Below are 124,146 nucleotides of genomic sequence, written 5' to 3'. Positions count from 1 at the left end.
GATGCAAAATGGAGAGAGAAAGGAGAAAAAGCTAGAGAAAAAGCTGCAGATAATGCTAGACACAACTTTTATACTTCAAATTTCCCAGGTTTCTCTCAAAGACCGTTAAAATGCTCTGTCATAGGACAAAAGGGAGGGGTAGGGAGACACGTCTGGTCCGTTGAGATAAGGTTCTGTCGGTTAAAGAGGGAGGGACTTCCAGTTGTTTAGGGTTAGGGTTGCTACGCAGATTAGGGTACGGGAAGGCGGGACTTCCGGTAAAAAAAAAAAAAAAAAAAAAAAACCACAGCCGTTGGGGGCGTGGGAAGGCGGGACTTCCGGTTAAAAACTGCCGTTGGGGGCGTGGTGGGCGGGACTTACGGTTGTGACGTGGCAGCTTCTGATTGGGACCTGTCAAAATTTGACGAAAGGTGGTTTATAGTACTCTCTCTGGCGGCCTTAACTTTTTAGACTTTTACACTTTAAATAATACTTTCAAAATAAATTGGCTTAAACAATTCTTTAAAAACCCATTTTCAAATTGGAACTTCATAGCAAATTTTATTTTTTCTAAATTAGGAGTCCTTAATTTCCTTTTATTTTGTAATTACAGTGTTGAAAAAAATCCCCTCAAAACTATCCAGCTTCCATAAACAGATGCTTCTCTCTTGGTCATTAATATACAAACATATTTTTTCCCCACATAGATACTACATATGGAACAATAAAGACATCATACACAGAAACAAATCCTTATTTTACCCTTTTTGGTTTACTCACAACATACTCTTGGCTCATCAGTTGTTTAACCCAGATGGGTCACTAATGACATATCAATAATTTATTTTAAAATATAGTATCATAATCCCTATTAATGAATTCAATATTGTTATAAATGCAATCCCTAAAGGAGTACTTATATTATTTAAAAGTACAGCAGGACAGAATCAAACATTATTACTCATTGATCCAACCAAACTTGAAACTGGTCAAATTTATTTATTTATATTTATTAAAATATTTGGCTGCAAGACTAAAATATGCGTCAGTCTCATATAATGTTGACACCCCTTTTGTGGAGTTAAACAATGAGAATAAATGCAGACAAAAAAAAAATAAACTGGTCAAATTTTTTTCTCCTCAACAAGCAATAGTAATCGACGTCTACGCTCATTATTTCAGAAAGATGTCATATCCATCCCATATGTGGTAGCTTTTTGGAACACCTTTGTTAATAACCTTAACTGGAGAAAGACGTGGAACCTGCCAGCTAGATATATGATAAATAATAAAGTAAAAGGAGCATCTTTTAAAAATAATTCACAGATTTTACCCATCAAAAGTCTTTTTGCAACGATTCAAAAGAGACATAGATATAAATTGCTCTTTCTGTGAAGGACATCTTGAAGATGTATTTCATTTATTTTGGTCTTGCCCCTTCTCCACCAAATTATGGGAAGATATTTGCAACTTGATTTCTACTTGTATTTAATCACATTTTTCCTTGTGCTTTGAAAATATATTGTTTGGCTTCACTGACTATCCATCTGACAACAAAAAACTATTTTACATTATTAATCTTAATATATATTTAGCCAAATGGCATATCCACAAATGTCGATACACTAATCAGAAACCACTTGTCTTTGATAATGAAGTCAAACAATATATTAAGACTATTAGACATTCCACTAATATGAAAGCCATTAAGACTCTTGATGTGTGTGCTCTTTTTAATATATTTGTGTAATGTACTGAGGTGCTGCCCCTGAATGTTTGCAGCCCCCTGGCGATTGTCTTTACAATGTATTGTGTTGCACTGTACTGCATTGTTTCTTTAAATAAAGATTTCTAAAAAAAAAAAAAAAAAAAGCAAATTGAGAAACGGCTTCGTATCTAGGTCAGTTCCGCTTTTTGTGGTTTAGTTCGTACATCGTACGTTTCCGGTGTAGTCCTTTGTATTTCATCCTGTGTTGTAAATAAAATCAGTTCATCTGTCTGCAGACTCATTTCCTGCATCTGAGCCTCTGTACCCACTATAGACTGTATATGGTACCCACCATAACACTATTGATATTCCCATATGGAATATATTGCAGTTTTCTGGAGTTGAAGAAGAAAAAAACAGTGAAGGTCCATGAGTTTTCTCTCTGGAATAGAAAATTAGAAAACAGCAGAAAAAGAGAGAAAACTTTGCCATGAGGTGATATTACTCCAAAGAAAATGATAATATTGCTGTATGTGTAAATAGGCAACCTATTTGCTCACTATATTAAAAATAAAGGCAAATAACCTCGTTGCCAAGAGATGAACCACTTCTGTTATAACACTGTTTACTTTGCCTCGTCAATTAGACCGTCACACAAAGAACAATGCTTTTTATTGTTTGACTTTCAAAGACATTTCTAAACCTCTATGGTCGCATAAGGAGCGACTACATGCTGTCCGAACTTGAACTGAAGGAACACGTGAAACCTGGTTAAGTTGTTTACATGCCAAGGCATCTTGCGCAAAAGAGTTAATCCATGTTACAAAATGCATCCCACATTAAAATGAAACTGCAGATGGGTGTGACAGATGTTTTTATACCGCCTGTTTGGCTCACCATTCAGTTTCCTGCAGAGTGCGTGAGGCTGCTCGTTTCTGTACTTAGACTGGAAAAAGAAAAACTTGGCAAGATGGCAGAAGAAAACAAACCCTCTAGTAAGTACTCCTGTTTTTACAAAGTTCATGATGGACCTTTATGTCATAATTTGTTCTGTGGGGATCTTTGTTTGACCGAGTTGAGACACTGTTTTCCTGCTTGCATGCCTTGTATGAATATGATTGGAAGCCTAATTGCAGTATTATTTATATTATTAAGTTTTGACAAACACAACCCATCCTTGTCACCTGTCTGGTTCAAAGCAATTCAAATTCGCTGCTCTGCTGGCGACCCGGACTCGTGCTGCTGCTGCTGCCGCCGCCGCCGCCGCCGCCGCCGCCTCTTCTTCTTCTTCTTCTTCTTCTTCTTCTTCGCCTTGTTTAAATGTTCTCTGGTTGTCCGATCGTGTTACTGGTCTGTGCCGTGTGACTGCAACAAGTTGGTGTTGCACTGACTGGCGCTGATTGTTCGGGAACTGCTGGCGTCCTGTCTGACATACACATGTGGAGATGAAGCTGCCACTGTGTTACTCCAAAAACCCTCTGTCCTATGGGAGCAGCCCCTGCGGCTCATCTGCCCGATGATGTGAAAATACCACCGTCTCGAGGCAGACAACGCACACGTCTTTTTGATAGCTATCTTACTCCATAGAAGAGGGGGAATACGGCAGCGAGAGAGTTTGGAAATGTTCTGATATGTGCTGTGTATGTTCCTCCCAGCCGAAACGCGGCTGGAGCTGCTGTCCAAATAGTAGACTGCGTTCATCAACAACTACAACGCACTCCCGGAGCCCCGATTGTGATTCTTGGGGATTTTAACCATTGCAAGCTGGAACTATCTCTCCCTGGATTCGAACAATATGTGACATGCGACACACGACATAACAGAGTTTTAGATAAATGTTATGGAAACATAAAAAAACGCATGCACTGCAAAACCGCTGCCCCCACTGTCAAACTCTGACCATAATACTGTCCAGTTAATTCCACTTTATAAAGCTGTCTTTAAAAGGAGTAAGCCACAGACTAAGATAGACTCAGAGGATCCTTCCTCTGCACAGACTGGGGCATATTTTCTAAATTGGAGATTGATGAGGCTACTGAAGTAATAACAGACCACATACATTTTTGTGTAGACAATGTGGTCATAAAAAAAAGGACATTACAGTGTACCTTACCAATAAGCCCTACATAACCTAGAGCTTAAAGGACTGTATTAACAGGAAAAAGCTGGCTTTTATAATTAATGACAGAGCAGGACTGAAAATGGTGCAAAGAGAACTCGACCAGAGGCTGAAGGAAGCCAGAAAGCATCACAAGGACACAATAGAGCACACTTTAATGTCAATGGATTCAAAAAAGCTGTGGGACTCTATGAAGGCCATTACAAACCTGAATACCACTAAGAAGCACTTCAGTACTGATGATGATCTGAGGAAAGCAAATGAACTGAATGACTTTTTCTTAGATTTGAAAACCATGACTGTGCTGTGGAATGTAACAATATAAAATAGAACTATTTTAACTGATGCTAGCTGCAGGTTTGTAATTGATCCGCACAAAATTCAGTCCATCTTTAAACATGTGTGTACTAAAAAATTCACTGGCCTTGATGGCATTTCTGCACTGCTTTTAAAGGCATGTGCAGAAGAGCTCACTCCAGCTTGGTGTCCCATCTTCCAGCGGTCTGTGGATTCACACACTGTTCATGCCCTTTGGAAAAAATCCACAATAGTTCCTGTAGCTAAGAAACTGTCCTGCTGAAAACAATGATTTTAGACCTGTGGCCCTTACTTCAATTGTAATGAAAAGCTTTGAGAAATACATGTTGTCTATACTTAAAGCAGAGGTTAATTTGGCACTTGACCCATACCAGTTTGCCTATAGGCAGCGGAGAGGTACTGATGATGCCATCAACAGCATCACCCACTTCACTGTTAAGCACCTGGAATGCACAAATTTTATTTATTGATTTTAGTTCAGCTTTTAACACACTCCAATCCCATCTCCTCATCCTAAAACTGAGGCAGATGAGTGTTAACCCTTTTTTAATTAAGTGGTATTTTTCTTTTTTAACCATTCGAAGTCAGCAGGTGAGAGTCAACAACACCCTCTCAGAGTGCATCTCAATCAGTACAGGTGCCCCACACGGTTGTGTCAGCTCCCCGGTCCTTTTTATGTGTTACACAAATGAATGTACAAACAGTCTCCCCGGAAACCTTGTTTTTAAATTTTCTGATGACACTGTCATCCTCAGCCTACTGCACAGAGATTCAAACCCTTTGTTCAGTGGTGTGATGCCTACCATTTCATCCTGAATGTTCAAAAAACTAAAGAGATGGTCTTAGACCCGAGATCAGTAGGGGGCTACAGTCCTGTTGTCATACATGACTCTATGAGCAGGTCAGCTCATATAAGTATCTCGGAGTTTACTTAGACAGCTCTTTTAGTTGGAATGTCCATGTGGAAAGCATGTGTTCCCGTTTCCAGCAGAGACTGTAGTTCCTGCGCAGGCTGAGACTGTATGGTGTGGACAAAAGCATCATGTTCTTATTTTATCAGGTGGTACTGGAGAGCTTGGTCCATTATGGGATGTCAGCCTGGTATGGCAACCTCACTGTAAAGCTGAAAACCAAACTGGCTCATTTGATGCACACGGCCATGAAGGTGATGGGAAAAAATGACTACCAATCCTTGCAATCCATTTACAAACAAACTGTTCTGAGGCAAGCCCAGAGGATAGTGACTGAACCATCACATATCCTTTACTCAGAATACGAGCTGCTACCCTCGGTCAGATGATATAGAGTCCCCAATTGCAAACTCAACCGTTTTAAGAATTAATTTGTTCCTACCTCCATCAAATTCCTGAGCAATGCTGCTTGAGGCTGAAGATTGTGCAATTATTTTTTATAGTGTTTGTACTGTGGTAATTTTTATTAAGGTGTATGTATGTGCTATGTCATGGGATATATATGTCGTTACTAATGACCTTCTCATAGCGTCAGATAATGGACTGGTCTCTATACTTATTTTGTTGGACCTTAGTGCAGCATTCGATACAATCGACCACAAACTTTTATTACAGCGACTAGAACATTCTATTGGCATTAAAGGGACAGCACTGGACTGGTTTAAATCCCACTTATCAGACAGGTTCCAGTTTGTGCATGTCAACAATGACTCTTCTGAGCATACTAGGGTTAATCATGGAGTTCCTCAGGGTTCTGTCTTAGGACCAATACTGTTCACATTATACATGCTTCCCTTAGGCAACATTATTAGGAAGCACTGTATTAATTTCCATTGTTATGCTGACGACACTCAATTGTATTTATCTATGAAGCCAAATGAAACTAATCAGCTAGCTAGACTGCAAGATTGTCTTAAGGACATAAAGACCTGGATGACCTATAATTTCTTACTACTAAATTCAGACAAGACTGAAGTCATTGTATTTGGCCCCAAACATCTTAGAGAATTGCTTTCAAAGAATATAGTTACTCTGGATGGCATTACATTGGCCTCCAGTACTACTGTGAGGAACCTCGGTGTTATCTTTGACCAGGACATGTCCTTTAACTCGCACATAAAACAAATCTGTAGGACTTCCTTTTTGCACCTGAGAAATATTGTGAAAATCAGGAACATCCTGTCTCAGAGTGATGCAGAAAAACTAGTCCATGCATTTGTTACTTCTAGGCTTGACTACTGTAATTCCTTATTATCAGGTTGTCCCAATAGCTCTCTGAAACATCTACAGCTGATCCAAAACGCTGCAGCCAGAGTACTGACGGGAGTTAGCAAGAGAGATCATATTTCTCCTATATTGGTTTCTCTTCATTGGCTCCCTGTTAAATCTAGAATAGAATTCAAAATCCTTCTTCTGACATATAAAGCTCTTAACAACCAATCTCCATCATATCTTAAAGACCTGATAGTACCATATTATCCTAGCAGAACTCTTCGCTCTCAGACTGCAGGCTTACTTGTTGTTCCTAGAATCTCTAAAAGTAGAATGGGAGGCAGAGCCTTCAGTTATCAGGCACCTCTCCTGTGGAACCAGCTCCCAGTTTGGGTTCGGGAGGCGGACACCCTCTCTATTTTTAAGACCAGGCTTAAAACCTTCCTTTTCGACAAAGCTTATAGTTAGGGCTGACTGGGTGACCCTGACGGGGTGAGCTGGTGTTTTCATTTGCACAACTGACTTCCCCTCTTGATGTCCCTTTAGTTTGCCCCTAGTTATGCTGCTATAGGCCTAGGCTGCTGGGGAACCTCTCTGGATGCACTGAGCCCTTCTCTAACTACCTATGTATTTACTATATATACCATTATTGCATTACATTCACTCTGTTTCTTTCTGTGTCCTTTCTCCGAGTGTCCCTGGTCCCAGAGCTGGATGCTGGATGCTTCAGATGTGTGGCTGTGTTTTATGGTCCTTGTGTCCCACCCCCCCACCTCTCTATCTCTACCCCTCTATCTGTATCCCTCTATCTCTACCTCTACCCCTCTATCTCTACCTCTCTACTTCTTCTGTCCCTCTCAACCCGCCCGGCCAGCAGGCAGATGGGTCCCCCCACATTAGAGCCGGGTTCTGCTCGAGGTTTTTTTCCCTGTTAAAAGGGTGTTTTCCTTGCCACTGTCGCCTTTTGGCTTGCTCTGGGGGTCAGGCATATGGGTTCTGTAAAGCGTCTCGAGACAATTTGACTGTAATTGGCGCTATATAAATAAAATTGAATTGAATTGAATATGTACAATACTGTTATGTAATTGTTGTTGAGATGACATTTATGGCACAGTTGGGTGCTGAGTCCAAGACAAATTACCCCAAGTGGGAGAATAAAGTATTTTGTATTGTATTGTATTGTATTGTAAATTCAAATTTCACAAATGTAGAGCAACACAGAATCTCATTACAGCTATGCAAGGGAGGCTCCTTTGAGGTGCAGGGCTTTTCCTCTCCAGAATTTCCAGAGCTGATATTGCTGGGATGGAGGGGTCATGGTGGTTCAAGCAGGTCCATCAGTTCAAGCTTTTGGTTCCAGCTTGAAGCCAAAGCTCTCAAGACAAAGTAATGTAGGTAGAAGAGAGGATGGAGGAGGCTCTGAGAGGTAATATAAAGCTAGAATGCAGGTAGATTGAGGGTCTGAAGGAAAGAACTGCAGTCCGGTTCTACCTGACCTTCTTTCCATTTTCTCTGTTTATTCATGGGTCAGGTCTTGGTGGAAACAGACTGAGCAGGGCATCCCAGATATCTGTCTTCCCAGCAACATTTTGCAGCTCATCCTGGGTGATGTAATGCCTCTAGTAAGTTCTGGGTCTACTCTAAGCACTCCTAGATTTGTCAAAAAAACCTCCAAACTAGACATCCAGGAGGCATCTCAAGCAGTTGCTTGAACCACCTCAGCTGTGTGCTTCTGGGTACTCTTGAGCTCCGCACCTTATCTTTACAAACAGTTGAAACCCATTTCAACTGTTCGTATCTGCAATCTCATTCTTTCTGTCACTATCCAGAGGTCATGACCACTTTCCCGAATTTTGTGAATAGAGTCTCAAGATACTTAAATCCCTTCGCTTGGTGCAGCAAGTCACACCCAACCTAGAGGAAGAAATCCACAGAGAGCCATGTACCAAAACTGAAATATGTTAAGTAGACTGTATGCAAAAAGTCATGTGAATTCCTGTGAATGATAAGTCTTGATCAGCATATATTTGGTTACAGCCTCCAACTCAGAGGTGGATACTGGGGCAGTTGTATTGGTCCGAATCAGTTTTATTGCAAAGTAGATTTCCACAAACCTGACATGAAGTAGTTGAGTCTATCATAGTCAACACAGTATCAGCACTGGACTTGCAAGGCTCAAGATGGTGAATGGGGTATTATTTTTTACCCATGAATTACTGTTTTTATAAATTCTGCAAGAAATGTTAATATTAACACCACAAGTCATATATCTAATCACAATATAGTAATAGTTAAATGTGTAAAAATTGTCATATTATGCTGAATTTCAGTCAAAAACAAAAAAAGGTTTGCTGTCAATCTAGATCATGCGTGAGAAAAAATGGCCACCATTTTATGAATATGCACAGTATACCATCCTATAAGTGCAGTGACAACACTAATAATACTATTTCTAAAGCACATTTCATGCAAAAAAAATATGCAATTAAACACGCTTCACTAGAGATGCCTAAGAAGACAGACGTTAAAAACAGGAACACCAAAAAGTAAAAGTAGAAAGAAAACAGAAGAGACAAAAGAAAAAACAAGCAAACTGTATCTATTCGGATCTTCACCACCTCCTGTCAGAAGCATTTGGCTTCTCTCTGTTCACCTGTGAGATAATAAGACACAAGTGAAAGTTTTGAGATAACTAAAACCTTCAAGTCAGGGCGAAAGTTGCCCCACAATTCCACAAAATGTTTTGTCTCTGCATCTGTAATGTGTCAAATTTCTGTGTTAAAACTCTCCAATTATGAAACAAAATACCTCATTTGTTTACTAAGAATAACAGTGTTTTCAACTCATTCAACTGAATCACAGAAGTCATTAATGGATGTCAAGTGGCTTGTTCCAACCTGCCCCACTACAAGGCTGAGTTGTAGCAGAGCGAAGTGGAGCTTAAACAATTGGTGGAACTCCATAACATATGCACCTAATAATCTTTAACATGTTCCTGTGCTTCATGCAAAACAAGAAGAACTCGAAACTGACTTGTAATCTGACTTTAACCCACTACAGTGAGTTGCTGATGAAATTTTTCAAATGTTCAATAAACTTTCCTGTAAAACGTTGTGACGGAGCGCCTCTAAATGCCCCGTCACTCTTAAGCCCTGTGCGCCTTTTCTCCTCTCTGTGGCTCCGGAGGGGGCTGGGTGCAAGAGCGCACCCCGCGCTCCATTGTTCTCACAGCGCGCGCTGAGAAACTGTTTGCCGGGATCGCCCGCACGTTCCCCGGCCCTGGACTCATAAACTGCCCTTCATAATCCTCCCCATATCTGGACTCACCTCTTCCCTGTTGTAACGCGTCGAGGGTGCACACTCGGCGCCTACACGTCTCCCCTCACCAAGCACACCCGGACAGTAACACTCACCTCTCAATGACTATGCAGCCTCTGTGTCGTGGGCCAAACAGAGGCGCTTCCGGGCCGTGGGATAAATGGGGCAAGTGGCGATGCCACCACGTGACCGGGACTTTCCCATTTTCCGGTTCTGTAGTTATTTTGTGGTTTATTATCTTTTCAGAGTTGTTTCAGTTACCATAAGTTGGGTAATTTGTTTTGTGTATTTTTGGTTTAATTGTATTATGGATTTTGTTCTTCCTTATGGTTATTTTTGCCTTTTCTTATTTACCCCCTACAAGTAACTTTTGGTTTGCCCGGGGGAGGGGCTGGGGGGTATATATATGGGCCCTGAGTTGAACAGCCAGTGAGTTGGTGCTGGAGGTTCTCTAGGTGATGTGGCTACCTGCTGAAAGTTTTCAAGCTCTTTGTAAATACTTCTGTTTTTTTTTTTCCTGCTGTGTCCACCAGTTTTTTTTGCACTGTAAATATTTATATACACTTTTAAAGGATTTGGTGCAAATAAAAGAATTCACTGTTTTTGGAACTCTTCGGCCTTGCCATCATTTTTATAACTTTTTTAAATGAACCCGTGACAAACGTCCAATATGCAGATGAACGATGGTGTGATTGTGTTTGTCTTTGCCCTTGGAATGGTGCTAATCCTTTAAACTTCTCAAGAGCTTTCTTTGGGATCACTGGCAGAGAACAAAAATGTGTGTTTATTTAGTCAGAGTTGCAGTGCTGACAGATGTTTATAGGCCTGCCAGGGTTGCAGTCTCTCTTGGTGCAATTTACCCATCTGATGCATTTTATTTGGAGTTTATAATTTACAAAAGGCTCTGTGCACACAATATTCTTCATCAGACAGTTTTGAATCCTCATCCTTGTTCTTCTTGAATCTCCATTTTGGTGGAGTTCTTCCCAGGAAATGGCCTTTCCGTCAATGTTTTTACTTTTATTCTCCTTCTTTTGTTACTACTTCAAGGTTTGCTTAACTGGTACATCTGTATAGACTCTGTTCTGACTTGCTGTTACCCTTTCCTTGTGGTAGTTTGTGGTTTTTTTATGGTGCTGCTTTGGGAAATGGTCTTACAGTCGATGACTCAACGCTTAAAGCTGCAGTAAACAAGGAACCTGGAAAAGAAAGAGAATTTGAAAAAACACAGCTCGAACATCTTCCCATCAGATGGGCACAGACTTCAAATCGACCAAAAAGTCAACATTAATTTGTTGCTTTGTTCAAATCCTGCTTTCCTGTTTAAACCATTGCACCATCATATTGTGCCCTCACTGCAAACATCATTGATATTTATACTGTGTAATTTGATCCAATAAAAAGCCTCACAATTTTCTGATACCTCCCATCACAGGCAAGATTCTCTAAAACCTGAAAATGGAACCAGGAGGAGGTGCAGAAGTCTAGTTTTTCCTTAAATTACAGTTTGCTGAAAGGGTGGTATGGATTTTTTTTTAGACTGTGATGAAAGAAAAATCAAAACCAAATTCTGCCGACCCCTGCTTTAGGGTGAGGACTCAGTAGATGTCTAATAGGGTGGAGACTTCTAGGTCTGCAGACCATGATTTAATTAGGATCTCTGAATCAGGAGGTGGTTGTGGTGGCTGTAGAAGAGTCTCACTGGAAACCTGCAGAAGCCACTGAAGCTGGGTGTGACCAGTTAGTCACTCAAAGATGCAAAGACATGCCTTAGACAACAACTTGGTTAAATGGTCAAATACCAGTGGATCTGGCTGTTTATGCTTATAAATGGTCTTTTTCTTTGTGGCATTCATCCCTAACCAGGCATTACAGTTCACCATCTCCTTCAATTGTCCGTATACTGGCAACTGAAGTTTGTTAAGAGGAATAAGTTTAAAGCTAAAAGCAGAGTAACACCGTAGATTTAAAATAAAATATACACTTAATTTTTTATTACTTTTGGCGTCCTATTTGGTTTCTTTTGATTTTGAAATCCTGTCTATACATGGCCTTGAAAAAAAAGCAGAGCTATAATAATAACTACAAAATAAACATGTTGTGGTGTATCACTGCAACAAGCAAATATGTGCCCCCCCCCCCCCCCCCCCCGCCCGTGATGCTGCAGGATTGCACTGGGATTGTCTGTGTGACAATGTCTTGTCAGTATTATATTTTGGCTTAATCTTTCTCTGAAAGTCATTATTTTTGGCTAAAACTACTCAAATGTTCATACGTTGCAACAATGGAGATACATGTGCAACTTAAGGGTTAAACCTGCAACTTTTCCTTGGAACAAAAATTTTTGCGAAAGTTTCTAACAGAGTGATGTCCTGTTGTCATGGTAATGTCGTCCCCCCCCCCCCCCCCCCCCCCCACACACACACACAGCATTTAGGCATCAGTTTATCGCATAAGTCTTTATATGCACAATGGTTGAACAAGTTGTCACAATATGTCAAGGATATTTCTATACATTTCCATTATTCCATTAGACTTTTTTCTAACTCTGTCCTGAATTGGTAAATTGCTCCCAGGTGAATCTTGACTTTCCCTAAGAAGGAAAATGTGTGAAGGGTTTGGGTTTTCTGAAATCACTCAAAGACACAAGAGAAGATATTGGTGATGTGGATGAGAATTTGTGGCCCAACAGATAGGAACATCAGGAGGTGTAGGAAGACTGCACTGTAATTCCTACAGCACTGCGTGTACAGTTTTCCCTAAGGAGATTGTCCTATGTTCACATTTATACTTTTGTTTTTGTTTTTTTTGTTTGTGCTATGCAGTGCTGTTTTCCTTTCTGTATCGCAATGACATGGTCTGTCAAAAAATTACAATACAAACAGTAAAACTGTATATGTGAATCTTGTCCAGTCTCTTGCAATCAATCTCCCACATACACTAAGGTGTAACTTACAATTTACAATAATTGTCATCAAAACTCTAGCCATAGTTTCCATCAGAACATCCCTCCAGATAACATTGTTATAATGACAACATGACTAAGCAATCTGACTGTTTTATCCACACAATGACACAAGGACTTGTCATTCTGATGACACTGACATGTTCATTGACACAGATATTTACTTTTGAGAGATGAACTAAGGATTTTGAGCAAGAGACTGGCTTTTGCAGGTAATCCATGGTGTTTTGCTATTTGTACGAATTGTTTTGAGAAATGCACTTACTGTTTTGCAAATGTCGAGGATGATTCAAGAAATGCACCAAAGCGACTGAGAAAAACTCTAACTTAGTGACCTGATGTACAAATATTCGGCTCCAGTTCATGTTTGTATGTTTTTTTTCTCTTTTTAAATCAGTTTTTGGTGGTGTGGATTTCCACAGCGTCGACAACAACAAGGAACACCACACCGATGAAGTCTCGCAGGAGCGGCTGGTTGTGAGGCGTGGCCAAAACTTCAAAATGACCCTGACTCTGATGCAATCTTTTAACCCGGAACTTCAGCAGCTCGTCCTCACTGCAAAGACCGGTCAGTCGCTTTCAATTTCAGTATTTTATCTTGAATAGTTTTCACATGAGATCTGTGCTGCCCTGACAATCCAAACAGTTGAATTTATGCAGTTACATGTCTTTCCAAAACCACAAAAATACCTCTTTTTGCATCTGTTTAACTACAAAACATCTTAGTAATGTCATAGAAGTGTAACATTTCTGTCAAAACAGTATGTAAAGTTGCCACCAGTACTCTAGCATTGTATTTGTAACTTATATTATTATTCCACACAGTAAATTAGATAGATACATAGATAGATAGATAGATAGATAGATAGATAGATAGATAGATAGATAGATAGATAGATAGATAGATAGATAGATAAAATGCTTAACTCCCTGTGTGTCTTCTCTCAGGAGACCAACATGCCTCAGAGGACAGGGGGACGTTGTCTCGCTTCGGCTATCCAGACAGCATCAGACGTTCATCATCAGCTAAGGCGATGTGGAAGGTAGAGCCTCTGACAGGCTTCAGTCTTCCAAGCAACACAGTCGCTCTGTCCGTAACTCCCCCAGCCGATGCCCCTGTGGGGGAGTACGAACTGTTTGGGAAACTTCAGGAGGAGGAAAAGTCACTGGGAAAGCTGGTGGTGCTCTTCAACCCCTGGTGCTCCGGTAGGTTTCTGTTCATCCATCGGCAGTTTTTTTTGTTTGTTTGTTTTGACACTTCGGGTGCATTTTGTTGATAAGGCAAGATTATCATCTGCACGTACACTACCGTTCAAAAGTTTGCGATAATTTCATGTTTTCCATGAAAACTCACACTTTCATTCATGTGCTAACATAATTGAACAAGGTTTTCTAATCATCAGTTAGCCTTTCAACACCATTAGCTAACAAAATGTAGCATTAGAACACAGGAGTGATGGTTGCTGGAAATGTTCCTCTGTACCCCTATGGAGATATTCCATTAAAAATCAGCTGTTTCCAGCTACACTGAAAAAACGGGAGATTGTGGGTTGTTCTCCTTGCAAATGGAAATTAGGCCATCATGTTACAATATTTTATTACTCTTTGTCAAAAGATGACTTGTTCTAATAACGCTGTCATAAAATGTTGCAATGTGAAGTGTACATGATTTGAATATAAGAGTGGTGTATGAAAAAATTATGTTTTGCCGTGACGCTCCACCCACCTACGTCACCAAATTTCGGCCGGGAAAGAAGCTTGTAGCGAGGAGCTGCTGTCGCCATCTTGACATCGGCCTGGGTCCCGGAGAGAAGCGTTTTCTTCTTGTTGGTAAGCCCAAAGCCAAGTTTAACACCAGTTAAATCCATAAGATGCTTCGAGACAAGCGTTGTTTTACCACATCGAGTCCATTTAGTAAGGTTGACGAAATAAAGCACATCACGTTAAGATGATTTTTCGCGTTTTACTTTCTCCAATGCGATGCAAGTCAGTCGCCTTTCTTTTTATATCGAAGAAGCTCATTTACGTGAGTGGTTTATGGGTCTATAGGTCTATGATACAATATTTGGATATATCTAGACTTCATGTGTGTTCGTGAACGTGTTCTTTTTATTGGGAGTTGGGGCCAGGGTGGTGCGTAGGCTGAAACTGCGCATCCAATGTTATTTACATACATAGCGAAATAACATATTAGCCACAGTTGTTAGCATCACTGCGCCCCATTTTACTCCACATTTGCACCTTTTTTAAGTGCACACTGTCGGAGAAAGCCGCTCGTGAGTCAGAAGATCACGAAGATATGCGTTTCCCAGCGGCAGGTATTTCCTCTCGTTCCGCGCGCGTATTGAATTTGCATCGTGTTGGTTTCATCCTAATTATTAAAGGTTGAGAAAAGATAAAGTAAACACTGTATTTCATTTGACCGGATAGATTTGCTTTATGGTAATGACACTAATTTGAAGTATTTTTGTACTTTTTCAGGGGAAGCACAAAAGACTGTTTGAAAAGGCAAACTGAGTTGAGACCTAAAGGTAACAGTATTTTTTTCCTTTTTTATTTTATAGGAGTTGATGCCAAGGATTACATCCATAAGTCCAAGACGGGTTAAAAAATATAGTAAATGTTAAAATTTAAGTGTTAAATTACAAATGGTCATACACTTGAGCTTGCATTTAGTGGCACTTTGACAAAATTTCACTCTTAACCTGATTTAATCAAACCAGCAATTTTCTCTTTGACTGAAATGACACAGGGATGTTCCAGAAGATGTTCAGTTAATGTCAAATGTTCATTTGAACAAAAAGTGACATACAATTATTGGCACCTTCTCAATAATTCATAAAACACCCATTGGCTCTCTATTTCAAACTTTTTCTATGAATGCAGACCAGCTTCTGTCACATCTCCATTACTGTTTTTGCCCATTCATCTGTATAGATGAGCTCCAACTCTCTTTAGTTGAGGGTCTCATGACCATTCACCTTTATCTTTATCACCTTTTAACAGTTTCTCTGTCAGATTCAAGCCAGACTTTGTTGAAAAAAAAAAAAAACTTTGGTCATTATTTAGTTGCCTTTGTTTGGTGTAAAAAGGCTCAGAATTGAATAATATCAGAATCTTTTTCACACACAATGATTAAAATGTAATGCTTTGGGGTTTTTTGTTTCCTAATGGACATGAGGGGTGTTACTCCGTAAGCTGGGCTTATTTGCCCAAGTCAGGCTTATTTTGTCGTCTTTTAGGTTTCATAAACCAGGCTCACCCTGAGCACGGTTCTGTTAGCATGGCAACTTACGCTGAGGATTTACAGTGCCTTCCAAAAGTATTCACACCCCTTGAACTTCTTGACCTTTTGCCACATTTCAAACTTTAAACATAAAGATATAAATTTGATTTTTTTTTGTGAGGAATCGACACCAAGTGGGACACAATCGTGAAGTGGAACAACATTAATTGGATGTTCCAAACTTTTTTAACAAATAAAAAACTGATTATAGGGGTTTGCATAATTATTCACACCCTTTACTGTCAGTGCAGCCAACTCACTCCAGAAGTGTCCTGATGATTTCTAAATGATCCAGTGTTGACCTGCGGGTCGTCTTATGATCGGAAGGTCAGAGGTTCGAATCTCGGCTCCCACATGTGCTTGTGGTCGTTGTGACACTTCACCCACCATGCCTACAGTGGCCATGCCTACTGTGAACGCATGGCCACTGTAGACAAAGTGGGCCCTGGATGGGAGACTTCCTTGTGAAAATCCAGAAGCGAAGCAAATGTTGTGAGAGTGAGTGATTGCTGGTGGTTGGACGGTCCGTTAGTGCAGGTGTTTGCAGCCACACTCCTGTCGGTCAGCCCCAGGGCAGCTGTGGCCACAGTAGCATCATCAGCCAGACTGGAGTGAATGATTCCCCTTCCCTTGTCTCTGTGAAGCGCTTTGAGTGACTTGTCACATGAAAAGCACTATACAAATACTGTTCCTTTTTTGGTTTGATTAAATCAAGTTTGAGTGAAATTTTGTCTGTAGTGCCAATAAATGAGAGCTCAACTGAGTGCTAAAAAATCCTCAAAGCACAGAAAAAGTTAACACGCATTCACATATTTGCTTTGTGAGCAAATATGAGTGTTAACTCTTCTTCCTTCTCATTCTCTTACATTTTTTAGGTGTACCACAATCACATCCAAAGTACATCAGTCTTGAATGTTGTGAAGGCTCTGTAGTACATGGTGAGTACAGTATATTCAAATCAAAGCTTATATTAAAGTTCAACTGGACCAAATAAGTTGTAAAAAAAAAAAAAAGTTGTAAAAAAAAAATATTTGGTCCAGTTGAACTTTAATATAAGCTTTGATATGTAGTATTCATGGATTAATGAGAGCATTCAAAAGTATATTCTAGTCTTTTAAGTAACACAATATTTAACAGTTAATACACAAAGGGCATCTGTGACTTTAATTTGTCCTCAATAATATCTCAATTTTGGTTTAGTGTAGTTTGAAATATATTTTTTTAGAATTATGAGACAAATGGCAACAATAAATAAATAATAATAATAGTCATATTTTGTTTCTCCACAGTGGCAGTGTAAGGGGTGTTGCATACAAGTACCAACCAGGTCTGCACTGCTCAAACATTATAGGATTAAACATCCTCACTTTGGCCGCACTGCCCGCTATCCATGCACTGATTTTTCTTGCCCATGCACATTTAAAAATTTGAATAGTTTACTTATTCACAATAGCAGAGTACACAAAAAGGTAGATCAAAAAGTACTCTGCACCTTTTCCTGTCATTTGTGTCGATCCAAAAAATTTGGTAGTGAAAGAGAATATTTCATTCATATCAACACTCATTTAAACAAATTTGAAAATGTGACTTGTATGTTCAATGGTTGCAGCTTTCAAACATGCATTTACGGCACATTTAAGTCCCACAAAAGTCGGAATCACACCCCACATACTCTAAAGGATTTTAATCCTGGTATTGTAACAATCACTGCTTTACAGTCTTCTTCTGACCAACTGCTTGATTGCCAGGGGGAGGAGGAACAAGGTGTTGATGCAGAATTTTCCAGTGAGGTGCTAAATCCTGAACACCCAAAAGACGCAACTGAGCAGCAGCTGGCCACAACCTTACTGCAATTGGAGTATTTGGTACACGTGCCAGGTATTGCTGTTGATGCGTTTCTTCAGGAACTAAACTATATACTTAGCTCTGCGTCAGCCACAGTTTCCAGTAGAGTTGTAAAAGAAATTCTTGAGCGAAATCAAGTTCAATTTGAGGATGATTTAGTTAAGGATATTACAACTGCATTATCTACTTCCAATCCAATTTGCAGAGCTATTGAAAAAGGGGGGTCTCTGAGTACTCATCATAGAAGGCTAAAATACTACAAAGAGAGATTCTCTGTTGTTGAGCCAGTCACCTACTTGCTAGGTGGTAAAAATGCCACTTTTCAGTATGTTCCAATCTTAAAATTGTTACAAGTTCTAAATTGTAAAACTATTTTGGATGCAGTTCTTTCCCATCATCGAGGCAAGAGAGAGTTTATTCCTAGTCCCTCTCATGAATTCAAATCTCCAGAAGATGGCAGTTTTTTTTATAGAAAATGACTTACTTAATGCAAATCAAATAACTATTTCTGTTCGTCTCTATGCCGATGAGTTTGAGGTGTGTAACCCTTTAGGCACATCCAGGAAAAAACACAAGCTCTGTGGTGTCTACTGGGTTCTTGGTAACCTACCACCAGGTTCTCAATCAGCATTATCATCTATTTATCTTGCAGCTCTTTTTAAGAGTGTAGATGGAAAAGAATATGGCTATGAACGTGTGTTGGAGCCCCTTCTACAAGATCTTGAAATCTTAGAGACTGATGGTGTATTTGTGCCCTTGTTGGGCTACTCCGTTAAAGGTACAGTGCAGTGTATTATAGCAGACAACCTTGGAGCTCATGGTATTGCTGGTTTTCTAGAAAATTTTTCATCAGATTTTTTTTGCCGATTTTGCACAGCGAAGCGATGTGACGTTGACGTAAACACTGTTGCCTCTGGCGTTTTTAATCTTCGAAGCAAAGAAGAACATAGTGTTCATGTAAAAACGGCTCTTGAGAAAGGCTCGCATTGTTTTGGAGTTAAACGAGAGTGTGTTTTTACAAAGCATCTCGCACATTTCCACGTTCTGACAGGTTTTCCACCTGATTTGGCTCACGATTTATTTGAAGGCATCTTGCCTGTTGAGTTAGCGTATTGTTTGTCTCTGTTGATTTCCAAAAAGTTTTTCACGATCAGTGATTTAAACCAAGCAATATTGTCTTTTCCTTTTAAATGGTCAGACAAATCAAATAAGCCTCACATTGTACCACAAAACTTCCATACTCGTAAAACGATAGGGGGCAACGCTCATGAGAATTGGAGTTTGCTAAGGTTTTTACCCTTTTTTGTGGGTCATTTGGTGCCTCAAAATGAACCTGCCTGGTTGGTGCTAATGGATTTGAAAGACCTTGTGGATCTTATTGTGGCTCCAACACATACAGACGAAACTATAGGTTACCTTGAGAGCAAGATCATTGAACACAGACAACGATACCAGGATGTTTTTCCAGCTGTCAGACTTTTGCCTAAGCACCACCTGATTGAGCATTATCCTCACATGATAAGGTGTTTTGGACCTTTGATTGTATTATGGACACTTAGGTTTGAGGCCAAACATAGCTATTTTAAGCAGATTGCAAAGCAGACCAGTTGTTTTAAAAATATTCCGGTCACTCTTGCTTCAAGACACCAATTTATGATTGCTTTTCACCTTCAGTCCTCCTCCTATGGTAAACAAAGTCTTGAAGTGCCTAATGCATCTTTGTTTCCAGTTGATCTTTTGAACCAAGACATTGCTTTAGCTGTAAAATCAAAATACCCACACACAACAGAAGTACATGTTGCAAAAGTAGCCTCCATATGTGGCATAACGTACAATGTGGGCATGATTGTTTTACATGGATCAGAAAGTGGCATGCCAGAGTTTGCAGAAATCCTTCAGTTGTGTATCATCAATAATCAGTTACACCTTATTGTACGATTGCTCTGTGGATGGTACTTGGAGCATTACCGAGCCTTTGACCTCACTACATCCCCAACAAGACAAATAAAGCTGTTACAGCTAAAAGAGCTGGCAGACCTTTATCCACTTGCAGACTATGCTGTTGGGTCGAGTCGAATGGTGACCTTGAAAAGACATGTCATTATTAAAGGTTGGTTGTTTGAATTTAAGTTGATCCCCATTTGTTTATAAATATGTTAGAGTTGGACAATTTATCAAGTTGTAATCCAAAATTGCAAAACTGTCAACCAATAATTCAGAGATGCATTGATAAAGGGCAGGCCATTAACAAAAATACACAATCATAAGCAATCACTCCTCAATCCATTAGTATGGGAATTGGGCAGCAGCTCTAATGTGTTGTATCAAGATAATTGCACCTTGTCTGTAGACTTAGGTTCCAGCAGATATAGGAGCATAAAGAAACATGAACATTTTTTAAGGATTTCAACTTATCCCCCCCTTCTTCAAAAAAAAAAGTAATTGCCAAGCCATTTTAATCTTAAGCTTTTCGATCCACCCAAGCAGTATTTTTGATCATCTTTGTGTAGTTAGACTCACTGCAGCATAGTTAACTAAGCTATCTGCATGCCCTTCTATCATAACTCTTGTTAAAATCAGCATGCAGTGCATGGGATGTCATTATTTTTTTAATATACTTTTTATAATCTATAGATAAAGAAGAATGAACCAGCCCTTTGTGCTAAAAGTCATCCTGCTGGACAATACCGCCCAAAGGCTGACTCTGCCTAATGGATTACCAGACACAGTTGAAGAACTTATGGAAGAAGTCATACGCCAATGTGGACTTGCATCGAATATCAGACTTCAATTCATGGACCCACTGTTTGGAAATGAGTACATGAATCTTACAAACATCAACGAACTCCAGGACAGAGGGACTATTAGAGTGATGAGTGATGTGTCAGAAGAATCAGACTCGGTGACCTTAGTACTTTCAGATGTATCATCCATATCTTCATTGCCTGTGACAGAATCATCGTCCTTAGCATCCCTTCCTCTGTCAGAGTCATCATCACAACTTTCATTTCCTCTGTCACAATCATCTCCATTAGTTTCAATACCTATTTCAGAAGCAGCAACCTCTGCCCGAGCAGATGAGACCTCTCTTTCCAGCTGTTTTACTGAGGATACAGACATTCTTTCATCGCCCCAGTCAGACCTTGGGGTTGGAAAATCATCCTGGCCACCCACATTTATTGTGCCAGTTTTTTCATATGACAGTGAGCTGAAACTTGAAAAAGGAAATGCCATGTACAAGGAAAATGGAACTTTACTCCTGCCCGATCTCAAACTGCGTTCAAATATCCTAGAGAATCTTATTCAGGAGATTGTGCGCTACAAAGTGTATGTTACAGATAAGCAGTTTAACAGTGTTGGTGCAGCCCTCATCTCAAAGCATCCCTGTTTGACAGAGAGAGGGTCAGACAGTGGGTATTCTGGATGGAAGAAAAGTTTAAAAGACAAACTGGCACATTACCGTACAGAGTTAAGGAAACTTGGTTGTCCAGAGGTGGTAGTTAATGCAATGACCAGCAAGCCACAAGGCAGGAGTCCAGCATTCAAAATAAAAAGACCGAAGCGGTCTGAAGTTAACTACTGTCCACAGTTTCCAGTCGGTGAAACTGAAGCAACATTAGAAAAACTTAGAGTAGAGCTTCTAACCGACATAAAGCTGAGAAATGGCAAAGAGATGGTGAAAGCAAAGATGGAAAAGACCTTTTCATACCGAAGATATGAGGTGATCCGAGATGCCCCCATGGTCCAGGACTTTAAAGGAAGATGGCCAGCCCTCTTTGACGTGTTTGAGGTATGTTTAAAACTCCTACCTGGATCTTTTAAAAGTATTGTTTTAACATTGTTTAAACAATATATTCCCTTCTTGCCTTTTGTTGCTTTTGCCATATTTTATTGCATTTTGTTAGTTTGTTGTCATGTTTTTATTTTCCGTGACTTTTATTTTTTTTCATTATTTGTTACATTTTTGTTTTGTTTTTATTATGTTTAGTTGCGTTTAAGTAGGGCTGTCGCAATCACTGCAATATTGCCTCACAACGGTTTTACCAAATTACAAAAGAGGGAGCACTTATCGTAGTGGCTATGTTGTTGAAATGTTTTATACACAAAAACTTTAAATATGACAAATATAATATTATATTGTATATATTATTATAATATTATACGTGTGTGAGAAGTTAAACTTGTTTTGATGAATGATATTCAATGTTAGTCTTTCGCATTTGATGTAGCATGTCCATGAATAATTATTAATTATTACATTTTATTACATTTTCTTTTTCAAACTTATAATTTCTTAGTTGAGCCTATTTTTCAATTCAAAGTGTACATACAACAAATAATATTTAAAAACAGTTTAAATTAGAGATGTCCCGATCCGATCACGTGATCGGAAATCGGCCCCGATCACGCGTTTTAAGACTCGATCGGAATCGGCCGTCACCTCCTGATCAGGACTCGGATGTTTACTTTACGTGAATCACAGATGGTTATTGCATGAGAGTCTGTTCTCTGTGCAGCGCGTCCTCAGAGCCCGGGGGCAGATAGATAAACCTGCCCCTTCTTAGCATCGCGAGTCAAATGCTTCTCCACATTAGAGACCTGCAACGGGCGGGTTTTCCCGCGGGTCCTGCAGGTCCCGTTCCAAATCCTTCGAGTTCGGGCGGTATTTATGTGGCTTCGGACGGGACCAGGCGGGAAGTCTAAAACACTGCAGGTCCCGCACTTGTCCCGGAAAGCAGTGCGCAGAGCTGCCGTGCGCCAAATGCCTTGGGCGAAATGCCTAGGTTTTACACGCTTTTACACGTTTACTTGACTCAACACATTGTTTAGCGTGCAAATAGAATGCGCAACAGTTGTCTTGATTCGGTCAGAGCACGAGCCTGACCTTTTACCGCTTTCCTGGTCTCAGCGGAGCTGATGGGTGCGCTTTTTGGTCCTGGAGTGAGCATGTGTTTGTGGTGCTGACATGAGCCTGAACTGACACAGGGGAGAGTCTGAGGAGGAGAGAGGGCAGGAGATTCCTCTGTACCTGGTAGGTTCATTTTCTTTCTGGACTAGTAATGTGGTAACCAAAGAGTTCTCCTGGTGGATAACGGGTTGTGGGCGTGAATGGCAATGCGAGATGATCTGCGCTCAGCGTATGTTAAAGTGCGTCTCCCCAATTCCCTTTGTGTCAAAAATATATACATGGCCATCTTAAGATGGTCTTGTATGATAAATGAGAACATTATTTCTAATGAGTTATGGCAAATTCATTCATAGATGTTTATTATTATATGTTTAATATAATATAATATAATATAATATAATATAATATAATATAATATAATATAATATAATATAATATAATATAATATAATAATATATAATAAAATAAAATAAAGTATCGGATCGGGACTCTGTATTGGCCGATCCTCAAAATTGAAGGACTCGGACTCGGACTCGGGTCCCAAAAAACCTGATCGGGACATCCCTAGTTTAAATAATCTGTTTATTTAAAAAACAAATTATAGAAGTTTTGTGACTCTAAGGGGATTTGTATATACATTTTGTAAAGGTGAAAAATCTACAGTGTTTTAGGGTTGTTTCGAGTAAAAATCAATTAAAATTGTTATCGTCCATAATGACTTAAAAAAAAAGAGAGATTTTACTTTTTTGGCAAAATCGCCTAGTACAAGAAGCACAAGGGAGCTACTTACCAAAACTAATCACTAGTCATGTGCATTGTTTTGAATTTTTTACAGTTTATCTTGGAATTTTTATGTCTGTCTGCAATTTGTTTATCTAATTTCAGATAAATTCAGAGTTCAAGCGATTGACAACCCTGCCACTCCAGTCCCGCTTTCTGTCTAAACTGGATCTTTTGTCTCGCAAACTTCAAGCCTTGTATGAGAAGAGGGGAGGACAAATTGGAAAGAAGCTAAAGCAACTGATGGAAGAAATGAAAACTGTAAGAATTCAAGTTTTTTTGTAATTGAACAAAATTACAAATGTTTGTTTATATGAGTATAAACAAACATTTGTAACATTTGTCAACTGTGCATCAGGGCAATAAATTCTGGTTGCACATCTGTTTTACTTTTTAATTTGTTAAAACCAATCTAGAGGAATTGTGAAAGATTCAGTAGTCAGATTATAGTACACTAATTAGTCAATGCAAAGAGAAATGTTACTAATTACAGTTTAACATGGACAAATCATCATTACTAAAAGATGACATACATCGGAATTGGCTTAATTAACATTTTATTTAAAGGTACATTGTGAAAGATTCATGGTTTTTCCACTTGTAGAGGTCACAGCCATCAGGTGTACTGTTGCCAAAAAAGCAGGTGTTTACTGTTTAAATCATGTGGAGCTTTCTTTGAACCTCAATGAGTGTAGCAGTAACCACAGAACATTGAAAGAAATGTACATCATGGTTGCCCATGAGGCTGCTCAAAAAATGCTAGAGCATTATTTAAGGGTTAAAGCCCCGTATAGGAGTTTTTCTTTTACATCAAATGCACTATGTTGACCTCAAACCTTGTAGAGACATCAAGTAATGGATTATCGTTTTTATCCATAGTCTCTGAGCAGTATTAGGCAAGTTCTCAGTGTTCTGTATTCTGCAATGAAAAGAATGTTAAGTATTACTCCAACACTCAACAATTCTGCAAAAGCATGCACAAAGCTATGGTTGGCAAAAATTTATTATTAAATGGTATATAACCGTTGGTGTCTATAACGTAAGGGAAATTGTGATTTACAAATTAGATTAACGTGTTTTTTTCCCCAGGAATCTGGGGAGGATGATCTCGATTCCGTGAGGGAAGGTGTTCTGAGGGCGCTGTGTGTCTACTTGAATGAAGACCCTGAAAACCTGATAAAGGATCATGTTGTGAGTACAACAATATTTTACCCAAGTCACACGCATGGAAATGGTCATACACAGGGCTGTAGACTGCGACTAAAATGGTCAAATTTTCAATGGTTTTAGCAGATTGCGCGAAGAAAAACAGCCAATACTTTGGTGGCTCTACCACAGACTTAACTTAGCATGATTGCTTATTTGGCCTTTGATTGAATTGAACAAAACCAAGGACAAATGCATCTGTCTTTTGGTCACTGACCTTATGCCTGTCTCGTAACATGCAAGCTGAGTGCTCCAAGTGCGTGCCATCCCCAAAGTTGGAGATTGCGCTTCACTGTTAACAGCACCAGACCCTGAGTCTCATGGATGGATGGATGGATGGATGGATGGATGGATGGATGGATAAAAACTTTATTATCCCTAGAGGGAAATTCAAGTATCCAGCAGCTCAATGCACGCACACATCGTCATATATAAAATCAGTATAAAAAAATCAAGTCGAAATAAAAGTCAAGTTAAAAAAGTCCATGCAAGTCAACCAAGAGGCACTAAAGTCAATGACACAACAAGATTAAATTCAGACACCTTTAAGAATGATTAAATAGTCTTACGGCAGTCAGCACAAAGGAGTTCGTAAACCACTCAGTCCTGGAGCTCAGTGAAATCAGATTTTGACCACTTCTGCTTTTCTGAGCCGCCAGAACACTGTGGAGGGGATGAGAGATGTTCTTCATAATGGCATCCAGTCTCCTTCAACTGCGCAACTCCACCAACGCACTCAGAGAGTATACGGCCCTCCCAATTAGAGAACAATTCATGACACATGGATAAAGACCCTGTGGCACAGTGGACTTTACCAATCGCTATTACTGCAACATCATGCGAAAGCTTTCTAGACACTCATGGCCATATCTTCCACCCAGTCTTAGCCTTAGTCTTGGTCTTTTTTTAGCACCTCTTTTTTGAGCTGCCTCACCACTACATGCACCAATGACTCTAAAACCATGAGGGAAGGATGGGGGCATAGGGTGGAGCACATATCTCACCAGATTTTAGCTCAGCACCTCAAAGTCTTTAAAATCCTGAATAAGACTAAAGTTTGCCCCAAGAACGCGAAGATAGAAACAGTCCAGCGTGTCTGAAACCTGTTTATTTTGTCACTGTCTTAAAACCGAGGGAAAAGACAAGGGCTAAGAGCGGCCTCTCTGTAGTGGGCTAGTGCATTATTTACTATTTTACAAGAGAACTAGTAGAGACAACATAGAATCAGACGAACAGAAATTTATTTTTGCCCATTATCACTTGTTTAAATTGTCCAAGAATCACAGAGAAAACTTTCCAAACTGTTATTAGGAAGAAACAAATGGCAGTTTGTTGACTGGCAGTATATACCTTACTGTGCAGTACTGTGATAACCTTATCACAGTAAGGTGATACGGTATCCAGTAAGTTAGGATACCTTACTGTGCAGTGCAGTGGCCTTCCCCCGCCACCGGACTGCCCCGATCGGCCGGCCCACTCCCTGAAGAGGCCGCGGTGTCGTCCTGGCTGCAGCTGCCGTGCTCCCCCAGGTGCCGAGCGCCGGCACATGCCTTCCTCTCGACTGCTGCCCCCACAGGAGCCCGCCTTCAATCTCCCCTTCCTCACGTGTGTGAGTCCTGGCCATAGTTGGCATTTTTGGTTATAGTTTTGTGTTTTTGTGAAATAAATGCCTGCGATTGCCAGTCTGCCTCGTGTCTGCTCTGTGCGCCTCTCACATTTGGGTTCGAAAATCACACTCCCCGTGACACACTGTTTTCATGCCACATGTTGTGCTTCACTGCAACCTAAACTGCTCTTGTTAAGCTGTTGTTACTTACATATTTTTCTGTTTTTGTTGTCAAACAACCTAATGAGTGTGAAATAGTGACTGAATTGCAGTCCATTAAGACTAGACCGATCAGGAATAACATTATGACCACCTGCATAATATTGTGTTGGTCCCCTTTTACTGTCAAAACAGCCATGACCTGTTGGGGCCTGGACTCCACTAGACCACTGAAGGTGTGCTGTGGTTTCTTTCACCAAGATGTTAGCAGCAGATCCCCTAAGTCCTGGAAGTTGTGAGGTGGGGCCTCGATGGATTAAACTTGTTTGTCTAGTACATCCCACAGTTGCTCGATTGGATTGCCACAATTTGGAGGCCAAGTCAACACCTCAAACTGGTTGTTGTGCTCCTCAAACCATTCCTGAACCATTTTTGCTTTGTGGCACTGCTAAAAGGGGCCACAGCCATCAGAGAATACCATTTCCATGAAAGGGTGTACATGGTCTACAACAACACTTAGGTAGGTGGTACGTGTCAAAGTAACATCCACATGGATGCAGGACTCAAGGTTTCCCAGCAGAACATTGCCCAAAGTATCACACTGCCTCTGCCAGCTTGCCTTCTTCCCATAGTACATCCTGGTGCCATGTGTTCCCCAGGTAACCGACGCACACACAGCCGGCCATCCAGGTGATGTAAAAGAAAATGTGATTCATCAGACCAGGCCACCTTCTTCCATTGCTCTGTGGTCCAGCTCTGATGCTCACATTGTTGGTGCTTCTGGTGGTGCACAGGGGTCCGCATGGGCACCCTGACCGATCTGCAGCCATGCAGTCCCATACACATCAAGTTTAACTTCGATGCACTGTGTATTCTGACACCTTTCTATCAGGACCAACATTAACTTCTTCAACAATTTGAGCAACATTAGCTGGTGTGCTGGATTGGACCACACAGGCCAGCCTCCCTCCCCATGTGCATCAATGAACCTTGGTCGCCCATGACCCTGTTCACTACTGTTCCTTCCTTGAACCACATTTGATAGATACTGACCACTGCAGACTGGGAAGACCCCACAAGAGCTGCAGTTTTGGAGATGATCTGACTCAGTTGTCTTTTTAAACTCACTTAAATCCTTATGCTTGCTCTTTTTTCCCATCCACTAACAGGTGCCATGATGAGGAGATAATCAGTGTTCTTCACTTCACCTGTCAGTGGTCATAATGTAATGCCAGGTCAGAGTACATCTTAAGCAGCAGTCACTTCAGAGCCATTTTTTCAAGCTGCTACTCTTCACCATTAAACTGCTGATTTTATAGTCGTAACATCATCTGACACTAAAACTAAAAGTTAGAAGTGGTGCAAAGTTCTGGTCTCACATTCTCCTTCCGGGGTCTGCAGCTGTGTTTTCACTTACAGATACAGAGAGAGTTTTTTTCCTGAAGAGGGAGTGGACAGCTGCAACTCAATGGTTTTCAGAGCAAAATATCAGTTCAAAACAAGCAGGGGCTATACAATCATGGTAAAATGAACCAACACTGAACGACAAACTGTGGGGACGTGAGACTTGCATTAATTTGCTGCAGAGGGACATAGTATGGGATCTTTAAATATAATCACACCAAGTTTGACTAATTTGGTTTGTGACAAATAGTGGCAAAAATAGTTACATTTCTATCAGAATCTGAAAGTTCTGACATATAGGAGCCACATTATCAGAATGTGAACTTTGTTTTACTATATTCCAGATCAACTGTCAGGATGACTCTGGCGTCTTGGAGGGACGCTGGGAATCTCCGTATTGGGGTGGGAGAAGACCCACTAATTGGAGTGGCAGCTATATAATCCTTAATAGGTGGTTCAAAAGGGGCTGCAAACCAGTCAAGTATGGACAGTGCTGGGTGTTCGCCGGAGTCATGTGCTCAGGTACCTTCTGACTGCACCTCATCTCCTCACACCTCCATAGATTACACTTATAATGATAGTTACAGATGTAATAAAAAATAAACAGACATTTGTTTTCCATGCAAACAGTGTCAGAAAATGATGCTCATTTGTCTGTTTATCTCTTCCTATGACATAGACACACCTTCAGCCTTCAACTTTTTAGGAATTTGAAGCTACAAATTTAAGTTAGACATCAATTTCTGATGCACTTTTCCACACATTTCCATTTATTGCTTTTTAATATACCGAATACTTTCTGAGATAAGTTTGTTTTTTAATATCAGTCATGATGAAGAAAATAGAACACTCTTTGCTAGAGATACCTTTTAGTGTCATGTCACTCCTTCATTCCATTGCTCGTTGTTATTCACAATTCTTTTGTCTTTTGTTATTTGGTACTGTCTGAAATTGTGTGCATTGCATTAATGTCATGATTTCAGCACCATAGTGGATTAGCAAAGACTAGAACAAAACATAACAAAGACAAACTAATTTAATTTTCAAACATTTTTGGCACATTTGTCATTCAGTTTCAACAAACTGGAGTAGTATTTAGTTGTGTTTGATTGAGCTGAGCTTTGACAAAGTAAGCTGCAAGAATCTGACCTAAATCTTCGTGTTTGGTTCCAGTGATGCGTCTGCTGGGCATTCCCTGCCGCGTGGTCACCAACTTCGAATCAGCTCATGATGTCCACATGAATCTGATCGTCGAGACTTACATAGACGACAACGGAGTCAATGAGGAGCGCACCAAGGACAGTATTTGGTGAGACACAAAGGCTTTAGTTTCTTACTTTGACAACACCCACACAGCGAGATCCAGATCAGTTTGAGCTTCAACTGAACACGCAGTGCTTCTCCACTACATGCTTTTTGACCATCTTTCTTGGAAAAATTCAGGGCCCATAAAAAGTATTTGCTTGTCGTGGAAGTTTTACCCTTGTATTGCTTTTTAACACTGAATCACAGTCAATATAGTTTGGCTTTTTTGAGAATTCACTAAGGAAGACTTTCATGTCAAAGTGAAAACAGATTTCTACAAAGTAATGCCATTCAATGAAAAATACAAAAGGGAAAATAAATGATTGCATATGTATTCTTCCCCTTCAAATCAGTATTTAGTAGATGCACCTTTACCTGCAATTACATCATTGAGCCAATGTGGATGGGTCTCAATCAGCTTTTTACATCTGGACTCTGCAATTTTACTACATCCTTTGTTGAAAAACTGTTCAAGCTCTGTCAGGTTACACTGGGATCATGAGTCTACAGTCCTTTTCACATCCAGCCACAAATTGTCAGTTGGACTGAGGTCTTGGCTCTGATTCAGCAACTACCCATTTCTGTCTCGCTCTGGCTGTTTGCTTCAGCTCACTGTCATGGAAATCTTCTTCCAAGTTGCAATTGTCTTGCAGACTTCCTCAGGTTGTCTAATAATTTCTCTGCTTTGTTGCATCCTCACATTATGATGCTGCCACCACCATGCTTCACAGTGGGGGTGGTGTATTTGTGATGATGGCCAGTGTTTGGTGTTTGCCATACATAGTGTTTAGTCTGATGGCCAAAAAGTTAAATTTTGGTCTCATAAAAAGGGGAAAACTTCCAAGGAGGGTGAATACTTTAAATAGGCACTGTACATGCTGACACCGAATTGTTACATCATCTAACTTTGCATTCGATAATTAATATGATTGGTTACGATTAGTACACCAACACTGCATGTGAAATGCTTCTTGATGCACCATCAAGAAAACTTTCAGAGCAGATTTTAAGAGGAAAGATAATTATGGCAGGCTAAGCAGCTGGTATCTATACAACTTAGAGACTAAAATGTGAACAATAGGCAACTGAGGCAACTGAACTTACATAACAACAAGACAACAACCCCAACCTCACACTTGTTGGTGTCTCTTGTCTAAAGATGTGAGCTGTGGTGGTCTCTGGAGATCTTTCATCCTCTCGAGAGCATAAATTTACATCATTCTGACAACTGGGATGTCAAATTTGTTTCTTGGGAACCGCATCTGGTCTGTTTGGGGTCTTTTCCCTGTGGAATGACTGTTGATCAAAGTGGACACTGGTACCAGTTTGAGGTCCTTGTTGTCTTAATCCCAGGTTCAGAGCAGGAGTAGAACAACCTGCTGTTTCTTTGTTTTAAAGGTTGATGCTAAACTGTCATCAGGTTGGCATCTGATGATGTTTTCACCTATTGCATATCATCTGCTGTGTCAAGTTCAACTGTTTTAGTGTTACAATAGTCCTAACTACTTTCAGGAGACACAGAGGCTCCATCTGATGCACTGAAGCACAGCACACCCTCATTTCAATGTGTTTTTATTGGCATTTTTTTTTTGGTTCTTTTCCAAACTTCCCATTGCAAAACACAACCTAATTCCTAAAAATGAACCAAGCACAGATCGCATACCCAAAAGTAAACATGACATCTGAGTATTTGTCTTTTAATCTGGTGGGTATTTTATATAATCTATTAGTTGAGAATGAACTAGTGATGTCCACAGATAAACAGAAAAAAAAATGATCCAGATTTAAACTGCAAGGGAAATGGTTGTTTCCAGTCAAATGTTTCTCCTACTCTACCACCACCCTGACCTTTATATGTCAGATCAGAACAAAGAAGCATGATAAGACACAGTAAAAAGCCAAAAAGTACACCACCATGTCAGAACTTGCTAAGTGCAGCTTAATAAGGAGCCTGAAAAGCCCTAAGGTTCATTGTTAACTGTGGTTTTTCAAAGTACTTGATTTGTATATTACTGTCTGGCACTGTTTGGGTGTGGAGCTTTTGATCCACCAATGAAGAATGCCATTATGGTGTACTGGTGTGGGGCGTTTAGGTGCTCTTTCTGAGGCCTGGTGAAATGAAGCACATTTCTGCCAAGCACCAAACAATGCCATTTCTTCACAAATGTTTTAGGATAATGGGGATTTGTAATTTCAAAGCATTGTTGGGGCTACACTAAATGTTAAATGTGTTCTTCTTATTGCTCTTTTACTTTATTGTTTGATTTAGTATTCAACATGCTATCTGGTGGGATTTTTTTTTTCCCAAATATTTTTGGGGGGAATTTTTTTTTTTCAAAACCAAAACAACAACAAAAGGATACATACAGTCATAACAACCACAGACAAAATCAAACCAACAAGAGTGCTTCTCTGCTTTGACTAAGTAACCCGTTTCAAGAAGTACGTTTCAAACATCTTAATAAGAAAAAAAATGAGGAAAAAAAAGCAAATCACAAGCACGGAAACTGCATGGTCCACACACATCATTCACCTTCTTCTTCAGGCATTACATTTGAGTTCTTAACATAGTCAATGAAAAGCCGCCATATCTTCTCAAACACATTTTTTCGATTTCTGTATGTGTATTATTCTTTCAAGTGGAAGGTTTGTTGACATCTGTCTCAGTCACAACTGGTCTATGAGTCTGCAATGCATTTTTTGGCATTCAGCAAACTGAGGTCTATGAACGTTCTTTCACTTTTATTGAAGTTATGTTTTTCTGGAACCAACAAAAATAGTTTAGGGTTCAATGTAATTTGTTTTGAAATTATTCTTTCAATTGTTACTCTCACTTCTTCCCAAAACATTCTAATTTTCCTGCATTGTCATAAACAATGAAATATGGTTCCTTTACTTTCCATACATTTTGTACATGTGTCTGGTATATTTTTATTATATCCATTTAGTTCCACTGGTGTAACATACATCCACATTAACCATTAATGTATCAATTTAAGACGTGCATTTATTGATTTGGTTTGAGCTCCTGCAAACGCCATTTGCCACTGTTCCTCTGAAACTTCAATTTGCAGGTCTTCTTTCCAGGCATTCAGCCTCTTCTGTGAATTTTAAGATGAGGAACGTGCCAAAAAAAGTATACAACTCTGAAATGATACCTTTTCTTCTACTGTCCTTAATCAAAAAGTTTTTCCAAAGATGAATAAGTAGGTCAAGTGAGAGCATTGTTTTGATTTGATCTCATAAAATGTCTTAAGCTGAAGGTGTGTTTGTGTTTTATTGAGATTAAATTTAATCCTCAGCTCTTCGATAGACATTATGGCTTTTGATTGTGGCAGAAATAAGTCTCTGATTTTTTGAATTCCTTTTGAATTCCACAATTTAAATGCTGCATCTGCTCTACCTGGTGTAAAGTGGTTATTAACCCATATTGGGCGAAATTGTGACAGTGAGTGTGACTCTTAAATATCTTTTAACATCACACCATATCTTGATCATGTGTTTTATTATTGGATTTTTAACTTGTTTCTGTAGTTTTTTAGCTAGGTCTGAATATATGAATAAGGGAAGAGGCAAAGGCAAGTTATGAGACTCCATTTCAGTCCAATGAGGTGGATCAGCTGTTGAGAAATCATGCGTCATAGACCTCAGTTGCGTAGACCAGTAATACAACACTACATTTGGCCATTTCAGAAGTCCACGATCAAATGGTTAGGTACAGTAAAGACAAACGTAGTCCAGCCTTCCTATTGTTCCATAAAAATTCAATGAACATTTTTTAAATTCTTGAAAATAAATCTGAAGGTGGTGGCAAAGGCATATTTTGGAATAAGGAAAGCAGTTTTGGTAAGACAGACTTTTAAGTATATTAATTCTCCCTATCATTGACATTGGTAATGACGTCCATCTTTGAAGTGACTCATTAACAACTGTAATTAAGGATTCATAACTGGCACTGGTGACATATTCTAGGCTAGGCAGGATTTGAATTCCTAAATATTTGAACTGTTCTACAACGTTGAATTGGGTTACCTCGGGAGTTGGGTGTTTTCCCTGAGTCTCACTGAGCAATAATATTGAAGATTTTGTTTGATTTATTTTATACCTGATATATCACCAAAATTTCTTTATTAAATCTAACAAAGTTGGAATTGTTTTTTTTTTTTTTTTTTTAGATTTAGTAAGAACAGAACTGTTGTCAGCATGAAGGGAAATTCTGTGTTCTGTTGGTCCTACTTTTATAACAAACAATTGTAAAGTGTAGACGTATTGTCATCGCTTAAGGTTCAATTGACATAGTGAACAGTAAAGGCAAAAGTAAACAACTTTGTCGACAGCCTTTGTTGATTTTTATTGATTTTGAATGTTTCTATTCGTTAGGATTTCAGCTGTAGCATTATTGTTTTTTGTCTTGAGCCATTTTATAAAATTATTTCCAAGTCCAAATTTTTGTACAATTTCAGAGAGGTAAGGCCATTCAACCTTGTCAAAGGCCTTTTCAGCATCCAATGACAGAAGAGCTGTGTCCGGTGTCTTTATTGAAGTCAATGACATTAAGTACTCTTCTTATATTATGTGAGCCTTGTCTTCCCGTTACCAAGCCATTCTGATCTCGATCTATAATATTTGGTAATATATCTTGTAAGCGTTTAGCTAAGATTTTGCAAATCATTTTAAGATCAGAATTTAATAGGCTTATTGATCACATTTATTGGAGGGTTTACCTGGTTTTGGTAATAATATGATTAAAGCATTATTCATATATGGCGGTAAATTACCATTTTGAAATGTTTCTAGGATCATTTCCAAAAGTGGTTTTATTAATTTATTCTTAAATCTTTTATAGAAGTCAACTGGAAAATCATCTGGTCCTGCTCTTTTCCCTGACTTCATAATATCATTGGCCTGTCCAATTTCTTCTTGACTAATTTCAGCCTCCAGAATCTCCCTGTTTTCATTTGGAATGCATGGTATAGACAATCCACCTAAAAACCTATTCAGTTTGGTTAAGTCACTTGTTTTTTGTAGCATACAGTTTTTTGTAATAATCTCTAAAGGCGCTATTAATTTCTACCAGATCTACAACTACCTGTCCATTATTTATGATACTAGTTATTGGTTTTTTGGATTCTAATTGTTTAATCTGCCATGCCAGTAATTAGACAGATTTTTCGCCTTGTTCATAAAAGATTTGCTTCAGTCTTAGAAGACTCAAGGCGGCCCTGTTCGCAGATTTTATATCATATTCAGCTCTCAGATTCAGTAAGTCATTCTCTAACTGAGAGTTACTATGTGCATATACCTTTTCTTGAAGAATTTTTATTTTAAATTCCATTTGGATTCTCTCCTCTTTGGAGATTTTGAACCTGTATAACTAATGATTTGCCCCCTTATAAAAGCTTTGAATGCCTCCCACTTTATACATGCAGTTGTTTGTGTAGTGTTGATGTCAAAGAACTCATCTGTTTTTCTATGTACTTGACAAATTTCTTATCCTGAAGCCATTTATGTTGAAAATGCCACCTAGCCTGGTTCTTTATCAATTTTTTATCCACATGTACTAAACAGCAGGGAGCGAGATCTGAAATAAGAATGTTATCACAGAAACAGTTATGAATCTTGGACATTAATTCTGTGAAAATCAAGAAATAATCAATACGTGAGAATGTTTTATGGGTATTAGAATAGCAAGAGTAGGCTTTGACCTGTGGTTTTAATTCTGTCTATATGTCCAACAGTCTCAATTCTTGCATGAAATGTTTCATAGTTATTCTACATCCACTGTGCCTATTGTCTAAGCCTGTTGACCTTTTGATACTGGGATTCAATGTACATTTAAAATTCCCTGCTATTGTATGCTGCCCAATAAGTGATGCTAAAGTAAGAAATAGGTTAACAAAGAAATTATTGTCATCAATATTAGGACCATATATGTTCACCAAATTTATATTTTCTGATAGCAAAGAACCTTGGATGATGAAATATCTTCCAAATTTGTCTCTAATTACGTTTTTCACTTAGAATGGGACTGTTTTGTGTATAAGAATCATAACTCCCCTAGCTCGGGATGAGATTAAAGACGTGAACACGGTACCTTGCCATCTACTATTTTTTTCTCATCCTCCTCTAGTAGATAAGTTTAATGTAGAAACACATTTTTGAGTCTGTCTTTTCTTTTATTCACAACTTTATTGAGCTTTATAAGCTTTTGTAGACCTCTGTAAATCCATGAAAATAAATTAAGATTAACGCTTTGATCTATGATTAACAAAGAGAATTAGATTACCTTGCACTGTGAATATAAACACAGAGAAATGCAAAGATGGATGATAAAACATTGTGAGCAAAAACAGATTCCCTTTCCTCACTTTCGTGGTAATCCCCCCCAAACTATTCTGTCTTCCATCATAGCTTATTGTGACTGTTCCATAACAGTGAGGATCAGGCAAACCACTCTACCTCTCCACTAATCTATCACACTGGCACTACTGTACTTATGACAATAACTCTCTTATAAGTAACATTTTAAACAGAGTTGTGTTATACATCATCGGTACATGGCATTTTACAGTCTGCAATTTGTAGACATATTTATGTTTCAGATCGTGCATATCCATGTATATATACTCGGATGCTCTACCTTCGTCATGTTCATCTACTTCTTTTGGATTTCTTTGATGAACTCCTGTGCGTCTTGAGGTGTCTTGAAAGTATGGGTTTCCCTTCATGTGTGAGCACCAGCTTCACTGGATGAATTACCCCATGACGAATCCCAAGGTTGCAAAGTTCTTTGCGAACTGGGTCGAACAGTTTTCTCTGTTGCTAGATTCCTGTCACCAAATCCAGGTGAAACCGCCCTTGTTGGTCATCGTATTTAGTATCCCCTTTACCTCGGGCCGCATTGGTGACTGTCAGTTTGTCCCTATAGTTGAGAAATTTCAAGAACAGTGTCCTCGGAGCTGACTTACTATTTCTCAATGGGCCAATTCGATGAGTTCTCTCCAAAACAACCGATGACTGCAGATCCACATTGTTCAATACATCTGAAATCCACTTCTCCAAGAAAGAACATGGGTCTTGTCCCTCCACTCCCTCTGGGAGATGCATCAATCTCAAGTTCCTCTGTCTTGAACGTGATTCCAAGTCTAGAACATTATCTTCTAGAGTTTTGCATTTCGACTCCAGTGCTTGCAGTTTAGTTTGCAACCGGGCGACATCATCTTTGGCATTTGATATTCGAATCTACACTCGTTCAGTACAGTTACTTATTTCCTTTCTCATATTTTCTATTGCTGTTATAATCCCATCAAATTTAGATGAAAACTCCATTCTCATGGCGTTAATGGCAGCCAGCACTGCGTTCATCCCCCCCATTCATCATTCCTACTTCGCCGCTAGTGTCTTTCTCTGCCATAGCCTCAGGTGTTTTCTCAGTTTCACCTCAAGCATGGAAGTCTGTTAGCTTGGGTTGTTTTGATAATTTGCCCTTTTCTCCATCCAATTGTCCTGCCTTGTTTTTACCATGACCACTCCAAGACTTTAGGGTTTGTTTTTGTTCCGAATGAGAGAAATTTAGTCAAATTTCAAATTATATGAGTAGAGCAGTGTGAAACACATCTTGCTACGTAGCCATCATAACCAGAAGTCCCATCTGGTGGGCTTTTGAATGTGTTTTCTAGAATACTATCATTCAGTAGAAATTCTACCTCTGTATGTGGGTTGTTTCTAAACCAGGATTGTCCAGGAGCTTGACAAGTTATAACTGTAGTCGACAGTGAGAGGATGAAGGTGCTGAAGTGCTTCAGAACATTTTGGTTCCTTTAAATTGGTTCTCCAGTGTTGCGTTTGCATGCTTGTAGACTCTGAATGTTGTGTTGTGTTTAAGGAACTTCCACGTCTGGACGGAGGGTTGGATGAAGCGACCAGACCTGGGAATCGATGGGGAATACGACGGCTGGCAAGCTGTGGATCCAACGCCACAGGAGTTGAGCGATGGTACAGACCTTCTTGTCTCTTGCTCCCATAAACTTTAATCCTTTGATGCACGAAATGGGCCAAAACTGACCCACGTTCAATAGAAAATGGGCATCGCTTGACTCATGTTGTGCATGAAAGGGTTTCAGAGCCTATGTTATGCACATTTTCAGGTTTATAATGTTATTTTGGGGGTCTGCTAGATCCTATTACATTCTAGTTTTATCAGCACTGTAGTGCCTTTAAGTTGCATTAGAGCAAAAGATTTTCTGTGAGGAAAAACACAATAATGGCTTATTGGTGGTACCTGTGTGATGGTTTTCATTGTTTCTCCTCCTACAGGTGTGTTCTGCTGTGGCCCAGCCTCAGTCAAAGGCATCCTAAATGGACAAACGGGCTTTAAATATGATGCTCCATTTATCTTTGCTGAGGTCAATGCTGACTGCGTTTACTATATGGTAAGTAGGAGCAAAGCATATATCTCCATCAATCTCCAACTTCATAAATACAGGGGCCATTAATGATAACAGAATGCCAGCTGTGGAGAAATGGAACCTTGATCCAATTTTATCTCCAGTTTTGTTTCATGAATTCTTGCTTTGTGTTGTGTGTATTTCTGTCAGAGCACAGAGAGTGGTGAAATGTTGAAAGTCGACTCTGACACCAAGAGAGTCGGGAAGAAGATCTCCACCAAGGCTGTTGGTTCCAGGAGGAGGCAGAACATCACCAAGAGCTACAAGCACAAAGAAGGTATCTCACACTCTGTTGTTCATGCTGTACCACAGTGGAAATCACTTTGTTTAATTCAGTTTATTGCTTTGTGGTCACTTACTGTGTAGTTAAATCACCCTTTTTTTTTGCGTATAATGATCAAGTAACAGGTAGAGAATCACAGCAGACAACAAGACTTCGAACTTTCTTGTGAATCGGAACCATTAAGTCACATCGATACACACTTAAGGTTACATTAATCTAAATTATCCACCTTACAGGGTCAAAAAGAGAGAGGCATTGCTTTTTCTATGCCGCCACCAGAGATTATTCCAAACCTGATGATGAAATAGATGAAGACGAAGAGGAAGAAGAAGAGGAGGAGGAAGTAATGGATACGGAAGCTGAAAGTGGAGAAACCGATGGGGGAGGTGGAAGTGGAGGGATGGAGGAGGAACCCACCCCACAACCTCCATCACCAGTGACTATTCGATTTAAAAAGGTACGTTGCAGCCACCACAGTTTCCCTTTCTTTTCAGAGTTATTTAACGGGATGTCGTGAATCATAGTGTTTGCTAATTTTATGTTTTTTTTTTTGTGACGATTTTCTGCCTACCGTTCGTAAATGACACTTTAATGCAACTTTGAGGTGTCCCCGTGGCTCAGAGGGTTTAAACTGCAAAGGAAGAACTGAAGCATCTCTGATTTGACTCGTCCTTCATGTAACCTAGGCCATGTAGGGCTCCACTTCCTGTGCTACTCTTATTTTCCCGGGCCAAGTTCCTTTTACATAGCCCGGTCCCATACGCCACTTCCTGTCTGTCACTGCTCTGCATTCAGCCCTGTCACAGCACCACGCTGTATCTGGCGTTTGTTTGACTCTCCAAAACTGCTCCGAACTCCGACTAAAAGTAGCAATTGGGCTAAAACAGCTCCACGAAACTCTTTATCCTCTCATCCACCTCTCTGGCGATCGGTGAGTGCGTGCGTCGCATAGGTTACGCTAAATGATTTATCAATACAATACGTTGCGCTGACTTTAAATCTAACATTTGCAGATACATCTCCCCGTATCCCGGCGGATCCTCATATTAAACCCCCCCGTATTCGTACTACTCACCGGTGAGTCCTCAAATCTTGCGGTTGTGTGATTTACGTTTGTTAGTACCACAAATCTTAATGCTGCTCTGCAGCTAGGTTAATGCTAATATAGCATGTTGCTTCAGCCGGCTAGCGCGGCTATTTTTGTGGATATTCTTTTAATCTCAGCCTTATCTGTTAATCTACTCCAGCGGAATCGTAGGCAACAGATAGATACTTAAAGCAGTGCCTCAATTTCTATTAGTTTAGACTTTTAGGTCACTTTTTTTTGTTAGTTTTGAAACCGGGTGCCCCCGCAGCCATCTTTGTTTTGAATGAATGTGGATGCATTCACATGAATGAGATTTAGACCTGTTGCGCAACAATATTCCCAAATACTTGAAATGAAGTAATTGTATATTTAATACAATTTAACACAAGGCTCGAGGCCTAATTGAATTGAAAGTGCACTTTTATACCTCCGACTTTTATACCTTCGACCTTTATACATTTGACTTTACAACTGAAATTAATTCACATCTAGATATTAAACTTCTAATGAAGCGTCATAATAGATCAATGGATGTAATTTCTATTCAAATTGAATAGAGTAATTAAATGCTGTGCATTATAGCATTTCAATGGTTTTGGTTATTTAAAACTGTATTTATTTTAGTTATTTATTTTGTAATTTACTTTTACTGATTTATTGTCTTGGTTTATTTTATTGCTGTACTAATTGGAATTTTTTCTCCTGACTCCTGTTTTAGGTCAGGTTTTTTTTTTTTTTTTAGGTTTTTTTTGTTTTTTCCCCCTTCTGGAATTAATCCTCTTTGATGGCGAGCTATCCCGTCCCCTACCTCCTGCTGTGGTAGGACACCTTTTGTTGTTTCCACGAACCTGGATCAAGGATTATTTTGTTTATGGACACTGAACTGAAAAAAAAAGACTTTGAATCCCGAACCTCTCAAAAAGAGGCTTTGAATTGAACTTTGAGCTGTAATTCCCGACCTGGTGATCTTTTGTTTGGTTTTGAACTTTCGAACTGTATTGGTTTTTGTTTATTAATTGATATACATAATATAATATTAATACCATAACTAATATTATATTATACTATATTAATTGATTATAATTGATTATACCTGTTTATTATCTATATATTTATATTATACATACCTCATACTATTTCACCTTTACTATTGTAATTATTACTCTGGTTATTATACAATACCTTTTATTTATACGCAAATCCAATTGCAAATTTTGGAAAAAATATATCTTTGAAACTTGAATCAACCGTGTCTGTCCATTACTCATACCCTTTGGCTCCAGCAGACGAACCTGGTCTGATCATTATTATAACATCTACTTGCAGTCAGTTCCCTAGCCCCTAGGGCGTTACATGTGGCAAGCTAGCCAGGAGTCAAAAGGTGTGACTAATTGGGCAGCCTGACGTATTTTTATTTACACGTCAGTCATGGATTTTGTTGCGCAAGCAGGTGTGAACATTTCGCGCTCTGTTTTAGTCTCTGGCGTTACTAACACTAGTGCTGATGAAGAAATCATTGACCAACTTCGCACTTATGGTACCCTAAAAGTAGCCTTACCTGTTAGCGATCCTAAAAGCACATTTTACAAAAACCTGATCATAGAGTTCGAAGAAGAAAGTGCGTTCACAGATCTAGAGGGGTTTCTCCCTTACACTTACACCTCTCCTACCACTGCTGGCCGTGTGTATCGCATCACTGCGCTTGCTAATGAGTACGCGGCTACAGTGCCCAGCAGCGGTCCCTCCCCAAATTACCTTCGCACCTTTAAGGAAATAGCCGAAAGCAGCGGAACACGTTTTGAGGACGTACTGAAAGCTGTAATGGACCAAATCCAGGAACACTTGGATAAAGAAAGAGCAACTGAGGACTCAGGAATTGGAAATGAAACCAAAGGAAAGGAAGACGAGGACGCAAAAACGGACGTGACAATCGCAGCACAGACCGTGCTTGGACCCGACTTGTCCCTGCCGCCCCCTCGTTCTCCCCGACCTCCTCCTGGTCTGTCCCACACTGGACAGCAGGGGACAACAAGACGCCGTCATACACCCGACCCTGAACCCAGGGTGTCCCTGACGCACCAGGACCTCAATCCCCCTGAGATTCAGAGGGTAGTTGTGGAACACGTCGTCCGCAACACTGGCCATGGCATCCCGTCGTTGCACCAACTTCGCACATTCTCTGGCCGCGTCCCGAAGCCTAGTGCCGAGGCAGATTTTGACTCGTGGCGATCACAAATCGACCTGCTACTCGCCGACCCGAATTTGTCTGCATTGTCTGTCACCAGACGGATCATCGAGAGCCTGCTGACCCCTGCGGCTGATCTTGTTAAAGGCTTGGGCCCCGACACTCTGCCAACCATTCTGCTCCGCATCCTCGATTCTGCTTTCGGGACGGTGCAGGATGGCGAAGAGCTCTACGCCCAATTCCTCAACATTTTGCAGAATGCAGGGGAGAGACCATCCACGTACCTTCAGCGGCTCCAGGTCAAACTCAACACAGTGGTCAGGAGGGGAGGAATCCAGGCAGCTGAGATGGATAGACACCTGCTGAAGCAATTCGTGCGTGGCTGCTGGGAAAATGCGCTAATCATGAAGCTGCAGCTTGAGCGACGTCGTGAGAACCCACCACCGTTCTCAGAGCTCCTGCTGATGTTACGGACAGAGGAAGACAGACAACAAGCAAAAGAGACACTGATGAAGAGACACATTGCTTCAAGCTCCTCAAAACCAAAAGCCAACATCCAATCACACAGCGTTTGTTCATGTGGGCACAAATCGCCCAGTGATGAGCTGAAGGAATTGAGGAAGCAGATGGCCGAACTCCAGCGTCAAATGTCTGCCTTCATGTCTTCCCAGCAGCATAGCCCAGCACCATCCAAGCCAGCGACACGTCTATCCGGCAAGTCCAGCCAGCCTGCGCCCAAGACCACAGCCAAGCCAAAGCCATGGTACTGCTTTCACTGTGGTGAAGATGGCCACGTCTCCTCCTCGTGCACCAATCCAGCAAATCCTACCCTGGTTGAGCAGAAGAGAAAAGAGCTACGGAAGAAGCAGCAGGTCTGGACCACCAAGAACACCCCATCAAGCCAGTTAAACTAGAACCAGCTCCTGTGACGGGACACACTGGAGCTGCCACGAACACCAGTCCCAAGATGACGTGCACCATGCCACACTTGCCCAGGGGTTTAATTGGGACGAAGAGCACAGGTCAGATCCAGATCAAGGGAACCACCTTCAGCTGTCTCCTAGATACCGGCTCCCAGGTCACAACCGTACCACACTCGTTTTACAACCAGTACCTCTCTGACCACGAGATACAGCCGCTTGATGACCTGCTCGAAGTTGAAGGAGCAAACGGACAGTCTGTCCCCTACCTGGGGTACATCGAACTCAACGTGACGTTCCCTTCTGACCTGCTTGGATCCACCATCTCCGTCGACACCCTGGCTCTTGTGGTCCCCGACCGGAAAGAATCCCAGTCCATGATCCTGGTAGGCACCAACACACTTGACACAGCCTACAGAGAACACATTGACAATCATCCAAACCTGTCTTTCCAGCCTTCTGCCACCGGTTACCGGGCTGTGCTGACGATCCTCCAACATCGCCACCGGCATAGCTTGGACGACCAGAGTGCACCCCTGCTCCTGAACCAACCATGCACCATCTCCGCCGGACAGACCACTGTCCTTGAGGGAGTCCTGGTTACACGGTCACTGCAGGGAGAAAAGGCTGTGATCATCGAGCATCCGGTTTCCCACGCGCTGCCTGGTGGGCTCATTGTAAAGGCGTGCATCGCTGACCTGCCCAGACATCGGCCTTGCCATCTGCCGGTCATCGTGGCCAATGAATCAGACCACGCAGTTACAATTCCAGCGCGCTCCATTATTGCAGAAACGTGTCCTTTCACGAACATCCACAACAAGCAGCACAGCGTCCATCCAGTTCAGTCCAACCAGTCCACCACCACTCCAGCTCCGCTCCGCTACGATTTTGGGGACTCTCCACTTCCAGCTGAATGGAAGGAGCGAATCATCCATCAGCTCAACAGTATTCCCGAGGTATTCGCCCGGCATGACCTGGACTTCGGCAGGACGGACAAGGTGAAACACCATATCCAACTGTCCGATCCAAGCCCATTTAAACAGCGACCCAGGCCCATCCACCCCCAAGACCTGGATGCAGTCAGGCAACACCTTCAGGAGCTGTTAGAGTCCGGAGTTATCCGGGAGTCAGAGTCTCCATTCGCATCCCCAATCGTAGTGGTTCGTAAGAAGAATGGGAGTGTTCGATTATGCATCGACTACAGAAAACTGAATTTACAAACGATCAAAGACGCATACCCGCTGCCCAAACTGGAAGACACCTTTTCTGCGCTTTCAGGCTCAAAGTGGTTTTCGGTCCTTGATTTAAAATCCGGATATTACCAGATTGAAATGGAGGAATCTGACAAGCCGAAGACCGCTTTCGTGTGCCCACTTGGATTCTTTGAGTTCAATCGGATGCCGCAAGGGGTGACCAATGCCCCGAGCACCTTCCAACGACTGATGGAGCGGTGCATGGGGGAACTACATTTGAGGGAGGTTTTAGTTTTTATCGACGACCTGATCATCTTCGCGCCAACTCTTGAGGAGCACGAGGCCCGCCTCATGAGGGTCTTACGTCGGCTGAAGGAATTCGGGCTGAAACTGTCCCTTGAGAAATGCACGTTTTTCCAAACGTCGGTGAAATATCTCGGACACATGGTTTCAGAAGCCGGTATTGAAACTGACCCCGACAAAATAAAGACTCTTACCTCTTGGCCGGTTCCCCAAAACCTTAAGGAGCTCAGGTCCTTCCTCGGGTTCGCCGGATATTACCGGAGGTTCGTCCAGGGCTATTCTGCGATTGTCAAGCCACTCCACGACCTCACAGCCGGATATCCGCCGTCCCAGAAGCAGTTTAAGAGCAAGATCAAACCTGATGCTTACCTGAATCCCAAGGAGCCGTTTGGGGGTCGCTGGTCACCTGATTGTCAAACTGCCTTTGAGACAATAATCACAGTACTTACCTCTGCTCCAGTCCTGGCCTTTGCAGACCCACAGAAGCCATATACTCTCCACACAGACGCCAGTTCTACCGGCCTGGGTGCCATCTTATATCAAGAACATGACGGGGTGGACCGAGTTGTAGCGTATGCCAGTCGAGGCCTTTCCAAGAGCGAAGCCAAGTACCCAGCCCACAAATTGGAGTTTCTCGCTCTCAAGTGGGCGGTCTGTGAGAAATTCAATGACTATTTGTACGGTGCACAGTTCACGGTTTTGACTGACAGCAATCCCTTGACATACCTGCTCACATCCGCCAAATTAGATGCCACCAGCTACCGTTGGTTGTCTGCTTTGTCCACCTTCAACTTTAAAATCGTCTACAGGGCTGGTAAACAAAATGCAGACGCTGACGGCTTGTCTCGCAGGCCCCATGGAGAGTTGTCAGACGACCCTTCATCCAGAAAGGAACAAGAACGCATCCTCAGGTTCGCCCAGCAACACCTAGACCCCTCCATAATCTCCATCGACCAACAGACCGTCCAGGCCATCTCCGACCGCCATCTGTGTCGCAGCCCACACATCAGTGAGTCCGCAAGTGCCCTTTTACTGTCCTTGTCTGCGCAGGTGGGCAGTATTCCAGACAGCTTTGCGGACGACACCCAATTCGCCTCCCTTGTGCTCCCTCAGCTCTCTCGTTCAGAGATCGCCATCAAGCAGCGTGCTGACCCCGTAATTCAACACGTTGTGGCACAGCTTGAACGAGGAGAGTCACCGCCGCCGACGCTGAGGGAGCAGCTCCCAGACCTACCTCTACTACTCCGAGAAGTAAACAAGATGGAGCTCCGTAACACCCTTCTCGTGAGAAGGCGGCAGGTCGGGAGTGAGCAGTCATTCCAACTTGTGCTGCCAGAGGAATTCCGGGCGGAGGTTCTACACCAGCTGCATGACCAGATGGGCCATATGGGGACAGAACGGACGCTGGACCTTGTCCGCTCCCGGTTCTATTGGCCCCGGATGGCCCTGGACGTAGCCAACAAGATCAAGACCTGTGAGAGATGTGTGCGCCGCAAGTCCCTACCCGAGCATGCCGCACCTCTGGTCAATATCCAGACGTCTCGTCCTCTCGAGCTAGTCTGTATGGACTTCCTGTCTGTTGAACCTGATGGAAGGACGAAAGATATTCTTGTCATGACCGACCATTTCACCAAGTATGCGATCGCTGTGCCCACCCCCAATCAGAAAGCCACGACCGTTGCCCGTTGTCTTTGGGACCATTTCCTGGTCCATTACGGCATTCCGGAGAGGCTGCATAGTGATCAGGGCACAGACTTCGAGTCACAGATCATCCGTGAACTGTGTGAGATGGCCGGCATACACAAGATGCGCACCACACCATATCATCCGAGGGGCAACCCAGTGGAACGTTTCAATAGAACCTTACTGGACATGCTTGGGACATTAACCAACCAACAAAAACACAATTGGAAAGATTATGTAAAACCACTCGTGCACGCATACAATTGCACAAAAAATGACAGTACTGGATACTCACCTTATGAATTACTCTTTGGCCGCCAACCCAGACTTCCTGTGGATCTTGCCTTTGGATTGCCACTTACTGATAACAAACCAGAAACACACACGCAATATGTCCAAAAGCTCAAATCACAATTGGAGGAGAGTTATAAGCTGGCCAAAGACAGTGCCCAGAAACTGATGGACCGGAATAAACTCCGCTTCGACCGCAATATCACACCTTCAGAGTTGAGTGTCGGAGACAGGGTTCTGGTCCGGAACGTGCGTCTGAGGGGCAAACGCAAACTTGCAGACAAATGGGAGCCCGTTGTGTACATTGTCATCAAGAGGGCCGGCAACCTTCCGGTGTACACAGTCAGGCCTGAGGGGAAACAGAAACCAGAACGAACACTACATAGAGATCTCCTGCTTCCCTGTGGGTATCTACCTGCTCCTGCACCATACTTACCTGCAAAGAAAAAGACCCCTGCCTTTCCTCCTCTCGATCCAGCTGATGACTATGCCGATGACAGAATCAATTCTGTTGTGCAAGTTCCTACCGCACTTGAACCTGTGAGATTTACCACTGTTATTGACTTACCCACTGTCCGTCCGCCAGCTCTTCTCCTCGATCCCCCTGAGGTCACTGCTCCAATTCCGCCTCAAGCACCTGTCAGTCCGGATGACGGAAGCTCTGCAGTTGGTGGCCACATGTCCTCAGTTGCTGAAGAACCCCCTCTTGCTGCGGGTACAGTGGAACCTGAAGAAAGCTGTGAAATCGACCTTGACTTACCTGATTCTGCCGAAATCCCTGAACCAGAACGTGACTTACCTGAATCGCCGATACCTGCAGAACCTCTAACTGAACGAGACTTACCTGATCCGGCTGGTACATCTATCACTGTGGAAAGTCCTCTTCCACAGCCAGAACCTTCCAGCACTTCTGAACTTGACTCACCGTTAGCCGCTGATCCAAGTCTTGAGCCCGAGCCTCCACTACGCCGTTCAGCTCGGTCGAGACAACCACCGGACCGCCTTCAATATTCTGCTCCTGGTCAGCCGTTTCTGAAAAGCATCCAGAGCCTCCTCCATGGCCTGAGCACTGCCTTTACTATCGCCCTTGAAGACGATAGCCATGTGGTTCCCACTGTCCCCAGCCAGTCAACCATCCGCTGCCAGCCTGGCCCATGTCCGAGGCCGTACATGGGTTCAGGGGGGGAGAGTGTAACCCAGGCCATGTAGGGCTCCACTTCCTGTGCTACTCTTATTTTCCCGGGCCAAGTTCCTTTTACATAGCCCGGTCCCATACGCCACTTCCTGTCTGTCACTGCTCTGCATTCAGCCCTGTCACAGCACCACGCTGTATCTGGCGTTTGTTTGACTCTCCAAAACTGCTCCGAACTCCGACTAAAAGTAGCAATTGGGCTAAAACAGCTCCACGAAACTCTTTATCCTCTCATCCACCTCTCTGGCGATCGGTGAGTGCGTGCGTCGCATAGGTTACGCTAAATGATTTATCAATACAATACGTTGCGCTGACTTTAAATCTAACATTTGCAGATACATCTCCCCGTATCCCGGCGGATCCTCATATTAAACCCCCCCGTATTCGTACTACTCACCGGTGAGTCCTCAAATCTTGCGGTTGTGTGATTTACGTTTGTTAGTACCACAAATCTTAATGCTGCTCTGCAGCTAGGTTAATGCTAATATAGCATGTTGCTTCAGCCGGCTAGCGCGGCTATTTTTGTGGATATTCTTTTAATCTCAGCCTTATCTGTTAATCTACTCCAGCGGAATCGTAGGCAACAGATAGATACTTAAAGCAGTGCCTCAATTTCTATTAGTTTAGACTTTTAGGTCACTTTTTTTTGTTAGTTTTGAAACCGGGTGCCCCCGCAGCCATCTTTGTTTTGAATGAATGTGGATGCATTCACATGAATGAGATTTAGACCTGTTGCGCAACAATATTCCCAAATACTTGAAATGAAGTAATTGTATATTTAATACAATTTAACACAAGGCTCGAGGCCTAATTGAATTGAAAGTGCACTTTTATACCTCCGACTTTTATACCTTCGACCTTTATACATTTGACTTTACAACTGAAATTAATTCACATCTAGATATTAAACTTCTAATGAAGCGTCATAATAGATCAATGGATGTAATTTCTATTCAAATTGAATAGAGTAATTAAATGCTGTGCATTATAGCATTTCAATGGTTTTGGTTATTTAAAACTGTATTTATTTTAGTTATTTATTTTGTAATTTACTTTTACTGATTTATTGTCTTGGTTTATTTTATTGCTGTACTAATTGGAATTTTTTCTCCTGACTCCTGTTTTAGGTCAGGTTTTTTTTTTAGGTTTTTTTTGTTTTTTCCCCCTTCTGGAATTAATCCTCTTTGATGGCGAGCTATCCCGTCCCCTACCTCCTGCTGTGGTAGGACACCTTTTGTTGTTTCCACGAACCTGGATCAAGGATTATTTTGTTTATGGACACTGAACTGAAAAAAAAAGACTTTGAATCCCGAACCTCTCAAAAAGAGGCTTTGAATTGAACTTTGAGCTGTAATTCCCGACCTGGTGATCTTTTGTTTGGTTTTGAACTTTCGAACTGTATTGGTTTTTGTTTATTAATTGATATACATAATATAATATTAATACCATAACTAATATTATATTATACTATATTAATTGATTATAATTGATTATACCTGTTTATTATCTATATATTTATATTATACATACCTCATACTATTTCACCTTTACTATTGTAATTATTACTCTGGTTATTATACAATACCTTTTATTTATACGCAAATCCAATTGCAAATTTTGGAAAAAATATATCTTTGAAACTTGAATCAACCGTGTCTGTCCATTACTCATACCCTTTGGCTCCAGCAGACGAACCTGGTCTGATCATTATTATAACATCTACTTGCAGTCAGTTCCCTAGCCCCTAGGGCGTTACATTCACATGCTACCAAAACAGATGACAGAACCAACAAAGAAATTAAAACTTACATCACCTTCCATAAAGAATCCTGAAAAGGTCTGAAGAGGCCGCGATGTAAATTGTGTTCCTCATTCATAGATTTGTACAATATCTCTGTGTAAACAGAAATATCCACTATTTATTGACTATTTATCTGCATCATTCCTGGTCGATGATGTAGCATACAGCAGGATTGCCCTGTGCTTATTTAATTTAAATTTTCATCTGTAGCCCCACAGACAGCAGATGACCTTTAAAGCCATTCACTTGCACACTTTTGGATTTAGGTGTTGATTTGGCAAGTGTAAAAAATGCTTTTGTTCAAATTTGTCTCTCAAAAATCATGTTTTAACTGGGAGAATTGTGTTCATTTTCTGTTTGGAACTTTTATTCGTAGACTTTCATTTTCCTTTCCTTTTTGGTTTGGCTTAGGCAACCTACATGGTTAGGCTTGGTACAATATCATTGCTTGGTAAAATACAGCCTTTTAACCACATGTCTGGGGCATAAGGGTGATGAGTCGAATATTCACTGTCCATCCCAAGAAAAAGGTGCACACTAATATTTCCATGGACCGCCTTTAGCTCTGAGAACGACACACATTCAGTGTGGCATCATTTCGATGAGCTTCTGCAATGTCACAGCATTCATTTCTGTCCAGAGATGCATTAATTTTCTACCAAGATCTTATACTGATGATGGGAGTCAGACTTCTGCGCAAAGTCTTCTCCAGAACATCCCAAAGATTCTCAATGGGGCTGAGGTCTGGACTCTGTGGAGGACAATCCATGTGTGAAAATGATGTCTCATGCTCCCTGATCCACTCATTCACAATGTGAGCCCCATGAATCCTGGCATCATCATCTTGGAATATGCCCGTGACATCAGGGAAGAAAAACTCCATTGATGGAAAGACCTGGTCATTCAGTATATTCAGGTAGTCAGCTGACCTCATTCTTTGGGAACATAATGTTGCTGAACCTGACCAACCCCAGATCATAACCCAAACCCCCACAGACTGGTAGGTACTAGCCATGATGAGTGCATCACTTCATCTGCCTCTCTTCTTACCCTGATGCCCCCATCACTTTGGAACAGGGTAAATCTGGACTCATCAGATCACATGACCTCCTTCCAGTTCTCCAGAGTCCAATCTTTATACTACCTAGCAAACTGAAGCCTGTTTTTCCAATTAGCATCACTGGTCAGTGGTTTTCTTAGGGATACACAGCAGTTTACATCCAATCCAGGGGTGAAAGTAAGCCAGTACGGTCCGGAACGGCGTTCCGGTAAGAGTTTAGGTCCCGGAACGGCGTGGTACGGAGATCACGGGAGATGAGCTGCCAGCTCAAACAGTGAACCGGCCGCGGATCCCGCGACCCGTGCGAAACGTACTCGTGAACACAAAAAAGTGATGCTAAAGCATGAAGCCTAAAACATTAAGCACTTTATTTCCTACGTAAATTTCAAACACGAGATTATTTTTGCTTGCAACCGTAGGATAATAAGCCATGACAAAGCGTTCATTCTCCGTGGGCGTCTGTCTCGCTCACACACGAGAGTGAGAGGCGAAAAGCCAAACCCGGCGAAACTTTTCCTTTACTCTAAGCCGAGTAGCCGAGAGCAAATTGAGCATGCGCGGTCTGCAAAGGGGTGCGTTTGATTTGATGTTCGGGGACGCTTGCTTCTGTCAAAACCAGTCATTCACACAATAAATTTGAAAGCGGGCCAATGCAAATAATAAATGAAATGACAAATAAATGTGTATGTTTTGATAGGGTAATTTAAAAGACGAATTTTTGATACTTTGCGAGGATCAAAACTAGAGAGAAAGAAAGAAAGATAGAAAGAAAGACAAAAAGAAATAAAGATGCAGAGAAAAATTGATCAAATATTTAAGCGGAAGATTTCTACTGAAAAGGAATATATTCAGCCAAAGAAAAATCCCAGAGAAGATGTGAGTCAAATAGATCAGATTCAGGATGAGGACAATGAGGACAACAGAAGAGAGCCAGCAGCAGCAGCAGAATCAGAGGCAAGCCCAGGTGATGCCACATCCAACTTTCCATCTATATGGACTAAGGAACAATACCACCAGTTCAAGGATAAAAATGAATGGCTCTTTGCTAAAAATGGAATGCTTGGTTGCACATTATGCCACAATGTTAAAGACCTTGGTGTCATGTCCTCCCGTGGTGTGAATATTGCTGCTAATTGGGCTGAGGGAAAAATATGTTTATTTGGACAAACAAGGGAAATTCAGCTTACATCGCTAAGGAAAAAAATACATGAGCACAAAAACTCCCTTGCACACAAAGAGGCAGATAAAATACTGCAAACAGCAAAGAAAGACATATTGATGAATATAAATGCCACAAGTCAGGAATTTGCCTTTGAGACAACTGCCAGAGTCTTCAGAACAGCTTATTATGTGGCCAAATCTAACAAACCTTTCACTGATTTTGAAAGTTTGATAGACCTGCAGGAGGCAAACTCAATGAATTTAGGCCATGTTTTACACAGCAAAACTGTCTGTGTGGACATTGTGGATCATGTGGCTTCACAGATGAAAAATGAGATCTTGAAAAAGATTATCAAAAATAAGAGTAAAATCACCATACTGGCAGATGAATCCACTACAGTTGGAAACAAGTCCACGCTGATTGTGTTTCTTAAGGCTAGTGTTGATGGAGCCATGGAGCCAATAGCTTTCCCACTGGAGCTGGTTGAGTTGGATAGTTTGAATGAAGCTCACATCAAAGAGAAACTCCTAACCTGCTTGCAAAAAAAATGGTTTAAGCTCTCAACTGCTGCAAGAACAGTTAATTGGATTTTGTAGTGATGGAGCAAGTGTGATGCTGGGAGTGAAATCTGGAGTCGGAAAGCTACTCAAGGATGACTTTCCATCTATTGTGCTGTGGCACTGCCTTAACCATAGGTTAGTGCTTGCTGTGGACCAAGCACTTGATAAAACAGGAGGAACAAAGGACTTTCATGCTTTCCTGGATTCACTGTATGCCCTGTACAGCCAGTCTCCTAAAAACACGAGAAAGCTGAGCGAATGTGCCCACAATCTACACATCACCCTCAGAAGAATAGGGAAAGTGTTTACTGTTCGCTGGGTGGCTTCTTCATGGAGAGCAGTCAGTGCAGTGTGGCAATCATACCCAGCCTTGGCACAACATTTTCGTGAGGCATCAGAGGACCACAGCAGAGACAGTAAGGAAAGAGCCAAATTTAGTGGATTGTTATCCAAGTTGTGCTCTGTCAGTTTTGTCAAAAGTCTGGCACTGATGGTGGATATTCTGACAGAGCTGAAAAACTTGTCTGAAATACTTCAGAGCAGGAAGACCACAATCCCTAAGGCCCATGAGATGATGACCATCTATGTGCAGCGCATTGAGAGCCTGTGTGACTACCCAGGGAAACATACAGTGGAAGCAGTCCAGAGTGAGCAGAAGATGATTTTCAAGGGGGAACAACTGAGAGTGGGAAAGTCCCCCACCATTGATTCTGTTCAGTTTATACATGCAGTTGTTGAAAATATGAAGCAAAGATTATTTACAACGACAGCAAACAGAGCACAGAGCAGTGTGGTAACTAGCCGCAAAGAGGCTTACAACAGTCTGATCAATCAGATGGCAGTCCTCAACCCAGACAGTTGGGTGCAAGACAATCCTCACTATGGAGAAGAGGAAGTCAAAGGTTTATGTGATGTCCTAAGCATTAATGACAAGGAGGCACATATTTGATTCATTGAATACAAAGCAAGTGGTGGCAGAAGCATCCCTGACAAGTTGAAGAAGTTGTTCACAGCAGTGAACACCCTCTCTGCAAGTAATGCAGATTGTGAGCGTGGTTTCAGCACAATGAACAACATCCTGACTGAATACAGAGGACGTCTGACAACAGTGAATGCATCCAATCTATTGCTCATTAGTTCTGTGGGCCCCCCCTGCAAGAAATGGGATCCACTGCCCTATGTGAAAACTTGGCTGGGGAAAGGCAGAAGAGCAGCTCATGCAACAAGTGGCATGGCACGCAATGACCCTACAGAAGATGACTATTTTAGCCCACTTTGGGATATGTTGTAAGCTTCAGATTATTTTAAGTATGTTGTTCTTTTTCAAGTTAGTTCTGCCATTCACAGTTTATATATTTTCATGTTGTTTACATTGTTGCATTGTTGCACTACAAATAAAAGCCTGTTTACATAACTGACTAGACTTTTTAAATCAATAAATGTATTTGATGAATTAAAATTAAAATTAAAAAAAAAATATAATATATATATATATATATATATATATATATATATATATATATATATATATATATATATATATATATATATATATCATGATTTTTCAATTTATCTACAGTACCAGCAAAAAAAAAATCTACTTTCACCCCTGATCCAATCCCTTGAGTTCCATTCGCATTATGTGTGTGGAAATGCTCTTACTTTCACTATTAAACATAGCCGTGAATTCAGCTGTTGATTTCCTTGGTCATCCAAGAGTTTGTCCCGACCATATTTACTCCTCGAAGATGATGGTTCACCACTAGCCTTCAGGTTTTAATAATGCATTGGACTGTTGTTAACCTGATTTTAGTAGTTTCAGCTCCTTAGTTGTATTCTTTGCATGATGCAGGCCAATCATTTGACTCTTCTGAGACAGATTGACATCCTTGACCACAGGCTATGTCTCCCAACATGGTTGTTTAAGAAATGAGAAGCTCCTCACTGCATCAGCTAGGGTTAAATAGGTTGTTGCAGCTGAAACGTATTCATCACTGCAGTAATTATCCAATGGAAGGCTTTTACCTATTTGCTTAGTTAAATCCAAGAAGCGACTTTTTTTTGGACAGGCAGTGTATGACTGCAAATCAACACAGTAAGACAAGATTGACCTACATTAGTCCCCAAGAAAATTCTTTGACAGAAATTGCTCACAAAAGACAAAATTAAAGTGATATGAAAAAAATGCAGTTCCTAATAGAAAAAGCAGCAGAATATGAATACTACAATTGCTAAAAAGAAAACTAAGTAAGCTGAAATAAAACTCGTGCAAAAGTAAATGGCAAAGATCTGTTCATTAGAAAAATAAAAATTGGGAAGGCAGTTTGCTTCTATAGGTACACATTTTTTAGGACACAAGACTTCTTTAACAAACATTTCTTCCATTAGTTTTTTTCATTTACATTTTTATTGGAAGATATGAGACAATAACAAAGCTTATTTGACATTTGATGTTTCTACACCTTACGAGGTGTTTATAAAATCTTATAGGAGGAGCGCGATTCTTAAGCTGCCATCAGGCTCGAGACCGGAACCCTCTTCCGTTAGTTTTTGAGTCTAAATATGAATTAATGCTGCAAACAGCATAGAATGGGTCATCTCACACCCACACACGTTGGAACGTGGTGCACATTAAGGTGTGGCGTGCGTTGGGGTGTGACACAAAGTGACGGTGTTGAGACATAGCTGACCAATTTCGGGGATTATATCACAAAGTTTTTAGATGTGGTATGTGTGGACATACAGCATTTTCAGAGTTACAGTGTGCGTTAAAAGGAGGCAAAATGACACAGACAAGTCTTAGAAATATAGTAAAGCTCAACTTGGTGTTTAAAAATTAGGGCAAAATAGATTGAAATCAGTGTAAAGAGGTTGAAACATATTCAGAACCAATAAAATGAGTAAAATATACTTGGAGTCAGTTTAAATAGGCTGAAAAATAGTCCTAGCCAACAGAAAGAGGATAAGACATACCAGGAAGCAGTTTGTAAAAGTTGAAAAGCACTGGGAGCCAATGTAAAGATTCAGAATTAACTGGGAGCCAGTGTAGAGAGGATAAAAGAATAATGAACAGGAATATGGGCAACAGGCTAGCAGTAGTACATCAAAGTGTAAAACATGTAATTTACTCTCCAGAAGGTGGCGCTATGATTGTGAGTGGATATTGGCATATGGATGTCATCAGGCAATCTGTCATGAGGCAGATTGCAGCATATACAGGGGATTTCCACAGCACTTCTTCTTTCATGGCCAAGCATCAAAGTTCAGTGGGCCACCATGGCCACGCCTTTTGCCTGATGCGGACAATTTTCACAACTTTTCAACCTTAGTGCATGTTGTATAAACTGGTCAAATTTGAGGTCTTTTGGAGTCATCGCCTGTGATGAATTATTCACTGAAAATGACCAAAAACACCCAAAATCTGACTTTAAGTCAAAATGATGGACTTCCTGTTGGGTTTAGGGTATGGGTCCAAGAGACTTTTTTGTTTGAACTGATGTGCTACATATGCATACCAAATTTCGTAGACATAGGTTAAACCTCCTGTGCAGAGAGTATTTATTAAAATGCTGCAGGGGGCGCTATGGCACATGATGTGAATGTATTTTGGAATCTGGATGTGATCACAGCAGGACTGTGACTAAACATGTAAAGTTTGAGACAGATTGGAGCATGCAGAGGATAGTTACACAGCAGCTGATGTTTCATGGCAAAGGATCAAAACTCTGGAGGTTACCATGGCCACGCCCTCAGACTTTTGCAGAAGATTTTGATAACTTTTGATCACTAATACCTGCTGGCCAAACTTGAGGTATCTTGGAGTTACCCTGGAAGAGTGTATAGCTCTTGAAAATGGCAAAAAATATCCAAAATCTCTCACATAATTCAAAATGGCAGACTTCCTGTTGGGTTTAGGGTGTGACTCCAAGGGGCTTTTTTGTGCATGCTGACACCCTACATATGGCTCCCAAATTTTGTGGACTTAGGTTAAACATGCTGTAGGGGCTATTTGTTAAAAATACTGCAGGGGACGCTATAGCACATGCAGTGCCAAGATGCATACAGTGTCCTTCCTTGGGTCGATTGTAATATGTGGGGTAATTTTGGTGAAGTTTTGAGTATTCTTAACCTGTCAAAAAATACTTGCCAGACTGGGCTTGGTGTCCAGCATGTGACGTTTGGGACAGACAGGATTATGAGCAGCTGAGATACAAACAGTTCAGTAGTCATGGCGAGACATCGAAATTTGTCGCGCCGCCACAGACACACCTTTTGAGGACAAATCACCATTTTCTTTATAATAATAATAATAATAATAATAATAATAATAATAATAATAATAATAATAACAATAATAACAATAATAATAATAATAATAATAATAATAATAATAATAATAAATTTTATTTATAAAGCGCTTTTCCAAAAACTCAAAGACGCTGTACATAAAATACAATAAGATAAAACAAAACAGTTAATTAAAATCAGTAGATAGTAAAACAAGTTCAAGATAAAATACAGAATCACTTAAGGAAAGCAGATCTAAAAAGGTGAGTCTTTAAAAGGGATTTAAATGTGGTGAGGTTGGTGCAGTCACGGAGGGCATGGGGGAGTGAGTTCCAGAGTGTGGGGGCGGCGATGGCGAAGGCTCTGTCCCCCCAATGTCGCCGGCTGGTCCTGTGCGGGATGGAGAGGAGGTTTGTGTGGGAGGAACGGAGATTCCTGGGGGGGGTGTAGGGGAGGAGCAAATCGGTAAGGTAAGACGGGGCAAGATTATGGATGGACTTGAAGGTGAGGAGAAGCAGTTTGTACTGGATGCGGTGTGAAATGGGGAGCCAATGGAGGTTCCGCAGGACAGGGGTGATATGGTCGTGAGAACAGGTTCGGGTGAGGAGTCGGGCAGCAGAGTTTTGAATGAGTTGAAGTTTATTGAGAACTTTGGAGGTGGAGCCGAAGAGAATGCTATTGCAGTAGTCAAGGCGGGAAGTGACGAAGGCATGAATGAGGGTTTCAGCGGCTGAGAAGGAGAGGAAGGGGCGGAGATGGGCGATGTTGCGGAGATGGAAATAGGCATTTTTGGTGATCTGATTAATGTGGGGTTCAAAAGTGAGGTTGCTGTCAAATATCACACCGAGGTTGCGGATGTGAGCAGAAGGAGTTAGGGTGGTGTTATCAATGGTAATGGGGGAGTGGGGAAATGGTGTGAGTGATTTAGGTCCAATAAAGATGAGCTCAGTCTTGTCGCAGTTTAGCAGGAGAAAATTTTTCCTCATCCAGGATTTAATGTCGGCCAGGCAGCTGGAGAGAGAGGGGAGGGTGGTGGTGGCGGTGGTGTTGGTGGAGATGTAGAGTTGGATATCGTCGGCGTAGCAAAGGAAGTGTAGGTTGTGGCGGCGGATGATGTTGCCGAGGGGGAGGAGGTACAGGATAAAGAGGAGGGGGCCAAGGACTGATCCTTGAGGGACACCATGGGACAGGGGGGCGGTGGGGGATGTGCAGTTGTTGACCTTGATGAATTGTTGTCGATTAGTGAGATATCATGTGAACCAGGTGAGGGCGGTGCCGGTGATGTTAATGGAGGATTGAAGGCGGGACAGGAGGATGGAGTGATTGATTGTGTCAAATGCTGCAGAGAGGTCGAGAAGAATGAGGATGGTGAATGAATCATGAATCTATGAATCATCATCAATGTCTTTAGGTTTATGTCACCACATTTGAGATGAATGTGGGCAACAGCCTAACAACAGCACATCAAAGTGTAAAAAATGACATTTCCTGTTGTCAGCAGGTGGCGCTATGACTGTGAACGTATTTCATCATATGGATGTGATCAGGGCAGGACTCTGACCAGACATGTAAAGTTTCAGGCAGGAGATTTTCCAAGCACGTCCAGCTGGGAGGAGACCCCGGGCTAGACCCAGAATCTGCTGGAGTAATTTTGTGTCTCATCTGACCTGGGAATGCCTCGGGATCCCCCAGGAAGAGCTGGAAAGCGTTGCTGGTGGGAGAGACATCTGGAATGACCTGCTTCGTCTGCTCCTTCCGCGACCAGATCTTGGATAAGCGGAATGGATGGATGAATATTTATTTGACTCAGATGATCTCTCGTCTGAGCTATGTTGGCAGAACAGCAGAATAACAATAGTCCTTGGTATAAAAAAATTATGTCCTTGATTGCCTCAAATGTTTTTGTTGGAACTCAGCTGGTTAGAACCAAACAAAGCAGATTTCCCACTTTGTCCATCAGCTGTTCTTCTGCAGAGGCTGGATCTGACTGATATCCCTACATGTCAGACTCATGTCTCATTGTCCTCGTTGTGTGTTGCTGCAGGTGTCCAGGCCGATCAACGGAAAGGATGTGAACCTGAACCTGGTGCTGAAGAGTAAGAGCAGTGATGCCAGACCACTGTCCATCCACATCTCCGTCCAGGCCATGAACCACAACGGCAGACCAACTGGGAAAATCCTGGCCGAGGACAAGGAGGAGACGCTGCTGCCTGGGAAAGGTGACTCATCTTCTGGAGAAATGTTGGCTTTTAGAAGCAAACATCTCAGAGTGTGGCCTAAACTATCTGCATGTCTAGATTCAGTGAATCTTCATCACTTCCCTGTCTCCTCCAGCTCTGTCTGTCCCCATCCTGGTCCCGTTCTTGACCTACCATAAACCCATGGTGGAGAGTGAGAGCATGAAGATTTCAGTCGTGATCACAGACAAAAATAACGGAGACCACAAATACCTGGCTACGCATGATGTTGTGCTGCTGAACCCTCAACTCTCCATCACTGTCAGTGAAAACCTCCAGCTTTCTCTCCGTCTCTAAAATCATTTGTCAAACAGCTTTGTGCAAAGAAAATCTGCCACATTAGTTGAGTGATTTCATCCTTCTTAATAAAACTCAAAAGTACGTTTTACATGAGTCTATGAAGCTGTACATTGAGCTAAAAGCTAAAATTAGCATGCATACTTGCTCGCAATGACATACCAATAAATACATGGATAACTTTACCATCTTATAGTGTGTCATCCTGCAAAATCAGTTAATTAGCACCAAACACAAAGTACAGTAAAGGAAGCTTAGTATTTTCTGTGTATTTGACCTGATGCTGACACTAAATGAAAAGTCAGAGAATCACCAAAGTTATTACAGTTCATGAAATGTCTACTCTGTGGGTCATCGTGTTGTAAGGACTTGGTGCTTTCTTGTTTTTCTGAAGGCTCTCAGTAAAATTGCACATTCAGAAGTTTTCTAAATGGTTGCATTGGAATAAACTGTTTAAATGTGTGTGTTCCAGGCTCCTGCTCAGGCCAGCCTGAATACACTGAACAGTGGGGAAGTGGTTTTCATGAACCCTGTCAATGAAGTTCTGACAAACTGCACTCTGACACTTTCCGGAGGCGGCCTGTTCAAGGAGGAGTTTGAAAAGAAGTAAGAAATATTAATGTGATTTCATTTGCAAAGCAGATGAATGACACTGCCCGAATAAAACTGTCTAAAATGTTTGTTTAAACCACAAATTATCTGACCAAAGCCAACACAGTTATGACTTTGCAGGTTTGATTTTAACTTTCGATACTTCACATTTTGACATCTTCTGCTTTGGTTACATTTCAATAGATACCAAAAAAAGTACTAAACTTTGACAAACAACTGGCTGCAATACTGAGAACTTTTAATTGTCCATAATATACATAATGAATATGACACTCTGCAATGAAAATGTAGAGTTTACCCCCAAAGTAAAGCTAAACAAAACAGTTTCTTATAATTGTTTGTGTCACCTGCAGGATTCAAGATCTGAACCCGAACGACACGATGTCTATCAAGTTCGACTTTACTCCCTACAAGAAAGGAGAGAAGACTCTCACTGCCGACTTTGACTGTGACACCTTCAGGGACATCAAGGCCATCTGCACTGTCAACGTCGTCTAATAAATTCTCAAAATCACAGTTATGTGCTCAGAAATGAAATGGTAGAGGCAATTATTCAGTTTCTTCACAGTTATTTCCATGCAATGATATTTTTGTTGGATTTAGAGATCCACTGTTGTGAGATTTAAGATATGAGGGTCATTCGAGAACTGAAGGACATTTGGGCTTCAAAATTTTTGAAAAATAAACCTTCTGTTTTACAATTTTCTGCTACATATTCATCAATAATAGGTATAAACCATCAAAGGCCTGATTGGCTCAGCTTACATATCAATGGTACTATTTTTATTCTGTGTTTTGTTGTATGCTAACCCTAATCACAGTAACGGGGTTACTAATCCATGCTAATGTTAGCCTTTTCTCAGTAGAAGCTAGATATTTAGTTAGCTGTTACTGTTGACCAACAGGACAAACTTACTGATGGAAAACAGTAAAGAAAAAAGTAAAAATAATTTGTCTCATCCTGAAAATATGAGGTAGAGTGAGACACTCAATCAAGGCTGACAATGTTCTGAAAATATGAAAAATAGAAGAGGACATAGCTTTGCTCTACCCATTCTTTTGGACAACTGTTTGATGATGTTAATTCCAGTGTATCATGTGATTCACAGTTTACTTCTTCTTCTACCAGCTAAGAAGGTTATGCTAACAGGTTCCACGCATAATAATTATTTAAAATATTTTGTTGATTAAAAAAATTGTTCCCACAATTACAAGAGACATCAATGGAAAAAAAATCCAAAAGGAGATTTAAATTTCATTTTAACAGTTTTATTTGACATTCAATTTGGTCATCAGGAGGGTGGGACAAGAGAAAAATAACATTTTAGGGGAACTCCAGACTTATTTGGTGTTTTTAAAAATATACTTCAAACATTCTTGTCTGTTTTTTGTTTTGTTTTTTTTTTAGATTTGGTCTCAGGACAAGTAAATTTACACAACTGCATACTTTAGTATTTTGTTCACGGATTATTTGAAATTTGATGGGTGGGACGTAAAATGTCCAATTCTGGAATGACCCATATAGGGTTTGAATAGACATACCTTCCTGACATACATCTGTGCTGGTAGTATACTTGAAAAAAAAAGAAAGAAAAAAAAAAAAAAAAAAACAGCTTGCAAAAGGTCCAACAACTATAAACTTACAGCAGTGCATCAGTAGCATTGCATTTATTCTTAATGAGGGAATTAAAAGACAGAGAGAAATATTTCACTCAAATCTCAATAAAAGTCATGGTGGTTTCACAGCTAATCTGCTTGGTTTATTTAAAATGAACCTTGGTGTGGTGTTTTGGTGTGGAATCAACCACAGTAGCTTTCCATGTGATTTAAGTCTGATTGTAAAAGATAAACTACTATTAAAGCCACCACTTGATTGTGAACTGTTCCTAAAGTGATCTTAAGCTACCAAAAAGACTAAAACCTTTAAATCATTTTGTTAGTTCAACTCTTACAGTCAAGACAGTGTGCAGCACAAGGTTAGGGTTAGAGCTAACCCTAACCTTGGTGTCTTGTGTCAACAGTCATTTTTAGCTGACGGTTGCTGGTTGAAAGTGTGTGTTTGGGATGATTCCAAGGGTGTGTGTCAAAAAATTCAACTCAAAAATGAGGCATCTCGGGGGTTAATAACAATACACTTGACAATGAAACTAAAATCAATGGAGGAAGCGCAGAAGAGGGATTAATGATCACACGGGCCTCAATATTTAAGTTTGCTTATAAAAATTCTTTGTTTAAAAAAAACAAGCAAAAAGGCTATTTCTGTCTGTTTTACATGATTACATGTCACATTATTATTTAAATCATTATTTGAACCACTATAAAAGAAGCCAGTTGACCTTTTTTGCCATCGTTTTTACTTAATATGAAGTATTTACTTAATATTTGAGTGTACAGTGGGTCCTCCACTTAAATCAGAGATCCGTGCCTACGGCCCGACGTAAGTCAACTTTCACCGTAAGTCGGAACTCCACCAGAAGAGTCTGACTTACACTTGGGAGCCATAATGAAGGGCAAAGAGTTAGCGACTGTAGCACAGTCCAAGGTGGCGTACAACCAGTGAATGTAAACAAAGCCATCTCATAGCACTGCATGACGACGTATTCGTCCACTCTGCTTGCCAACTAGTTCCACGTAAGCCAGTTCCAACGTAATGATGAAACGGCATACGTCGTAAATCAATTACCCCTGTAGTATGAATACTATCCATTCACTGTTTGTTAAAAATCAAATGTGGCTAATCCATATTTAGTCTACTGGGAAGAGTAAGAGTGTACACATACTTTTTGGAAACCTATTCCTTTAAAGATTTCCATATCTGGATTGGAGAACGTGGGCATTTCTGTCATCTTATTGTGCTTGACGTTTTGCCTATTATTTAGGAGACATTGTATGGGACATAGAAAAACAGGAAGCAAAAGTTATCGTTTTATTCTACACAGAGCTCAACAAGCCATTTTATTTCACATTCTGTGTCTCTGTTTGATAGGAAAAACTGACATTTTATATTTAAGGTTTGGTATGAATGAATGAATGAATGACCAAAAGAACAAGATCGCGGATACAAGCGGCTGAAATGAGCTTCCTCCACAGGGTGGCTGGGCTCAACCTTAGAGATAGGATGAGAAGCTCGGACATCCAGAGGGAGCTCTGAGTAGAGCCGCTGCTCCTTCACGTTGAAAGGAGACAGATGAGGTGGTTTGGACATCTGATTCAGATGCCTCCAGGGAGACTTCCTTTGGAGGACGATCCAGAACTCGCTGGAGGGATTATATATCTCGTCTGGCCTGGGAACAACTCGGGATCCCCTAGGAAGAGCTGGGAAGGGTTGCTGGGCGAAGAGACGTCTGGAACGACCTGCTTCGTCTGCTACCTCCACGACCCGACCCCAGATAAACGGAAGAAAATGGATGGATGGATGGATGGATGGATGGATGGATGGATGGATGGATGGATGGATGGATGGATGGATGGATGGATGGATGGATGGGCAAACAGAAAAGCCGGCCAGTTAAAAAATTAGAGCAAAAACGTTCTTGCCGTGTTTATTTCCATTACATTTTGCTTCATAAAAGAGCAGATAAATCAGTACATCAGTGTGCCATATCCCTTGAGACAAGCCTGGTCCTGCTCACGGTAGATTTCAGGTTTTGCTTTTGGCATCACCTGCATGACAGGCAATCTGTTGTCTCCGACAGAAATATAGTTTTCTCCCGAGTTCTTGGCTGCTGCAAACATCAGTCACCACGCCGAGCTAACAGACGGAAAGGGGAGTTGGTGCCTTGTGTTCACCCTAAACATTATTTTGCTTTGTACACTGTAATATTCAACACCAGTTCTTTGAGACACGATATGCTAAATGATGAAATTCAGTTAGTCTTCATGACCCAACAATTTAATCAGGAGCGTTCGCTTGCTTTACTAAACCCCTTCGATAGGTTGTGACACAACAGTTTAAAAAACAAGTTGTGTGTTTGACAAGCAGTTGAGTGTTTTTATAACTGTAGCTACCAAACAAAATTAATGTATGCAGTTACATAATGACGCTTGTTATTGTGGAAGAGTTCATGTAAGTCCATGTGTTTATGTTTTTGTTGTACATTTTTGTGTTTTTGCACAAATTCACACTGCATTCATTCCTTACACCACCACATAAAAGCACTCCTCACTGCACAGAAACACTAGCTGTCCTGCTGAATGAGGTCTTTGGCTTTCTGCAGGTTGTGGTCGACGGCTCCCTCTAAGAACTGAACCCAGGTCAGCTCTGATTCGCCACACACATGACTGGACCTGGAGGGTCAGAGAGGAAGGGAACTTAAACATTTGAAATGTGGCATCTCTGAGCAAGCCATGTCGAGTTTCGCTCTAACCTGATAATATCCACTTGTTTCTCAAACATCCTCCAACACACCCAAAAACTTCCCCTGAGGAAAACTGGCGTTCTTGGTTCCTAAGAAAATTTCTCAGCCCTGGGATTTTTTTTTTAATCACTAATCCACTTTCCCACAACACTGAAACTCCTTCAAGATTTGTCGCACTTTAGGCATCATTCAAGTGGATTTTTACATGTTTTACACTAGTTACGGCTACAATTAATACAGCAGATGTAACCAATCCTCACCTGATAATCTCCAGAAATTTCTTTAAAAGTGCTGCCAGTTTAGATACCTGCAGAGAAAGACATGTTCATTATTATTTTGTTGTTTAGTTTTTAAATTCACGTCTTTGCAAATGTGGAGAATACATAATTAGGTGAGACCATTTAAGAAACCCTAAAGCAATAAACTGTTTTGAAGGTGGCAAATAAAGCTGTTTCTTAAAGCAGACTGAGACACGCAATAGCTGCCTGGTTCTGTTCTGACGCAACACAAACAATCACAACTTTGTCTATCAAAACTGCACCATCCCATCCTCAAGTAGGACCATTTTAGCTTCAACCTAAGTTTGGACACTTTAGCTGCACTTATCTGAAAATCAGAGACCTACAGATGGCTGCTGCCGATTCTAATCAACACATCATAGATGAAGCAATGCAACAGCTGTAAAAAACTGCTTTCTACTGATGGAAAATGTCCAAGTAAAACTGTTGACTTTGTATTATGTGAATTAATCCCTTCAAAGAGCCATAAATCCCAACTCTAAATTCTTTATAAGGACAATTAAGGTCAAATTATGTAATTTTTGTGTACATAATAAGTCCAGTCCCGCCACTTTCCATGCCAGTACAAATGACTGCAGGAAAACTATCAGGCCTGAGAACAGCACGACAGCTTAATTAACGAGTTATTAGTTAATTAAACTGTAATCCAAGTCAGCTATTTAACAGTTCTGGACTTACTTAAAAGAAAGGATATACAATTATAACAAAACACTTTTAGATTTTATCAAAATCAAAATACAAAAAAAGACCTGTGAACACTTTCCTCACATTCTGAATCAAAGTCGGTTTTTGGGTGTTTTTTTTTCTTCGCTCCTGTGACTTTTTTAACCTGGACTCATGTTTCACTGTAATATGAAGTTCTGCATCTCTTTGGAACAGCAAAACCACGACTAGAAGTACAGGAACCTTTCTGCACACTATAATAAAGGGTCATAGTTAGTGCCTAAGTTATAATGATAAAAATCATCAAAAAAAGTTTAATTTTTCAATTTATTTTACAAAAACATGCAATGCTTTCCCAAAAGCTCACAGTAGTTGCCAAAACTGGAAAAAATCTGGTTAGTGTAAACTGTTTTTTAATAAGACATGTAGAATAAAGTGATTTTTTCCTTTCCTTTTTCCAACACAACCGAAAATCCCACATTTGTTAAAGGACCACTATGAAGTTGAAAACCTGATGATTCTTTCTGGGTTTTACAGTTTCTTGCCTATAAATAGTATCATTTTGGTGATTTTTTTGTAATGATAACATGCTTTTCAAAGATGTAGGCGGCTTCTGGGATTCAGAAGAATAATCTCAACTCTCTAATTGTGTTTTATTAGCAGCCATGGTATGTGTGGGCGTGTGTCTTACATTGTTTTCTACTCCACTGTAGTCCATGGGCGGATACAGGCAGAGGGCCAGATCATCAACGCTGAAGAGAACAGACAGCAGCAAAGAGAGATTTGACTACATGTCTGATGCTTAATTTTAAAGACCCTTCAACAAAAACAGTATATACAACAAAATAAAGAAAAAAAAGGCAAATTGGTGCATCAAGGAAGCAACTGTTCCTGAGGCCTGCTTAGGTTTTCAACTGTTTGCAATGGGAGCGCCACAAGCTAAAAATGATATCAGCATGAGAGTTTAGGGATCGAGAAGGGGGGATATCAATTAAGAGGACTTCAAAATTAACTAAATCTGTACAAATAGAAAAAGATTCTGCATTTCGTTCTGTGGGGTAAGACTCTGGGACAGTCTGGGTGAGGAGATCAAGCAAAGTCCAACAATGCAGCAGTTTAAAACAAACTATAAAGAGAATGTTTTCACAGGATACAGGGATGAAGTGGGGGTGCGCACAGGCTACTGTTATTAATGAAATATTTCTTTAATGATTGGATTTCTATATTTATTAATCCATATTATTAGTTGGGTCTTTTCTCTCCGCTGTGTTTTGCTTTCATTAGGTCCTTTAGTCTTTGTCCTTTTTTGTAACTGTAGATGGACATAAAACATTATATATGTATTACTCCGTCAGGGAACACAGTGGAGTTATGTGACAGTCAGCGTTGGTTTGTCTGTCCATCTGTCTGTTCGCAACACTACTCAAAAACAGACAAACGGATTTTGATAAAATTTTAAGGGAAGGTCAGAAATGACACAAGGACCAAGTGATTAGATTTTGGCAGTGATGCAGCTTATAGTCTGGATCCACAGATAAAGATTTCTGTATCATTGCGAGATAGCGGCACGGCGTCACTGTAACTATGACAACAAGTGACATACGTCAGCTGCCTGCTAATGATCACATGATTGTAACTCTACAAATCCACTGCTGTGGACTTATCCATCTGAAATCATACAAGGAATAATTGATTAAATTGTGGGTGTGTGTCCGAGTCCCATCAATTCCTGCCACCCGTTACATATTTAGCTCATGCGATTTGGTATCTGTCAGGTTCAATGTCTCTTTTGTAACAGAAAGCCAAATGCAATCATTCCTTTTCTGCAAAACAAATCTACCCATGGATATAAATAAAGTAACCTTGAACCTAATTCCATTTGCCTAAACCACTTCTACAAGGGCAGCATAAGCTACAACAGTGTCTCTATGTGTTTTCTTACCCAGGGCTGATTTCCTTGCTGATGTCGGCCAAGTCATCAAGCTGAGCCACATTCTGGGGTGAGCCTGAGTCGCCGTTAGCTTTGACGGCCGACGTCAGTTTCCTCAGACACGCCGTCGATGCTTTCATCAGCCCTTGACACGGAGCAATCACTCGGCGGTCCTGTTCTGACCAGTACATGTCCTGGTTGCCCCGAGGATTCTCCTCTTCCTGGTCATCATCAAGTACGTCGTTGAATGGATCCTCAGCCTCAGATAATGCCTGTGGGTGTTCAACAAGCAGCGTTAGGACTTCACAGGTCGCACATAGGAAAAGAAAAAGCTGAAAAATTATTGACAAGGCTGCTACTGATGATAAGCGTCAATAGTGGTTAACATGTGGTGATATTTTAGTTTTTCATGTTGTTGACGAATCCTTTCATCATCATCAGTCGTTCAGGATCGGACTCACACACTTAAAGGTTATTCTAACTCGCTGCTTCAAAAGACGAGAGAGCACCGTCCATTAACCCAACTATTATTTATATACCACTTAATCCTCATGAATCCAAACATTTCCAAATTACTTAAGATGTGTCCAAATGATACAAAATATGTTCTAAATGACCTAAATGTATCCAAAATTACACAAAAGCTGTCCAAAATGACAAACTTAAGCAAAATTACTTAAAACTTGTTTAGTGAGCCTGGAGTCCACCCCAGCTGACTTAAGGTGAAGGCAGGGGACACCTGGACAGGTCGCCAGTCTACCACTGGACTACACATAGAAACAAACAATCACACTCGCATTCACACCTAAGGACAATTTAGAGTCACCACTTAACCTCAGCGTGTTTTTGGACTGTGGGAGGAAGCCGGAGTACGCATGTACGAAAATCCACGCATGCACAGGGAGAACATGCAAACTCCATGTAGAAAGATCCTATGCTGGGATGTGAAACGGGAATCTTCTGGCTGTGAGCTGTGAGTCTCTTGCATGCTGAACTCTTTATACATGCTTATATTCTTATTAAACAGAACAAAGCTATCAGATAGCACATTAAGAGGTAGGGTAGCAGATTGGCTGCGATTTAAAAATGTCATCATTGACACTATAATCGTTAAATGACATAAACACAGTAACACATTCCATCAAGTTGATCCACAACATCAAGTATAGCACATGTGGGTGGCTCTTGAAAGACACCGGTGGAGAAGTGGGTTGATCCTGAAAGCTGAACAACCTCAAATCCTTGAGGTTGAAATGTTTTATGCAACATGCTAACCACCGAGCCACTGTGCAGCTCCTAGAGAGCACCAATCTAGTATTAATCCATGACTGAAAACATCCAGGATTACATCCTGTTGGGGGAACAAATCTAATTCAAATCTGCAATATCTACCTTTTTTTTTAAGGAAATCAATGAAGCAAAAAAGCCCAAACATACAGTCAGAGTGACATATGGTTGTTTTTTTTCAATGTACTGCACATTTTTTGAAGATAATTCATGAACAAAAAAAACTGGAAAGTACTGAGATGTGATCTCACGTTGTTTTGATTGTTTAATGGGATTTACTGCAGATTGGTTAGAAGCAATCATTTTTCTGTACTGATAATGTTGATTTTATCAAGACAACAGATGGATAGAGAGGACACTGGGAGACTCATGAAAATATGCTTCGACAACTATAAAGATCTGTGTGTTCTCTTTCGTGTGTTTACCTGTTCGATTTCCTCTATGGCGTCTTTAACAACTGCAATCTGAGAGGACAGAACCACCAGCACTGCTGCCTTATTATCTGTGGAACACACGTGTTTTTAATCAATAATAATAGCAATAATCTTGCAAAACTTCAAGCCAAAATATAAGAAATATGTTCTAAAGGCAAACACTTTTGTTCTTTATCGTATCTCTGTACAAAATAAACAAACACTTGATCAGACTGATAACTCCGATTGAGATATAGCAAGAAGTCGACACAACAACACCTAAACACATATTTTCTGTCATTTTTTGTCTTTGTTCATGTGAGGTGAGGGTCTGCACAGAAAGACTGCACATGAAAACCATTTTCATCGGTCATTGCACTAATTACGATGGTGATATTTTGCATAAATACTCCATAAAATATATAACACAGAAAGTACTGCTCTATTGCAAATCCCCAGAACCAAGGATGGTGGAACTTCTGTTCTTCAAACAGTCCAAAAACTTGGAGCAATTCAGTTTAAAATTATAAGTGAACATTTAAAAGTATCAAACATTTACATTTGAGAAGCAAGAATTATGTAATATTTTGATTTTGCCTTGATAACAGACAAAGAGGGGACTTCACAAGTCTGTCAAGCGTTTTTTTTTTGTTTTTTTTTTTGACTGTGCAGGATTGCAGAAATGATTTGTGATGATTACAAAGTGTCACTAGTGGTAATAAAACCTCTATCAAGTCCACACTAAGGCATTCATCTAAAAGGTTCACCTCCATAATAAAAAGCAAACATGTCTTTGAGATTTGATGCAGGCATCAGCTGTTCTACTGGGTTTACGAACAAGCAGGAAGTCACCATAATTTATACAATTCAAAAATTTTAAACTGTAAAATTAAAATGATTTGATGCTTTAGAAAAGTAGATGAAAACAATCTTTAAGATGGCGTCAAGTTGACAATGCACCCTGCAAATATAATGCTGATTTTATGCCCAGAGGATGCACTTAAAGCTACATTTGGTGGCGAATAAAAGCCTCTGTTCATTATTTTAACAATACGTTTTAAATTTAGATTTCAAAATGGGCGACGTCTTCTTTCAGTGGAGGTTCTTCCCCACAAGGAGAGACGATAGATCGTAAAATCAAGATTTAAACCTGTCAAATTACTGGGTGGTTACACGAGTAGGCCTACTGCAGGTACAAAAATGTCTGGCAGTGTGTGTTTCTGCCAAACACAGCTGATCACAAGTCTAAACGTATTTAGCTCTGGAAAGAAGCCAGTCTATTTTTTAAAACCATGCACAGCCAGTCTGCATACTGTTGCTGAGAACAGTTTGTCTCCTTTATTTGACCTATATAATTAGCAGTGCACTTAAAAAATAGAACACCCTGGAAAACTTTCAAGCACTTTACTTCTTACATAACAGATGAAAATTATTAAACTTTTTCACATTGTTCTAATTATCTGAGGTGAACTAATGAAGCTACTTGTTCTTCCTACCTGCATCTTACTCCCTGTACTTGTTCTATAACTTAGCATCATCATACATGACCGTTAAAAAGTTTCAGGTCACCTTTTTTTTTTCAATGAAAATAACAATAAATGAATCAGAAATCCAGTCTACACATTGTTAATGTGGTAAATGACTATTCTAGCTGGAAATGGCTGATTTTTAATGGAATATCTCCATAGAGGTACAGAGGAACATTTCCAGCAACCATCACTCCTGTGTTCTAATGCTACATTGTGTTAGCTAATGGTGTTGAAAGGCTAATTGATGATTAGAAAACCCTTGTGCAGTTATGTTAGCACATGAATAAAAGTGTGAGTTTTTAATGGAAAATGTGAAATTGTCTGGGTGACCCCAAACTTTTGAATGGTAGTGTAGGTTTCCCAGAAAGTATGTTTACACTCTTATTCCCAACAGAATAAACCTGGATCAGCCACGTTGGATTTTTAACAAACAGCAAATAAATAGTATTCATATTAAACTGTTGAATTTAAGTTAAAATGGTGGCAAAAAGGGCAACTGGCTCCTTTTAAAGTGTTTTAAATTATGAAGTATAAAATAATGTGATCTGTAATCATGCAAAACTGAGACAGAGACAGAAATAGCCTTTTGTTTCTGTTCGTTTTTTTCACAAAAAGAGAAAATTTTTAGAAGCAAACTGTTACATATCAAGGCCCGTGTGATCATTAATCTCTCTTTTGCTCTTTCTCCATTGATTTTAGTTTCATTGTCGACTGTTTGTATTGTTATTAACCCCTGAGATACCTCTCTTTTTAAGTTGTATTTTTTTGACACACACCCTCGGAGTCATCCAAACACACACTTTCAACCAGCAACCATCAGTTAGAAATGATTCAAACGTGACAGAAATTAAACGGACAAACATTACGTCATATTATACTCGGCAGTACTGTTACAACGCAGGACATCTGACACTGATATGTTAACACATGAATAAAACATGAAATTGTCTGGGTGATGCCAAACTTTTGAACGGTTGTGTATATCGGTTATAATTTTTTTTTTTTCATGTTCTAGCTAAACACTCTTACATTTAGGCCATTACTTTCTGGGTGTGCCTGATGTCAGTTTGTCTTGTCCCGATTAGCACTGTACATTTGTTATTTACCATCCTTAAGAGTAACTGGGTGGTTTGGTTTGCATCGGTTCAGTTCATCCACGTACTACTTGCAATAATCTCTTCCTTGTTTATGTCACTCTGACACACTTAGGGTGAGGTAAGGCTAAACAAGTCATCGCTTTCAAAATGGAAATCCCAATTTGCAAACAATGCAAACGAGAATAGTGTCAATTTAAGGTTTAGTTGTTAAACCATACCATTAATGCTGTAACTGAATTTTACGTAATTTGGGCAGGTTAAAATTCGATCCCAGTAACTGCCCAGTTGCTCAGCGATCACTAAACTGATCTAAGCCCTGTTTATTTAACAGCCACACCTCACACATTGTTCATGTCTTACTAAGGGTTTAAACTGTCTTGTTTCCCTGTGTGACACTTCTGATGGTATCTCATGTGACTTTAAAAAATTACATCACAAAACCCAATTTGTTATTTTCCACAAATGGTTCAGCCCAACTCACCAAATCGCTGAGGGTCAACATGCAGCATTAAAGTTTGTGTCTGTGAGGCCACTACACTACAATGGCAAAAACACGCATGTATGGAATATGTACAGTGCCATAGAAAGTATTTGCTCTTTCTTTTAAAAATCTTCCCGATGGCAGCTTGGATAAAAGCCTGGTTGTGTGCAAATTGTGCAACAAAGAGTTTTCTGATCACTGCAGCACTTCAAGCCGACGGTATCACCTCAATGGAAAACACGTTGCTGTTAGCACCAAAGCTAACGTTAGCTACGATTGTCCTGGTACCGGCAAACGATGTAGCCATCCCATAATAGACCACTTTAGAAGACACTGAAAGTGCTTTAGTTTACAAAAAGTCTGAAGATATTGAACACAATTGCTGTAATTGCACTTTGAGTTTGCAGTAATCTGTGAATGTAGTAGACAGATGAAAAATGCAGATAAATATAAATGAAACAAACATTTTTGTGGTTTAAGTTCACATATATGTCTATTCATTGATTCCGTCGTCAACCAAGTTGAAGTGAAAAACTTTACTTATTGTGTCAAATATTGCTATTTGACAAAAATGTGATTAATTAATTCCAAAGCATCAACATTATTAGATTCTTTTTTGAATTGCACCACGAATTTGTATTACACGTGGACAAAAGGCCTGCTGGTTTGAAGAAAATAAAGTCTAAAGGTATAAGTATTTGGCACGAGCAAATAAAAAGTGTGGTTTGGCTTGTATGTGCAACATCACCACCTACAGGATCAATGCAAACACTACTGTTTCTAAAGCTAACACATGATTCTCAAGCTCTGAATTACAGTAAAAGTGTTGGTTCTGATCTTGATAAGTCAACTGACCTTGAGGCAGCTGACCAAACCGATCACAGGCTGACCACACTCCTCCAGTTGACGTCAGCTGTTCCTGGCTCAGACTGGAAGGAGAGAAGAGGGTGGAGGAAGGAGGAAGAGAATAAATGAAATGCACCCTACAGAACTACAATACTCCACCTGCCGACCCAAAAGCAATTACACTACCATTCAAGAGTTTGGGGTCACCCAGACAATTTCATGTTTTCCATGAAAACTCACTTTTATTCATGTGCTAACATAATTGCACAAGGGTTTTCTAATCATCAATTAGCCTTTCAACACCATTAGCTAACACAATGTAGCATTAGAACACAGGAGTGATGGTTGCTGGAAATGTTCCTCTGTACCCCTATGTAGATATTCCATTAAAAATCAGCCATTTCCAGCTAGAATAGTCATTTATCACATTAACAATGTCTAAACTGTATTTCTGATTCATTGCATGTTATCTTCATTGAAAAAAAAAAGATTTTCTTATAAAAATAAGAACATTTCAAAGTGACCCCAAACTTTTGAACAGTAGTGTAAATTCATAAAAACATGGTTTAACGTTTACTGTAGGTGCTGCATGATGTGCAAATCTCAGAGCAAAGTCATTTTAAGGAAAGCATGAACTAAATAAACTATGAACCTATCTTAATTCACGGACTAAGAATTGACCAAGTTACTGATTAACTGATGTGTCTTATAAAGCATACTAATCATTTACATGCAGTAAAGGTAAAAACTTGTGTAAACACTCAGCATGCCAACTAATTTAGACAAATTTGATGTTTGTGTCTTTACTGTATAGTGTTCTGCTGCGCCTGTGAAAGAGACCTCCTGTAAAACTCCATGTTTGTGTGATTGTTTTACTGACCTTTGCAGCGGTGAGCTCAGTATGACCTCCAGCAGCTGTGTGACTCCGTCCAGAACCTCGACTGTGGCGTCTCTGACCTGCCGACGCAGACTCACCCCTGAGACACGGAGAATAAACGACAGAAACACTTTTATGAAATTAAGTAACAATGATGGCACATCTGTTTTAACATCAAGTAATTGTTACTGTATGTACATTATATTTATCAATACTCAACTATTAAACCAAATCACACATTATTGAGTATAATCAGACTGAATGATCCAAATATATGGACGTAGAAATGTCATGTTCTTCTAAACAAGGCACAGCTAACGGGCTAATTCCAGGACTGTGCTGGTGGTTACACGGTGTTACCTTGGCTCTTAGGTAGCCAGTAATACACTGTAGACAGAGTCAGGACACTCTTTAGGATGGACTCTGACAACTTCTCTCCATCCTACAGTGGAGCGCAGGGAAAAGACAGAAAACACATACACAAACATTACAGTAAATTCTTGTATTATAGAGTAAGCCGTGTTCTTTTGCGAGTATCTGCAGCACCAGACAAAATATGAGCGCACTGATAAGGAAGCTTGTGACTCCTCCCTCCTCTTGGCAGCCAATGCTTTCCATCTGGAAGAAGATCTTTGATTTTCTCCACAGTTTACTTGTCAAAAAGCAAAACACATTCAGAAAGACGCCTATTCAGCGCCAGGATATAAAAGGTCACTCCTGCTAGCAGCTGTCATTTGAGTGGGTCTATCCATAAAGCATTTCTATCTTTTTTTGACAATTTTTTTTATTTAAACTACATGTTTTTATACATATTTATAGGGAGCTCAAAATGGACATGTGAAAACATAAACATGATAAACAAAAACAAATATACAATTCGGCAACACGACGAACTCGTGGCATCATCTAAACCCACAAAAGGAGGATGATTTCAAACTAAGTTTAAATTTAAGAGCAGCAAGGGGTTATGAAACGAAAAAGTACACAATCCAGACACAAATATTATTACATCTCCACTTGCAATTCAAATAAAAACATGTCCCCCAGGCTGTCAAATATGTAAAATCAAGTTAAATTAAAGGAAGCAATAACAGGAGCCCATAAATTCATGAAGGAACCTAACTTCAAATGGAGTTTTGCTGTTATTTTTTTCCATTAAATGCATTTTCTTTAATCTCTCTCTCTATTGGTGGAGGGTGGGAGGTAGTGGGCTGAATCAAGACGCAGTCATCATTTTCTTTGCCACCAGTAGCAGGATGTGTAACAGATATGCCTTTTTTTATCCATCGCGTCCTCTGGAATAGAACCGATTATACAGAATGATGGCTCAAGTGGCAAATCAACACTTAAAATTGATCTTATTTCCGCCTGAATCCCCTCCCAAAACAGTTTCAGTTTTGGACAGTCCCAAAATACGTGAGTATGGTTTGCCACAGTTTCTCCAGCATAAATTGTTGTTTCATTTCTATCTATCTTAAGTGACAACACTTCTCCGGAGCTGACTTTAATCAGTTTTCTTTCATGAGCTCAGCAAGGCGTCAATAATCTGACCTGTTGTGACGGCAGAGGGGGTTTGGAAAAGGCCAGGCTCAGCTTAGTGGCTTCCAGGGATACTGCCTTCACTGCCTGGTCTGAGGAAAACAGAGACAGGTACATTATATTTTAGTTCCATTAAATGATTGCGATTGTGTTTCTGCATGGAACAAAACAATGACAGGGATGAATCTGATATTTTAAAAGAAACTTATCGACATGCTAAAAGTATCTCCAAACTAAACAGTGAAGCCATGTGGACTGTCCCTGTGATAGCTTGGAACAGTCAATAATCCAACATAAGTGCTGCTAATTCCTGTTAAGGACAGCAGCATATGATAAAATGAGTTATCAAATAAAAACAAAACATTGCAGGCACAGAAAGTAGGACATCGTTTGATATTAAAAAAAATACCAACGTGTTTTGTTTTTTTTTTTAACTATGATTTTGTCACAGAACATCCACAGTAGCAAAATGGGAACGCTATACTGCTACTCATGGGATCTCAATTCAGGAGTCTAGAAAGTGAAAACATGGTCAGAGGAGGATGATCGCGATACTCAACTCAGAGTGCCCCAGAAGTTGGAGAGGTTAAACACTCCATCTGACTCGTTCGATTCTCCATCTGTGAGAGAAAAATTAAGATTTATTTAGAAACATTTTCCCACTTTCAGGTGAAATTTATGGCCATATTCAAAGCCAAAGCATGATATTGAACACCATTTTCTTCCATTTCTTACAGCAACGTCTCTTTTCTTATTACCAACGACAAAGAGCAAAAACAGTTCAATACTACTTTTGATAACTGACTTCTAATTATCAAGCCAGCTTCTAAAATGTGAGGATTCGCTGCTTGTCTTTGTTTTAAATTATTGTAATGCAGGCTTTTGGTCTGATGAAACCAGGCACTATCAAAAAAACAATTTAAAAAAAAAATGTTAAATTACACCAATAAAAGCTGATAGCTGTTTCTGGTAGCATTGCAATGGTTGTAAGGGCTTGACATATTTTAGTATTTTGACATTTTGGCAGTAGGTATTGTGGTAATGTTACATTACTCCAGTTGTATGTTTGTCTAGTGTCAAGTATCAATATTTGTGCTTTTTTTCTTGTTCCCAATTTGCAGCTGTGTCCTCTTATATTTCAGGGTGTATTGTACACTGATGAATAAAGCTTCTTCAGTTTACCATGGGTCTGCTTCATTGAAATATTCATGCATTGATATTTAATACACTAAAAGGTTGTCAAGTATTTTGGTTTAGAAAATTAACTGGGTGACAAAATATACTGTATTATACAGGGGTGTTTCTAATGTTGTATGACTCCCATTTAGAAGAATTAAAAATAGCTAGAATATAATACAACTGAATAGCACAAAAGAAACTTTAGTTTCCACAAGAAATTAACAATAAAACCTTAAAGAAAGCTGCTCAACAAGGGCGGAGCTAACCAAGTAGCAGGACGTAGTTAGGTATAAGTTAACTAATAAACTATCAAGTGATGTTAAATAAGTAAACAATAGAGTAAACATTGAGTAAATAAACAGGACTATAACAGTGTTTTGTTGAGTTTGTTAGCGGGTAATACTACATTAGAAAACAGTTATTGCTAATGTTAGCTCAGTTAGCTAGCTTGACACATGCTAGCATCTATACTGGTGGTTAACGATGGAGATAAAAAGTCGTATTTACCTTTGGCTCGGTCTCTGATACACTGGATGGAGTTCAGCAGGTTTCGTAAAGGAACAGACACGTTTCCACCAGAATTATCAGCACTCATGTCACCAAACTTGCGAACACTTCTAACTACGCAGCGTGTTGTGGAACCACGAGAGGACCGGAAGTTGATCTGCGGACGATAATAAAAGATGCACTGGTGCCTTCAGCGGGGAAACACGTTTGAAACTGGCGGTGACATCTTGTGGTGAAACTGCAGTCAATCAAGTTTAGTGCAAGTAAATCGCTAATTTAATAGTATATAATATATTATTTTTTATTTTATTGGTTTATTTTATCTGAAGATCGCCAAAAGAAGAGAGAAAAACAACATAACACACACAAACACAACAGACTATTCATGAACAGTTTACTTTAAACGTTAAATACCAAAAACAAATTCTTAATTTCCTAAGGCTTTCCTGCCATTCGTTTATCTATTTAGGCTATATTAAATGGTGTGTCTGATGGAGAGTTTTTACTGTTTTGCACCAGGACATTGTTAGGTCCACTGGTGACAAAATCTGTAATTTCAGGAAAAATGTCCTTTTTGTTTAACAGAAATTTTGTGTATTTTAAAATAGATGAAATCATCAATAAAATTACAAATACAAACCACTAATTTTCATGTTTAATGTAACATAATATTACAAATATATGAATAGCCATTACATTTTTTAAAAAGAAATTTGAATTTATCTGATAAAAAAAATGCTAAAAACATATTTGTGAATGTGCTTTCATTTCACAATTATTTCATTTTTATTAAATAGTTTAAACAATGAAATTCAAGCTTGATTTCCTGCTGCTTAATGATGGAAACTGAAGGACAAAATCCATCCATCCATCATCTGTACACCGCTTAATCCTCATTAGGGTTGCAGAGGGGCTGGAGTCTATCCCTGCTGACTTGGGGCAAAGGCAGGGGACACCCTGGACAGGTCATCAGTCTATCAAAGGGCTACATAGAGACAAACAATCACACTCGCATTCACACCTAAGGACAATTTAGAGTTACTAATCAACCTCAGCATATTTGTGGACTGTGGGAGGAAGTCTGAGTACCTGGAGAAAACCCACACATGCACAAGGAGAATATGTAAACTCCATGCAGAAAGACCCCAGGAAGGCTGGGGTCTTCAAGCTGCAAGATGAAAGTGCTAACCACCAAGTCATTGTGCAACCCAAGGGCAAAATTATTTCAAATAAAAATCATTATTTCCAACCTTGTCAATGTTCTGACTATATTGTCTTTTCATTTTGCAACTCATTGGATGAATGAAAGTGTGAATTTTCAAGGAAAACATGAAATTGTCTGGGTGACCCCAAACTTTTGAATGGTGTAGTGTATGATGTTAATTATGTTTTACATGGTAAGATTGTACATATAGTTTTGCATATATGGGCTGTTCTGTTCCTTGGCTGTGTATGTTTAGCTCTATGACAGTGCTGTCTGTTGTTGCACTGAGCTCATTTTGTGGTTGCCCAAGACAGTAACATTTATCTTGATCTGGTCAGAGAGGAAACAATCCAAATGTCCCATCACTGACCTGCAGTTAACCTTGACATAAACTCCATTCTCCACAATCTGTAATTTCTCCTTTTTTGGACTAGACTTTTGTCAGTGAAATGTCTACACTGCATGTTAGTGTCTTTTAGATGATGCACATACAAATGTCTTTGCACCATTTGGCACAATGACAGCAAAGCTTTCTGATTCAGATTCACTGCTGATCACAAAAAAAAAAAATCCAACACATTGTCCAACAATGATTTCTTTATTAAACACCAAAGAACGTAAATAACAAATCATTCAGGTGAAAAACACAATGGAAACGGACACCCACAGTGAACATTCATTGAAGTCACAACAAACAGTGATTCACTTAATACTAATAAAGTAAATATAACAGTTCACAAAAGCCTTTCATATAATGTGCTTGATAAAAATCTGTTATGATTTTGGCTATATGTTTGGTTGACTTGTACATATAAAACCACCCTCAGCGAAGACAGCAAAAAGATCAAACATTTATAAAAATATCTTTATGATGGGTGAACTTCTCCCAGTAAAATCCCAAAATGGAAGGCATCAATTTGGCTACTTCATAAAAAAGAAGACTCCAGTTCCGATTCCCATCAGGCACAAAACGAGGCTCACGATGAAGAACACAGCTGCAGGACTCACACTGGTCCTCTTCTTCTCCTTCAGCTCTGTGGGTTCAACAAAAAACAGTGAAACTTATGTGTGTGTTTTAAAGGCCTCTCGGCTCCAAAATGCAATGTGAAATATATGCGAAGTGCTCAAATTTTAGCTACATTATTGTGGTACAAGCTTTTGTCAAAAGCACTTTAGAAAAACTGCTTTCATCAGTTGCATGAAAAAGAGCTAGAGATTTTTAAAGAAGCTGTTTGTTCTGAAGTAGATTTTTCCCAGTCAAGCAAGTGTGCACATTACAAGAGTTCCTTGCTTGTGTTGCATTTACTCTCAGATGCACATTGCTTTGGATAAAAGCATCTGCTAAATGAAATTGTAGAATTGTAGCGTAGAGGCTTCTGAAATCTACACTACCAGTCAAAAGTTTGGGCACTTCTTCTCATTCCATGCTTTTTCTTTATTTTCATGACTATTTACACTGTAGATTCTCACTGAAGGCATCAAAACTATGAATGAACACAGATGTAATTATGTAGTAAACAAAAGTGTGAAATAAGTCAGAACATGTTTTATATTTTAGATTCTTCAAAATAGCCACCTTTTGCTTTGATTGCTGCTTTGCACACTCTTGGCATTCTCTCCATGAGCTTCATGAATTAGTCCCCTGAACAATTCACAGGTTTGCCTTGTCAAGGTTCATTTGTGGAATTTCTTGCCTTCTTAATGGGGTTGGGACCATCAGTTGTGTTGTACAGAAGTCAGGTTCATACACAGTTGACAGCCCTATTTGACAACTGTTAGAATCCATATTATGGCAAGAACCAATCAGCTACGTAAAGAGAAACGACAGTCCATCGTTACTTTAAGAACTGTCAGTCCAGAAAATTCCAAAAACTTTGAATGTATCCCCAAGTGCAGTCGCAAAAACCATCAAGCGCTTCAACAAAAGCCTCAGAAATCACAAGTTAACAGCAGCTCAGATTAGAGCCCAGATCAATGCCACACAGAGTTCTAGTAGCAGACACATCTCTACATCAACTGTTCAGAGGAGACTGAACCAATCAGGCCTTTATGGTCAAATAGCTGCTAAGAAACCAGTAAGGAAAAGCAACAAGCAGAAGAGATTTGTTTGGGCCAAGAAACACAGGGAATGGACAATAGACAAGTGGAAATCTGTGCTTTGGTCTGATGAGTCCAAATTTGGGATCTTTGGTTCCATCCACCATCGTTGGTCCTATCAGGATTGAACTCACATGTTCAAGGTTATTTTGACTTGCTGCTTCAGAAGACTAGAGAGCACCATCCATCCATCCATCCATCCATCCATTATCTATACACCACTTAATTCTCATTAGGGTGCCTGGAGTCTATCCCAGTTGGCTTAGGGTGAAGTCAGGGAACACCCTGGACAGGTCACCAGTCTATCACAGGGCTACACACAGAGACAAACAATCACACTCACATTCACACATATGGACAATTTAGAGTTACCAATTAGCCTAAGCATGTTTTTGGATTTTGGGAGGAAGCCGGAGTACCCAGAGAAAACCCACACAGGCACAGGGAGAACATGCAATCAGGGATTTTCTAGCTGCAAGGCGAATGTGCTAATCATCAAGCCACTGTGCAGCCCCATTTTGTAGACAGTCAAGAGAAAATGATTTACAAAGAAGAATGGACATTTTTGGTCAACTGATACCTGAACAACTGATTCTTGTATAAAAAAAAAACAAAAAACTATTTTTTTTGTTTTAGAGAGAGTCTTCTTCCTGAGGAGGATGTGGACAGTATCAGCACAGCTGCTTTTAAAGCTACAGACGCTGAAACAGCCTGTTTAGAACAAGACTAAAACCAGGAGTTGGTCAGCCATGGTGAAATGAGCCATCTTTGCAGAATTTTGAGCTGTAACATTAAAAGCCGCTTGAGGAAGAGGTGAGACTTTCATTACTTCACTGAAAATGTGGGACCTTCATGGCATCCATCCATCCATTCTCCATCTGCTCTATGTGTATTGAGACCTGGACAGGCTGCCTGTCTGTAACAACCACAAAGTGGCTTTCACTGTTTCTGTCAGCAACAAATAAATAAGTATTGTACATGTATGTTTTGCATTGTTTTTTCTGGTAACAACACACCCTGGCTAGTCAGAAGATGCACTTGGTGCAGCGATACAGGTTGTACAGGTATGCAGACGGTGCAGGAACTGTAGTGAACTCTATTAAACACAAAGACCAGGACGCAGAAGAAATGAAATGCGTCACAAACCTGAAGCTAAGCATTTTGTCAGATGACTGATTTTACAGTGTTATTCCCAATTGAAAACCAAATTAACTATTTTTATCAGTTGCATTGAGGCTTAATTCAGACTACATTCACCCCAGCAAGAAGTAAAACTACACAACTCTCCCTATTTTCAACACTCTGCAGTTTAACTTTCAGTTTTCGGCTTTCCCACTGACACGTTTGAAATTAAAACCTACAGCAATAACTTAAAGTTAAGCATCATGCATCTAAATTAAGCTGTTTTGACACTAATGGGATACTTTTACTTCCCACAAACAACAACTGAGCAAGGAGACTCTGATTAAAGCTGCAATGAATGCCTTACTTGTTGCAGATACAGCTCCAGTAGATATCAGTAGTATGATCGCAGACAGAGCCATCTCTGATCAGTCAACAGGTTTGATTTTGATCAGCAGCTCCAACCATAGCCGTGGATTTTAAGCAGCCAGTCAGATTGGATTTCAGCACCGTTTCCAGGTAGATGAACAGGTTTTGGACAGTTTAGGCCAGAGGAAGTGAGGGCATTGAACTGCAAATAAAAGTAAAACATTAAGTATTTAAAATTACAAATTACCCATTACAAAAACACCCTTCAAAGAAGTGTGTTAATTCTAAATCACATGCTCCACATGATGTCATTTCCTCCTGAAGAAAAGACTGGCAAGACTCCAAGGCTTTCTTAGTTATTTAATATAAAGTAGTGTGTGAGTCAAGTGTGGATTTATTGTATGTCAACAGGTTTACTACAATATCTTAATAAGTAACTTTCAGTGTTATTCAATTGTATATATAATATTTAGAAGAATCTTTCTCTAAAAATGCCATGTGGTGTTTGGTTATAGGCGGCCATGTTGATTTTAGGCCTGAAAACAGCAAAAATATCAACTATGATACCTGTCAGCTATGTTACAAAGAGACCCGCAACTATATATTGACCCATAAAAGAGATGGATGGTACTACTAGCTAACTTTATCTTATTCTTTATAGGAGCTTCCTTAAGAGTCTTTACTGGAAAGCTTAAAAGATATTAAAACCTGGACTCTTTTAAACCTTCTCAATCTTAATGAAAGTAAAGTCAACCAGACCTTTTGGATGACTCTGATGGCACTTTTGGCCCTTTGACCTCATGCAATCCATTTTTAGTAAAAACAAACTTTGGAGTGATCTAGGACAGGTCAGCTCAGTGGTCAAAACTAGCTCTTAGGTGAAGGCCTTTCTCTGTCCTTAAAACCTTGAGAAAGTCACCCATGCTTTTTATTACCACTTGATTAGACTATTGCAGTTCTTTGTATTTGGTGTAGAGCAGTCATCTCTTCAGCATCTGCAGCTGGTAGAAAAATTCAGCTGCTTGTCTTCTAACATGGTTTCCACTGGTTTCCTGACTGTTATAGGAATTTTTTTGAGGTTTTATTATTTGTTTTAAAGTTTTTAATGGGTTGGTTGGTGGCACCTTACTTAGTAGAATTCTTGAATTGTCATACCCCATTTAGTGCACCGGGGTGATGTTCCAAAATCTAGGCACAAAAATAGAGGTGACTGAGGCTGCTATTAATCTCTGGAAATGTTTATCTTTCCATGTGAAAAGTGCCCAGATTTTAGAAACTTTTAAGTCACTGCTGAACACCCAACTCTTCTCTTTGGCAATCAATTCAAGTAGAGCTTGAGATCCTGACTTCATTCCTTAGGAGTTTTATCTTTTGGGATTATTATTTTATTGTCTTTTTATTCACATTTGTCTTATAGTAATTATGTTTGCTACTTTAATTGTGCAGCTTGTTGGCTCAACTGCAGTTGTTATTAAATATGTTTTATAAATCAATTTAATCCTGAAGTTTGCTGTTTCTTTGCTTCATTTTTTTCTGAAAACAGGCTCGATCGCTTTGAGAAAACCAGTGAAATGCTGATCAACTTTAACAGACAGTCTAATGTGCGACTGCAGCAGATGAACGAGCGCTTTCTACTCCACACTCGCACACTTGTGGAGATGAAGAAAGATCTGGACAGCGTGTTCAGAAGGATCTGGTGAGTCACTACTCTCCCAGTGCAAACACACAAAAACATAAATACTGGTCACTTATTACTGGTCTCCTCTGTTTCTCCAGGACACAAAAAGGGAAGATTGCTAAACAGTACTCAGAAGCTTTCAGCAGTGAGTTTGCTTTATTCCACTTCATGATTTCATAACCACCATAAACTTCCCCATATCAGCGTACCTAGACAGCAACTCTAATCATACTTTCTGCCACGGGAGTTCACTGTGATCGTCGCCATTGTTGTTTACGTTTTTCCTACTGCAGACGCTGAGATTGGAGAGACCAGGTCGACCATCTCCTCCAACCCAAACTTCTCTTCAACCCAAACTTCACCTCACCTCACTCCTTCTTCTCTGCTCTCTGCTGTCTGTTGTCTCAGTTGTCTGTTAACATGCTGCTGTTACAAATTAGTTTCCTATTAAGGATAATAAAGTATATATATATTGTTTTTTTCCTGACAGATATCCTTGGAGGAGGATGATGATGAGTTTGACCCTGTTCCCACAAGTGTTGCCACAACTAACAGCCACCTCTGAGCAGAGCACAGAGTCCTGTGACACAAGTCCAGATGTGATCTCACCCACGGTAAGCAGATGCTCTGAAGATCTCTCACAAGAGCCGCCCGACACACCAGCCTTCGACGTCCTAGAGACAGCGGTCCTACTGGATGAGGGTCCCGACTCTGTGCCTGCAGTACAGAGAGGACAATTTGTGAATGGATTTCTGTCACTTGGAGCTGAGCTTCAGGCCTAAAGTGAGGTCATGTTGTATATTTGAGTGTTTGTTGGCCTCTGTAATGTTTTCAGACTGTTGTTGGCCATTAATCTGTTTGTTGGAGATCAGAACGTTGATGTTAGAGGCGGCTCTGAACTGTGTATGAGGACACTGGATTTTTGTTGTCATGCTTCCATGTCCTATGCCTGCACAGCACTAAATCAATACAGAAAATACTTGAAGTTGTATAGTAGTTCACTATAGATATATGTACCTGTTGTGCTGACAGAACCTGAGCAAAAGCCCTCGCTAATTATGTCATTTTAAGCATATTTATTTTATGTTTTGTTTTACTAGATGCTCACCTGAAGACTGAGGAAAGGAGTTCCTCACAGTCTACACGAATAAAAGACACCAACGTCGATGCTGTCAATCTGAACAATAGTAGTTCAGATTAACAAACATTTTCTACTGTTAAAATACTTTACAGTGTTGTTGTTCTCTTGGCTCCTGTTAGTCACCAAATGTTGATGCAGTTCTGTATGACTTAGGAGTCACAGTTGCAAATCTTACATCAAAACTGTTAATATTTGTGTGATTATAAGGAGAGAGATGTATGTGCACTGAATCCTATTGAAAAACAGTGTAATAATATACATTTGCTTATTATGTGGAATTTTCCCTAAAGTTCCAGCTAATGTGAAAAATGTGATTGTGTTTTGAAAAGTGTTTCTGGCTCAATTCTATGACAAAGTAGTTTTGACAAATTATGTCCTTTCATTAAAACAACAGCAGATAGAACAATTTTTTGGGGATCATAAACTCAATAATAAATAAAAGGTAGATGCAAAGAGAAAGATATATAAACAGTATTTGAGGAAATTACCCAGAAAAATGTAGGCCTCTCAAAAGGAAGGCAAAGTACATTTAATTTCAAAGAACTGTGGGGGTGGGATTTACAGAATAAGGTCTCCTGCAACAAAATATAAACAGAGTCAAAAATTCTAAAACTCGTTTTAAAAACAACATGATGCCAGTCTGGAAAATATCAAAGATTAGCAAGGAAAACTCACACTCTGCCCAAAAGATTTTTCAAAAAATGAGAATCAATAGGAACCAGTAGAGGAAACAATTTGAATTCCTGCAGAGATTAGAACAACTCCCATCTTAATTGATGTAATTAATCTTTGAATTCTTTAACAGCCCGACTATAAAGGTGCCATGTTTTCTATCTACTAAACTTTTTATGATCTTTCTTATTATCTTTCAATCAAAGGGCGATTTTAAAAGAAAAGGTTCATATTGTTTGTTGGAGATAACTTTAGGGCTCCATACATTTCTGACAGCGGTGATGGAAAAGCACATGGGGGAAAAAATCCGCTATAGAACAGATCAGTATAGAGCATCCATTCAGCTCCATAGCAACATCTCTACGTGCGTTATTTGGAAGTCATGGAATCAGAAGCCGATCGCCTATAAAAGGCCCGCAGACCTCAGTTCTGTCATTTTGCACTTGGACTTTGAGGACTTTTGCAACACGACCTGTTCGCTGGAAAGCTGCAGTCTTTGGAGATCTAACGCTTGAAAGCATCTCAACAACCAACCTGTTGAAGAAGAAACTCGTCGGATACGTGGAAGAAGAAGGAGAAAAGAAGAAGAAAAGAAGAAGAAAAGAAGAAGAAGGGGCCCAGCCTTCAGGAGAAACACCCAGACGGAGAGGATCATCTGCTGTTCGGAGGCCAGCAGACCCGAGACTCAGCATGCCGGTAAGAAAATGTAATTCCTGCTTTTCATGGGCCTAATTCACAAATTTACCCCCGTTAACACAACTAAAAAACAAAATTAGATGAATATAGAATGTGTTAAATAGGTGGATGTTTGATGATTTGTTCGATAACCACAGTTTGAGTGATTCTGATGTTTTGTTGAGGTAACATTGCTAATTGCTGAAATAAATTTAGTCAAAACTGTCCTTAAAAGTTTTGGAAACAAAATGGAAACTGGGACATTTTTTAAAAATGCCTGGTGAATAACGAGAAACTGTAAAGTGACCGAATATTAGACATGTGTGTGATTATTTGGAAAGATAACTGTTATTGATTGTTGTTGGTTTAGCATGACTTCACACCAAATGTTCAGCGTAACTGCGCAGTTTTGTAATTTATAGCAGTGACATTAAGTAATTACTAAAACTGTCGCAGACAAGTGCTTGTTAAATAAAAAGCGAGTGTTCGTTGACTCTTTGAAATAACCCAGTTTGAGAAATACTGACATTCATGTGGTGTAAAATTGTTATTTCTGAATTTTCTTGTATGCAAAGTCCTGGAAATGTGAAGAATGTAGTAACACAGCTGTAGTGACTTCAGGGAGACAAAACAACTTATTTTGACTGTTTAAGGTGAATAATTTTGTTGAAATTTGGGTTAGAAATTAGTGAAACAAGATGGCGACTGGGTCATTTTTCAAAAGATACTCAAAAATACAGATTTTGGTAACCATGGAGAAGCTGGAACTATGAGGAGAACCGTGAGGAGGAAACGTCACGACGTCAGAACGTGCAGGTGAAAACAAAGCAGCTGAGTTTAGCAGGTTGAAAATGCTGTCGGAGCATCCAGTTGTGATGATCCTGTTTGTGAACTTATGTTGAGATGTTGTTTAAAACACGGTCAAATTTGTGTCGTTCTGAGCTCAGAGCTGAACTCAACTCAGTGTCTGTTAGCGGACAAACAGCTGTTGTGTTGAATCTGTCATTTATCACTGAGTCCACATGTCGCTATTTGATCACTGTGTAATGTGTTTTCAGTCCGAATCAAACACAGGGCCGTTCTGCTGTTGTTCCAGTTTGTAACCTGTAGAATAATAAGACACTGAACACATTTGTGTGCTTATTTCGGAGACGGGCTGCTGTTGGTTAAGCATGACTTAGTCCAAGTGCCCAAGGTTCAGCGTGCGTAATTACGCATGTGGTTTTGTGCGCTGCATCTGGATAACTATCGCTGTTTTATTACAGTGAGTGAGAGAATGAATTATAAAGTTTGTGAAGAACTACTATCATTTTACTGATTTTTTCTGGAAAAGTTGCAATCAAACACCGTGAAAAAATCTAATAGACTTAAAAGTTATATTGTATTATTCTAAAGTTTATGTGTAATTTTACAGACTTTTCAGTAATCAGTAATATAAACCGAAAACTGCAAATTTTCTTTTCTACCACCGCAAATAAATATTAGTCCAAATGACAGACTACGATCGACTAAAGCTCTTTCACAATGCAGGATGGAAAATGTAATGTTTAATTGTGTATTTGAGACATTGAGAAGTCATAGAATTTAGTGATGCTCAGATGTTACATCAAAATCTGAAGTGTGTTCAAGCTAACAGTAATGATGTCTGTCACTATCAGCTGTAGTATTAGTGTGAGGCAGACTCTGTAGGAGACAATTCATTTGATTTATCAGCGATTGAGCCCTACAAAACCTTTTCAAAACATACAGACACCACTCACTTCAGTCATGTTGCTTTCAAATCCACCGAAAATAAATTGAATGTGAGAAAAAGTTGATATTTGTTGACTTTGTCATCTAACCTGACTGCTCCATCTCTATCTCTGTGATGATACAGATGTTGGCAGCTGCTCCAGTCATGAACTTTACACAGTATCTGTTAATTTAATAGAGCTGTCATTACAAATCAATAGTTGAAATCTCAGTTGCTATTAATCAATTTTGCTTCAAGTATGTGTAATGTTTGCTGCATTGTTTTCATTCAGTCTCTATCTGTGGTGCTCTTTGATTAAGGTGTCTGGTGAAGTTAACAGAAGCACAGTGTCCATGTCAGCTCCAACAACACACTGTGTACCACAACACTGCATCTGACAGTCGACAGTCCCATTCTCTTTGACTTTGAACACAGTTTTGATGAGTTTTTATCATTTGAAGTTAATGATGTGATGACCAGTAAATCCTCATGGTGATCTGATGTATGTTCATGAAACAAATGTTTAAATGTTCTCTTGTTTCTGTTATCAGAGTCGTCCGCGCCACCTGCCCGAGGGCCCCCCAACTCGCTGGGCTCCAGCTCCCAGGCCCCCAGTTCGCAGTCGCGCCGCTCGCAGGCTTGCAGCTATCCAGGTTGCAGCTCGCAGTGTCGCGACTCTCTTGCGCCAACCTCCCTGGAATGCGGATGCCCGGCTTGCGGCTCGCTGGCTCAGACTCGTCTGGTTGGCAGCTCGTAGGCTGGCGGCTCTGCGGCTTGCCGACGCTGAGCAAACTCTTCGGAGGTGCTTAGTTCGCCAGCTCGCAGGCTTGCTGGGCGGAAGCTCTGAGGTGGAGGCTCGTAGGGTGGCTGCTCACTGGTTTGTATCCAGCCTGGCCCAGGCCCGGTTGGTTGCAGTTCAGTGGGTCACAACTCAGTGGCTGTCAGCTCGCACGCTTGCAGCTGACCACTGTCCCGAGTCACTGCTGCCCACAAGTCCTCCACCTTTGCGCTTCTAGCTGCTTTTAGCTGCCCTCCGAGCACCAGGGACTTGGGCAAGATTTCTGGGGGGGGTAAAACTGGTGGCTGGAGAGAGGTAAGTATTAGTGGTGTGGTCTCCTCTCTGTCAGAGGAGTTTGATGCCACATTTCACTCTCCACAACCTGGCTCCTACACACCTCACTGAATTTTCTTTGATGTTCTTTGAGGGTCTTAGAAGCGCTATGTAAGTATTTTATAGGGGAAAAAGGTGAGTTTCATACTGATTTCACATTCTTCATGCTGTTGGCTGTCTGACTGATACTATTGTCAGCAGCCAAACAAGCTCCCAAAAAAATACTGTGCTTTAAAAAAACCTAGATCAGATTCTGCTGTGTTGTTTCTTTGTTTTCTTTCAGGAGAGACGTTGAAGGACTCCAGGACTCCACGACTGTAAAGAGAGGCCCAGCTGAGGCAAAGAGATGTGACAGCTCCAGAAGGTACATGATGACGAGGGACGGAGGCCACCACAAGTGAACGACACCCAGGGACTTTATATATATGTGTGTGTGTATATATATATATATATATAATGTAATAAATGTTAAAAATGTGGCATCTAAACTAACCTGAAGTCCTCTATGTATGTCATTATATGAGTGTGCACACAAATGCAGAGATTCTTGTTTTTTGTCACAGGAAATATTATTAAATTGTGGATTGTGTCAAACATGATTTATATAGTTTGTACTTGGGTAGAGGTCAAGAGAAGGCATCTGTTTTCACAGTTTGTAGTCAAAGTTATGTAAATTATATAGGGGAAGACCATTTTGGAACATGGGTGTTTTGCTTGCACTGATTTTACCATCTATTTGGTGGGTTTTTAAAAAAAAAATGTCTTCTTATTTTAGAAACCAAACCTATTTAATTCATGGCTACACTTGGGCTTCTATACTAACTTGTCTAATGGATTCTGCCAAGAAAAAGGTGCTTTGACATGTGCAATCATGTGTCATATGGACTTTAAATTCCATAATAGTAGCAGATTGTTCTCCCCAGGAACCCCACAGTTCACCTTCACCTGCCTTTGTTCAAATATTTTATTTCTTATGTTTATTCCTCTCATCTATTTATTTATTATGTCGATGTAATTGTTGAGTGAAGACACACTCCTGCAGTGCACTTGCTGAACTCCAGGACTTTAACTGCTTTATTTAGAGTCTAATGATGAGGACTGCAGGTGTTTCCTGTTTCACTTTTTACTCAGACAGATAATTGTTTAAAGAGATTTTGGTGCCAAAGTGAAACAACAATGAATAACACAATTTAATAAACTTACATCCAATGTAAATCCACAATCTGTACACAGTGTTCCCAGGTGTTTTGGTTCATTTTATTATTATTTCATTTAAACATGTTAAAATGTACAGGAACAAGATTTGTTTCCCAGGTCAGAATAAATGACATTATTCATTATAATAGCAAAGATAGACCTATGATTAAAAAAAAAAAAAGTCTATAATAAATAGAATCCATAAGAAACAACCAATAAAGTGGCATGTAAATGAATTATGATTAATAAAGTTGTAGTATTTGTTATAGTTGTAGCAGTAGTAGGAGAATTATTTCAGTATAGTTGGTTTTTATTTCATTCATTGGCAAAAGAAACAATTCAATACAAGACATACACAAAAGTTTCCAACTTCTGAATGAAAAAGCAGAAAGAAGAATAAACTTATGTAATCTGCCCCTTTATATCAAACAATCAGTTCACAGTGAGCATTAAAAACAAACAAAATGATTCTAAAGTCTGAGAGACCTGCAGCCGCTTTTCTGCCGTTTTCTCTCATAACAAACACTATGAAACTCTTAATTAATTTCTTGTATTTTAATATTGTGCTGGTTTTAATTGCATTTTTAATTTGTAGCTTCTTTTGAATCCTTGTCTAGATTGCTCCATAAATTGAACCTTTTCTCTTTTGCAAATCTGTTCTGGACATTGACTGGTGGAGTTTCTTTATGAGCTTTATACATAATTTTCAGAATACTATAATCTACTATGTTGTGAAATTTCAACAGTTTTAACTGAAGACATAATGGGTTTGTTGGATTTCTGTGTTTTTTTCATCTTATTACTTTCACGGCTCTTTTCTGTAAAATGAAAATTGACTGGATGTTTGTCTTACTGCGTTTCCCCAAACTTCAATATAGCAGGTCAGATATGGAACAATAAGAGAATAATATAACATGTACAACGCTTTGTTGTCCAACAAATCCTTTACTTTGTATAATACAGCAATTGTTTTTAATATTTTCACTTTTGTATCATTTATATGTGATTTCCAGTTTAAATTCTCATCAACCATGACACTCAAAAGTCCCTCACTCTTAATTTCAATACTGGCATCTATATGAAATGAATAATCAATGTCTTTCCCTCTGTTACTAAACATCATAAAGTTCCATTTTCCAGGATTTAATGACAATTTATGGACATCAAACCATGTTTTTATTTTTTGAAATTCTGTTTGGACCACATCGAACGTCTGTTATATTTTCCCTATAATAAAATAGGGTGGTATAATCTGCAAAGAGAGTACAATATAGTTGTAAGACTATTAATATATGAATTATGAACATGACTGTGTGATCAGTCTTGTACAATGAGTTTCAATTTTGTATGCAAAAATAAAAAATGTGTGTAGTACAGCATCAGACCAGTAGGGGGCAGCATAGACCTGTTACTTTTGCTCCATGCTGGATTTGTATAAGGCGATGCTAGAAATTGTCATGAAAAGTGTACAGATTGGGTGCAAAGATGAACTGAAAAGTGGAAAATTAAATGGCAAAGTTGAGCCAAGTACACTCAAGTCCAAAGTAATTCAGACTTCTTTTGCCCATAACTTAATTACATGCATGGTTGCAGGACAGAAATTCAATTTTTTTATTTAGAAGTTGCAAACATTATGTTGAGCAGCTGTGTTGACCTGATAATGTTGGTGATTGCATCAACTTAATGTAGTGTGTAATCTAAATTCAGATTTCACCATTCATCAATTTAATGTAATTTTGTAGTCGTGACTTGCCAAAGTTATGTCAATAACCTCATTTTTCTTCACCGTGAATCCTACATTGCAAGTCTTCTCTCCTGTCTACCAAACATACCCATGTAAGGAATATTTCAAGATGTGGATCATATCTTTTACAAGAAAATTCTACTAATGAAGTTGTGAGTGATTTAAATTAGGATGTATTAGCAGGAAGCCTTCAATCAATCTTTATGGCCAAACTTGATCAGTGTACAAACTAATGGAGTCGGGGTAAACCTACTTCAGCTAAAGTTCCTAGCAGTGAGAATGGAGACATCTCTGGGTCCAACAGTGAGACCGAGCTTTCACCACTGGATCTGGTTTGGGCCAAAAGCAGAGGATATCCATCATACCCAGCAATGACTGTTGACCCAGACATGCCCCAGGAAGGGCTTCTCCATACTGGCATCTCCATTCCCGTGCCTTCTGAAGGCGAAAAGCTTGTCTTAGGGCTCTGCTTTGACGTCAGAAGAACTTGGCAATGACTCCCTCGCAACAAACTACTGCCGATGGGAATGGACAACACTGTAGACAAGCTGCGCTTGTTGGAAGGAAAGAAACCCAGTGTTCGCAAGTCTGTACACACTGCTTCTTACCGGGCTCTTAAACCAGAGGAGAGGAAAACTTAACTTCACTCCCTCCACTCTTATATAAATTTTATTCAAAGATTTTATCATCTTAAACAAGCTCCTTTGTTAAATGTGTAGAAGCTTCTTCAGTGCTCTTAAAAAATAACAATAGGACAGTAAAACAAAGGAGATTTTCAACATTTGATGTTTTTTGAAAGGTTCTTGTGCAAAACTGTTGCTCTGACTTTTGACTTTCATTTATTACTTGGTTTATTTATTGGTGTCATTTTCTCAAAAAATAAAAAAGGTTTTACACAACCATTGTCGCTATGTGTTCTTAAGTTTTTATTTTAGGCCAAAGTGAGTCAAGACTCTAGTGAGAAAGTCTAATTATTTAATTGTCAAACGGACTATCTTGATTCAAAACATATTCAGATTGTATTAACCATTGAAATGTAAGTGTGTATAATGATGTAAACACAATGAAGGAGAGGTGTTACAAAAGGAAGACTTACTTTTTGAAATGGTTGCCAACTTTAAAAATTGTGTTTGAATATAGTATTTAGGTACAAAACACTTTAAATTCCAAAACGCTATTGTTTAAGTGATCATTTAAAATCATTGGACATCGCCAGAAAGAGTGGTGCGAACTGTTGGGTTAATTTTCCTGTTGCTGTTTAGCCCCAACATTTGCTTTTACAGTGTAGGCAGGGTCCAGCTTTGTGTTCAAAATCCCCAATTTGTTCACTAATTCCCAGTGTAACAGACCTTGAGATTGAAGAGTGGCCCACTTATGAATCATCAGCGTCTTATGTGATTAATGACGACTGTAGTGTCGCACTTGCACAGCTTTATTTTCTGCATCTTTTAAACTATTATGGAGTGGTTAGCAGACTGTAGTGTGCATGCTATGGACCCCCTTGTTTCACTGAGTTATGGTGATTTTTGTGTCCTCATGAAGATACATCTCAGACCAAAACAAATGAACCTATCAGTCAAAAATTCCCACTTACTTCACTTGCATTTACAACTAGAATAATAAAAATAATTCAGTCACAACCATTAGCTAGCGCTGTAAAAGAAATTGAAATGTCATAATGAGTAAGGTTTTCCTTCTTTGTCATCTTCTTCGTAAACTTTTTGGCTGCACCAAGTGTATTCTATTGACGACACTATTAAAATAATAAAAGTACACTGAAGACATTTTAAATTTCTTTGTAGAAATGTGCTTTGAAGTTGACATTGTAGGGTATTTTTGTGTTGATCTGAGTCAAGAAGACACATAAAAATGTACTTTTAGTGCAGTAATACAATAAAACATGAAAATGAATGTGCTTTAGAGACATTGTATGATGTGTAGATTGTCATTTCTCAAATAAATTGTAAAAATAGTCATATCAAACATATATTTTCTTGACAACCAGCGGTGAGTCCAGAAAGTTTTTGTACCTGTCTATACTCAGTAACCATTACAGCCTATAACTATCTGCAAAACTATAATTTGTCATTTTAAGTTTTTGTTTTTGTATATAGACTTTTTTTTTTTTTTTTTAAATCAGATGGAGTAAGTTAATAAGCGCACTCTTTGGAGGTGCTAGTGCTGATTTGAGTCCAAATGCTGAGTTAATCAATTTCTGGTTGCAATTTCTGGAAAGAAAAAAAACTACATAGAAGTTTACCTTCTAACTCACCAAGAAAACTATGTTTAGTATATATATTTTTTATTATTTTCCTTGTATCTCAGATTTTTCCTTTAACATGGACATCCGAACCATCCTCAGGAGGAAATCAGGATAATATTGAGCTGTAAAATCAATGTATGGAGGAGGTTGGGGTGGATGGATGGGTCAGACTCTGTAATGGGACATAGAAATTTAATACTGACAGTCAATACTTACAAAAATTGATCATTTACTGTAGTTATTATTGAAATCATATTGACAATGGTCCCCAAAACCCCTTATATACACTACCAGTCAAATGTTTTAGAATGCCCCAATTACTCCATTTTTTTAAATTGAAATTCAAGTACTTTAAGTCCAATGAATAGCTTGAAATGGTACAAAGGTAAGTGGTGAACTGCCAGAGGCTAAAAAAAAGTTACGGTCATCCAAAACTGAAAAATAATGAAAAAACATTTCAGAATTATATAAAAAGCCCTTTTTCAGTGAACAAGAAATGGGTTAACGACTTAAAGTTGTTCTGCAGCAATGGAGGTTGATCAAGCCTTGAAAGTTGGTGCTACCAAATCCTACAGGTGTCCCAACTTTTCCTGATTACTTCCAACCCCCTCTGTCTGCATAAAATAGTGTTGGAACACATCGTGGCACCATACCCTCCAGAGCATTATTTGAACAGTACTGTACTGCAGAAAGTAGTGTGTTGCTATAAAAACAGCATAGAAAAGGCAATTCATCAATGAGAGACAGACCATTATACACTTAAAAATGTAGGTCTTTCCTACAGAGAGATTGCGACGAAAGTCAAGGTGTCAGTGAGTACAGTTTTCTTCAATATCAAAATTAGTTCTATGCTTTCATTTCACAGTACAATGAGTGATTAACATTCATAATTTCCAATAAAAACCGGAAAAATTGAAGTGTTGTAAAACTTTTGACTGATAGTGTATGTGTAATTTTGCTCTTTAACATTTTAGAAAAGGTTTTTGTGCCTCATACTTTACCCACAGCTTTGTCACTTCCTCATTTTTTACAGTGGCGTCTGCAGTGGTTTTGGAGGGCACAGACATGATGTCATCCCACAGAGGCATCAGAGCAAAAGCTGCAGTTCCAAAGGGCCAGATAACAAGTAATATATTTTGTTGTTTCATTTAAAAATAAAAAAAAAACTTGCTGGATGACTAAATGCGGACTGCACATTAGCTATAAAAAGGGTCAAAGTATCCATCTGAATATCCACCAAAGTGATCATCATAAATACAGAGGTACAAGACCACATAAACACAAACTCTGCTCGGAAAAATCAACCAGTCTAGACTGCAGTGAACACAACTAATGACTGTATTTCATATCGTCCATCTGCAGTTTCTCGGAGAGCCTGTGTGTGTTATACACTTTAGTCTTTTTATTGCTCGCCTCCCACCCTCTTTCTTTTATCTCTCTCCATCTCCATTCCTTCTCTCTCCTTCAATCAGCCTGTTTCATGTGTCAGACGGCTTCGAAACACTCGGAGGATTCAGCAGACGAAAGAAAAAAAGGCAAATCATTTTATCACCTCTTTTCTCCCTCTCTTCTGTCTCGTTTCCTTTTTCATCTGTTTTTTTCTGTCTCTGCTCCCTCCATTCCTCTCTCCCTCTCAGGTGTGATCTGTGTGGGGAGTCACTGTCTAGACAACCGATTATACCAAATAATGAGGGGGAGAGAGAGAAGGAGGGAGGAAGGGGAGAGACGGAGCATTAAAAGGCAGAGGGAGTTGGATGTGAAGGGAAAGAGACGTGTAGTGTCAGACAGAGACAGAGAGGTGTAAAGAAGGAAAAGTAGGAGGAAATAGGCGAGGGAGTGGAGATGAAGAAAAGATGGAAGGAAATGGAAAATAAAAGGAAGGGATGAGACATAAGAGGTGAGGAAGCTGAAAGGATGAACCAGAAAGAGGTGGAGAGAAGCAAAGGAAACAGAAAAACAGAAAGATGGGAAGAAAGACAAAAAGATTCACAGAAAAAGATGGAAGTACAGACAGACCGGAGACAGAAAGATGAAAAGAAACAGACGGTTGGAAAGACAATGATGGAAAGAGACAGATGACGAGAAAGAAAGAAGAGACGGCTGACAAGAAAGAAGAGACAGACAGATGGAAAGAAAGAGACAGACAGACAGAATGATGGAAGGAAAGAAAGATGGAAAGAAGGAAAAACAGACTGATAAGGATCGAAAGAAAGAAAGATGGAAAGACAGGTCAAAAAATAGAGAAGAAAGACAGGCAGACAGACAAGTGGAAAGAAGATAGAAAGACGGAAAGGACAGACAGATTGAAAGAGACAGATGACAAGAAAGAAGGAAGAGACGGACAGAAGGATAGACAGAAATACAGACAGATGTAAAGAAAGAGACAGACAAATAGAATGATGGAAGGAAAGATAATGATAGTAAGATGAAAGAAAAGAAAGACAGAAGGAAAGAAAAAAGACAGACAGACTGATAGAAAGATGGAAAAATGGAAGGAAAGAAGAAAAGATAGGCTGACACAGAAAGAAAGATGGAAAGAGGAAATGAAGACAGACAGATGAAAAGGAAGAAAGATTTGCAGACAGAAAGAAGGAAAGAAAGACAGACAGACGGAAAGAGAGACAGTAGGAAAAAAGACAGAAGCGAAGATTCAAAGACAGGCTGTCAAGGAAAGAATGATGGAAGGAAAGAAATATAGATAGAAAGAATGATGGAAGGAAAGAAAGACAGAAGGAATAAAAGACAGATGGCAGGAAAGAAGGAAAGACAAGCTAATAAAGATGGAAAGAGGAAATGAAAACAGACAGATGAAAAGAAAGAAAGATGGCAGATGGAACGAAACAAAGAAAGACAGACAGACAGAATGATGGAAGGAAAGACATACAGATAGAAGGAAAGACAGACAGATGGAAAAAAGACAGACCAACAGAATGATGAAAGGAAAAAAGGAAGATGTGAAGAAAGAAGGAAAGATAGACAGATAGAAAGAAGGAAAGACAGATGTAGGAAAAAGGAAAGACAGGCAGATAGAAAAACAAAGATGAAAAGAGGAAATGAAGACAGACAGATGAAAGAAAGAAAGAAAGAAAGAAAGAAAGAAAGAAAGAAAGAAAGAAAGAAAGAAAGAAAGAAAGAGACATGAACAGAAGGAAAAACGAGCACATAAAGACTGTATGAAAAGAAACATTAAACAACGGAATGAGCAGAAAACACGAAAGAAGACATGTCAGACTCACACACACACACACACACACACACACACACACACACACACACACACACACACACACACAAAACACCACTGAGCCAGAACAGAGACACAGTCTGATCTGCTGTGTTAGGAAACCCTATCAGTCACACAGGCTTTACTCTGTGTGTGTGTAGGTGTGTGTGTGTGTGTGCGTGTGTGTGTGTGTGTGTGTGTGTGTGTGTGTGTGTGTGTGTGTGTGTTTGTGTGTGTGTGTCTCAGCTCGGCGATGACTAATTAACGAGTCCAAAAAACCTCCCAGACACACACACACACACACACACACACACACACACACACACACACACACACACACACACACACACACACACACACACTGTAATAGGCTTATCCACCGCTGCAGTTTCAGCCTTTAAACTGGGACTTTTTTCTTTTGCTGTTTAGGATGAAAGAATATTCTCTATCTGCTGGAACAATATTGACTTCCAAAGAAACCTTCCTACGCTCTTCTGTCTGTGTGTGTGTGTGTGTGTGTGTGTGTGTGTGTGTGTGTGTGTGTGTGTGTGTGTGTGTGTGTGTGTGTGTGTGTGTGTGTGTGTGTGTGTGTGTGTATGTGTGTGTTTTTATTTTGTCCGTGTTCATAACTGAAACCAGGAGAAGACAGACGATCGGGCAGTGAGACAGTAAAACGCTACAGACAGAAACGGTCTCTGAGCCATGACACGGACACGACAAACATGAGTTTTTTGGGGTTTTTTTAGTGGCAATGAGCCTACAGTCAGATCAACTTTAGCCTCATGTTGACAGAAACGTAGCTGTCTTTATTTCAAGTAGGTAGTCGTGCAGCAGGGATAACAGCGAATACGCCTCAAACACTGCGTTGTCTGTCAAAAAAAAAAATAAATTGTCGAACCAGGCTCAACTTTTGTTGCAATGCAGTGAGTTGACCAATCAAATTCAAGAAAATGTCCTTTATGTCTATTTTTGATGGGATCGAACAACAATATCCGCAGAGGGAGGAGGTCAGGGTGTGCGAATGGATCAACAAAACGCCCAACCTACACTACCATTCAAAAGTTTGAGGTCACTAAGAAATGCCCTAATTTTTTGAAAGAAAAGCATTTTTTTCAATGAAGATAAAATTTAATGAATCAGAAATCCAGTCTAGACATTGTTAATGTGGTAAATGACTATTCTAGCTGAAAACAGCTGATTTTGAACAGTATTGCTTTGTACAGCATCTACAGTAAAGGGTTAAGACTGTGGTAATGGTTAAAAGTTGTTAGGCTCCCACTAATGTTGTGTTGGGATTTTTACTTGAACAACCCCTTTTCTAGGAGGACATCCTTGAGTAGTAGGGAGGCTAAGCCCAAAAAATAGGCCTTTGACTTCAAGTCATGATGCAAAGGTCCCCTTTAGTATGGAAGTACCGTAGGGTCCTACAAATAAATTTATCCTAAGACACAAGTGAGATCACACTTTGTATTGGAAGTAAACACATTTTTTCAAAAATGGCCACCAATGTGCCAAAAATACTCTACAGGCAATATCTTTGCTTCTGTAATAGGTATAATGACATATTTGGTGTCAAAGTGTACATTTTTGGGGTCAAGGAATCCAATAAAATAGGTTTCAAGTTCAAAAAACCAACAGCTTTCCCCTTACCATGACAACTGGGGGTAAATATGCACATTTCACATAAAAAAAAGTCTCATCAGAGTGACTTTACTTATCTTTTCCTTCAAAAAGTTTTGCATTGAAGCAGTGCAGCTACTTCTGTACATTACATTTGTCCTAAGTAGCATGAGATTTCAACTAGTCAGGAGTAGCATATGCCTAGATGCACCAAGGGTTGTGGCAGCTGTAGCAGCTGTTGAAGGTCAAAGGTGACAGGTTGACACTTTGAGGTTCGTATGACTTTCTCATTGATTAGAAAAATGTTTTTATGGCTAGATTATTAATAACTAGCTAGCTAGTAAATAGTTAGCTACATTATAACTAGCTAGCTAGTAACCAGTTAGCTTCACTATTATTGAAGCAAGCACATGGCCTACATTTTACTAGCTAGTTACTTAGCTTCATTATTATACATAATATACACAAATGAATTGCACTTCAGCTTATTGCACATGATAGTTGCTAACTGTCATTAAGTGAGTGTGTGTGGTCTGTTGGGAGCTGATTATAAAGTCTGATACCAGCATGAAGGAAGGACCTGTGGTAACGCTCCTTCACACACCTGGGGTGATGCAGTCTGTCACTAAAGGAGCTGTCCAGAGCCCTCAGAGTGTCATCATGGGGTAGGAGATGCTGTCCAGCAGGGATGCTAGCTTGGCTAACATCCTCCTTTCTTCCACCACCTACACTGGATCCAGGGGAGGATCTTCTTGCCAATGGATCATCGCTATGCTCTGACTTTGGTTTCCAAAATGTATTTTTATGAGCATTTTGAAAGGGCATGAGAAAATGTTAATGGGAACAACAAAAACTTGCCCAACTTTGAAAATAAAAACAAAACTTAAAGTACAGGAGATAAAAAGACTTTCTTTCGAATGAGGTCCTATGCAGCAAGCATTCAACTCACATGACTGATCACTTCTTTATGCTTCTTTCGTTGTCTTTGACAGCATGAAAAAATGGCCAGCTGACATGAAAGAATTTTTGTTTGTTCTTTTCTCTTGTGACAATACAGAAACACAACCAGTAATTAAAATAATTCCCAGTGAAGTCAACTAAAAACCTTTTCTGACCACCTTGAACCCCCAACATTTGCACATACAGTTACCATTGAAAAGTTTCGGATCACTTAGAAATGTCCTTATTTTTTAAAGAAAAGCATTTTTTTCAATGAAGATAACATTAAATTAATCATAAAGTCATTCTAGACATTGTTAATGTGGTAAATGACTATTCTAGCTGGAAACGGCCGATTTTTCATGGAATATCTACATAGGGGTACAGAGGAACATTTCCAGCAACCATCACTCCTGTGTTCTAATGATACATTTTGTTCGCTAATGGTGTTGAAATGCTAATTGATGATTAGAAAACCCTTGTGCAGTTATGTTAGCACATGAATAAAAATGTGAGTTTTCATGGAAAACATGAAATTGTCTGGGTGACCCCAAATTATTGAACAATAATGTATGTTTCCTACAGCCAATGATGGTTTCTTCTGACCACAACTGCTCCATAACCTTAACAAACTGTAATGTTAAGTAAACTTTCCAAACTTTTAGCTTTATTTTGCTGGTGAAACAAATGATGTTCTGTTGGGCATCTGATCAGAGGACACATACTGTTCATGATTTGTTCTACTGCACAGAAAAATCCTGAGATGTATCTTTTTCAACTACCTTTCTTACTTTCTAAACTTTTTTTTGCAGTTTGTCATTTTTAGAAAAAGCAGTCATAAACATGCTTTTTTGAGGCGATTGTTGCAAGAAATCAGCCTCAAGTTATCATCAAACAAATTAAAAAATTGTGTTGCTAAAGCACATGAGTGGGTGTAGTTCTAAAAAGCCATTTGACAACATCAGCTATCGCAGCAGGGTGTGCTAAAGCACCACCACTTAGCTCGATTCAATTCTATTAAAACCATAATGTGCCAGCTATCAGACTATTTGAGTTAGATGAGGATTTGCTAACAATATTATTAGTTCTGTGCAGATGAAATTGAATTTTTTGTTTTCATTATGGCGGCTGCACTCCCCTGATATTGAGGAGTTTCTCTCGGCTTTTCTGCAGTTCCAGTCAAGTAACTAGCTGTTTAGAGGAGCAAGAGTTGGTACCTGTGTTTTAACATGGCTATAATATGCAAAATTCATTTTTAAAATTTTTTTAATGTAATTGTGTGCCTTTAGTATGTCTAGAGATCATCAAAATATGGCAAAAAAGGCTATCCTCTCATTTCTTTCCCTTCTGCTTTGGTCAGAAAGTTGCTTCGAAATGACAGTGACACCACGGTTTGTGTACTTGGTTTGTGGGACATTGAGTAATTTTTGTTGGTCTGACCTGAGAGCTCTGTTCAGGGCCTAAGGGCGAAGAAGGGCTGCAATGTACCGGGGTGTTAGACCACGCAAAGCCTGAAAAGTTCGTACTTTAAAATGAACAGGAGGAGCCAGTGATAGTAGTGCAAATATTTCCAAACAGCAATGCACGCTTGATTTTGTCTGTTTGTTCTGGGGCTGGGACTTTAACGCGTTAATTTCGATTAATTAATTACAGAAAAAATAACACACCTTTCTCAGTTTCCTCATTTCTGGCACACTGGTAACACTCCAGCCCAGTAGGTGGAGGTATTGAACTTAAAGTTTGGTTTGCTAGCCATGTAGAAGATACACAGGATGCACTGAACGATGTTAGCGCACAAGAAAGTTTGGTGAACAGTGAAGGAAGACGAGATGCATTGAGCTTGTTGGTTGGAAAGTTTTCTTTTAAAAATCCTCCTGATGGCAGCTTGGATAAAAGTGTGGTTGTGTGCAAATTTTGCACCAAAAAGTTTTCTGGTCACCGCAGCACTTCAAGCCGACGGTAAAACATGTTGCTGTTAGCACCAGAGCTAACGTTAGCTGCGACAATCCTGGTACCGGCAAATGGTGTAGCCATCCCATAACAGACCATTTTAGAAGACGTTGAAAGTGTTTGAGTTTACAAAAAGTCTTAAAATGCTGAATATAATTGCTATAACTGTACTGAGTAATCCATGAATGTAGTAGACAGATGAAAACATTTATATCTATTCATCGATTCAGTTGTCAGCCGACATTTATTTAAATTGAAAACATTTGCTTTCAGTGTCAAATATTGCTATTTGCCAAAAATGTGATTAATCAAGATTAATTATTTTTTAAAAAAGCCTCTAATTAGGGTTTTGTTTTGTTATTTTTTGTTGTTTTTTTTAAATCGTGTCCCACCACTAGGCTAAATCTCAGAATAGTAACCTGCTGCCCTCTTCCTGAAAGGGATATAAAAACAGCAGCTCAGTTGTATTTAACCCTCAGATGCATAAATAGTTCAAAAATGACCTGGTGAGGTCGTTTTCTGGCAATATCTTTGTAATGAAAAGTTTTTATCATTTCATTTTCCAACTATTCCTCAAAAGCAGGCTTTTAATATAATTCTGTGTAAATTTTTAAGTTACTTTTTGTACTGTAAACTCAAGTGCCATGGAGGACTCAAGTAGTTGACGTTTCCTGCTGCAACCTTCTCTTTTTCAGCTTTCTTCCACATCCGATCACTCTCAACCCGGTTTTTGTTGACGTTTTTGACCCTTTGGCGAGCTTTGACCAATCTGAGAACATGAAGTACATCACTGGCATTGGCGGCGTAACCAATGGAGGGAAAACCACCCTCACCAACCGCCTGATCAAGAACCTGCCCAACTGCTGCGTGATCCGTCAGGCTGACTTCTTCAAGCCCCAAGATCAGATTGAAGTTGGTGAAGATGGCTTTAAGCAGTATGATGTCATCACTGCTCTGGACATGGACGCCATGATGAGTACGATCTACGCGTGGCTGGAGAACCCGGTGAAGTTTGAGAAGTCTCATGGCGTTAATAACACCCTGGACACAGAGATCGTCCCGAAGTCCGACCACAAGGAGGAGGAGGAGACTCACATCCTCATTGTGGAGGGCTTCCTGCTTTACACCTACAGGCCTTTGATCGACGTGCTGAACCAACGTTACTTTATTTCCATCCCATATGAAGAATGCAAAAAGAGGAGGTGCTCTAGGAACGACATGGTGCCAGACCCCCCCGGCCTGTTCGATGGCCACGTCTGGCCCATGTACCTGCAACACAAGAACATCAGTGGAAAAATGTCAACAGAATGGAAATTAACTTTCTTCTATTGTTGTTCTGTGTGTTATTCTTCTTTTATAATCATCAAAATGTTCAAAATGTCTTATAAAGTGAAAAACAAACATGTTTCAAACATGAAATCATTCTTGTGTGGGCAAAAATAGAATATAAACAATAAAACAAATTATCTTTCTTAACCAAAATGACAATCATGGCATAAAAACACATTGATTCTTATACGGGTCATTTCTTATTCACTTATGGAAGAGTGTAGGGTCAATCACTGCATCTCTGTTTTATTTTACTGTTTTATTATTTTGCTTTTATTGTTTTCTATTGTTGATGATTAATTTTTCTGTAAAGCACTTTGGTTAGCTATAAGCCTGTTTAAATGTGCTATATAAATAAATCTGACATTGACATTGACATTGAAAACTGCAGACACTAAAACAACTCATTTGGAATCAGGCCAAACCCAGGTGTATTATAGAGATTCTAGAAATAACAATCTGTGCAGGATGGTGAGCTGAAAGATGAAATATACATTCTGGGGACATATGAGACTTAATTAACTTATTTAAAAAAGGGCTTTGATATGTGACCTTTAAGAAGACTCAAAGATGTGTCCCCCTCACTTCAGTGGAAACTGGTCACCTGGTGCATGAGTCAGAAAAGTTTGGAGTTTGCAGGTGTCCTTCTGCACATTTAGTTACACTTTCTCAGCACTCAGGTGGTTTCACATATACAAAAATACAGTTTAAATGTCTGTATAAATGGCATCAGTGGATTTTTTTTCTCTGCAGTGCTGCAAATGACCACTGAGAGAAAAATAACTCAGCGCTCTTTATCCCCACAAGTTAATTACATGCATGATTGCAAGACAAAATTAAAATTTATGGCTTTAGATAACCCTCTTAAGTTGCAAGCATTATTTTTGATGAGTCGTGTCGAGCTAATAATGTTACATCAACTTAATGTTGTGCGTAATATAAACTCAAATTTTGACATTTTTCAACTTAAAACTAAATTGGAACCAAAAGAAATCGTCTTTAACTTCATTTTTCTGCAACAGGAGTTAAACATTTTCAAGACCTCTCCAGTGCACATGCACAATATATGACAGTTAAATCTGCTGCTAGAGGATGTGTAGGCTAAATAAATATTATACAAAGAGCATTTTGAGATGATTATCATGCTTTTTGCAAATAAATTCCACTAAAGCAATGAAATATTCTCAAATGTAGTCTTATGTATGAAGACTTGAATGCATCTTTCTGACAAATGCACCCAGAAACTTCTTTAATTTCATCTGCTTTTAGCAGCATATATGATTAATTTCTATTTAAAATGTGAAAGTAATTTCTCCAAGCCTGTCAGACAGACAAAAAAAGACAGAAAGCTAATTTAAGTTCTTTATCAGGCAGTGAGACACGCAGTAAGCCTGCACCATAGACAGGTGTTTCTGAGCAAGAAAGACGCAGACAGACAGGAAATTGAGAGGCATCGAATCTGTCACACTGTAATCAGATTAGTCTGATTATACAATGACATCATTAAATCCAGCACACACACACCCTAACACTTACACACACACAGAACCTACCAGACTCTGTGTGGATAACTCAATGTGCCTGAAAATGTTGTGTTTATGTGAAGTTGTCTGTGTTTTTGTGTGTCTAAATTTGAGTGTGTACTTTACCAGGCTGCCTGCTGGTTTTAATTTTCAGGATTGAAATAAAGCATTCATAATGTGTGTGTGGGCAGCCCGACTGCTTCTTTTTATTCTTTTAATTTGTCTCGCCTGTTTCCCTCAGCTCACTTTGTGTTGCTGCCGTTAAAGGGAGATTCCACTTTAAATCGGCAGCTTCAGTGCAAAATGAATGCATATCTCTAACATTTTTGCAAAGAAGAGAGTGAGAAGTTTTGCAAACCTTTTTTTTTTATCACAACATGCCTCTTAATACCAGAGTTTACCTCCCCATTAAGCATTAATCAGTTTACTGTCAGCATACAATGGACATCTCATCCCCGCGAGCCTAAAAAAATAAACATTGCTATCAAGCATTAAGCTTCACAGACAATGAACTCAGGCGATCATCAGAGCCGCCGTGTAGAGACGGAGTTCATTTAGACGAGATGTGTCATAATCTGTCTGATTCAGAGGGGTGTAATACGAAGAGAGATTAAAGGGTTAGCAAGGCAAACTGAGCCTAAAGCCAGAGTTTTCTGTGTCACGAAAGGTGGCTGTCTTTTCCCATTGCCATGGTAACTGATGCTGTACATCAAACCTGCTCTGCAATTGGTTCTGTTCGCAGTCCGAGGTTTAAAGCAGCTCCATTTCAGCAAATCATTTTTTCTGACTATTTTCTCCATGAGATTATCAGCTGAGGGAATATGTTTTGTCTGCAAACCTGTTGAGCTGAACAAAGTTGTGTAATTACAGTTGGCGAACTGTACTCAGTTGCCGATGCAGAAAATTATTTTCCTCTAAGTCTATTTTACACTGCTAGTTTTGCAGCTAGTAGAACACACATTAGAAAACGGTTCAGTGTATTGCTATTTAAACAATAGAAGCACTCGGAGAGCTCAGTACTCCGCCAAGGCTGCTCAGTCACTGTATGATTTCTGATGGATGAAATCTTTTAAAAAATTTGTGGCAGAAATCACGGCGCTATAGAATGTGTCCATTTAATATAGATGTACCCACAAACAAAATGACCTTGCGCTGAGCACAAGCATGTGTTATGCATGTGTATGTTATGTATGGATACCGAATCACGTGACCTAAATATGTAGCAGGTGGCAGAAATTGATGGAACTCAGAAACACCCCCACAATTTAATCAGTTGTTCCTTGTATCATTTCTGATGGATAAGTCCTGATAAGTCCACAGTGGTGGATTTGTAGCAGGATCACAATCATGTGATCATCAGCAGGCAGCTGACGTAGCGTTCACTTGTTGTCATAGTTACAGTGACGCGGTGCCGCTACCTCGCAATGATACAGAAATCTTTGACAAATCTGTGGATCCAGACTATAAGCCGCATCACTGCCAAAATCTACTCATTTGGTCCTTGTGTCATTTCTGACCTTCCCTGAAAATTTCAACCAAATCCATCTGTTTTTGAGTAATGTTGCAAACACACACACAGACAAACAAACGTACACCAATCGCCACATAACTCTATCGTTCCTTGGCAGAGTAACGAGAGAATATTCAATCAATACCATCTGACAGCGTTGCACCTAATTCCTCTTCTTGTGTAGCATGTTAAAAAATAAAGTTTAAGAGCTCTAAAATGTTATTTTAGAAATAAGCAGCTGCACTGAGAGTGAACTGAGTGGGAGAATAAATCAAAAACTTACACAATTAACAATTTTCTACCAGCATTTCTCTCTTGCATCATTTAGAATTAACAGCACTTTTTCCCACTGTGGATTTTTACATTGCTAATAGCTTTCCATGAAAACAACCTGCTTCTCTTGACTGAAGTAGGTGTCCGCACGACACACCAAATGTTCTCGTCTGCCTGCAGAAACTCTGATGAAGAAAACTTGATTAACAGAGAAAGTTGATAAACATCATTGTGATTATCCTCGACTGGAGTTTTAGGTTTTGCTGAACTGACTTACACTACCAGTCAAAAGTTTTAGAACACCCCAATTATTCCAGTTTTTTTATTGAAATTCAACTAGTTCAAGTCCAATGAATATCTTGAAATGGTACAAAGGTAAGTGGTGAACTGCCAGAGGTTTAAAAAAAAAGGTAAAGTTACCCAAAACTGAAAAACAATGTACATTTCAGGCCTTTTTCATGGAACAAGAGATGGGTTAACAACTTAAAGCTGTTCTGCAGCAATGGAGGTTGATCAAGCCTTGAAAGTTGGTGCTACCAAATCCTACAGGCGTCCCAACTTTTCTTGATTACTTCCAACCCCCTCTGTCTGCATAAAAGTAATGTGGGAACACAATGTGGCACTATACCCTCCAGAGCATTATTTAAACAGTATTGTACTGCAGAAAGTAGTGTGTTGCTATAAAAATGGTGAGCAAAAGGCAATTGACAATAGAAGAGAGACAGACCATCTTAACACTTAAAAATGTAGGTCTTTCCTACAGAGAAATTGTGAAGAAAGTCAAGATTTCAGTGACTACAGTTTTCTCCACCATCAAAAGGCTCAGAAACTGGAGGAAACTCTGACAGGAAGAGATCTGGAAGACCCAAAGCCACAACAGAATCAGAAGACAAGTTTGTGAGAGTCAACAGCTTGATGATAGGAGCTCACAGGACAACAGCTTCAAGCACAGCTTCATAGTGGTCGTAGTAAGAAGTCTCAGATTCAACTGTGAAGAGAAGACTTGGAGTTGCAGCAAGAAAACCATTGCCAAGACATCAGAATAAGAAAAAGAGGCTTGCCTGGGCCATGAAACACTGCCAATAGACTACTGAAGACTGGAAGAAGGTATTATGGACTGAAGAATCAAAATTTTAAATCTTTTTTTTTGTACACCGTCGAGTAGGAGAAAGGATGGTTCCTCAGTGTGTGACATCAACTATCAAACATGTAGGAAGAAGACTGATGGTCTGGGTCTGTTTTCCTGAATCCAGGGTTAGTAACTTGTACAGAGTGAGAGGCAACCTGAACCAAAACTGCTACCACAGCATTCTGCAGCACCATGCAGTACCCTCTGGTATGTTTCTAGTTGGTCAGGGGTTCATCCTACAGCAAGATAATGACCCAAAACATCAGTCCAAGCTATGCCAGAACTACCTTAGGAAAAAAAGAACAAGATGATAAGCTTGAAAACATGGAGTGGCAGCACAGTCTGCAGACTTAAACCCCATGGAGCTGGTTTGGGATGAAATGGACAGAAGAGTGAAAGCAAAGCAACCTACAAGTGCCACACATTTATGGAAACTTTCTGAAGAATATTTGATTTCCATTGTGGAAAGAATGTCATGAGTGTGTTCAGCTGTTATATCTGCCAAATGTGGTACTTTGAGGAGCCAAAAGTTTAGAATCAATTTTGGTTTCTAAATAGATTTTTTTTAAAACTTTGTTTATTTATTTGTTCTATGCATTCATTTTGGAGTACAATGATATATCAATATACATAATTTCCAATAACAAATTAAACTGCAAAAATTGATTGGGGTGTTCTAAAACTCTTGACCGGTAGTGTACACTGCAATAAAAAGTCCTGCAGCTGTAAGGAAACAGCACAGCCATGACTTTAAATGTCTTCCGTGCAGTATAAAATGGTTATTTGTTTTTTAAAATTGTAATCTAAATTAACAAATAAAAAACATGTTTTACTACCTAAATTCTATATTTATGCCAGTACTTGTCTCCTCTCTGCTCTGTGTAAACACAGCCTGCAGTTCAGTCCAGTTAAGCTGGAAAGTCCCTGAGTATTTGTTGTGCATCTGAGCAGCTGAGTCACTAAAACCTTCCCGGTTGTGCCGAGGAGAATTTTTTTTTCTGTTTTACGGGATCTGATGACTGTAAATGTTTCACCTCTGGCAAATGTTTATTCGAGACAGTGATATTGATGAAATATCATCATTTTAGACTAAAAATTGGATCCAACAAAACAATACCTAGCAGACAAGTAGTTTGAGGATGGCAGAAAAGTTACAAATCTATTGAGTTTTTTTTTCTTTAAGGACAGCATGCCTGCAGGTTAGCGTTAGTTCAGAGGGTTTATATAGAGTGTTTTATTACAAGTGAAAGTCCTGCAGTTAAAAAGTGATTAGAGTCGTGTTTTCATCCACCTGATAAACAAACGTTCAGTTTCTACTTTCCTTTCAGCAGCTTTTGGTCTCTTCCAGCTGTTAAATACTTCAGTATGTCCAAATGCATTAATTTTGATTAATTACTAACAGAAAAAATAATGTGTTTAAAATAATAACACATTTAATCGCACCTTTCTCAGTTCCCTAATTTCTGGCATACCAGTAACACTGATGAACACTCCAGTCCAGCAGGTGGCGGTAATGAACCTAAAGACTGTTTGCCAAAAGAAGAAGCACAGGATTCACTGAGTGATGTCAGCGCAAGACAAAGTTTGATGAACAGTGAAGGAAGACGAGACCACATTGAGCTTCTTGGGCGGAAAGTTTGCCTTTTAAAATCTTCCTGATGTCATCTTGGATACAAGCGTGATTGTGTGCAAATTGTGCTGCAAAGAGTTTTCTGATCACTGCAGCACTTCAAGACAATGGTATCATCTCAATGCAAAACATGTTGCTGTTGGCACCAGAGCTAAAGCTATGTGTCCACAGGGCCGTTTTTTCTCGCACGGAAACGCATCTGAATATTGCCTGCTTGTGGATGGGCCACTAGGTGGTCACATGACAGACTTTCAAACCTTCAGTCCTTTAGACACGTCGGACCAACATGGCCGCTCAGGCACAAACTTTGTCTTTGTTACAAAAACAGTTCAGCAAAAAGTATTTCTGACAGCATTTAAGGCACGAAATAAGCTGCTGAATCTGTGCTTGTTTTAGTTCAAAAACGGCCAGTTTAGACGTTTAACGAAAGTTTTGCAAAACATCAGAACTCTGCTCCCCACGCCTCATTTGCATAAAATAGAAATAAAACTACTTTATGCAAATGAGCTCTGGGGTGACGCACCATGAAGAAACCAGCATGCAAAGTGATGCGTTTCACATAGACAAAGAATGAGATATGAGAAATTAGCTACGAGAGTCCTGGTCCAGGCAAATGGTGTAGCCATCCCATAATAGACCAATTTTCAAGACACTGAAGTTGCTTGAGGTTTCAAAAAGTCTTAAAATGTTGAATATAATCGCTATAATGGACTTTGAGTTTGCAGTAATCTGTGAATGTAGCAGACAGATGAAAAATGCAGATAAATATAAATGAAACAAACATTTTTGTTAAGTTCATGCATGTCTATTCATCCATTCAGTCGTCAACCAAAATTTGAATTGGCCTGTAATTACTTAGATTAATTTTTTTAATGGCGTCCCACCACTAGTTTGTTCACATAGAGAAGTGTGTCAACAGTAGGAGATGTGATAATAGTGAGTTGGAGTGTCTTTTCACTTTCACTCCTGTACCTCTATTTGGGTTTTCTTCTATTCCTTCTACTTTTCGTTTTGTGATCTAGCTCAACCCTCCCTGCCTCAGACCGGCTTCCCTCATCCTCTCTTCCTTCTCTTTGTTTACAACACAATCTCTTCTCGACAGAGGACATTTTTAATAGTCTGCTGCGTCTAGCTTCAAACGGCAGTCGGAGGAAGGGGAGGCGGGCGATCGAGCAAGGAAAAGACAAGTGTGGAGGGAGGCGAGAGAGGGAGGGGGAGGGAGGTAAAGGTGGGGGGCAGACGGTGAGACAGACAGAGGGTGAGATAATGAGATAGAAAAGGGATGAGAGAGGGAGAGGTGGATTTGTTATTCTTGCAGGGAGTTACACAGACAGACGCAGACAGACATTACCTCACACAGCTGCTGCAGTGAGCGCAGAGGGTGACAGTGTGTGTTTGTGTGTGTGCGTGTGTGTGTGTGTGTGTGTGTGTGTGTGTGTGTGTGTGTGTGTGTGCGCACCCAGGTGGGAATCTGTTTATAATATCCTGAAGCACAGATTTTTTAGTCAAATGTCAAGCTTTTATCAGAGTGTTTTCTCACAGAGCAGTTCCAGTTCACTCCAACAACACGGGTTTTATTTTCAAGCTTTTGTTCTTTTCTTTTCTCTCTAATAAGATTGAAATTTTTACCCAATTTTGTTACTTAAACCCCCTTTTCACTGCACTGGCTTCCTGTTAGTCAAAGGATAGAGTTCAAAATCTGACTCCTGGTCTACAAAGCACTGAATGGTTGTCTCCATATGAAGCATCCAGAGCCCTGTTTACTGTGTGTTCCCAGAACCAGAACCAAGACTAGTGAAGCAGCATTCGGGCTATTATGCTCCTCACCTGTTGAACAAACGTCCTGAACACCTGTAGTCTGCTCAAACTGTCAGCTCTTTTAAATCAGGCCTGAAAACCATTTAGTTTACTGCAGCTTTCTCTTTTATGCTCAAACTATTTTCTTGACTTTTAATGCATTTTTATGGTCTTAATTTCTACTTTGTTTTATTTCTATGATTTTAATGTACACTACTATCTATTAATTGAACTAGTTTAAAGTTAGATGCACTCTTGATTCCTTTCAAATGAACAGTTTGCATCGCTGCAACATCATTTTAATAAAACCAGAAGTTTTCAGTTTTTACAATTGAAATATTTACTGAACAAAAATGTGTTTTTTGTGTGATTTTGTCACTTTTCTTTGCTCTGTAATGCTACTTGGAACAAAACCTGAAATGAGTTGCAGCCAAAAAATCTGAAGAAATGTTGTAAAGCTGAAGGAGCAGTAAACCTCATTTTTGCACTTTGGCTGGAGTTAGAATATCAGTTTAAAGGTACAAAGTAGAATTTCAAGTTGATAGAATCCACAGAAGTAAACTTAAGTATTTTACCTTAACTGCAGCTCAAATACAGTTTTTATAGTGTAAAAGATTTATATGCATTACCGTTGAAAAGTTTGGGGTCACCCAGACAATTTCATGTTTTCCATGAAAACTCACACTTTTATTCATGTGCTAACATAACTGCACAAGGGTTTTCTAATCATCAATTAGCCTTTCAACACCATTAGCTAACACAATGTAGCATTAGAACACAGGAGTGATGGTTGCTGGAAATGTTCCTCTGTACCTCTATGTAGATATTCCATTAAAAATCAGCTGTTTCCAGCTAGAATAGTCATTTACCACATTAACAATGTCTACACTATTTCTGATTTATTTAATGTTATCTTCCCTCAAAAAACTGCTTTTCTTTCAAAAATAAGGACATTTCTAAGTGATCCCAAACTTTTCAATGGTAGTGTACATACATATTATTTTTTGCTGCTATTGTAGACTTATTTTAGCTTTCCTGCTGTATTTCAGTAATGAAATACAGCAGTATTATCTGTCATTCAAGAAAACATAGAAAATCTGTCACATAACATTTAATTGACCATTAAAAATGTGTAATTTTTTACAGTGCAATTTAGCTCCACCGTTGAAAGAACAGCTGGTGTTTAGGGTCAAATCGATGGCCATTTTTGATGCCTCACTTCTCATGTAGTTTGATTTTAAGCAGATAAGTAGGTGTCTATTTTGTGCTAGAGACAGTTTTTTATGATTGTACTCAATGACTTAGAATACTTGAAAAAAATAATAAATTAAAAAAACACAACAATTTAGCCCTTGAGATTAAAATCTCCTTTTCCAGGGAGACCTGGAACACCATTATGAAGTTACAAAAGATTAAAGAATGGAGCATGACGACAACAGACACAGGACAAGTGCATTAAAACAACCAAGGGACTAAAGACTCACAAAACAAAATCCAGCTTAGAACAGCAATTGCACTCTTCAGTTATCTTTTGTTCGGAGCTTTAAAGTCTCTCAGGAAGACAAAATCATTAAGCTGCAGTGTGTTATGAAGGTTATTCCAGGAGCAAAGCAGGAGAAGGACGCTCTACCAAGTTCAGAACAAATATCCTGTCAAACAGACATTGAGATGAGTGAGATTTATAATACACTCTACGAATTCATTTAAGGGACCAAAAGTTCAGAATACATTTTGGTTTCTAAATTGATTTTTTCTAACTTTATTTGTTTATTTGTTCTATGCTTTCATTTCAGAGTACAATAAGACATTTATGTGCATAATTTCCAATGAAAAAAATAGATAAAATGGTGTGTTCTAAAACTTTTGACCAATATTGTACATCTAAATCATCTAAAGTTTGAGTTGGCTCAATATATGTTTTACTCTTGAAGATGAAACAAACACATCTTTAGCATATTTTGATGCTAAAGATGATGTGTTCGGTGCTGGATAGTTCCCCGTGAACACTGTAAAATCAAAGCACTTTGCACATGCTTTTCTTTCATGCATCATGTCCCCACAGTGAAAGCAGCATGTTAACGGTGCAGAAACAGCCTCAGTCCTTCATTAGTGTTTACACGGGATGTATTCAGCTGCAGCGCTGCTACGGATGTCACCTGCATTTCAGCCAACACACATCACTGCACGAAAAATGGAGCAAAACAGGCTGGAGGCCAATAAAAGAGGCTTGGAGTCACAGATGCGCAAATAACAACCAAATTTGCCTTGAAAATGCATCTGAAAACACCTCCCGTGTGAATGAAAGTCCCCAAAAGTAAAACAACTCAAATAAGTATTTTCTGCTGATTTGTTTGACTCATTTTGTCACAAGTTTCTTATTCTAAACCAGAATCATCTTTGACAGTTCAGTTGTTTTTCTGCTAATACTGCTGAAACAGTTGGTTATTGGGGAGAGGTTGTCATCGAGGTTAAAGAAACAAATATTGGCTGTTGATAACTGTAAACCACAATGCCTGATGTCAAATTATTGTTCCTTTATTAAAGTGCAATCTTTTTTTAAAAATGCATATGTCCCATTATGCTTTTGTGTTCTTTTATTGATGCTGCTAATTCATAGAGCTGCTAAACTGCCTTGACAATGACAATAAAGATCTATTCTATCCTATTCAATAGTGAAGCCCATTGAATAGAATAGAATAGAATAGAATAGAATAGAATAGAATAGAATAGAATAGAATAGAATAGAATAGAATAGAATAGTCACTTTATTGTCAACCAGAACATACACTAGCTGGTGCACATTATGACTGAAATTCCGGTGCATCAAACCCGCCATCGGACAGACAAATACAAAAACAAACAAAATTTTTTCTAAAAAACAATTCCAATATATACATAAGCTATATAAATATATATATAAATATGTATATATAAATATACACATACACACATACACACACACACACACACACACCTGTAAACATACACATCCGCACATATTTATTTTACAGTGAAGCTGTGGCATCAGTATTGCACGTGCAGTGAAAAAAAAAAAAAGTAGCAGCAGTTATGTTTTCACAGTGACAACGGGTGCCCAGAAGGGCTATTTTGAGTTCAACAGTCTGATGGCTTGGGGGATGAAACTGTTACAGAACCTGGCTGTTCTTGTTCTGATGCTGCAGAACCTCCTCCCAGAGGGGAGCAGGGAGAACAGTCCATGGTGGGGGTGTAGAGTCTTTGATAATGTTGCGGGCTCTGCTGAGACAGCGCTTGTGTACAACATCCTGGATGGATGGAAGAGAGGTCCCGAGGATCTTCTCTGCCGTCCTCACCACCCTCTGCAGCGACTTCCTATCCGAGGCCCTGGAGCAGCCAAACCAGATGGAGATGCAGCTGGTCAGCAGCTCTCTATGGTGCTTCTGTAGAAGGTGGTCAGGACCGGGGGGGGACAGCTGTGCTCTCTTCATCCGTCGCAGGAAGTGCAGACATTGCTGAGTCCATTTGAGAAGAGATGATGTGTGTAATGACCAGTCCAGACTGTCCGTGATGTGCACCGCCAGAAATTTGGTGCTGCTGACCACCTCCACAGCTTTATTGTCAATGATGAGAGGTGAATGGCTGGGCTGCTTCCTCCTGAAGTCGATGATTAACTCCTTGGTCTTCTCGACGTTCAGGAGCAGATTGTTCACGCTGTACCAGTCCACCAGCCGCTTCACCTCCTCTCTGTTGTGTCATCTGCATACTTAATGATGTTGTTCGAGGCAGATGCAGAGCAGCAGTGATGCGTCAGCAGCGTGAACAGTAGTGGGCTCAGAACACATCCCTATGGGGATCCAATGGAGACAGAGATGGAGCTGGAGATGGTGTTTCCCACTTCACTGACTGTGGTCTGTTAGTGAAGAAGTCTAGCAGCCAGTTGCACATGGGGGTGCTAATACCCAGTGGACTCAGTTTGCTTACCAGCTGCTGGGGGATGATTGTGTTAAATGCTAAACTGAAGTCAGCCAGCAGCATTCGCACGTAGGTGTTTTTGTCCTCCAGATGTGCCAGGCTCAGATGGAGAGCAGAGGAGATGGCATCCTCTGTAGGGCTGCTTAGATACTTGTAGAACTGGAGTTACATCCAGTATCTACTATTCTGCTTTTTTGGGGGGGGGGGGGGGGGGGGGGGGGGTCATACAGATGCATTTTAACAGTTTGATCTCCCCCAGTTTGAAAGGTCCTGGTAATATTTACACTGGATTTGTTCTCAGTTTAGCTTTGGATTAAGTTGAAGCTCTTGTACAGACTTGTAAAAACTGCAGGGATGCAAAATACTTTGGCGGGAAAAAAATGTAATATTGACTCAAAACTTGGAGTTACGACAAAGAAACAAAAGGGCTTATGTGATTACTCTGCCAAGGAACGCAGCTGAGTTACATGACGATCGGCGTTGGTTTGTCTGTTCATTTGTTAGCAACATTACTCAAAAACGGACTAAGGGATTTGGATGAAATTTTCAAGGAAGGTCAGAAATGACACAAGGACCAAGTGATTAGATTTTGACAGTGATGCCGCTTATAGTCTGGATCCACGGATTTGTTAAAGATTTTTGTATCATTGTGAGATAGCAGCACAGCATCACTGTAACTATGACAACAAGTGAACGCTACGTCAGCTGCCTGCTGATGATCACATGACTGCGATCCTATTACAAATGGACCACTGCAGATTTATCAGGACTTATCCATCAGAAATGATACAAGGAACAATTTATTAAATTATGGGGGTGTTTCCAAGTCCCATCACTTCCCGCCACCTGCTACATGTTTTGGTCATGCGGTATCCGTGCATAATGTACACATACATAACACACGCCTGTGCTCGGTGCAAGGTCATTTGGTTTGTGGGTACATTTAATTACAGTTTTTCTCAATTGATAAGACACTAAACATTCACTGCACACAGTCACCAACTGACTGCACACATTTCTCAAAAACAGAACTCTGCTGTCAAAATTTTGAACACTATTCATGGTTTGCACACAATTTCCGAAACTCTTGCACTCTTTTTGAAAAAGACAACACGTTTTTTGCTAATTTGAACACACTTTTCACTCACAGCCCACATTTTTCAAAAAGTGAACACTAGGAAGCAGAATTGGGACACTGTTCCAACACTGCTGTCACAATTACAGTTTTTTTTGATTGCATAAACAGTAAAATTAAAAATATTACACAATTATCAAAATCTTACACTCAAGGAGCAAAACACCGGACCAGATTAGGACAACTATAAGCACAATGTCAGCTTCACACTTTTTGCAAACCAATGCACACAGTGAATTGCAAAACACTGAACATACTTGTATACATTAGACACAGATGCATATCATGATGTCACTTCCTTGCAAATTCCAAAGCACTGACTTTCACTCATTAGCCAATTGGTTAAACACAACACTCAGGTGCACAAACATATGATTGCTTAATTGTAGACTCACCAATCAGGTTTAAGCACTATAAAAAGGCAGCAGGTGAGTTTATCTGTCTTCAACCAAAATGGAACGAGTAAGAAAAGGAAGAGTGAGAATGAGAGGAGGAATACAAAGAGAAGGAGAAGGAGGTAGAGAAAGAGGTGGAGGGAGGCTATGCCAGAGGTCAAGGCCAAGGTGGAGGTAGAGGAAGAGGCAGAGGAAGACCTGAAGCAGGAATACATGGTCTAAGAAGGAGAGGACCAAATTTGTCAAATGAAATTTGGGCAACATTAGTTGACCATGTGGTGAACCACGGACTGACGCTGAAGGAGGCTGGACTCAGAGTTCAGCCAAATCTTAGCAGATATACAATGGCATCTGTGATCAGGACATTTCTACAAGAAAACAGGTGTAATCCCTGGGTTATTATTTTTATTTCATTTCTTTCTGTAAATGTTCATTTGACTAAGTATTATCTTTATTTCCTCATGCAAACGTTCGGTTGACTTAGTGTATTTACTGTACTTTGTGTATTCCTGTGCCAACATCAAGATCCAGTCGTATGTGTTACTTAGAATGTAGGTGTTGGTGAATAATAGTTTCCGGTTCACCTTGAACGCACCATGAGAAATGGGGACTTCCTAACTTTTTTTGGACTTTAACTTGATTGGTTTAGTCACGGGAACTGGTGCAGAGACTCTGGAGGTGAAGAGGAGAGAGAAGAACGGGAGTTTTTGGCCGGGCAGAACGGGAGAGGAGAGACGGCGAGGATCCAGGGGAAGACCTGCGCTTTTCGAGCTGAGCAGCACGCGTCGGTGAGCCAAGGCAGCACCCGAGGCTGGTTCCCGTGTGCGGCAGAGAGACGCTACCCCTGTCGGCTGCGAGAGGAAAGTTGTGGGGAGGAAACGGCCCGCGCCTGCCGGCCTTTTCAAAAGACAAACTGCGAGCGAGAGCCGGTGTCGGTCTGCCTCGGTCCGGGCGGCGTTTCTGGGCAGAGCGGAGGAGACCGTCTACTCATCAGGTTAGACCCATCTCGCTGTGAATTCATGTCTCCAGAGGAGTGAGTACTCCTGCTCAAAGAACCGCCATATTAACTTCTACTGTGATTGAGTACTCTCGATCAAGTAGCCGCCATCTTGTCTTATACTGCGCGGAAGTCCGCCATTGCGCTCTCCTCGCCTACAGGCCTACCCGGGTGACTGTTATATTAGCCGGCTTTTTCTTTTCTTTGTTCGGTTAGCAGTATTAATTGAACGTGGGCCCACTTCACATATTAACTGTATGTTGATGCAGTGTTTAATAAACAGCAACTTGTTATTAAAGTTTGATATGTGTGTACACGTGATTTCCTCTGAAAAGTCCCACAGTCACTGTTATCTTTGGGGTCGCAAGATTTCCAGGGAAAGCATAGTAGTTACAGTAGTAATGAACCTAAAGCACTGTTAGTAAGTCTTCAGGAGCAAAACAGGGCTACACAAATGGAGGCACTGCTGGGATGACTGTGTGACATTTCATTGGAAATAAACATGGCTTTTTCTTTAACTCCTCAGTTATTGTCAGGGTTTGAGTCATGGTGTAGTGAAATAGGAGTAACTCCTGTCAATGCTTGTGTGTTACTGGGTGTACCTGCAGATATCAGCATAGCTGATGTTGAAGAGACTGTTGAAACTGTAAAAACTTTTGGGCGCGTGCGCCTCAGAGCCAAAAAGTTTATTGCCCAGTTAAAGGAGGAAGTATTGTTATGTGAGTGTCGAAATGTTATTGATCCAACTAGGACCCCTCTGAAATTTTCCCCCTTAATGGTGGAACACCCTGGAGGTTGTCAGTTGTCACTCGTGTGCCCAGCACAATTAATGAGTTTTCGAGTTCATCTGACGAGTTTTCACAGAAGCTGCTCCAACTTTCAGCGAGTGAAGGGAAATCATTAAATGATCTCCACCCCCTATTGGCTAAGGACACTACAGCATCAAAAGAGGACTCCCCTGTTACCAATATACGCACAGTAGGGGAACTGTTAGAAAAGACAGCTCGATCCAATACCCAAGAAAACAATGCCTTCTGCAGATTACGAATCTTCTCAGGAATACTGCCGACTCCTGCTGGAGAAGAGACGTGGGAAAACTGGTTGGAGCAAGCACAGCTCATGATTGATGTGTGTGATTGTTCTAGGCGAGAAAAAAAGAAAAGAATAGTAGAAAGTCTAAAAGGGCTGGCTTTGGAAATCTCACAGGCCATACGAAGCAATGATCCGGATACACATCCTGAAGATTATCTAGCGGCTCTGGAAAATGTATTTGGAACGTCCGACTCAGGGGAGGACCTGTATTTTGCCTATAGATCCCTGCAGCAAAAGCCAGTGGAGCGCCTTTCCGACTTTCTGAGGAGGTTAGAGAAGGCGCTAGCAAAAGCAGTCTAGAAAGGTGGGCTTTCCCCCAGTAGGAGGGATAGGACCAGAGTGGAACAATTGTTACGGGGTGCAGTTGATTCTGACTTATTGCTGTTGCAGCTACGTTTAAAAGAGAGGTTGAGTAACCCTTCCTCTTTCATGACCCTCTTAAGCGAGGTTAGAACTGAAGAAGACCAGAAGTTGGCTAGGCGGAGCCTGACTACAGGAGTACGGCAGGTGTGCGCTACTGAAGAGCCTGTTGCCAAATCCTCTGAGATTAGCAGCCTCAGAAACCAGGTTAAAGAATTACAGGCTAAAGTACACCAATTAACTATTAAAGGGCAATTAGCTCAGCGACAGGGCCCAGATATTTCACCAACCCCGGTCCCCAAGATGAATTCAGAGGTATGGGCTTTAAAAGAGAAGGTAATTAGCCTACAAAACCAGTTGAGACAAAGACACACCCCCCACAATTTTTCTGGGGTGCCGGAAGCACATCCAAAGAGCTTCCAGCCAAAATACACCCCCGGCAGAGACAGAGCAAAGCAGTCTAAAGATGGGCTGGGTATTTTCTGTTATCGGTGTGGGGAGGATGGGCATAGGGCTAGTAAGTGTACAGGTACTGAGAACTCATCCAAAGTTATCAATAAGCTCATTAAGACAATGCAACATCTCCAGAAAAACCAAAAAGGAACTTCTGGTAACACTACCAGTCAGGAGGACCAAGGTGGGTGGGTCACCCGAAGTACCACGGGGCCACGTTAGTCTGCCCATATTCCACAGGGTTTGATAGGAAAACCCACAGTTGGCAAAGTAATCATAGAGGGCCGACCATGTGATGCCCTGATGGACAGTGGGTCTACTGTCTCTATTATTTTTGAAGGCTGGTACACGCAATATCTGTCCCACCTTCCACTCCAGCCTATTTCTAGTTTAGACCTGTGGGATCTAGGTCAGACAAGCTACCCTTATAAGGGTTTTATTGCAGCTGAGGTTCAGTTCCTGGAAGCTATTGGGCAAGGGAAGCCTAAGGTTATCCTAGCCCTCATCTGTCCAGAGGCTAATGGTCCAGACCGACTGCCTGTAATCATCGGCACCAATGCTCGAAGTTTCAGTCATGAGCTTTACCTCCAGGAGGGGGAGGGGCAACACAGTGTAGCTCAGAGCATGCGCATATGCCCCCAAACAGCACTTGACCCAGTCGCTGTGGTGCAGTGGTCGGGGCCCAGGCCTTTAACCCCTCAGGTGTCATGCCAAGAGACCTTAAGTGGCAGCATCCTCATGATGGAAACGCCCTCTATGGGGGCGCTCCCTGCTGGAGTGTTGATGCCCCCTTGTGTTCTAATGGCTTGATGAAGGGTAACAGACTGCCAGTGGTGCTGAAAAATGAGTCAGTCAAACCCAAACTGATTCCCAAGGGGACAGTTATAGCCCATATCCACAAGGCTGATATAGTCACTCAGCCACGGCTGGCTGAGATACCTACTAAGCGGCTTGATCCTGCTATTTTCAATCTGGATGACTCCCCCATTCCTGCCAGCTGGAAAGAGAGACTGTCTCGAAAGTTAGCGGCTCGGCCTGGAGTTTTCTCCTTGTCTGAGTTGGAGGTTGGGCTGGCAAAAGGAGTAGAGCATCACTGTCAGGCTGGCTGCTGCCAGGCCTAGGTAGTGCTCTCTCCCTCTCTTCTCCAGCTTCTTTCCTTTTAGGGCAGTCCAGCAGTGCAGAAGGAGCGACAGGTGTTCCCCATCTGCCACAATCAGCCAGCGCAGGAACAGGTGGAAGGCGACCAATCAAGCTTCATCCATTCTACAATATAACCAGACGCCTCCCATCTCTCAGTGCCGGATCGTGACACAGGTCGTAATAGTTCACAGCCTGAATTGCCAGCCATTCTGTTTGTTGCTCTTCAAACCTGTTAACCACCGTTGTCCTCCTTTGTTCCAGTTCCGGACCCACCTGTTCCTGCCGTTCTGCCGTCAACACTGGACCCTGGTTATCACCTCAGAGAAGAGGAAACACTCACCTGAGCTGACTCCCTCCTTCTGGCGTCCTTCCCCACTAACCTGTTGCTGCTTCATGCCAACCACCACCTGGCCCAAAGCACACTACTCCAAACCCTGGCTGCCACCGCTGTGAACCAGTTCTGAGCATTCCTAGTTTACTTCGTGAGTTTGTAGTCCAGTGATAGTTATAACTCTTGTTAAGAGCACCGTATTTTGGAGTAGACTTCTTTTGTAGTTACCTCTCGCTATCCTCGTAGAAATAGCCTCGTGTCTTGTTTTAGTATTCCTGAGATTGGCCTTTCTCGCCTAGGTGTTACCTACCGCGAGTTAGAGTTATTATTTAGTCTTGTTACAGTACCTCCCGGCCCCTAGGTGCCGCCGTAAGACCCAGAGCCTTTTGCTCCCTATTTCTGTTTCCTGTTGAAGTCCTAGTTTCCGCTTGTAGTCCTAAAACCTTTGTAAATAAAATCTGTGTTGCATTCTAGACCGTCTGTTCATTTCCTGCACTTGAGCCACCCTGAACAGCGTAACAATCACATTAGATTGAAAGATCCAAGCCCCTTTCGGGAGAGGGTATGGCGTCTGGCGCCGGCTGATATTGATGATGTCTGCCGCCACTTACAAGAGCTGTTGGCAGCTGGCGTGATAAAAGAATCCCGCAGTCCTTACGCCTCCCCGATAGTGATAGCTAGAAAAAAGAATGGAAAGATAAGGATGTGCATAGATTACCGCACCCTTAATGCAAGAACCGTACCTGATCAGTACACGTTTCCGCGAATTGACGAAGCCCTGGCCTGTTTAGCAGGAACCTGCTGGTTTTCCGTGTTGGACCTGCGGAGTGGCTATTAGCAGCCACGGCAGAGGAAGACAAGGGGAAAACGGCCTTTGTCTGTCCTTTAGGCTTTTATCAGTTCGAGCGTATGCCACAGGGCATTACTGAAGCCCCAGCCACCTTCCAGCAACTTATGGAAAGAGCTGTGGGAGATATGAACCTATTACAGTGTCTAGTCTACCTATGTAGCAGGATGAATGCTGCACTCTCCTTGGGTTGGCTGTGTTATGCTCCTGTGACATAATGACCGTGCCTTGCTTTGACCAATCATGACACGAGGATGCACTATAAAGCTGGGCAAGGGTTACTCACTGTTCTCTTGCTGCAACGTCAGGGGCACGCCCCGCTTCCCGTTTGCCTCACTTCCTGTTTGCCTCACTTCCTGTTTACCATTGCTAACAGGTATGGTAGCAGTTGCTGCATTGTTTGCCCTTGCTTTAAGGCTGTGTTCATGTCTAGTGGTTATAGAGGCTGTTTATTTTTATAGGGTCACTGTTGGGTGTCCATAGCCAGAGAGCTGAGCCGCTCGCTGGCTGCTGTATGTCCAGTTCGAGCCGTGAGCCGCTCGCGAGCCGTTACTGGTAGGTTTCCTTTGCTTGCGATCCCATAATGTGTTTATGTTGCATGTGTGTAACAGCTTGTCATTTTAGGTTGTTACCGTGGCTGCCGGTTGCTCCCCGTTCCCTTGTGGTGGACAAAATTTACTGATTGGTGGGCTGCCGTTTGTCTGGAGCTGTGCTGGCTACACGGGGTCCCAACCGTAGGAGACGCTGCTGCTTTGCCTCCGTGGGTTTGTCTCGCAGACGTGGGTCTGTGTTGCCGAACGCTTGCCGGTCGGCTTCGTCTTCTTCCAGTCTGTTATCTGCTTTTGCGTTGGTGCTGTGGGTGTCGGGCTGCTTCCAGCTTGTCTCTGTGGCTGCTGACCAACCGTTGTACATACTGCTTCTTCTAACGTCCAGAGTGCATGTGTGAAAATAGGGTTTAATTTTCTTTCTTTTCCCCTTGTTTCTTTTGAGTATTTACTGCAGTCACGTGGCTATTTGTGTTTGTTAGGTATTTTCTTTGTCTGATTTTAGGATTTGTGTCACGTGACTGCACTTGATTAGTCATTTTGTATGCAGTGGATTTTGTTTAAGTATAAGTTAATGTTCATTCATTCAGTTAATTGAATCTTTCAGTTTTGCTAAATTTGTTTTTTTATTATGTTAAGTAGTTTTCTGAAGTGTTGGTAATTGTTCTTTTGTCAACTGATTTATGGAACCCTGTTCATAACTGTTCCCTTTCCTTTGTGGTTTGCAGAAGCTGTGGGCCTCCGGTGGTGGGGACTGGTGTCTTCGGGTGGTGGGAACCCCTTCCTCTGTGGTGCGCTGCTCATCCCCTGGTTGTTTTTTTTATTTCTTCACTCAGGTGTGTGTGTGTGTGTGCGTGCATGTTCACGTGTGAGTGGGGTGATTTCTCCTGGGCTCCCTTGTGATGCCCGTTGGCCCAAACCTCCACCAGAGAGCCCCCAGCTCTGATTAGTCCCCAAACCCGTCATTTAACAATCTCGTGTGAATGGTTGTTTTTTTTCTTTTATTGGTTTTAAACTGAGTATTTTTAGTATTAAATAAAATTTGTATTTTTTGCCTGCACTGGAATCATGTCTCCTGCCTCATCAGTGGAACGAACCTGAGTTGCCCTTCTCGTTAGTGGTGGTTATAATTCCCTGGGTGAAAGTCCCAGGGTGGCGTTGTCTGGCTGGTGTCTACATTCAGTAATTGTAGCACGTTAGTCTATCCTCGACCCCTCCGCTCGCCACAATCTGGCGTTGTCGGCAGGATCTACTTGTTGGAGGCAGATACATGTGTTCCAGTTTGGGTTTTATTTTTTTGATGTTGTAGGTGTTTGCTTTTTTTTCCATTTTCTCGTGTTTTTTTTTTACTGTGTGTATGTTGTCTTGGATTTTGTTTTGAGGCAAAGCAGCAGCAGGTTTCCCATGGATGCTCAGTGTTACTAGGTGAGGACTTGACCTTTGTTTTTAGGTGTACGTGCTGTTTGCTCACTCACTGACCTATTCTGGTTTTGGTGTCTCTTCACTGGTCAAGGTGTAACTATGGAGGGAGAGTTACGGGATTTAGTTGCACAATTAAGAGCAGATAACGAGAGGCTGCGACAGGAACAGGCTGCGGCCGTGCCTGGTCCTAGTGTCGGGCCTTCCACTTCTGCTGCACCCCCTACTGCTCCTCCCACAGTTAGTGCCCCTTTAACAGAGAGGTTTGTGTTTGTGCCACATGATCGAAAATGTCCCATGTTTAAGGGAAAAATGGGTATAGGATTAGCTGAGTGGATCGAAGAGGTACAGGCGTGCATGAGGGTGCGTCATTTGTCCTTATCGGATCAGGCATTTTTTATGTTTGACCATCTTGAGGGAGAGGCACGGGAGGAAATCAAATTCCGTCCTAGTGCAGAACGGGGAGACCCAGCCAAAATAATTTCTGTGCTGCAAGAGCTTTATGGTTGCTCTGACTCTTATGTAGCCCTACAGGAGGCTTTCTTTTCCAGAGGACAGCAAGAGGGAGAGACCCTGCTCGAGTTCTCCCTTGCATTAATGAGTCTTATGGCGTCAGTTAAACAGCGTGCACCTGGTGACATGCCCAATGCAGAGGGCTTGCTGCGTGACCAATTTGTTGAGCATGTCATTGATAGTTCCCTTCGTCGGGAGTTGAAACAATTTGTGCGCAGGCAGCCTACTGCTACTTTGCTTGAGGTTCGGGGCGAGGCAATTAGGTGGGAGCGTGAGGGTTTGCCAGGAGGAGTTAGAGGTCGAAGTCATTCTGTCCCCTCAGTTCTGGGCCTCCAGTATGGAGTTAAAAGTGGTCCTCAGGTGGTAGCTAGTCCATCTCAGGTGTCCGAACTAAGTGAGATGAGGGAGATGCTTAGACTCCAGCAGGAGCAGCTCAACCAACTTACTCAAAGCATTTCCCGCTTGCAGAGCTCTCATCAGCGTAGTCGCCCCTCTCATCGTGGCCCGGTCATTTGTAGAAGATGTCAGCAGCCTGGTCATTTTGCTAGGGAGTGTGATGGTGTGCGTATAGCCCCTCGCACTGAGCCTTCCTTGCCTGCACAACAGTTCAGCCGGCAGTCTCAGGCTAATCAGCCTTCAGAAAACTAGCGCCCGCCGAATTGCAGAGCCACAGTTCGGGGGGTGCAGCCATTGACTCGACCGTTGTTTTCAGTGATTCTGATGAAGTTAGTAACCTTGTGTCCTCTTGTCCTCATTTAGGTGTGAACATGGGTGGAGTTAGCGTTCCTTGCTTGGTGGATACTGGTTCCATGGTGTCCACCGTAACGGAGAGCTTTTTCCGCCAACATTTTGAGCCTTGGGGTCAAGAAAAGCTTCAGTCTTGTCACTGGCTTCAGCTCAGGGCAGCTAACGGGTTGGCCATTCCTTACATCGGCTATTTGGAGCTTGAAATTGGGCTGTGTGGGAAGTTAATGCCACAATGTGGTGTTTTGGTGGTCAAGGATCCTCCTGGTGGTGTGTCTGCTCAGGTCCCTGGTGTGCTAGGTATGAATGTCATACGTAAATGTTATCATGAGCTTTTTGGGAAGCATGGCCTGGCTTTGTTTGACTTGCCATCAGTATGTGAGGCTCCTGGAACAGTTGTGGAGGCCCTGCAAACGTGCCACCAAGCCAGCGTGCAGGCCCCTCAGTATAACTTTGGTAAGGTTAAGGTGCGGGGCAGGAAGGCTTGGCGGATCCCTGGTGGCGTGATGCAAATCATTGCGGCCACCTGCTCAGAGCAACACTCAGGCAATACTGTATTGTTTGAGCCCTTGGACTCTGGCCTACCTGCTGGACTACTTGC

The 124,146-nt window shown here is 40.4% G+C and overlaps 4 protein-coding genes, 1 long non-coding RNA gene and 1 pseudogene across 6 annotated transcripts in view; 5 read left to right on the top strand and 1 right to left on the bottom strand.

Annotated features, from left to right (window-relative positions):
* Positions 1-2,565: 2,565 nt before the first annotated feature.
* On the top strand, positions 2,566-60,570 carry LOC111566772 (protein-glutamine gamma-glutamyltransferase 2-like). Its single transcript, XM_055010620.1, has 17 exons — positions 2,566-2,682; positions 12,988-13,158; positions 13,539-13,796; positions 18,374-18,499; positions 20,358-21,511; positions 23,516-23,671; positions 24,500-24,601; positions 28,130-28,307; positions 28,959-29,094; positions 36,976-37,085; positions 37,407-37,522; positions 37,688-37,814; positions 38,057-38,277; positions 57,589-57,763; positions 57,879-58,042; positions 58,551-58,684; positions 59,044-60,570. The coding sequence occupies exons 1-17, from the start codon at positions 2,658-2,660 to the stop codon at positions 59,186-59,188; spliced, it is 3,498 nt and encodes a 1,165-aa protein (XP_054866595.1). The 5' UTR covers positions 2,566-2,657; the 3' UTR covers positions 59,189-60,570.
* A 1,032-nt stretch (positions 60,571-61,602) lies between these two features.
* On the bottom strand, positions 61,603-75,856 carry ccndbp1 (cyclin D-type binding-protein 1). Of its 2 annotated transcripts, XM_023267642.3 has the most exons (11): positions 75,696-75,856; positions 74,570-74,629; positions 74,022-74,101; positions 72,831-72,912; positions 72,474-72,570; positions 71,603-71,676; positions 67,653-67,729; positions 65,953-66,212; positions 64,702-64,762; positions 63,309-63,355; positions 61,603-62,977 (listed from the first exon to the last, which is right to left on the bottom strand). In XM_023267642.3, the coding sequence occupies exons 1-11, from the start codon at positions 75,781-75,783 to the stop codon at positions 62,869-62,871; spliced, it is 1,035 nt and encodes a 344-aa protein (XP_023123410.1). In that variant the 5' UTR covers positions 75,784-75,856; the 3' UTR covers positions 61,603-62,868. The 2 variants fall into 2 exon arrangements, with proteins under 2 accessions (XP_023123410.1, XP_035802725.1); XM_035946832.2 differs by lacking the exon at positions 64,702-64,762.
* A 4,172-nt stretch (positions 75,857-80,028) lies between these two features.
* Positions 80,029-82,947, top strand: LOC111566782 (kxDL motif-containing protein 1-like; annotated as a pseudogene).
* Positions 82,948-101,081: 18,134 nt separating this feature from the next.
* On the top strand, positions 101,082-109,101 carry LOC111566791 (nicotinamide riboside kinase 2-like). The gene is made up of 2 exons (XM_055010619.1): positions 101,082-101,720; positions 108,929-109,101. Exons 1-2 carry the CDS (start codon positions 101,210-101,212, stop codon positions 109,099-109,101), a joined length of 684 nt encoding a protein of 227 aa, XP_054866594.1. The 5' UTR covers positions 101,082-101,209.
* An 11,388-nt stretch (positions 109,102-120,489) lies between these two features.
* Positions 120,490-121,935, top strand: LOC129349000 (uncharacterized). Its single transcript, XR_008601780.1, has 3 exons — positions 120,490-120,700; positions 120,786-120,879; positions 121,598-121,935. It is a non-coding gene; the product is annotated as an uncharacterized LOC129349000 (long non-coding RNA).
* Positions 121,936-123,568: 1,633 nt separating this feature from the next.
* The window catches only part of LOC129348934 (retrovirus-related Pol polyprotein from transposon 412), a 3,929-nt gene continuing 3,351 nt past the window's right edge, over positions 123,569-124,146 (top strand). Inside the window, exon 1 of the mRNA XM_055010617.1 lies at positions 123,569-124,146. This exon is cut by the window's right edge and continues 3,197 nt beyond it. Within this exon, the coding sequence (XP_054866592.1) occupies positions 123,569-124,146 (578 nt within the window).

Source organism: Amphiprion ocellaris, chromosome 5, assembly GCF_022539595.1.
Source record: "Amphiprion ocellaris isolate individual 3 ecotype Okinawa chromosome 5, ASM2253959v1, whole genome shotgun sequence".
Classification (NCBI taxonomy): Eukaryota; Metazoa; Chordata; class Actinopteri; family Pomacentridae; genus Amphiprion; species Amphiprion ocellaris.
This window is presented reverse-complemented; position numbering and strand designations above follow the sequence as displayed.

What these genes read in the sequence shown, in the direction of transcription:
- LOC111566791 (XM_055010619.1), top strand. Translation starts at nt 101,210, where the DNA reads ATGAAGTACATCACTGGCATTGGCGGCGTAACCAATGGAGGGAAAACC. An exon ending in CCTGCAACACAAGAACATCA is followed by an intron (nt 101,721 to 108,928) that starts GTGGAAAAATGT and finishes TCTTCTCGACAG; the next exon opens with AGGACATTTTTAATAGTCTG.
- ccndbp1 (XM_023267642.3), bottom strand. Translation starts at nt 75,783, where the DNA reads ATGAGTGCTGATAATTCTGGTGGAAACGTGTCTGTTCCTTTACGAAAC. An exon ending in CTGGCTACCTAAGAGCCAAG is followed by an intron (nt 72,571 to 72,830) that starts GTAACACCGTGT and finishes TCCGTGTCTCAG; the next exon opens with GGGTGAGTCTGCGTCGGCAG. An exon ending in AGCAAGGAAATCAGCCCTGG is followed by an intron (nt 64,763 to 65,952) that starts GTAAGAAAACAC and finishes TGTTCTCTTCAG; the next exon opens with CGTTGATGATCTGGCCCTCT.
- LOC111566772 (XM_055010620.1), top strand. Translation starts at nt 2,658, where the DNA reads ATGGCAGAAGAAAACAAACCCTCTA. An exon ending in GACGCTGCTGCCTGGGAAAG is followed by an intron (nt 57,764 to 57,878) that starts GTGACTCATCTT and finishes TGTCTCCTCCAG; the next exon opens with CTCTGTCTGTCCCCATCCTG. An exon ending in ACCCTCAACTCTCCATCACT is followed by an intron (nt 58,043 to 58,550) that starts GTCAGTGAAAAC and finishes TGTGTGTTCCAG; the next exon opens with GCTCCTGCTCAGGCCAGCCT.